At 39.7% G+C, this 144179-nt stretch overlaps 3 protein-coding genes and 1 pseudogene across 4 annotated transcripts; 3 read left to right on the top strand and 1 right to left on the bottom strand.

Annotated features, from left to right (window-relative positions):
* Positions 1–6982: 6982 nt before the first annotated feature.
* LOC139473123 (uncharacterized) lies at positions 6983–8582 on the bottom strand (annotated as a pseudogene).
* Positions 8583–41142: 32560 nt separating this feature from the next.
* LOC139473183 (uncharacterized) lies at positions 41143–48950 on the top strand. Its single transcript, XM_071255698.1, has 3 exons — positions 41143–41161; positions 47042–47083; positions 47830–48950. Exons 1-3 carry the CDS (start codon positions 41143–41145, stop codon positions 48948–48950), a joined length of 1182 nt encoding a protein of 393 aa, XP_071111799.1.
* A 1091-nt stretch (positions 48951–50041) lies between these two features.
* Positions 50042–143346, top strand: LOC139473179 (uncharacterized). Its single transcript, XM_071255695.1, is given in 10 exon segments — positions 50042–50141; positions 58259–58302; positions 58470–58539; positions 59577–59620; positions 60652–60841; positions 66791–66898; positions 67019–73022; positions 136609–138563; positions 138566–139768; positions 139771–143346. Coding segments are annotated over 10 exon segments (11883 nt in total). The 3' UTR covers positions 141936–143346.
* On the top strand, positions 108615–122873 carry LOC139473182 (uncharacterized). Of its 2 annotated transcripts, XM_071255696.1 has the most exons (4): positions 108615–108732; positions 119312–119364; positions 120342–120383; positions 121205–122873. In XM_071255696.1, the coding sequence occupies exons 2-4, from the start codon at positions 119346–119348 to the stop codon at positions 122323–122325; spliced, it is 1182 nt and encodes a 393-aa protein (XP_071111797.1). In that variant the 5' UTR covers positions 108615–108732; positions 119312–119345; the 3' UTR covers positions 122326–122873. The 2 variants fall into 2 exon arrangements, with proteins under 2 accessions (XP_071111797.1, XP_071111798.1); XM_071255697.1 differs by lacking the exon at positions 120342–120383.
* Positions 143347–144179: the final 833 nt, after the last annotated feature.

The following is a 144179-nucleotide window of genomic DNA, read 5'->3' as shown; positions in this document are numbered from 1 at the left end:
GCAGATATGGACAGATATCCCACAGGACTTTGTACGACGCCTGGTCCATTCCATGAGACGAAGATGTGTTGCTTCATCTCACCCAGAGGTGGACACACACGCTATTGATTTACAAAATTGACATTTTGGCATGTTCATGTTGTTTTTTTATGAAATCACTCATTTTCTGAAGTCAGTATGGCAAATTAAACCATTTGAACACTTACAGGAGTCTTTTATCTGTTGCAAACCTAAATTGTTTCAGATTTGGTAAAACACATAACTTTGCATTAAATCGTATTCAATATCACAGGAACTTTTGTTGCTCAGTATATTTTACTTAGTGCATTTAGTGATGATAGAAGGTGATTTTGGTGTACTACATAATGAAGAAGTTGACATCCATATATAGTGGAGCAGTAGAGGCCTTAACAGTTTTGAGATACCCTTACCAGCGCAACCACATTGTCTAATTGATGCTCTATCACTAGTGTTACTCTTCTACATGCGTCGAAATGTGATAGTACGTCACAACGATGTAACTATCGATGGAGAGGTGATGTACCTCAGACGGCTTGCCGTGAATGCAAAAAAGAAGGTACCTTTCCAGCGAGTTCTGTCTTTTGAAAATGTTCCATTGGCATTAAGCCTATCTGTAGAGGATGGTACCATGATGTTCTATGCCAAGTCAGATTTCATGCACAAGAGCCCATATCGGGTGAGAAGGTGACAGCAATCCAAAGATGTGATGTTTTAGTGTACGATGGGCATGCATCAATACAGATGCTCGGTGCACCTATCAACATAGACAGGATGTCCTTCAGGAACATGGCTGAGCGCTTCATTGGACAGTCCATTTACGACAGCAGCACACTCTCAGCAAATGATGTCCAGCAGATACACATCGTCCTTGATAAGTTATTGCATGACAGATCAAAGGCCAGACCCGTTCAAAGAGAGGTGAAGACCAAGGTCATCTCAAGCATGTGAATGCTGACGTAGCTATCCTTCAGAAGTGGAAACAGTTCTCAAGTAAGGGTCCAAACAAAACAAACTTGGCACAATATTACACTGAGTATATGATGGAACGTGTTCCAGCATTATTGAAAAAAGAGCAGATTATGTGTGTCAGAGCTGTATATTCATAACACAAGAAGGCGTGATATAGGTGGATTGAAGAAAATACAAGGATAATACTCCATGCAATAGCTGCAGCAGAAGATGGTGCTCAGAGGATTGTGGTGCAAAGCCCAGATACAGATGTCCTTGTCCTATTGGTACACCATCGGCCCGCAATCAAAGGGTTCTTCTTGACAGGTTGTGATGGAAAACACACCCAAATGATCCGCTATATCCCTGCACACACAATTATATGATCACCTCAGCAACGAACAGAAGATTTTACTGTTACTTTTACTTCAAATGTACAGTTAACATCTTAAAGTCATTATTTTGTGAAGTTATCCATCTTCAATTTTTCGAAAGAAATCGCAAAAATTGTATTCCTTTTTCGAAAATAAAAACCTCATTAGGACTCTGATATATGTTTGAACTGGTGACAATATTTTAGCAGAAGAAGCCAAATTCTTGGGTCTCATATTTTCATATATATATATATATCCTGTTGATAATTTTTTCGCAGAAACCGATGAGACATTTTATCTTCTTACACCTCCTGGTATTATCTGTGCATATGACTGCGCATTTAAACTTCTCTGTGAGGAATTGATTCATAGTAAACCTTACAATGTATCTGATTTAGCCGCTTGTTTTCAGAATTTCAGCATGGATAAAAGTGATTTCAATATCATATCACCGTACCAAATTGGGTTGTTTCCTCCTTTCTTCCTGTAAATTGACATTTTGGCATGTTCATGTTTCTTTTATGAAATCACGCATTTTCTGAAGTCAGTATGGCAAATTAAACCATTTGAACACTTACAGGAGTCTTTTATCTGTTGCAAACCGAAATTGTTTCAGATTTGGTAAAATACATAACTTTGCATTAAATCTTATTCAATGTCACAGGAACTTTTGTTGTTCAGTATAATATTTCATACAGATACATTTTGGAATCTAATATGTGTGGACACTTAGAAACAGGGTTGAAAATTATGTGGAGACATAGCCAGAATGAACATATTGATTGATTATTGGCACAAAAGTCATCTAGTGACATTCTAAGTATTTCTATTTCATTCCTTGTCCCAGAAAATGTATATTTAGACCCAAGATTGACCTTCTAAGTGGTTTGGAAGCCGAGATACCATTTTTGAAATCCAAGATGGCCGCCATCCGCCACCTTGATGAAGTGGCTCCCATCAAAAATTGAAACCTATGGTAATAGAGAGCATATGGGGAAAAAATGGTGCTTTTATCCGGCATGTCCCCATCCCTCTCAAATCTGGTCCTAAGCTGCCTAACTATAAGCCAGAAGCAATTATTGAAGTCAGTTCCAAGATTTTTAAAGAAGAGTCCCAAGAGCTTTGCCAGAGGGGTTCTGGTACTGTTATGCAAGACAAAAGCTATAACAACCTTCTCCATTTCAAGGCTTGCTACCCCGAACACACGTATTACACTTACAGTGCCACCGCTGGTGTCAAAACAGTTCAGTTATGATATAACTTGTTATTATGCTTCAAGCGAAAATTGACCAATCAAAGAGCAGAACTACTGACCCCGCATGAGCCCGTATACCGTCAGTATACGCCTCGCCCAATATTTTTCTGCTAACCAAATATAACACCGTATATAGCAACTAATTATAGAATAACCCACGAGGTACGAGTGATTACGGAAAACATATTTTCCGTACTCACTCGTACCGAGTGGGTTATTCTATTTATTACCCATATTCATATTAAAGACATGTTTCAAGAAAAAAACAATCAACTGTCGCCGATCAAGAATCAGCTGTTTTGTATCAATCCGCGTGTGAAAATACACCGTCCACTCACTCCAACCGCATTACTCAATTAACGTGTTACGTCTGAAAAAAAATAGTTCTGTAAAAAAACTGTAAAGATCACATTATTGCAGTTATATTTCTGTCCGATTTACACAGCGTACACTATCTAGCATTGATGAGGAAGACAGGTTTCCAAAAAGGTTCATCAGATTTTTAATCAAAGCTTGTTTTGACAAGATCTCGTAACTGACAGACAGCCCCGTCGTGCATCGGCAGATACATGTATTTCACATTGAGAAGAGGAAACACGGAAAACCTGTCAATTTTTATATGTGTCATTTGACAAAAATGCCAAAATCTATAACAACAACATAGACGGAATGTACAGAAGTCTTGTTTGTTAGAGAAAAGTTACGAAAAGAAGGTAAACTTTGAAAAGTACGATTGCTGTCACAGTGTCGGAATGAATGACCCGACTTGACCCAGATATGAGACAGCCGAAACCAGGAATGACAAGAGAACCGGCGTTACAGTTTAATCCGGACAACAAGCTTAATGAACATCGTGTGTGCTTTGAGACAAGTGTCACTGATGGGAAACATGTGCATGTGGGATTTCAGGGGGATTTGTCAAACGCGGAGTGGACAGTCAGATGACGGGAGTTTGTTGATATTTTGATGTGATTCATAATGGTCGAACACCTGTTGATAGACAAACACGGTATCTGGAGACTTGGTGCTAAACTGTCCGCATTCACGGAGTTTATTTAGTTCCATATCGGACACGGGATCAGCTCGCTGGGGTAAGTTTTCTTTTCCTTGTATTTTTAATTATTTTTGTTTTGATTTCAAAACCTCTCCGAGTTATAAGCAAAGTGCATCGATTTCGCAACCAGATGCTGGTAATCATGTCGCTAAGGTAACACTCTATGCTATCCTTGATGTCCTTCAAAGTAGACAGTTCGAATTCTGAACTGTCTGATGTGCATGCTAGAATGATAAATTTGCAAATGATAATGTTTAGTTGCACCTTTCCTATGTCATTCACCCTCATAGTCATATTTTCCCCGGACGTCAGTCAGCCTGCATACCGCACATCGCCATACTTTGCAGACGTCGCGGTTACGAAAAACGTATAAAAAAGAGTCACGTTATTTCTTCACACAACGTTACGAAATCGTACGAAATAGTAGCTTCTTTATGTTTTCTTTCGGAAAGTCTAAATGTTGTTGCAAAATGAATTTGTTTTTATTCTCATGCCATCGTTGAAAGTGTGAGTAGTCATATTTTTTGTGTTTTTCTTACGGCCCCTGTATACATTTGTGAACTAAGTTCATGTCAACATGTCAAGTTGAGTCGTTTTCATGTGTGTTTTCATTTTCATTTGCAGTTATCGATGTCATCATCGTTCACAAAGGCAAACCTGTCTATACAAAGTCCGGTTTTTGGATTCGGGTGGTCGAAGAATTCATCAAACAGCAAGCCCTCTAACACAAACGCAAACCAGGACTTGGTGGTAATGATCTTGGCGCCCTAAAAATAGTTTCTGGCAACATCACAATTTGGATCTTGGAACTTTCAATCTGGCCATATGCAGTTTTGACAACAGAGACATTAAATGTGTTCAGAGGTTGAATTATACGAATAACTTTTCATGACAGTCAGATCTCCGTCTGCTTTAACGAGGTCATTTACTTTGACAGGTCTCAAATGGCCAGCCATGTTTGTTTACAAACGGGGACGTAGTTTTGGTTTTTACTGTAAAATGAAAATCATGTGAAATAAAGGAAAAAAATGATAATGTGAAATCATGTTGTTAATATGAAACTATGTGTCTTGTCTTTAAAATCTCTAATCAGTGAAATTGTAGCACGTAAAACATCTGAAGGGAAAGGCGTGGATTTGTGAATGAATGGGATGAGAGAAAAATAGTTCCGTTGTCCAATGAAAATTGATCTTTGTTCCACTGACCAATCAGCTTCGAGAATCACTAATTGCACACTGTGCAAATATCAAAAAGTTATTACACTGCATATTTGAGTCCATATGGGTAATAAAGACACCATAACTAATAGTATTTTGGTCAGGTTTATAATGTGATTATATTCCCGTCTTTAAACAGTATTATAATGCAATATCTCATTGACACTAAAATTATCAACACAACTAATCAATAATTATCAATTACATTGTTGCAATTACTAAAGTTACTTTTTGAAAACATATTGTTTGCAAAATTCACAAATTTCTTTACATGTATGTATATATTGCTTTGTTTTAGGCAGTGACCAAAATGACCCACAGCACGAAAAGTATAAATGACAGAGGCACTATGCATTACTACATAAATCTCTTGCTTGCAAGGAACGTCGAGGGCAAGGTCAGGGAGGCTCAGAAGTGATTGGCAAAGATCATCCAGAAAACTACTGGCCGTCAAATCAAGACACTGGCCGAATCCATTGTCATTTTTGTGAAAAATCATATGTTGGATCTTTGACGTCACTGGAACAGAAAGTCCATAATGGTGAAACTAAAAAGCACAAGATCAACAAACCCTTCACTGCAAGGAGCTTGTGACAGAAAGAAAATCTTTTGACAAGTGTTTTCATGGACTGTCAATAATGGATTAACAGGATTAAGTTGTTTCTATGATGGTTGGTTGTTTGTTTCGATCTACTCAATTGGGATACGATGACATGCATCAACCAAGTCAGCGAGTCTGACCACCCGATCCCGTTAGTCGCCTCTTACGACAAGCATAGTAGCCTCTTAGGCAAGCGTGGGTTGCTGAAGACCTATTCTATCCCAAGTCTTCACGGGTATGTTGGTATGATAATGGCATTATAACTAACTGTATATACCGGTACCTAAGGGTAATAGACCTGCTTTGTAAGTCATAACTCAAAACCAAAGATCAGTCTTCACTTACTGATGATACATATAGACTGTATATAATATAGATATGATTGCATGTATTTATCGTAGTTTACAATCTACTAAGCTGTTTAACAGAGTACGGATGTGATTATTCCATTTTGCAACTTTAACCTCAAATCTGAAGCCAGAGTCCAGTAAAATTCTGTTCCGTCTGGTAAGCTCAGCTAATGATAGTTCATAACATTGAAATATAATGAAAATGATGTTAAGAGACATGTCCGGGCAAGTAGCCGTGTTGTGTGTCAGTGGCTAAGATATTTCTTATTGATCAGAATGAACATAACCAGCTCTTATTAAACAAAACATGTATTGCATTAAATGCATTGTTATGTTATGTTTCTATTGTTTATCCATAGGAAATTATTCATGTGTGAACTTTGAAAAAAAAAACACCTCTTGTTGTGGTTACCTATTGACTGAATAGGTAGAGGAAACACTGATATTAGATATTGTGGATTATTGTCACAACTCCTGTGCTTCTTCAAGTTGAGTATCTAGACTGATGTTAACTTAACAGGTTTGTGTTCCATCCATATGTAACAAGTTTTCTTATTTTCTGAGAATAATAAACACCCTAACCAATACAACATTAAATGAAAGTAACTGAATGTTCGTCTGTTAAATTTCTTTATTATGTCACTTGGCATGATACATAGAAGTTTTGGTGTTTTTTTTATATTAAAACAGATAAAACTTTTATTTGCTATCTAATCTGAAGATATGAATGCCGAAAAATTAACACACAAAATGCATAGTGAGTGAGTATGGTTTCAAGCCACTTTTAGCAATTTTCAAGTAATATCACGATGGAGAACACCAGAAATTGGCTTCACATATTGTACCCATGTGGGTAATCTAACCCAGGTCTTTGGTGTCCGTGACCCAACGTTTTAACCACTGAACAACCCTACCAGCCCACAAAATAGACACATTCTGAAATGTTACCAGCCAGCGTCCTGATCGCGGACTGCTGGAGCCCATTTCTGGTATCCCATTTTCTGGTGATATTGCTGGAATATTGCTGAAAGCGGCATACACAAACATTTCATTCCTCATTCGGACCGCAAAAAGGGTTTAGATTGGCAAAGACTGGAAGACTGAAACAGTAAGGTCTGATTTTAATCGTGGTAATAACACACATACAGATGTATCAATGCAGTTACAAATCAATGTCAAAACTATCATCAAAGTCTGAAACGTATTGGTAATCGACGGTGACGTCACTGTCTGCGTCATTTGCATCCTCACAACCATCTATTGAATGAAACACGTCTTCCATCGGCAGTGAAGTGCACACACCACAAGCACAGTGGGTTGCACATGCATCACAACATGCATGGACTCCAGTAGTTTCCTTCAGTTTCTCCATATCTTCAGGGTTTCAGAAGGATGACATGATGGGTTCTCTTGTGCACCCTGTACACATATTAATTTCTTTAACTTACTTCCTAACACTTCGTAAATGGTCAGAATTGTACAACAGTAGGCCTGCAGCAGGTTTGCCAACTCTTCCAACCCGCCCGATTTCCTGGACAATGTCGACAAGTGTGTCGGATAGGCCAAACACTACTACATTGTGAAATGAAACAATGTCAATGCCCATTCCATGTGAACTTGTGGCAATGACCAATCGGAGGGAACATCTGGACTTCTTTGCCTATCAAGTAAATAGCAGTAAATAATTGTCCCGGGGAAAGCTTTCTGTTTAGAATGCAATCTATCCACAAGCCAGCACATTGCAATTTCAATCGAAGTATATGCCTTTGATATGACAAATATCAATGTGTTGTTTGTTGGGGCTGACTGAAATTTCAACTGTATCTTCTTTCAAGTTCAGAATTAGTTTCTCTCTTTTTCTGATTTTTAGGGGGCGGTCGGGTAGCTTAGTGGTTAAAGCATTCGCTCGTCGCGCCGAAGACCCGGGTTCAAATCCCGACATGGGTACAATGTGTGAAGCCCATTTCTGGTGTCCCCCGCCGTGATATTGCTGGAATATTGCTAAAAGCGGCGTAAAACTAAACTCACTCACTCACTCACTCACACTCTGATTTTTAGAGTGCAAGTTGCACTTAAGGCCAAAACATTGGCATCAGGAAAGAGGGAACGTAGCTCCCAATGTAGGAAAACAAGAATCATTAGTATCTTCTCCCCGGAAAATGAAAAATAAATGAAATTTTCTTTTAAATATATTCACAGCTAATGGTTATAAACCATAATGGAAATCTGTTTCCAATGGCCCTCAGGATATTTCACTGTATTATTAATTTATATTGATGAAAACCTGTATCTGTCAATGACATGATTTAGTGTTGATGCATTGGCACTAATTTAGGTGTACATGTGAACCAACCGTGTTGCTATTGTGTGAAATTCATCCACTACAATAGATGAAATATTCCACTTCTTAATAGCCGATGTATACTGACATTATTTATGTTAATCATAATGCGAACTTCAGACGGTAGATTAACATGTATTTTTGTACTAACCTTTGTATGCCTCTGTAATATCATCGATATTTGTCAGTTTTTCCTCTTGGTCTTGCATCAGAGACACCAGCGGTAAACAGACAAGAAGCTTCTCGTCAAAATCATCATCTATCACTCGCTTCACTGGGATATCCCGTGCGAAGTACTGCCATACAATCTCGGCAATCTATAAGACATTCCAGAATGTTCTTTTGTTCGGTTTTTCAAATTTGGAATCGCGATCTTTGTCAAAATAGTTTCCAAAGCATTGTTCGGTATGGAAGCTGCCATTTTGAAAATAGTGCCGTAAAACTAGAGAAATCTGCTTTCTGATTGGCTTATTTCGACCTTCTTTTGGTCATTTAATTGGTCATTAAAAGTTCGCGAAAGGTCGTTTTGACGTGGCCCATAAAGGGATGTGCTAGGATCTTTGTTTAGCGGAAACGAGAACTAAGATCTTATTTTAATGAGATTGTCAGACAATATACGTCTGGTCTTATTCAATAAGGCACTGTTTGGGAACAAAAAAACACGCCTACTCATTAGGTGTTAAAACTAATTAGGTGTAAAAACTAAAGTCTAATGGTTCTAGCTCATTTTCAAACAAAGTTATTATTACATCCAATTGTGATCATGTACTACTGCATTTGAACTTCAAATCAGATAGTCCCCTGGTTCTAGCTCCTTTTGTACTTTGGTTATTAGTACACCCGGTTTGGATTACCAAACGTCAGGTTTCAGAAAAGTGAGTGAGTGAGTTGGGTTTAACGCCGCTTTTAACATTATTCCAGTTATATCACGGCGTGTCAGCTTAATGTGGAAGGAAAGCCCGAAGTGATGCAAGTCTCAGACGTTTACCACTTCGGTGAAACCCATGACCACAGGTATGGTGCTGGCAAACCTAGAAACGTAAACGGGGCGAACCGGGATTCGAACCCACAATTACAATCAGGTTTCTGGCGTGCCCAAGGGACGCAGTTCAGCACAGCGAATCGCGGCACCTTAGACGACTGGGCCACCTGGGCCCCCGCGACTAACCGGAATTCCATAGTTCTAGCTCAGTTTGAAGTGAGTAATTGGTACCTCAATTTCGGACTTTTATCACCTACAGTTTAAAAAATATTGTTTCCTGCATTAAAACTAAATGACATAACATAACGTAAAATAACTGTTAGTTAACTTACAACAAAATTTGTTGTCTTGGAAACGGACAAACAACAATTTATAAAAATCATTAGATAATACTAACGCTTCTTTCAATATGCTCACTCGGCATCTATTTGGTAGTGATTCATAGACACATGATATAGTCGGAATCGATTCGCTGTGCAGAGTTGCGTCCCTTGGGCATGCCAGAAACCTATGATTGTGGGTTCGAATCCCGGTTCGCCCCGATTATGTTTCTAGGTTTGTCAGCACCAAACCCGTGCTCGTGGGTTTCACCGAAGTGGTAAACGTCTGAGACCTGCATCACTTCGGGCTTTCCTCCCCCATCAAGCTGACACGCCGCGATATAACTGGAATACTGTTAAAAGCGGCGTTAAACCCAGCTTTGTAGGTTTAGAGGAGAAGAGTATTGCAGACGTGTACCCAGAACTGAACACTCTGAAAATTTTGAATCCGATATGGCTGCCATATCACGTGACAAATGACCAAAGTCAAATAACATATAATATCAAGCTTCTAAATCTGCAGGAACAGTTATTAGAACAGACACACACAACCCTACCTCTCACACACAACTCTACCTGTCACGCTCAACCCTGACAGACAAACACAACCATACCTATCATACACAAGTCTACCAGACACACACAACCCTACCTGCCATACACAACCCTACATGTCACACACTCAATGCTACCTGTCACACACAATTCTACCAGACACACACTCATACCACCCTCTCAGACACACACAACACTACCTGTCACACACAACCGTACCAGACACACACAACTCTACCATACACAACCCTACAGGTCACACACAACCCTACCTGTCACACAAAATTCTACCAAACACACACAACCCCACCTGCCACTCACAATCCTACCTGTCACACACAATCCTGCCTGACACACACAAGGCTATCACTGACAACCCTACCTATCAAACACACCCTACCAGACACACACAACCTTACCTATCACATACAATCCTACCTGTGACACACATCCCGCCTGTCACACACAATCCTACCGGTCACACACAACCCCGCCTGTCACACACAACCCTATCTGTCACACACAACCCCGCCTGTCACACACAACCATACCTGCCTAACACAACCATACATGTACCTATCACAAACAACCCTACCTGTCACACACAACCATACCTATCACACACAATCTTACCTGTCACACACAACCCCGTTTGTCACAAACAACGCTACCAGTCACACACAACCCTCTTGTCAAACACAATCCTACCTGTCACACACAACCCATCCTATTACACACAACCCTACCCGTCACACACAACCCTACCTGTCACACACAACTCTACCTGTCACACACAACTCCGCCTGTCACACACAACCCTACCTGTCACACACAACCTTACCTATCACACACATTCCCACCTGTCACAAACAACCCCGCCTGTCACACACAACCCTACCTGTCACACACAACCCCGCCTGTCACACACAACCCTACCTGCCACACACAACCTTACCTATCACACACAACCCTACCTGTCACACACAACCCCGTCTGTCACAAACAACGCTACCAGTCACACACAACCCTCTTGTCAAACACAATCCTACCTGTCACACACAACCCATCCTATTACACACATCACTGCATATCACACACAACCCATCCTATTACACACAAAACTGCATGTCACACAAAACCCTACCTATCACACATCACCCATCCTAATACACACAACCCTACCCGTCTCACACAGCCTTTCCTCTCACAAACAGCCTTACTTGGCAGACACAGCCCTACATGTCACACACAACCCTACCCGTCACACACAACCCTACCCGTCACACACAACCCTACCCATCACAAACAGCCTTACCTGGCACACACAGCCCTACCTGTCACACACAACCCTACCCGTCACACACAACCCTACCCGTCACACACAACCCTACCCATCACACACAACCTTACCTGGCAAACACAGCCCTACCTGTCACACACAACCCTTTCTGTCATAATACAACCTTACCATACACACACTACCCTACCAGACACACACAGCCCTACCTATCACACACAACCCATCCTATTGCAGACAACCCTACCCGTTACACACATCCCTACCCGTCACACACAGCCCTACCTGTCACACACTACCCTACCACACACACACTACCCTACTAGACACACACAGCCCTACCTATCACACAAGACTCAACCTATTATACACAGCCCTACCAGACACACACATTAATTGCAGTGACATACAACCCTACCATACATCCACATCCCTAACAGACACACATAACCCTACCAGTAACATACAACCTACCAGACATACACAATCCTGCCTGTCCCACACAACCTTACCAGAGATAAAGAGCCTTATCAGTCACACCCCAACCCTGCCCGACACACACAAGCCACAAATTGTAGGTGCAAATTGTTTCTAAAGTTGTCCAATCGATGGGGCAAACTCTCATGTGACACATATATCTATATGTTCTGTACAAAACACTTGATCATTTTCAGAATATGACTTCGTTTCATTGATTTCAACATGTAAAGAACGTCTCTTTGGACAATGTACAAGGAACATAGGTGCTACCAACATAGGTGTCCTCCCGTACATTCCTCTACTGTTAATGTGCACCATGTCCTGTGAGAGGACTTACCTAACTATCTCAACATAAAATAACAGTAGCAGCAAACACGTGTCAATGTCCCTCTTCTGCTGCTACCAACACAGGTGTCCCCCCCCCCCCCCCCCCCCCCCCCGTACATTCCTGTACTTTTGATATGTCCCGTGTCCTGTGAGTGGACTTACCTAACTATCTCAACATAGAATAACAGTCACAACAAACACATGTCTTTGTCCCTCTTCTGCTGCTACCAACATAGGTGTCCATCCGTACATTCCTCTACTTTTGATATGTCCCGTGTCCTGTGAGAGGACTTACCTAACTATCTCAACATAGAATAACAGTCGCAGCAAACACGTGTCTATGTCCCTCTTCTGCTGCTACCAACACAGGTGTCCCCCCGTACATTGCCCGAATGTTGATATGCGCCGTGTCCTGTCAACTTTCCCTCCCTAGCAGTCACATCCAACACGTGGCTATGTCGCTCTTCTGATGCTCCCATCATAGGTGTCCATCCGTACCAACCTCTACTGTTGATTTTACCCCATCCCTCAGGCATGATACCATGACATCTTCTACACTGTGGTGTGTATTGGTATACCTTCTTCAAATTGAGATGATAAAGGCATTTTATAAACGAAATCAATACGTGATATGTCTGAAGTGATATTCATGACAAATTGTAAATCATGCTTTTTGTGTCACATGTAACACTTGTAGAGGACGGACAATTATGTTGCTCAGTGATGCACATGTATACCTTGTACTGCCTACCGTCCTATGTTTCACTGTCCGTCCTTTTTTGCATTCAGGTTCTGCTCACAAGTTTGAAATGATTATAACTATCAGCAGCCAAAAAGAAAATCTTAAGATTCTATTAATTGTAGATTTTAAAGGGGTTAGAGAAATAACACAGTAAAATATATATTATAATCAAAACTATTCACCTATTGCATTCAGATTCTGCTTACAAGTGTGAAATATTATTTACTATCATCAACCAAAAGGAAATCTTATGAATCCCATTAATTGTAACTTTTATTCCATTTCATGTTAAGGGGACATGAGTAATACTATAGTCAGAAATCTATTTTAGCAATATTTTCTCAATGCATTCAGATTCTGCGTACAAGTTTGAAATGATATTTACTATCAATACGCAAACTTAAAGATTTACCCTAAACACCCTACACCTGTATACTAAAGAGGGCGCACTCTATAATCCTAAACCTGCAGACTAAAGATTGCGCACTCTATAATCGTACACCTGGAGACAACAGAGGGCTTCAGACTACCCTATACTTCTACGAATAGCAGAGGTCTCACTGGAAACCACTTACCCCTTAGTAGGGGTATCACTAGAGACCAATGAACATAGTAGGAGTCTCACTGGAGACGACTGATCATAAATGAAGTCTCACTGGAGAGACCGAGTTGGCAGAGGTCCCACTGGAGACATTGAGAATAGCAGATTTCTCACTGGAAACATTGAGAAAGCAGATGTCTCACTGGAGATACCGAGAATAGCAGATGTCTCACTGGAGACATTGAGCTGAGTTGAAACTCTTCCTCACTGTTCTTGCAAAGCTTTCGCCTGTCGTTATCTGGGATATGATGTCTATATTATACCCACCACACAAGGTCGTGTTTCGTTTTGCTGTCCTTATACGGCAATATCCTTTCTTTAATATTAATCACAATTTTTCAAAGAACATTGACGAATTTCTTTGTTCATTAATTCTCACCTAGAAATATAATTTAGCTAACTGACACTTTTTGATTGTTCTGCCCGATCTCTGTTAAAAACTGTTAACAATTTGCAATTGATTTCTTGGTCTTTGATTGGCTAACCAAGAAGTATTTTTGTGTGTTTACCTCTCCAGAAACCGGAACGAAATTAAACCACGTACATTAACAGACCACCGTTTAATTGCCTGATAACAGAGTTAGCGATGCTTGGGTTGCACCACTGCGCTGGGCGATGTCAATGACTTCCTCCCGTTGTCTACCCAGTTTTGTGTTAACTATTAAACAAGCAATCTATGAAGTTGTTATTGTTAACGCTTGTATTCATAAAAATTGGCTTCAATATGTCGCAGCGTTTATAGAGGTATACACGTAATAAAACAATGTGCAGATAAGGAGGCAAGTGCGTAAATACCCTTACATAGTGCGCACACCAGTTTGTATATTCATACCCCTATAAAAGCTAAAAAATTTGACGTCAAGTCTTAAACAACTCTTACCTTAGGTAAGAGTGAGGGTGAGAAATATCAGTTACAGCTAGGGTCATAGCCTAACGCTGAGTGTCTGAAAATGTATGATCCTGATAGACACAGGCAACTTCATTCAAATTGAGATGGAGCCCCAGTGAGATGGGAGTGTCCTGAACCTGTGGCCAGTCTAGGCTTGCTTCATTTAGGGCTATAGTATTACAGTTAGTGCTGGGCGGAGGGGAAAATAATACGGTACAGGGACTGTGAGAAAGGCTATTGAGTCCAGGTTTATGGTACATTCACAATATGTAATGGGAAATAAAACTACAATAAAATATCCGCGTTACTTAATATATGGCTGTCTCGAAAAGAACACGGGATTTAACTTCAGGTTGTTATGTCAATGGACCCGTCATCACTTCTGGACAGTCTAATTCCTACTTGTGTAATGTGGATAACTGTATCGGCCCCGTCACGTACACAGGACGAAATAAAGCTTTCTTCAAATAAAGCAAATTTATACAAATATATATCTGAAAATATAGAAATGTTGATAAATGTTGATACATTGGGTAGTCACATTAAATGATCTGGCTGCCGTGCCATCCTCATCAGGGGACGCTGCTCATGCTACCAGCCACTGGTTTGCATGCTTCGAATATTTACATGCTGTCGTGATATATGTGTACATTCATATACTCAGTCTGTTGCACCCACAGAAACATATAAGGGTGCATTCATGCATGTGTTGTGACCAGCATCCGAGACGTGGTTGTGCATCATCGTACCCGTAAGGTATGGGGTGCTCATAATATCAACCACTTGTTTGGTTGGTTCTACTAAACTAAGTGTGGAGGGGGGGTGTCTTGGTTGTTTCTGGAAGCAAGACCCAGCAAGTGTGTTCGTATATCTTGTCCGATAGCTGTCAAAATTTTTACTCACGTGTCAGTTCATTAAAATACAGCCCGGCCCCACTAACGTGATCAGTTAACGACAATAACACCATATGCCATATATCAATGGCGTGCTTATTCACTTGAGTCGCATATAAATCATAACAACGTCAGTTAAGCAAACGCTCTGTGCAGTTTTAATACACCGTTGAGGAAAACTTAGGCCCAGCAACACAAACTTTCCGCTTTCAGGTAGACTTAAAGTCTTGCATACAAACATGGATCTAATACTGTCCTTGGCAAAGTATTTTGCTTTCTCAAGTATTCAACCAAGACTTATTTCAACACATCTCGTCTAAAATTATGTGTCAATAACACAATCGAATGTGACACGACAACCACAGAGGAAACGTGACCTTACGTCATGTTCAATCAGCGATCAATTCTACAACTAAAAGGTCGAACTAGATCGAATGTATTGTTTAGACTCTACCGCCATCCTCACGAGAGTCTCATCATATTGCTTATTATTGATATTTCTTTCGGTTCATGGTTATATTTTTCATTTTAAAATATTTTCTTTGACCTGGGTTATATTTAATGAGGGGTAAAACTCTCGAAGGCTGAGTCATCAGATACAGGCATGTTGAAAGATGTAAAGAGTTGGTTCGTTTGTTTATTATTTTACGCCGCACTCAACAATATTTCAGCTATATGGCGGCGGTCTGTAAATAATTGAGTTTGGACCAGACAATCCAGTGATTGACATAATGAACATCGATCCACGCAATTGGGATCGATGACATGCATCAACCAAGTCAGCGAGCCTGACCACCCGATCCCGTTAGTCGCCTTTTACGACAAGCACAGTCGCCTTTTTATGGCAAGCAGGGGTTGCTGAAGATCTATTCTATCCAGGATCTTCACGGGTCAGATGTAAAGAGAGATGGGGATCTGTTACTTGTGAACAAACCAACAAACCAACACATCATAACCACATGATGACATTTTAAGGTACACATACTTTGCGTTGGTGCTCAAATTCAGGTTTGATAGGTTTTAATTCGTTACTATAATCTACAATTAATTTATTGAAATTTTCTTACTGACTGCTGAGTAATTGATATTTCAAACTTGTTGGCAGAATGTGAATGCAATTAGTCAAAATTCCTAAATTTAAGTGAGTCATGACTATATTATTGATCATGTCCCTGCGACCAGAAGCGGGATAAAACCTTTAAAATCTACAATTTATGAAATTATAAGATTTCCTTTTAGCTTATGATAGTAAATGACTCGTCAGCAGAATATGATTGCAATGGGGCAATATTGCTAATTTTAAGAAAAATTGTACAACTAGTATACTATTTACTTATGTTCCCTCGACCAGAAGTAGGTTAAAATCTTTAAAATCTACAACTAAAGGAGTCTTAAGATTTTGTTTGATTGTATGCTGATAGTAATGGACACTTATGAACTAACACTTGAGAATCTGAATGCAATCGGACAATATCACGAATAACCATATGATGACTCAAGTCCCCTCGACCAGTAGTAGGAAAACGGCTTTCCAACCTTAAATCAATGCCAACGCCAGGCGAAGTACTATGTTTTAACATTGTTTTGACCTTCCGCTATCCATGGAACGGTGAACCTAGATGTCAAAGCATGCACACGTCACGCCGAAGACCCGGTTTCGATTGCCCACATGGGTGCAATATGTAAAGCCCATTTCTGGTGTCCCCCACCGTGATCCTGCTGGAATATTGCTGAAGTGGCGTAAAAAACAATTCATCCACGTTCTCACTCCCTCTGCAGACGGTGTATCAACCAGACCCCGGAGGCAGTTGATTCCGTTTAGAAGTGATCTCCAGGAACAGATGCTTGTTTTACCAGGTGATTTCATGGATCAGGTGTTCAGGTTCAACGTACGTCGACGTCATGGATGTTTTCTCATAATATCAATCACTACTGGCTTTTGATATTTTGGAGTCCGCACATGGGTGATATTCCATTTATCGGATGGGGACACCGGCTTAGAATCTGTTACCAATAAATGGTGCGTGACGTGAGAGGCAGCTAATGAGCCTCGGGTAGTCGTACATATCGGCATGGGACGTTGTTCATACTTAACCACTTCTTTGTCTGCCAGTCTCGATTACATGTATTTCTGTCGGGGAACATGACATCAAACACTCAACCAAGTCACCAAGCATGCCCAGACACAATACACTAACTCCGAGCCGACCAGTCCTTGTTTTAGCCCCTTAATGCCGAGGGGCGGTCGGGTAGCCTACTGGTTAAAGTGTTCGCTCGTCTCGCCGATGACCCGGATTCGACATGGGTACAATGTGTGAAGCCAATTTCTGGTGTCGCCCGCCGTGATATTGCTGGAATATTGCCTTAATGCCGAGCCACTGTCAGGGTAACAACAAGTACCATATGTCACGTCGTTTGGTATGTTTACACTGTCCAAGGATCATCTGATTTTAGGACACTCAACCCCCCCCCCCCCCCCCCCCCCCCGCGCCCCCGCGGGCGATTCAAAACATCTTTCCTGTCAACTATGGATCTTCAAAACAAGACAAATTGCCATTAATATTTAACTGAAGCTATCTGGTTCTTAAGACACTATGAAGTAAATATACGAATGTCTGTAAGGTCTCAAGATTTGAATAGTTCATGTCATTTCAGTCTTACCGCCTCGATCTGTTATTTTAAATTTGCACAGTAACTTCTGAGCTTGCATTACCCGCACAGCATTCATCAAACATAGTCTAATTGACATTCTCGATTAATATCGATTTCCATCTTGCCATCATGTATCTTAACTTTACCCAGTGTCACGTATTTTTTAAGCGTCACGTAATATGCATATGGGGATGGGAATTCAAAACGTGAACGCTAAATTATAATCAGTCTCCATTACTAGAAACTAGTTCGTATGCAGTTGCCTAACGCCGCACCTTGCAGTGAAGAGGGTCTAAAATTGGAACATCATGTTTGTGTCAAAGGTGGGTCGGTAGCGAGCAAAACAAACATGATCGTCATAAAATGTTGTTCGGTGTACTTCATACTGGCCAAAGTGTTGCAAACATGTCTAACTTATAATTTAGTGTTAGTCTAGTCCCTCGCTTAGGAGACATTATTTACGCAGCATAAAAAGTACGGGTGTAGCTGCTTTGCACCAAACTGGCAGAATGTTTTATGGGTTATATGATAAGGGACAAACGTCATGTGTGTTTATGGCATAGATGAGCATCGGTTTGTTGGAAGGGTGCAAGACACTGGGCTGTGGTCAGTGGATGCAACTGAACTAAAACCAGTGAGATCGGCTCACATCCAGGAAAAGTGAGACAGAAATTATTCAAAATGTGATGTGGGTGAGTATTGTTTAGAGAACGTCGATGCTTGTGTCATCACTGATGTTCAGTATCCATTCAAATCGTGTTCTTCACGGTTTGGCTTTAGCGCCCAGTCGAGGCTGGTTGTTCACTGACGTTGTGATCTGTGCCGATGATTCTGCTGGTGGATTAAGTTCCCGAGTTTCAGCATTAGATCAGTAGCATTTATCAATAATGCTGAGTCAACCCCAAAAATATGTTTCGGTCGAGACATTAAAACTGCCCACCAAAACGAACATAGTTCTTTGCTTGTAAACAGAAGATTATTTGAACTTATTTGTAATAAGTAATATTCAAAGTTAACATATTCAGGCCTACTAAAGACACCAGCAAATAGCTACCAAACAATATGATGAAGGAAGAGAATTTGTGATGAACAAATACACTTTACAAAGACACAATCCCCACTAAGTTTGCATAATAATGATAGGAACCCAAAAACTACCTCCATGATTTACTGTGATTCTCGCGGAAAACAATATCCCCTATTGACCACTATAGGGGTTGCATGTGTTATCTGTTTCAATTGTTGAAATTTTCTCACTATTAACTTAGACATAATTTAACTGTACAGACGTAGGTGATGTTAAATCAATCAACGGATTTCAACGTAAAATGTAATTGAATGATTTATGGCCCTATGTCTGACTCACTGTCTGTGTATATATGTGGTAGATAATTACAAAACTCAAATCAGACGCTCAATTTATAACAACCATACAGTTCAATAGATAGAGAATTGTTACATAAATATGAATATTCCTGCTTGAACAAAGTTCCTTTACTATAATCGGATATCTAGTCTCACCTGGCAGGAAAGTTAAACTCTATTCTATTGGCATTAAATGTAATACTCGAAGGCAGTTTGATCGAAGGGAATTATAAGAAACGAGTTTTTTTTAAATAATATTTACAACGCATTACATTGTCTTTGCCAAGGAATGAGGTTACGGGTTAATGACCCATCAAGAAAGCGATAGAGATAGAGCGGGAAGGCGATGTCGCCTCTCGGCCACCATACTTTCTTTGTAATTTGTGTGGCTATTAAAAGTGTTGCATATTCAATAGTTTGGTTGCTCTCTGCTGGTTTGTTTATAAGACCGCATGTTGTTTATAATTTGAACAGTAATTTGAAGTCAGTACACGCCTTTTCGTGTCATTGAATTGTCTGGTACGGACTAACTATCACTGGATTGTCTGGACCAGGCTCGCTATCATCGGGTTGTCTGATCCAGGCTCGACTGTTTACAGGCTGCCATTGTATGACAGAAGTATTGCTGGATGCTGCGTAGGCCTCCAAACACTTAATTGTTCATGCAAATTATCTGCAAGTAGTGCAGGACATTCTTAACCTTTTCGTGAACACCTGGTGTTATCACTGATTCTGAAGGATCATATCCATCATTGTTTAGCCTTTTTTGTGTCTGTTTCGGCGCAGCATCGTATGTAATCCTCGAAGGGACGTTGTCGCGTGGTCGCCACTACAAAAACAAGCGGAAAGTGTGAAATTAGCCAAAGCGCGACAACGCGACATTTGGGCCATTTGTTGCACTGTCGCACTGTCGCACTGTGAATAATATTTTTTATTTTACCAAAGGGCGACAATGGGACAACGCGACAATTTTCAAGGTCAAAATATGTCGCGTTGTCGCATTGTCGCCCCACAAAAAATGTATAAAAAAGGCGTTAAAATGCGCGATAACGCGACATATTGGTTTCAATTAATGTTGCGCATGTGCAGTAAGTAAATTATACTCCTTTTCAAACGCCAGTGGTCTTTTGTCAGCTCCAACTGATCTAAACCCAAAACTAGCAATGGCAATTCTCAAAATATTAACAAATTTGTCATGGTTGCTTTAGAAATAAGTTCATATATCTTTGACCACGCCCAGCCCTACACTAAAATACATTTGGTTTCTCCTTGGACAAGTGACTTTGTCCTAAATATGCCATTGTTCAGCCAGCAATCGCTAAAATCGATAAAATTCGCTGTGCAGATTGGGCGACGGTGCCAGAAACCGTGTTCGTCCTGATTATGTTCAATGTATTATAAATGCCAAGTTAGTTGCTTTTAACCCAAAGTGAACAATCTTGACAAAATCCTGCCTTAACCACCCCACTATAAGCCAGGGTCTAGATTTTTTAAACGATTTAAACTGAGATAAATGTTAACAACTTACGTTTAAAGATAAGATATCTTAAGTTTATGTAAGGTACATTTAGAAACTGTTAACACGTCCCTTTTTAATTCTGGAAACCCAATATTCCAGAAACTCTACGGTCTCTGCCCAATCTCGGTCAAAGGTATTTACAAAATTAAACATGCTGTTTTCTTGGGAACATAACTGTTAACCTGTCGCAAATCGCACAGAGCTACGATACCTATCGTAACTCTTACAGAGAGCTCATTTGAGATAGAGATTGAAAAAGCGACACGGGTATTTCCCAGCCGCTGACAATAACAACATGGAGAAGTGACACGGAATTCATGATCACATTGTCAGGTCACACTGTTTGACACGCAACTATTTGAGTGATATTCCGTGCAATCCTACATATGTCCTGCATGTAGGCGTTTTGTTCTTATGATAAAAGATGTCATGACTACCCGAACACAAATAGCATTCGTGTGCCATGCAAAGGTATTTGTCAAACACAATAAATGTTATAATCAATGCGTGTAGTGTTACCACACAATAGCATTTAGAACTGAAATAATTTGTCAGACGATACTTCAAATGGTTATCTCGCAAGCGCGCAGAACTTTATGTAAACACATCGCGTACAAAGATAAGGACGAACGTAAGGGACGTTACTCTAAATGACAATGACGAGACCTTTGATCGAACAGCAGGCCTTCAGCCTTTTAGATGCGTGTTAAAGTCTAATGTTACGTGATGTATACTGGGTCAGTTTCACAATCCTGCATGTTTTTTTTGTGTTTATGTCAAAAGTCAAGTTAAAAGAGGGAAACATCAACATTATACATGGAAACACTCTAAACAAAAAATGTTCAGCACCCACGAGCGAGTTTTAACACTTCAAACACGAAAACGTCGTTTTTTCCCGTATATGGTCATTGGACAGAAAAACGACGTTATTTGGACGTTTTCAAACAATCGTTTTTCCGTCCAAATAACGTCGTTATTTGACATCGGAATTTATTGGGAGAGAACCATATCATCAAGCTCTTCCCTTTCTTGATTGACATTGTCAATCAAGCAACAGCGTCTACGGGTATTCCTACTTCTCAGATTTCATTGGTCAGTTCTCGCGTGTTAGATTACCGGCCCGCGTTTGACGCTGCGCTCGAAGCGCTTAGCGGAAGTATTGAAATCAATCGTTCTGCGCATGCGGATTACCTAATGCCTTGTCCAAATTTTCCGTTCTGTGCTTGCGCGATTTTGCGTATTGTTTCCGAGATTTCATGTCACCACTATTTGACAATGATTCATAAACACAGTCTCGTGAAAGTTCGGAATCGTACAATTCCAAACTGGTGATGCCTATTCAGACTAATGCTTAGTCTCTAAAACTGTATAGTTTTGAAAGAAACAAGTAACTCAATCAAAATTGAAGAGGAGCCCCAGTGATATGGGAGATTCCGAGATGAACCTATTCTATGACTATCAAGGCTGCCACCCAAACCAATCCAAACTGTATCGTGATGTCTTCAGAAATACAAATTTCTTTCAATATTTATACTACGAGATAGTAAGGGTAAGGCTTACTCACTGGTGGAACGTAGACAATATCGCAAAAACCAATGCTGTGAGGTTTGACTACACACTTCTACCAGGTTGAACATCGTGGATCCTCATTTTGAGAATCAAAGTTCATATGCTAATCCGTCTGCGAATACCGTCCCGCTCAAGATGACCTTACTTGTTGCTAAAATTATCATCTATACCCGACTCTCACCCCAACGAAAATAACTAGAAATAACTGCCTTTGTTCTGTTAATCTGACCAAGTTTCAGCTTTCGCCTCTTCCTTTGTTGAATGAGGTTTCACATTTGTAAAATGATCTCTCTTATCTGTCTGTACCATCAACTGTTCCCTCACCCCCTGCAGTTTTCCCGTCCCATATTGCCAAGCAGGTCACCCACCAATATGTTGTGGTGCCTTGCTGTGGGCAAACATTTTGTAACAATTTGGCAAACTTTGATATGTAAACAGCAAGTATAATTCAGTTTATTTCAACAAAAACGGAAAGAAATCCTACTTATTTCGTGGATACCATAACAATAAATCAAACCAATAGATCGTTTGAGCTAACATGAATATCAAAAATATTTAGCAAGTCGATAGTCATAATTCCCACTGTTTGTCCAAAGTGAAATGTTCTTCATGAATACTGTAAATCATGAAATTAACGCAATAATAAGTCATTAATGCGATTATAGAACCCTGGCTTAAAATGGTCATGACATTTGTGAGAGTAGCCTTTCAAAAATCACCATACTCACAATTCAATAATGTAGTATTGGCTGATAGACGTTCGACCGAATAATATCATTTGCTAACTTCAACTTTTCCTCTAATTTCCATTAATGTATGTTACATAGTTAATATGTTCATGGGCTTCATCACTGAATGTATAGTGTGGAGGACTACTTCAGTTGAGGATAAGTAACATAAATAATGATATTATTATGCTATTATCATTATTATTCCTTCAGATCATGTTTTCATATTAAACATAGAGAAAGAGGTATGGAGATTGTGGAAGATATTTTTAGCACAGGAATTGTTAACATAATTCTTAAAGATATTATGTTTTGTTTGTTTGTTGTTTAATGCCAAACGCAGCAACTTAAGGATATTACAACATGCATACATTTAGGTTCAGTTGTATTTTTAAATTTATATTATTTTGCAAATGTTACAGAGACCTCATAAGTGATATAATAATGTGTAGTCGCTATTCTTAAAAGTATGAATATGTTAGATTTATCAACCAGAAATATTGCACACCAAAGGATAATCATTTTTCATGACACTATTCTACGTCGAAGTCAACGATATTTGTGTATGCCATTGCTACATGATTGGCTATGACACGGATACGTCATGATAAAGCAATGAGAAATTGACATTTGATGATATAAGATAGCTACGCGATAAATCGCGTAGAACAAAGAATGAAGCGATATTTAATTCACGATGAAACATTGTTCTATCATGACGTCATTTATGGAGATTCGAACATGCACTCGCAACTTGAAAACGTCGTAAATTTGACTTTATTTTTGAGAGGTATGTGTCTAGTGTGTTGTTTCCAATCGATGTAGCTGGGGAAGTCAGATAAAGGCAGTGCCCGAACAATCGCATCCGAAAGTGAGAGCGAAATGACAATCGGAATTGGGAGAAAAGGTACAGATAATCGACGAGAAAATTGTGAGAATATGACCAAGACGAAAAGAAAGACCAAATTCAAACCCTCCTGTTCATAAAATGGATTTATCTGGCATGGCCGCGGTCGGATTCTATTCAAGGAGTCATCATTATTTTAGTACGGGTAAATATTTTAAAACGTGTACTTTTTCCTAATATAACACCCTTAAAAGAGGCTGTAAATAATGTGGATATCTCATATAGAAATAAACGAGTCGTGGTGGTTGTTTATCGTACAATAAACAACTCCCACTCGTCGTTTGTTTCTTAATTACATGACCATATACACTAACATTATATCTGTTCATGTTAATCAGTCAACAAAAGCGACTAAAGCATTTCCATTACCATAAGAAACCCTTGCCAAAAGTAGCGCCAACTGCACGATTACGACATGACCAGGAGCATGTTTCATGATTCACCATAAACATGATGACACTGGGTGCTCGCAAAAACGCGAGCTCATTCCGATCCACTAGTGGCACCCGCAAAGGCAAGCAAATTGTTCACCCGAAAAGGCAGAGAATTGCATCAGACATCATTTTGGTCATTGAGACGTCAAACCTGGAAATGTCGTCTACACGTCCAACACAAAGCCCAAGCAAGGACCCTAATCCTTTAAACACGGCCAAAGTTCTGTTAATTACATAGTTCTTACATTTTCCCCTAACCTTAAGTAATATATACTAGTTCTGAAGAAAATCGTATTTAACCGTATGAATCGTCCTATGTCATTTATTGCCGATAAACAGAATATGCACACTTTCTGAAAGTAATGTGTGATAAGTCACGCACCAAACCTATACTCTCGATATACATGCTGCTCTTACTTACAAAAACTATTGGGTTAACAAGATACGTACATTAAACTGCCATGCTTTCCTGATATGTTATCATTCTAATTTGAAATAATGACATAAATAGTTACCACTCATCTTTCAATATTTTTCATGGTTGGGTTATCACGAACTTATTTGAATATATACAACAGCTGTACTTGCTTATCTTTATACATAAAAGCATCAGGTTTGTCTGTCATACAGACCCCGAAACAAATATGTCCAATACAGCCCAATATTTGGCAAAATGAAGAAGGTCTCTCGGCTCCTTTTTATTATATTTTATAACTATTGTTTAATAACTGTTTTTTTCTGTCAAATATGTTCCTTTCAGAGATTAGATGTTATTCTAGCATCAGGTCTGTGGTCCGTTCACTACATCAGCGTTTACATTAAAACGATATTTATATATATAAATACATACAGAGGAAATGCTTAACATTTACCTATTAGGGAGGAGTGCAGGACGACTTGTTTTATACATATATATCTGGACATATATGTATGGACATTTGGATGAATATAGATATACCTCCTTATAGACAGTGTTCGTAGATGATTGTAGAATGTGCATGAAGAAAATGGAATAATTATTTGAGTAATCGGGTTAATACGACGTTTAACAATATTCTGCCATATTGCGATATTGGTTTCCAACATACAAGACGGACCATGAAATTATGACTTGAATGTGGAACTGGCTTTCTGGTGTCATATAACACCCCATAATCTTCTGTAGAAAAAGAGCTTAAAGCACGAATAAAGATCACGAGATGATACTGATGTACATACATCTGGACATATGTTTGCGTAGTATTACTACGTTAATTCATCAGTATATATGTATTTTGCATAAAAGGATATTGTAGGATCGACGCTGACATGCGCATATAACCTTTTCACCAGTGCTGTAATATTTAATTCATTTGTATTTTAACACATATCGATAGGAACATGGAGAATCTGTCTGAAGATATATAGACATGCATGGGATCATTTGGATAGTTGTACCTCACGGCTAGACTAACGCTTAGTCTCTGAAAATATATTATTTTGATTAAAACGAGAAACAATATTTAAATTTAAAAGGAGCCCCAGTGGGATGGAAATTTCAGCATGAACCTGTTGAACATCTAGGCTTTTTTCATTTGGGGCGATAGCATTGCAGTGAGGCCTGGGTGGAAGGGAAAACCTGTTTACACCCATCAGATTCCAGTCACTACTTCTCTCTCCAAACGAAAATAAAATATGAAAAATGTCGGAAGTGTTTCTTCTTAATCCTTCTAATTTTCTATTTAGATACATGTTTTAACCTTAAAGAAATTATACGTATCTCATGTTCAAAAAATGTATTATTGGTATCTGTGGTGCTGGTACCGTTTTGTCGCCATTGTGTAGCTTTTGTGGAGTTGCTATGAATATCAATTACATGTCTTGAAATATGGACGTGTAACAGAACCCATCATTGAACCATTTGCAGTCTAACCAATCTAATTGCCGTGTATGGACATATTATCCATCTACTTATACACACTTATAATGGACATATACATAATTTCATTGTACCTTATTATTATAAAAATACCCGTGAAGATCGGGGTTTGAATAGGCCTTCAACAACCCATGATTGTACAAAGGCGACTCACATTATCAGGTAGTCAGGGTCGATGACTTGGTTGATGCATGTCATCGTATCCGAATTGCGTAGATCGGTGCTCTTGATGATGATTACTGGATTGTCTGGTCCAGACTGGATTATTTACGAACCACCGTCATACAGCTGGTATATTGCTGAGTGCGGCGTTTAACAACAAACACTCAAACACAAACTATTATTAAACACCTTCCAACAATGAGAAATTAAACTTATATTTTCTATATATTCTGTTATATTTATAACATAATTTGATTCATAATTTAATTATTGCGTTGCTTTCTTGTCTGTCATTCAATGCACATGTTCAAACCCCTAAACTTTGAATATTTGATTTTTTCACAAATGGTTACGTTAGTGAGTTGCTTAGATCTCTCGTTACCTTCTTATACGAACAGATTAAAATAATTTGTTTTTACTATCATATTTCAGTTTATTTAATTCATAATACGAAATTAATAATTCATTTATCACAGTATAGATCATATTCGTTTATATCACTATCTGATGTTAAGGTTTTATTTCAGAAATTATAATGAATTCAAAATGTAGAAAGATACACAATTTGCCATTATTTGACTTTTAAACTATACAAAGTATAATATAATGATGAGAATTCCTGTAACGGATAGTATTTAAGAAAGAAATATTAGTCGATTAGTCAGATATGCCCTTCAGTAGTATTATTGTATATCTCCAGAGAGAGGTTTACATTGTAGTTCTCATTATTTGTGGATAATTTAACAAGCAACATAGAAAATATATATTCTACCATAACGAAGGAATACAGAGTATACAATAACTCGCAATTGTTCATAACAGGTTTCAAATCACAATAACATATCTTATATAAACAGAGGAGCTTATGGTTTAATCTCTACATTGTGCCCATGTTCGTGAGCCCTTGTTCTATTCAGTAAACAGCCCAAACCCGAAACTCCACAACATATCCGAATACACTGACCCAGTTCTCCAGTTCTCCATGCGATACTGTCGCTCTTGTACGTCTCCCAGTCCATAGAGAATAAATTTAAAAGGAATCCAACTCAAGTCTAGAACTATTTGTCAAGCCTAGATTTCCTCAATTCTTTCCATGAAAGTAAGCGTTAATAAAAAATATTGTTCTTGGCTGCTTCAGATTATATTTTGTAGATACATATTTTTAACTACGAAAATTGTACTGACACCGGCACTGTCCCTATTAAAGCTATTTATAGCTCAAATAAGAATTTCGAATTGTCGCCCATTGTTCGATGTCAATACATCAATGACAAGTGAGGATGATATAGTAACCGTTGATGCCGTGCTACACTAGAAATTATAATCAAGTTGACTAGTATGTACCTTACTACAGTGAACATGTACATGATCATGCCCTCATAATCAAATGTCGTACTATCAAATACTAATACATTATTATGTGATGTATTTGACTGGATCAGTGGTAACATGTGATATTAATATTCCATCAATTTCTTTCCTGGTTGGTCTATCCATGTCTACAAATGAAAATAATGCAATTCAAAAGGAGCACAGAACAATTCTTAATTTCAGACTAGAGCTGTTGAAATCTAGACTTTCCCAATCATTATAGACTTGATCGAGTTGGTCTCATTTTTTACATTATTCTCTTTGGTCTACGTCACAGCTCACACCACACAATAACAAGACCAGTTAGTCCCCCGCCGGAGCGCCTGGATTTTGGTTATAGCATCTAACATGGCCAACTCTGCTCTTAAGTAAACAAGAACCTAATTAGCGAGTGGTCTTTTATGATCATGCTGGGTTTTTGTCCTCTGCTTGAACAATAATGTAACTTAACTTCTTTTATTGAGTCGTTTATTTGTAGATAATTTCGTACACAGATATTTCATATAACATGGTAATTATAATCATAACTATTTTTCAATATTAATGGTATGCACAATTCTTTATGTTGTTCTGTACACGGATTCCCCAGTGACTATATTGCATCATATAGAATACTCATGGATGTGTATGCCACTGTACCAATTCAATTCGGTTTATTTCGTAAGTGTAGGCCATCGGCCCATAGTTACATTTGTATTACAATGGACGTGATGTACAAAGCTGTTATTGTTGTGACAATAATGTACTACGAAGTGACATCGCTTGATAGATATAGATAGCTAGACGTTCAATTAATTTACAATCAGTTGTAGACATAATGATATTAATTTTTTGAATGGTCGGATATTCATAAAATGTTTGTGGTAAGTGATCCATGCATATCTTGTTATAACCGGAGCAAACTAACAAAAAATGAAACTCGTCCTCCACATACCCAGCATTACAAACACAACATAGTCTTCTGTTACGTGGGATATCAGCATATCTCCCAGTTTCAACACACAGCTGATGCGAACAACATCTAAACCGAGCTAGCGCCACTCTAAATTTACTGACGGTCACACAGCTAAGATACAACTCTGTACCAAACGATACCTTGAATAGAGAATACGAGAAAGATTTACTACCCTTTACCAGAAGACTATGCCAATCCTGTGCATAACTACATTTCAGACGCGACATAAATTCTGTCAAAAACGAATGAGGATGACTTATACACTGGTTTTCCCATACAGAGCCAAAACCCAAACGGAACAATAAAAATTTACATTTTGATACCCAATTAATTTTACCATTACTTTCTGCCTGAAGCATCATATAATAACATTTCTTTGGAAAGCGACAATCGGACATACTCAATAACCTTATCCAATAACCAATAACTCTTTTGTATGCATAAATATATAATGGATACCGCCCACATTCACCTCGAACCATTTTGTTTGGTGTTGACGATTTGACACCTAGAAAGCGCTTGCATGCCAATGTATGTATAGTTTCCATTTCATCATTCTGGTGTAGACCCCAGACTTCGGAACCATAGAGCAAAATTGGGACTATTTTCATATCAAATATTTTAAAATACAAGTCATATCGAAGAGGATGTATTTTTATCAATGACTTTAAAATTCCAAACATTGCTTTTTTCCCCTGTAGACCAGCATTAGAAAAATGACTTGACCAGGACAGGCTTCTCGTAAAAGTAACGCCCAAATATTTATAGGAGGACACACACTCCAACTTTAGACCTTTATAGTACCAAATCAAATTAATTATAGTACCAAATTAATTATGATCATATTCTTTATTATTATCCCATTCAGACCCGACATTTTAACAAGAACACACATAGATCTAGTTCAGAAACACTAGACTGAAATTAATCCAATATGATTCCAAAATTATTAGATATATTTATAATTAATTTCATTGTGTAATAAGAAAACAAATGTCAAATAAATGGATTTTCATGTGAATAAAATCCAGAGGCCAAATATCGGAACCAATGACAGACCCTATCATTAAACACGATTGTTAAGGATACTGGGCGTTCAATAATTCCGTCAAACCACCATTTCACAATGGGAAAATACGGGGCATAATCGGCGCCAGCGCAGCATACCCAGGGAACCAGGCTGCTTCAGTTATCCAATTGATTTGATTAGAATATACTTGCGTCAGTGTATTTTATTAATGCCCAAAACCGTAATTTAAACACATATAATAACAGATCATATACACGCATGGTGCCTTCACTTACTACTAGCTTTAATAGGCCATCCCGGAATAAAATAGTTTCCCCAAAAGCGAGGAACATCCCTTTTAATCTGTTTATAAGAAATGTATTCCAAACAATATCCTCAGTAGATGAGAAGATATGTTAAAGAATTGCCTCAGTAAGTCAATCACAATGACAGAGCGTCGTAACACATTTACATCAAGTACAATACGTCAAAATGGCCGAAACGATAAACGTGACGGGAGATATTTCCGAAGTTGTTAATAGCCTGTGGTTATTTCAAGCCTTTGTCATTACTGATCAATTGGCCGATCATTGAAAGGTGATTGTAAAGATGTGTCAATAGATACTAAGGTAAACTGATAGATTGCTGTAGATTGTCACTACGATAGTTTGGATGTTTTTTTTGTTTTTTTCGTTTTTATTGCTCTAGGATGGATTGTAGCGAGGGTATCCTTTAACGGGCTATGCAACCAAACTCTCTGACTTATCCCACAGTAAGCTAAGACGCTAAGTTCCAAATTAGAGGGGGCTAAATGACGAGAAACAACGCTTCTGTATGAATTCGTACACGTACCAGGGAATTCCCAAGGTTTTCCCCAGGAATGTGGAAGTGGTCAGTGTTTATGTCATTTCAAGAATACAGTCACGTGAAAAACGTCATGTGACCGACCCCTCGCCCAACGGAAAAGCGTACATCTTGTAAACTTCACATAAAAAATAGTTACTGTTATAACCAAATGAAACACAACCCATTATCCGATAGAGGTAACTGTGCATAGCGGAGGGATATGTTATCACAATAAACATGGTAACATGGTTTGGTTTGACTTCTTGGCACGTGTCTGAATTCCTTTAACATGTTACATATCCTAAAACTGGCTTATCAGCAAATCTCGCTGCACTACGCGCGACAGATACTAGAGCAAGGCATGCGAGAAATACGAAACCTAATGCTTCCGAAAGGAAGCCTTACGCATCACGTGCGTCGGGGGACCAACGCCATCTCATTGGCCGTTAACAGCTGTACAAGGCGGAGCAAAAAGCATCGTCTTTCCGTCCATTTTGCGCTTGAAAAACTCGATCCTTTTCCGGACACTTTCTAGACACTCGCCAATTAATAAATTTTAATGAATTTTTAGTCGTTTTTCCGTCCAATGACCATATACGGAAAAAAAACGTTTTCGTGTTTGCAGTGTAATGACAATCTAAGCTTGTTAAGTTTGTTTTGTTATTTATATATCCAATATATTCAGAAATAAACAAAGGACTTTGTTACGACGTAATTGTAATAAAAAGGTAAATTGTAATACTTGCAGCAAATTGTAATAATTTTGACGTAAATTGTAATAACAACGTAAATTGTAATAAAATTTGACGTAAATTGTAATACGCAAATTGTAATAAAAATTGACGTAAATTGTAATAATCTCAACTTGCAGTAAAATGTAATAACTTTTTACGTAAATTGTAATAACCTTATAAGTTTAGTGTCAAAGGCGTTAAATGACTAGAACCTATCCTTGTCAGGGTTGGTACAGGGTTTATCGTACAATCGTCATTAAAGTATGGGTGTGGGGGAGGATTGAGGTCGTTATCGTACATTGTTGTATAATTATATGTATATATAAACGCACTGGAATTTCATTTCTGCGGTTGTCCAGAAGAGGATTAATTACTAGAATGAACTTATTTTTCTTATTTATTTGAGAAATACTCTGTGTGTTTTGTATTATATTTTGACGAAGAATTCAAATACAACAAATGAGTGACAGATCTCCTGTGTGCAATGTCAAATGAAAAAAACAACAGTAGTCAACAAATGCAGCATAGATTTCCCATGCATGGGAAAAGAGAATACTTAATACATAACGTTATATACAATGTTTTTATTGATATCAAAAGAGGGGCGAAGATATTCTTTACCTACATTGCATATACTATTAGATATTGTGTAATTTCGATCTCTGTGAACTTCTCACAGATAAAGAAATAATAATAAATAAATGCAAACCATGTTAACTTATGCAATATTTGTAGCAATGTATGATTAACATATAGATCATTAGTATAACATAAAATATTTCCTTTCATAGGAAGAAGTATATTTAATGAAATAAATAAATAAATGTAATTGTCTGGATTCCTTTCATATGTCATGAAGAACTAACAACAACTTACTGACAACTTATGCTGGGAAAATAACTCCTTGCCCCAACAACAAAAACAGAATCCATCATGATAACGGCACGAAATCATAATTCACAAGCATACACAAATTTAATCCGGTATCTTCGGGCATGTCTTGTTGAGTTTCAAAGAGGATCAGAATGTATAATCAATTTGTTGCAATCAATTATTGCTGAAATAAAACTGTTTTGATCAAAATTGAAAGGATGGAAAATCTATAATGAAAAGGGTTTTGTCACCAACGTTAATATTCTCTTTGACCTTATACGAAGAGTATTCTAAGATCATTAAACTCGGCAATCGTTGGTGGATTGAGCCAAGCAACCTTGATACCAAATTTGGTACCTCACGTATAATGCGGTACATAATTTTCGAAACAGATAATTACGTTTTTCATAAGTTATCACTAATTTGTGACATATATACGGACAAAAATTACCTCAGAGGATAATCTTCTCTGGGGGTTTAAGAGGATTAAAATAATTCCAGCTAACATCAATCACTGTAATAAAATATTGAAATTATAGCATACCTTCTTCACATTCCAATGAAAAGAATAGTGACTAACTAAGAAACCGTATCTCCGATACTATGCCCTCATCAGTATAGACACACACACATACATACACACATACACACAAACACGCATATACACACCAACACACACACATACATACAAACACATACACACATAGGTATGTATGTATGTGTGTGTTTGTGTGTATGTATGTATGTATGTATGTATGTATGTATGTATGTATGTATGTATGTATGTATGTATGTATGTATGCGCGCATGTAGGTGTGTATGTAATGACAGTTAATGTGAGCTCTATGTCATTGGTATCACATATATGACTGCACTTCTACATACTCTAGATGACAGTATCATGTACGTAGATGAAAGTATGTAAGCGGACGATAGTATCTAGATGGCATACTATCATCTACGTAGAAGATACTATCATATACGTAGATGAAAGTATCTTCTACGTAGATGATAGTATCTTCTACGTAGATAGGGGGCACGGGTGGCCCAGTCGTCTAAGGCGACGCGATTCTCTGTGCAGAGTTGCGTCCCTTGGACATGCCAGAAACCTATGATTGTGGGTTCGAATCCCGGTTCGCCCCAATTATGTTTCTAGGTTTGTCAGCACCATACCTGTGCTCGTGGGTTTCACCGAAGAGGTAAACGTCTGAGATCTGCATCACTTCGGGCTTTCCTCCAACATTAAGCTGACACGCCGTGATATAACTTGAATAATGTTAAAAGCGGCGTTAAACCCAACTCACTCACTCACTCAATTCTACGTAGATGATAGTATTTTCTACGCAGATGGTAGTATCTTCTACGTAGATGATAGCATGCCACAAACATCACATCACTTCCAATAAATGTCTTTCACTATGTTGACACCACCCTTTAATGACGATTGTACGATAAAGCCTATACAAACCACCCCTAACTTAACAGTTGTGTACGTTTGTCATCATACACAGTATTTCTCGAATTGTACATGTGAAACGCAAGCTCAACTGACAAAGATCATTTCTATTGGCGCCTGGACACTACGGTAGTAAGGTTATTACAATTTACGTAAGAATTTATTACATTTTACCGCAAGTAGAGATTATTACAATTTACGTCAGTTTTTATTACAATTTGCGTATTACAATTTACGTCAAATATTATTACAATTTACGTTGTTATTACAATTTACGTCAAAATTATTACAATTTGCTGCAAGTATTACAATTTACCTTTTTATTACAATTTACGTCGTAACAGACTTAAATACAATATCAAGCTATTTGTATTAAGATGATGTAATTATTTTTTATCTGTCTAGATCCATAATTCGTTTGAAAGTGACACAAATTTTCGTTCACAGAGGGAGGTAATTTAGGAATTGTCAAGTTATGTTTTCTCATGGAACACGCCACAAGTTACATACCTATAATGTGTCACTTTCTATCCTTTTAAATTAAGTAGAGCTAATAAACTGATTTGTTTGATTTAATCTGGCCCACACGCAAAATAACTACATTGTAAATGTGTGAAATCTATTCCCGAACGTTGTTCGATGAGGTTTGACTTGTCTGACAGCATTGCTGAGAGTGATTTACTAGTATTTCTCCGGTGACCCTATTCTTTACAGTGATTTTATTGTATCTATATTTTGGTTTTATTACTTGCCCGTGAAGAGATCACCCGTTTAATCAACATACAGCTGTATTACACATGGTGTAATACCAAAACGCATTCTTTTGTACTCTCGGAACACGTTTCACGAACAAATATTGAAAGCTCTCAACATCCCTTGGCTTATTCAACGACATTGCGTGTGGAGTTGATAGATCACTGAGAGGAGCTTATGCAAACTCGATGACCCCAGCAACCTTGTTGCTAGGCTGACGTCACATGGCATTGTTTCGCCGATCGATCTTGCAACAAAATTACGTCATTACGTCATTGGGTATTGTGACGTGATTGTAAACTTTGAGGTGCAAGGCCCGTTCCACAAGGCGATCGTATAGAAGCGCAGCGACAGTCGTTAGTCTGTTAAAGTATGTGAGTCAGACACCACAACTATTAACTCGTTTCATAAAATTGGTATCACACGGGAGCTCGTTTAGTATTCTATATAATTATACACTCTCAAAAAAGAAACGCTTAACGAAAATGGTAATTTGATGCAGCATTGTATTGGTACAGGGTGGGTTTTTCAAAAATATTTGTTTTGTTCATGATTTCTCTGGTGTTTTTGTCTCAAAACGTCATATCCAAACGCATCCCGCATGAAAAACCCGTATGTTAAAGCATGATTTTCGATAGATGCATTTAATGTCACAGAACACGTATTGCACGTGCAATGCGCGGGAAACTCAGGGATCACATCGTGTCGTGGATGGGTATAAAAGATCGATCTCCGTCTTTTTTCATTCACTATATTTGGAACTTTGTGAAGACTGCAAAATGCCAAGACTGAGCCGCGCCAATCGTCACATCGCCATAGGTCTCCTGGAAGCAGGACAATCTCAACTTACAGTTGCCCGTCGAATGAATGTTCATCAAAGAACGATTTCTCGTCTCTGGGAGAGATATCGGCAGCAGAACTCGGTGAAAGATGGACCTAGAAATGGACGTCCTCGAGTCACCACTGCGGCGCAAGATAGGTACATCCGGGTACATCACCTGCGTCATCGAACAGCTACAGCGACCACTACCGCTAGGCAAATACCCGGATTGAGAAGGATATCTGCACAGACTGTCAGGAACAGACTACGAGAGACAGCTTTAAGAGCAAGAAGACCCTACTTTGGCCCCGTTATGCGTCAGCAGCATCGACGTCATCGCGTTCAATGGTGTACAAACGTTGTCATCAATGTGCGCTGCCCTGGCCCTCCAGATCACCAGACTTAAACTTGATAGAACATATTTGTGATGCCCTGGACAGACGGGTGCGACAGCGCAACCCGCAGCCCCAGACACTCCAGCAACTAGCACATGCAGTACAGGCAGAGTGGACTACATTGCAGCAACATCAGATTCAGAGACTAATTCATTCTATGCCGAGACGATGTCGCGCAGTTCTGAACGCCAATGGTGGTCATACGAGGTACTGACTTCAGCGCCATCAAACGTCGATGTGTGATTCATAAACTGACTTTTTCCGATGTCTTATTAAACAGTGATACCTTGACATTTCTTGTGTAAAATTTCTTCGAATTCCATTTGCTATTAACTTGTCCACAGTGTATAAAAAAAAAAGAAATCCGTAGTTAAAATTCTTATATGCGTTTCTTTTTTTGAGAGAGTATATATATATATATATCGGGTGAATGTACACTTACATTATAAAAAGACCATCATCAATAATTATTTTAAAATCGGTCGATTGAATGCAAAAGATAAATGTGGTGAAAATGTTTATTTCATATTGATCAGTAAATTTCATTTTCTGTGAAAATATATTGGAGAGTGAATTTTGGACAATGTTCAAAATACCCTACTTTTTGACGACATTTTAAACTCAAACGAGCATGGGAACCCATCTTTTATTTGATTCTTCAAATTGCCATTCTCGAAAATACAAGAAAATTTGTGCTCATCTTTTGCTGTCAAAATTTCAATAAATTGCTATATGTAATTGAATACATCTAAGTCGTTAGTCACCTGTTTTTAAAGAATTCAATTGTTCAACAGACAAAATTTTATCACTTGTTATCCAATATTTGTCTTTCAATAACATAGATAGCCTACGTGTTTCACTCGTTTCATAAAATTGGTATTACACGAGTACGGGAGCTCGTTTAGTATTCTATATATTCAAAACGGGCAAATGTACACTTACATTATAAAAAGACCATCATCGATTATTATTTTAAAATCGGTCGATTGAATGCAAAATTCAAAGATAAATGGGGTGAAAATGTCTATTTCATATTAATCAGTAAATCTCATTTTCTGTGAAAATATATTGGAGAGTGAATTTTGGACAATGTTCAAAATACGCTACTTTTTGACGACATTTTAAACCCAAACGAGCAAGGGAACCCATCTTTTATTTGATTCTTTAAATTGCCATTCTCGAAAATACGACAATTTAAGGGCCAGAATAGCAGTGAAATGTATATGAATGGATCATTGAAGATCAGTGATGACGCCAGGTTTTGCCCCAAGTTGAGATAATCCCAACGGTGTTTTAATGGTGACATGTCTGGTGAAAGGGCTGGCCAAAGTACAGACGTGGTTCATGGCAAGAAACTGTTGTACAATACAATCTTCGTCCTGTTGAAACATGATCCTGGGGCTGCTCAGAGAGAACTGTAACATGACGGGACGACGTTCATTTAACGCTGACAGTGTCCATCAATGACAACCAGATTTGTCCTCTGTCGGGCAAATATCCCACACCAAACAGTCACATTGCCACCGCCAAACCATTCAGTCTCCTGAATAAACAATGAGCCGGTGTTTTTCCCAAACGTCAGTGTATTTTTGTTTCCCTGTCAGCAACAAACATCTGGAACTTGCTCTCATCAGAAAATAGCATGGGCTTCTCGTTACGACATCATCAACGTTCAACTTGGCGTGCCCAACTTAAACGCCGGAGTCGATCTTTTGACTCGTCAACGTCATTCCTCTGAATGGCTGGGGGGTGGTCGGGTAGCCTAGTGGTTAAAGCGTCCGCTCGTCACGCCGAAGACCCGGGTTCGATTCCCGACATAGGTACAATGTGTGAAGCCCATTTCTGATAACCTCAGACTAACAAAAGCTTCATACATTTGTCATAACTGTGTTAAAGGTCCAAACCCTACCATGCCGAAGCTGTGTTCTGGGGTGCCAAGGGACCATATAGTAGTTACCCGAACGTCTAGCCGTTCCGTGTCGCCATGGTCAGTTTTACAACATTACTCTGTAACTACCAAAGCCGTGGGTGTGACCATTGCTCCTAATTATCTATATATATACAAGTTGAAAAACAACTCATTATTCTGTCGTGATATTCAACAACAAAACATCAAAAGTATACACGCTAGCTAAATTTACAGTTTATAACCAAAATTTTTGAAGAGAATAACAAACGGCAATTTCTCAATTCCAGAAAAAGCAGTCGTTCATACTGAATTATATAAATTTCAAGAAATTTCTTTCTGGACATACATTTGGGATTTGAAACACAATTCGATATTAATAAATTTAAAAAACATATTTAAGCCTCAAAGCAATATCGCTATTGACGTTGCTGACGATGTAACAAAGCACAAATTTCAGAAAGTTTGAGCCGTAGCCTATTGACTAATGCCCGATCTTATTGACTAAGCGTGTAACTAGACATAACCTTACCGTACCTGTTCAGTTAAATTGAATAAAAGTTTAAAAAAATGATTGATTCCTGCATGTTATAATACTAGGGTTGGTTCATAGCCTCACACAGAAGGAATTGCTTTATAGTGAAATCCTTTCTTGTGGACATTACACGATATCATAGAGATATAATATATACACAAACATGAATCAACTAAGCAAATTGTGTGACTTTAACAAGTCAGTAAAATAAGGACTTAACGGATTTAAATACCAAAAACATGATTCATGACCATGAACGGTCACATCCTTCTTGTCACAATATTATTACCATAACAGTTATAACTGATGATGACATGTTATTTTTCATTCTACCATGACATTTAAGAATGCTTGATTCTGATTGGTTAAAAAGAGGCGATACGGTAGTTTGATATCAGATGTTTTTTGGCGACGGTATGATGTTCTAGGCCTTAACCCCGACTGCTTCGATGATGAGATGACAAGACTTAACGAAGACAGATATTTTGCATACAGACGATAATGTCTATGAAACTGATAGGGACATGTTCGATGTCCACCAAACTCGGAACAGGCAATTTCCTCATTGAAACAACCGACAATAAAAGTAAAATAAAGCATCATAGAAAAGTGTTATTTACACAGGTCGTGCAATTTACATAAGCTGAAAAATCCAAGTACTGCAACAAATGCTTGGTCATGCTCGTTTTTGAAAATGGTCTCTTGAAATTCGAAACAGTGAGTGAGTGAGTTGGATTTAACGCCGCTTTCAACGGTATTCCAGTTATATCGCGGCGTGTCATCATAATGTGTGGGGAAAGCCCAGACGTTTGCCCCGTCGGTGAACCCAACGAACACAGGTATGGCGCTGACAAACCGAGAAACATAATCGGGGAAAACCGGGATTCGAAACCACAATCATAGGTTTCTGGCGTGCCCAAGGGACGCAACACTGCACAGCGAATCGCGGCGCCTTAGACGACAGGGCCACCCATACCCCCTCGAAATAACAGCATGTGTCATTTTCTATTTGATTATTTTGTACTTTACCATGTCATAAGTAACAAAATGTGAAGTGTAAGAAAGTCGGCCATATTAACTATTTCTGACCAGTGACGAGTAATGCGGGATGTCATACATCGCCACAGCTAAAAAATCAAAGCCACGTGATCAAGAGTCAAGGTCCGAATGGCACTTCTAGTTCTGTCACAGTGTGACTTAAATGATCCCATGAATATAGTTGATCATATGAGTGAATTATGTTTACCACTTTAATAATATTGGCACATTTATTATTTCTAGAAGGGGGTCTAGAACTGATCAGACCATTGTTGACTTACGCCGATGAAACATGGCTCAGACATTAAGCTTGTTTGTATAAATCATTAGAAAATTACCTTTAGGCATGTTTTAAGCTTGGTTCAGAATATGTCTACATTATTTCTTGAAGTAAAAGTGTTTGCAAGGCCAGCTATATTTAACTTGTCGACTCTTCTAAAATATAAAATAGAATTGGCATCACGTAATAACTCCAGAGGTTGGCCATGATAGTCACGCATCAGTGTATGCGAATGGAAACACAACTGTGTTTTCTTTCGCTCAACCTATAGTTGGAACTTGACGGAACTATATTCTTGTTTCTTCTTAAGTTGGAGTGAATATTTTCTGACGCCATAGTCATTGATGTCCCTTCTGTGTCAAGGCAGCCTGTAAATAATCAAGACCTGATCAGATATACCAGACATTGTTATAATGAGCAACACCCCACACCGCCGGGTGTGATGACAAGCATATCACCGTAGCCTTGCATGAATAGTCCTACAAGTACCTTTAAGTAGTCTAACCCTACAGGAGTATGGAGGTCAGCCCGAATGTGTGGTGTTCTGTATTCCATACCCATAACTTGTAACTTGAGGTAAAGTAGTGTGTCTATACAAATCTGGCTGAATGTCGAAATCAAGTTATAAACCAAATGCCACTTTTGCCTATTGTATTTTAGGTACCTTCCTATCTCGCAATAACTTCTTTGGATGTTTTGCTTTTTCCTAGTAAGACCTAGTATGATGTTTTACTTTTTGCTAGTAAAGGGGGGCACGGGTGGCCCTGTCGTCTAAGGCGCCGCGATTCGCCGTGCAGAGTTGCGTCCCTTGGGCACGCCAGAAACCTATGATTGTGGTTTCGAATCCCGGTTCGCCCCGATTATGTTTCTAGGTTTGTCAGCACCATACCCGTGCTCGTGGGCTTCACCGAAGTGGTAAACGTCTGAAACCTGCATCACTTGGGGCTTTCCTCCCACATTAAGCTGACACGCCGCGATATAACTGAAATAATGTTAAAAAAGCGGCGTTCAACCCACCTCACTCACTCACTTTGCTAGTAAAACCTGATGAGTTGAGTAGCAGATAGAATTTGGACATTATGTTTCAAATGTTCTTAAATCGATGACAAGAAATTGAACGTTTTCATTATTGATGACGGGAATCGAACCTGCAATCTCACATCTCACCAGGATAGTTGATGAGAGGTTGTTCAATATTAGATGTCATGACTTAGTTTTGTCTATGCTGCACGTGCTACTTCTCTCGCACGCTTTGCTCGCATTCTTTTTGTAACCCGACACACTGTATTGTTTCACTATAAGATATCGCGGTTTTTTTCTTACATTTCTGTTATTTTTTTCATCCAGACAGTTCATAAGAACCTAGGCAATCGGGTTTTGGCAATTGCCGATATCCTCTTGCCTCGGTCTTACTTCCTTGACTGTTACGTCGGAGTTTTCCTTCACATAAAGCTACAGTAAACTACGGTGATAACGAACTCAAAGGGACCACTAATTGTAGTTCGTAATAACCATAGTTCGTTATAAGCATATATACAGCATATACACAACAAATGGCCGGGACTAAAAAATAAACGTAGTTTACTGTAAATCCACCCACAAAAACATCCGTTTGACGTATTGATCACTGTCTCAGGACTTGATAAGGCGAAACAACACAATGCACAAGGATGAACGGTGCTGCCCATGGTGAGTTTGATAACATATATAAAATTGTTTGATTGTTAAAGTGACAAACAAAGAAAACTTCTCATATGTTCTTTTGGCCGCTTGGTAACACGCACCAACACACATATATGGTTATTAGTTGGTTGTGTAAATGGCCTACAGGCCGCACCTGTCGTGAGTTGACTGCCACCATGTGTCCATGTGGCCTACCGGTAGTACCTGTGGTAAGTTGACTGCCGCCTTGACTTCATATGGTCTACCAGTAGCACCTGTCGTGGGTTGACTGCCACCATGTGTCCATGTGGCCTACAAGTAGCACCTGTGGTAAGTTGACTGCCGCCTTGACTTCATATGGTCTACCAGTAGCACCTGTCATGAGTTGACTGCATCCTTATGTCAATGCGGCCTACCGGTAGCAGCTGTAGTGACCTTGTATCTATATTGCTTACCAGTAACAGTTGTCATGAGTTGACTGCAACCTTGTGTCCACGTGGCCTACCAGTGGCAGTTGTCGTGAGTTGACTACAACCTTGTATCTATATTGCTTACCATTAGCAGTTGTCATGACTTGACTGCAGCCTGGTGTCGATGTGGCCTTCCGGTAGCAGTTGTCGTAAGTTGACTGCAGCCTGGTGTCCATGTTACTTACCAATGGCAGTTGTCATGAGTTGACTGCAACCTTGTGTCCATGTTGCCTTCCGGTAGCAGTTGTCGTGAGTTGACTGCAGCCTTATGTCAATGCGGCCTACCGGTAGCAGCTGTAGTGAGCTGTCTGCAACCTTGTATCTATGTTGCTTACCAGTAGCAGTTGTCATGAGTTGACTGCAACCTTGTGTCCATGTGGCCTACCAGTGGCAGTTGTCGTGAGTTGACTACAACCTTGTATCTATATTGCTTACCATTAGCAGTTGTCATGACTTGACTGCAGCCTGGTGTCGATGTGGCCTTCCGGTAGCAGTTGTCGTAAGTTGACTGCAGCCTGGTGTCCATGTTGCTTGCCAGTGGCAGTTGTCATGAGTTGACTGCAACCTTGTGTCCATGTTGCCTTCCGGTACTAGTTGTCATGAGTTGACTGCAACATGGTGTCCATGTGGCCTTCCGGTAGCAGTTGTCGTAAGCTGACTGCAGCCTGGTTTCCATGTTGCCTTCCGGTAGCAGTTGTCGTAAGTTGACTGCAGCCTGGTGTTCATGTGGCCTACCAGTATCAGCTACATAAGTTGACTGCAGCCTGGTGTCGATGTGGCCTACCAGTATCAGCTACATAAGTTGACTGCAGCCTGGTGTCGATGTGGCTTTCCGGTAGCATTTCTTGTGAGATGACTGCAGCCTGGCCATGGCGTCCATGTTGCCTTCAGGTAGCAGTTGTCATAAGTTGACTACAGCCTTCTGTCCATGTGGCCTTCCGGTAGCAGTTGTCGTAAGTTCACTGCAGGCTGGTGTCCATGTGGCCTACCAGTGGCAGTTGTCGTGAGTTGACTACAACCTTGTATCTATATTGCTTACCAGTAGCAGTTGTCATAGGTTGACTACAGCCTTGTGTCCATGTGGCCTTCCAGTAGCAGTTGTCATAAGTTGACTACAGCCTTGTGTCCATGTGGCCTTCCGGTAGCAGTTGTCATAGGTTCACTACAGCCTTGTGTCGATTTGGCCTTCCAGTAGCAGTTGCCATAAGTTTACCACAGCCTTGTGTCCATGTGACCTACTAGTAGCAGTTGTCATAGGTTGACTACAGCCTTGTGTCGATTTGGCCTTCCAGTAGCAGTTGCCATAAGTTTACCACAGCCTTGTGTCCATGTGACCTACTAGTAGCAGTTGTCATAGGTTGACTATAGCCTTGTTTCCATGTTGCCTTCCAGTAGCAGTTGCCATAAGTTGTCTGCAGCCTGGTGTCGATGTAGTCTACAAGTATCAGTTCTTGTGAGTTGACTGCAGCCTGGTGTCGATATGACCTTCAAGTAACAGTTGTCGTGAATTGACTGCAACCGGGATGTCGATGTGGCCTACCAGTATCAGTTGTCGTAAGGTGACTGCAGCCTGGTGTCTTTCTGGCTTTTCGGCAGCAGTTGCCATAAGTTGTCTGCAGCCTGGTGTCGATGTGGCCTTCCAGTAGCAGTTGTCAGTAGTTGTCTGCAGCCTGGTGTCCATGTTGCCCTCGGGTAGGAGTTGTCGTAAGTTGACTGCAGCCTGGTGGCCTACGGTAACAGTTGTTGTGAATTGACTGCAACCTTGTGTCCATATGGCCCACCAGTAGCAGTTTTCGTGAATTGACTGCAACCTTGCGTCAATGTGGCCTACCAGTAAGACATGTCCTGAATTGACTGCAATCTTGTGCCCGTGTGCCCTACCTGTATCAGTTGTCTTAAGGTGACTGCAGCCTGGTGTCCATGGTGCCTACCAGTAGCAGTTGTCACAGGTTGACCACAGCCTTGTGTCCATGTGGCCTTCCAGTAGCAGTTGCCATAAGTTGTCTGCAGCCTGGTGTCCATGTGGCCTTCCAGTAGCAGTTGTCAGTAGTTGTCTGCAGCCTGGTGTCCATGTTGCCTTCCGGTAGGAGTTGTCATAAGCTCACTGCAGCCTGGTGTCATTGTGGCTTTTCGGTATCAGTTGTTGTGAACTGACTGCAGCCTGGTGTCCATGTGGCCTACCTGTATCAGTTGTCGTAAGGTGACTGCAGCCTGGTGTCCATGTGACGTTCAAGTATCAGTTGTCGTAAGGTGACCGCAGCCTGGTGTCCATGTGGCCAACCGGTAACAGTTGTGGTAAGGCGACTTCAGCCTGGTGTCTTTGTGGCTTTTCGGTAGCAGTTGTAGTGAGTTGACTGCAGTCTGGTGTCCATGTGGCCTTCCAGTAGCAGTTGTCAGTAGTTGTCTGCAGCCTGGTGTCCATGTTGCCCTCGGGTAGGAGTTGTCGTAAGTTGACTGCAGCCTGGTGGCCTACGGTAACAGTTGTTGTGAATTGACTGCAACCTTGTGTCCATATGGCCCACCAGTAGCAGTTTTCGTGAATTGACTGCAACCTTGCGTCAATGTGGCCTACCAGTAAGACATGTCCTGAATTGACTGCAATCTTGTGCCCGTGTGCCCTACCTGTATCAGTTGTCTTAAGGTGACTGCAGCCTGGTGTCCATGGTGCCTACCAGTAGCAGTTGTCACAGGTTGACCACAGCCTTGTGTCCATGTGGCCTTCCAGTAGCAGTTGCCATAAGTTGTCTGCAGCCTGGTGTCCATGTGGCCTTCCAGTAGCAGTTGTCAGTAGTTGTCTGCAGCCTGGTGTCCATGTTGCCTTCCGGTAGGAGTTGTCATAAGCTCACTGCAGCCTGGTGTCATTGTGGCTTTTCGGTATCAGTTGTTGTGAACTGACTGCAGCCTGGTGTCCATGTGGCCTACCTGTATCAGTTGTCGTAAGGTGACTGCAGCCTGGTGTCCATGTGACGTTCAAGTATCAGTTGTCGTAAGGTGACCGCAGCCTGGTGTCCATGTGGCCAACCGGTAACAGTTGTGGTAAGGCGACTTCAGCCTGGTGTCTTTGTGGCTTTTCGGTAGCAGTTGTAGTGAGTTGACTGCAGTCTGGTGTCCATGTGGCCTTCCAGTAGCAGTTGTCAGAAGTTGTCTGCAACCTGGTGTACATGTTGCCTTCCGGTAGGAGTTGTCGTAAGTTGACTGCAGCTTGGTGTCTTTGTGGCTCTTCGGTATCAGTTGTTGTGAACTGACTGCAACCTGGTGTCCATGTAGCCTTCCAGTAGCAGTTGCCATAAGTTTACTTTACCCTGGTGTCCATGTAGCCTACCAGTAGCAGTTGTTTTGAGTTGACTGCAGCCTGGTGTCGATATGACCTACCGGTATCAGTTGTCATAAGTTGTCTGCAGCCTGGTGTCCATGATGCCTTCCGGTAGCAGTTGTCGTAAGTTGACTGCAGCCTTATGTCCATGTGGCCTACCGGTAACAGTTGTTGTGAATTGACTGCAACCTTGTGTCCATGTGGCCTACCAGTAAGAGATGTCCTGAATTGACTTCAATCTTTTGCCCATGTGCCCTACCTGTATCAGTTGTCGTGAGTTGACCACAGCCTGGTGTCCTTGTGGCCTACTGCTAGCAGCTGTCGTAAGTTCACTGCAGCCTGGTGTCGATGTGGCCTACCAGTATCAGTTGTCAAAAGTTATCTGCAGCCTGGTGTCCCTATTGCCTTCCGGTAGCAGTTGTCGTAAGTTGACTGCACACCGGTGTCCATATGACCTTCCGGTAGCAGTTGTCGTGAGTTGACTGCAGTCTGGTATCGATATGGCCTTCAAGTAACAGTTGTCGTGAATTGACTGAAGCCTGGTGTCCATGTGGCCTACCAGTAGCAGTTGTCGTAAGTTGACTGCAGCATGGTGTCCAAGTGGCCTTCCGGTAGCAGTTGTTTTGAGTTGACTGCAGTCTGGTGTCCATATGGCCTTCCAGTATCAGTTGTCATAAGTTGTCTGCAGCCTGGTGTCGATGATGCCTTCCGGTAGCAGTTGTCGTAAGTTGACTGCAGCCTTATGTCCATGTGGCCTACCGGTAACAGTTGTTGTGAATTGACTGCAACTTTGTGTCCATGTGGCTTACTTGTATCAGTTGTCGTGAGTTGACCACAGCCTGGTGTCCACGTGGCCTACCAGTAGCAGCTGTCGTAAGTTCACTGCAGCCTGGTGTCGATGTGGCCTACCAGTATCAGTTGTCATACGTTGTCTGCAGCCTGGTGTCCATGTTGCCTTCCGGTAGCAGTTGTCGCGAGTTGACTGCAGTCTGGTGTCCATATGGCCTTCCAGTATCAGTTGTCATAAGTTGTCTGCAGCCTGGTGTCCATGTGGCCTACCGGTACCAGTTGTCATGAATTGACTGCAACCTTGTATCCATATGGCCTACCAGTAGCAGTTGTCGTGAATTGACTGCAGCCGGGATGTCGATGTGGCCTACCAGTATCAGTTGTCATAAGTTGTCCGCAGCCTGGTGTCCATGTGGCCTTCCGGTAGCAGTTGTCGTGAGTTGACTGCAGTCTGGTGTCGATATGGCCTTCAAGTAACAGTTGTCGTGAATTGACTGCAGCCTGGTGTCCATGTGGCCTACCAGTATCAGTTGTCTTAAGGTGACTGCAGCCTGGTGTCTTTGTGGCTTTTCGGTAGCAGTTGTCGTTGGTTGACTACAGCCTGGTGTCCATGTGGCCTACCAGTAGCAGTTGTCATAGGTTGACTACTGCCTTGTGACCATGTGGCCTTCCAGTAGCAGTTGCCATAAGTTGTCTGCAGCCTGGTGTCCATGTGGCCTTCCAGTAGCAGTTGTCAGAAGTTGTCTGCAGCCTGGTGTCCATGTTGCCTTCCGGTAGGAGTTGTCGTAAGTTGATTGCAGCCTGGTGTCTTTGTGGCTCTTCGGTATCAGTTGTTGTGAACTGACTGCAGCCTGGTGTCCATGTAGCCTTCCAGTAGCAGTTGCCATAAGTTGACTGCAGCCTGGTGTCGATGTGGCCTACCAGTATCAGTTGTCATAAGTTGTCTGCAGCCTGGTGTCCATGTTGCCTACCTGTATCAGTTGTCGTGAGTTGACCACAGCCTGGTGTCGATGTGGACTACTGTTAGCACTCTTGCGTTGACTGCAAGGTCACCTTTTCGAAAACATGGTTGACTGATTTTTCTATTTTCTACTCTTTTCTTTCTTTGTATGGACTCTTTAGTATTTTTCATAATTATCAAACAAATATATATTTTCAGGCAGGATCAATGTCAATTGCAGACTTCTGCATGTGAACCATTCCAAAGACAAAGCATTATTGATATAATCATTATGATTGCCAACTTATTTACTTTATTCATCTACTTATGAAATACAACTAAAAGGCTTACAGTTCATGGCAATATTTTCAGGTAAATATCTTGTTTGTTCACAGATGGCATGTTCAACATTGATAGTGAAACAGAAGAGTTGACAGGTATTAACCCTTACAAACTTGGATGTAGGTAATATACATGAATTGTATTAAGGTATGTCTACGCCAGGCGTTGGTTCCACAAAACGTTGACAGTCTTCTTGTATTTAGAAAAATATGATCAAGTAAAATGTAAAGTGATTACCACAAAAATAGTGGGTGTGAAAAACAGTCTGGATGAGACAAACAAATGATTGATAGCATGAGTATACAATTCACATACTCTCAGTACGATGATACGCAATGTGGCCTGATCACCCGATCGAAAGTATTCGCCCCTTTACACTAGCAATGTGATCGGTTCTGACAACCTATTCTTATCCTTGATCTACGTGTTCATTTTCTATATTAAGTAGTGTTATGTAATAATCTATGGTTTTAAAGTGCAAGTTAAATTTGATTTACATTTCTGTCAGTTATATTATCTCTGTTTTATGATCCGTTGAAGGACTAATAAACTCAGGACCGCAATCCCCCTGCAGTTTGCCTTGGTGGGGGATGAGGTCCAGTGTGGACTTCCCATCACTGCCCTGTGTACACGGTCATTTTCCCATGCAATATGTGTTTTCGTGTTGCAATAGTGTAATCATTCTACATTATATAACTGGGTGAATTGATGATGAGACTGAATTCGCTGGTCAACCAGTTCCTAGTGCCAGTTTCAGTTCGAAGTACTATAACATGAATATGTTTGATACTCAGTGATATACAGATGTTCGTAGTTTCATCATGGCAATATTATGTTGCAGTTGGATGCCAAGTCTGCGCGTCAATAGGACACAGGTACGAAGACGAACACAAGGCAGGTCGTCAGCACGCTAAGATACAACTACATGCAGAATACAGCATCACAAGGGGAAAGAAAAACAAAGAAAAGTCGTCAGTTCTGGGGAAAGTAGCAAAAGCAGTGTCAGCTTTACGTAACAGTGGCGGGGGAGTGTTGCTGGTACACTTGGAGGGGATATCATCAGAAGATAGGTGTCTCGAGTACTTTGATGAATTTGTAGTAAAGACATTTACGAACTTACTTGAAGGTGGGGAACTGTATACTGACTCATATGAACGTTATTTCCTCAGCGAGAAACCGAAATTCACAGACGCGCGTGACTTTCTTGTAGTTGACGTTAACAAAACAGCTGGTGTAGCAACAGTTGATTTCAACACCAAGGCAAACAATGACAATGAGAACCTGGTTGTAACGTCATTGAACCTTTTGGAAGTATTGAATAAAACAGAAACAAATACGAAGAAGCAAGCTTCTCTTAGGAACCTACCAGATGATGTGAAAACGTTTCATGAGAATCGACAAATACAGTTGAAAGCATTTAAAGACAACACTGAAGAGATTCAGCGAAAACGAGCTGATGTGGGGAAACTGACTGATCATATCTGGCACACTCTTAAGCTGAAAGACAATATAACTTCTATGTCAAAGGTGGTTCAAGGCGGGTCATACTACTTGGGTGTTAACGAAAAGAAAATTGTCACAGAGGGAGGTTATCAAACCAAGGTTGCAGACATTGTTGGTTTCAAACTACACGTGAGTCAGGCATCCTTGACAGAGACTATCTACAGGAAGGTTGAGACTGATCTGTCTATATTGACAAAGCAGGGCAAGTTTACCGACGCTCCCAGAAACCTGATAAACATAGAATTCTACCCTATCCATCAATCTGAGCTCTTTGTTTTGGAAGTAGCTATTCGATATTGCGATGGGGTCGTTTTTTATGATAGACAAGGACCGAGAAGCTACATTCTCGATGAAAAAAACAAAACTGTAAGAAGAATGAGCAATGATGAATGGCTTCAGAAATTATCAAGAACTCGTGCATTGAGAGCAACATTTCTTAAGGTTCAGGTGTGTCCATGATGTGAAATCGTTCAAAAACAAAGAAAGAGCGATTTCCCTTCCAGTAATTTTCCTACATGAACAAGACCAGTGATACATCTTCATCTGCTTCAAATAATAGATGCACGCAAATAGATTCAGAGTGACATAAACCTCTTTACAAAACTATATGACAAGAGGGATGGCTTCAACTTTCGATTAGTTAAGTCTTTCCCATCAGCTGTACTCAAGTAGCACCATCAGCTGTACACAAGTAGCACCGCCAGCTGTACTCAAGCAGCACCATCAGCTGTACTCAAGTAGCACCACCAGCTGTACTCAAGTAGCACAATTAGCTGTACTCAAGTAGCACCATCAGCTGTACTCAAGTAGCACCATCAGCTGAAGTCAAGTAGCACCACCAGCTGTACACAAGTAGCACCACCAGCTGTACTCAAGTAGCAACATCAGCTGTACTCAAGTAGCACCGCCAGCTGTACTCAAGTATCACCACCAGCTGTACTCAAGTAGCACCATCAGCTGTACACAAGTAGCACCATCAGCTGTACACAAGTAGCACCATCAGCTGTACTCAAGCAGCACCATCAGCTGTACTCAAGTAACACAACCAGCTGTACTCAAGTAGCACAATTAGCTGTACTCAAGTAGCACCATCAGCTGTACTAAAGTAGCACCATAAGCTGAAGTCAAGTAGCACCATCAGCTGTACACAAGTAGCACCACCAGCTGTACTCAAGTAGCAACATCAGCTGTACTCAAGTAGCACCGCCAGCTGTACTCAAGTAGCACCACCAGCTGTACTTAAGTAGCACCATCAGCTGTACACAAGTAGCACCACCAGCTGTACTCAAGTAGCACCGCCGGCTGTACTCAAGTAGCACCACCAGCTGTACTTAAGTAGCACCACCAGCTGTACTTAAGTAGCACCACCAGCTGTACTCAAGTAGCACCACCAGCTGTACACAAGTAGCACAGACAGCTGTACTCAAGTAGCACCGGCAGCTGTACTTAAGTAGCACCAACAGCTGTACACAAGTAGCACCAACAGCTGTACACAAGTAGCACCACCAGCTGTACACAAGTAGCACCACCAGCTGTACTCAAGCGGCACCATGTCCGACAGCAGTAGTGACACCTCAGTCGGGTCCAGCCCATACCAGTCTGACAAGGAAGTCATGACATACGTCATGGTTGGAGAAGACACAAATACAGGTCAGTCCTATGAATCATGCCCCCCAGAAATACAGGTAGGAAATCAATTGTCAATCCTATGAACCATGCCCCCCTGGGATACAGGTAGGAAATTAATTGTCAATCCTATGAATCATGTCCCCCAGGGATACAGGTGGGACATTTAATGACAATCCTATGAATCATGTCTCCCCAGGGATACAGGCAGGAAATCAATTGTCAATCCTATGAATCATGTCCCCAGGGATACAGGTAGGAAATTAATTGTCAATCCTATGAATCATGTCCCCTGGGATACAGGTAGGAAATCAATTGTCAATACTATGAATCATGTCCCCTGGGATACAGGTAGGAAATCAATTGTCAATCCTATGAATCATGTCCCCAGGGATACAGGTAGGAAATCAATTGTCAATCCTATGAATCATGTCCCCTGGGATACAGGTAGGAAATCAATTGTCAATCCTATGAATCATGTCCCCCAGGGATACAGGTAGGAAATTAAATGACAATCCTATGAATCATGTCTACCCAGGGATACAGATAGGAAATCAATTGTCAATCCTATGAATCATGCCCCCCAGGGATACAGGTGAAGAATTAATTGTCAATCCTATGAATCATGCCCCAAGGGATATAGGTAGGAAATTAAATGTCAATCCTATGAATCATGTCTCCCCAGGGATACAGTAGGAAGTTAAATGTCAATCCTATGAATCATGTCTCCCCAGGGATACAGGTAGGAAATCAATTGTCAATCCTATGAATCATGCCCCCCAGGGATACAGGTGGAAAATTAATTGTCAATCCTATGAATCATGCCCCAAGGGATACAGGTAGGAAATTAATTGTCAATCCTATGAATCATGTCCCCCGGGGATACAGGTGGGACATTTAATGACAATCCTATGAATCATGTCTCCCCAGGGATACAGGCAGGAAATCAATTGTCAATCCTATGAATCATGTCCCCAGGGATACAGGTAGGAAATTAATTGTCAATCCTATGAATCATGTCCCCTGGGATACAGGTAGGAAATCAATTGTCAATCCTATGAATCATGTCCCCAGGGATACAGGTAGGAAATCAATTGTCAATCCTATGAATCATGTCCCCTGGGATACAGGTAGGAAATCAATTGTCAATCCTATGAATCATGTCCCCCAGGGATACAGGTAGGAAATTAAATGACAATCCTATGAATCATGTCTACCCAGGGATACAGATAGGAAATCAATTGTCAATCCTATGAATCATGCCCCCCAGGGATACAGGTGAAGAATTAATTGTCAATCCTATGAATCATGCCCCCCTGGGATATAGGTAGGAAATTAAATGTCAATCCTATGAATCATGTCTCCCCAGGGATACAGTAGGAAGTTAAATGTCAATCCTATGAATCATGTCTCCCCAGGGATACAGGTAGGAAATCAATTGTCAATCCTATGAATCATGCCCCCCAGGGATACAGGTGGAAAATTAATTGTCAATCCTATGAATCATGCCCCAAGGGATACAGGTAGGAAATTAAATGTCAATCCTATGAATCATGTCTCCCCGGGGATACAGTAGGAAGTTAAATGTCAATCCTATGAATCATGCCCCCCATGCGGCCACAAAATGGTGGGGGTGTTGATCGTTGCTCACAATATGGAACAGCTGTCTTTTTAAAAATTAATTCTTTTGAACGGAATCAGATATTCGTGCGATCCTATAGTGTATATGTTCTAAAATCGAGTACATGTAGTTAGTTGCTGATCGGGGACTAACAATGTTGCACACTTCGACATTCTCAGCTGATGTCAAATCATGACAATTTCATTTGAACTTTGTTTGATTGACGTGCAGGCGGGAACATTAATCAAGCAAAATAACTTATTTTGATAAACGTACTTTTTTAATGCATTTTTGGACACACCTTTTTTGGACACCAACTCATTATTCTGTTTGATGATCTTGACACCGCTCACGTTTAGTCCTGTTCATCATACATGTAGTTGGTAGGAACCGAAAAGATAAACAGCCAATCAATTCACATTCAATCACACTATAATATGATTTATATCAAAATATGATAGTTATACAGTTGACAGAATATCACACAATGCATGTAGTTTATCCATTTTACAGGCGTACGAGGACGTGTGGAGGTTTTAAAACAAGTAATTTTTTATCTTATTTGGGAAATATCAATCGTGTCTTAATCAACGGCTTTTAGCCTAGCCTTTTGCGATCATCGGGATTACAAAGTTCATATGTTCCTTATTAATAACCACGACTTGTGTTATTTCCCGTTAGACCCGTTAATCCGACTGTTTCGAACTCCGACTTGGACACGCCTAATTTGCAACGAATCGCTGAAGTCACTTATTAATCAGTCTCGTTAATCCGACACAGTGATCAGCGTACTCCGTGGTCATCTGCCCGCGAGTACACAGCCCCGTGTTTTGAGTCGAGACGAGTCGGCGAGTAGCTGCATATTTCAACGGCTGCAGAGATAAAATTGCTTAACAATAAACAATTACTACTTTAAATAAACAAAACAGGATTATTCACATGAGGACATCCCATTACAGATCACGTCAGAACGACCTTTCGCGAATGTTGACCGACAAAAGAAATTACTAACAGGAAGTCGACATTAGCCACTTATTGTACGTATTGTAGTCGGTGTTGCTGTCACTTTTGATGATATTTAGGCGTCGTTTGACTGCAACTGGAGGTATAACAACATCAATCGTTATGTTACACATACCAAACCGGCAAAAATAGCACCAGCTGGGATGTAACTGTGTTCAATGTAATGTGAATGGTAATGTCTTGAATAGATACAAAAAAGGTTGATCGTGTATTTTAATTGGACAAGACACGAATCTCTCAGGAACCACTTTTTACATAAATCAAATACTCAAGAGAATATTTCAAAACAAACAAATAATTATATTTTTTAATTTTGGATATGTATGTGTCAATACTTTTTCAATGAAAGATGTGAAAACTGACCACACTTTTGTATGGAATTATAATCGTATAAGGTTCAACCATCGGTGTACATGACACATTTTTATATACTTTTCACAATTCTTCAACCAAAAAGAAACAGTTTAAAATATCCCGTGATTACAATCTTTAACAAGTGACTATATTGTACAAAACGCACAACCAGAAAATCGTTACATAAATCTGTACTAGTTTAAAATGTAAACATAGCAAAATTCAGATATTACAGTGTTTCTCCTATTTCGAGAGATCCATCGTCCATTAGTTGGTAAGGATAAGAAATTTATAGATGAACAACTTCTTTATTACAATTAAGAGCGACGTTTCGGTGTAGGTTCTAACACCGTTATCAAGCAAGCTTGCTTGCTTAAAACCTACACCAAAGCTTGCTTGATAACGGTGTTAGAACCTACACCGAAACGTCGCTCTTAATTGTAATAAAGAAGTTTGCTTGATAACGGTGTTAGAACCTACACCGAAACGTCGCTCTTAATTGTAAGAAAGAAGTTGTTCATCCATAAATTTCTTATCCTTACTTAGTACTCCAACTTCTAAATGCCTATCAAAGAAGTCCATTAGTTGCATACATTGGCTCAAAGTTATGAGAATATGCATGGAAAAGGAATCGTAGTAATTATTAGGTAATTACAAATAGAAACCGTACATTGATTATATAAATTCAAAAAGAAATTGTTAAAGTTTCCATTCTGCTTGACGCCATGACACACAAAATCACGTACAACGACGATGGTATGTATCTGCATTTCTGATAAGTTCTCTTGGTTACAATGAAAACGTTATAAACACAATACGCTGGTTGCCATATTGTTTCTGATTACTTACATGATACATTTATGTTGATACGATTCCTGAATAAACGAAAGTCCTCCTCTGAAAATCCCGCGTACTAATGTCAGTGATGACGCCATTGAGTAAAAGTCGGTCACCAGAAGTGATGACATATGTAAGTATTGTGGTACGATGAGAACAAAATAAGGGGTAGTGGGAATCACCAAGAAATATCTTCTGATGTATGTGGTATTGGCAAATGGCAATGATCTGATCATACCTGCTGGGGAGTAAGAGATCCGATCTAATGGGTTCAAACAGCTGGTTTACTGAGATGCCGGAGCACTAAATCTTTAATAGGTCGGTGGTCAAATTCAAAATTGCCTTTTGCAGACAACGGCACGGATAAATACACTTCCGTTGGTCAGACATGCACGAATTCATTGAGGCATGCTTGTGTTGAGTCAACCAATGTCAGCTTGACTTCACTCATGTTGTTCCACTCATCTGTAAGAGAAACACCAAGTTCATTGATAGTGGTGGGTGGATTTTGACGTTGACGTACACGTCTGCCAATGGCAAGCCTCATACGATAATCCTGATAATTCCACACAAAGGGAGGTTATTCGCATCTTTCATTGTTTATTCTGAGACGAAATGAAGGTTAACAACTTCTATGTAATGAACAAATATATATGTCCAAAATTGATATGGTATTCTGACTGCACTGGTATATATGTTATCTTCCAGAAGATTTCCGCACTTTATTATTTGCCGATGACATGGTAAATGCTGCCGATAGCATGTGTATATTACATCAACATGTTGATATGTTATGTACTACGATTTACAATAATTAGAGCATGAAAGTGAAAAGACAAAAGATTAAGATCATGATATCCAGAAGAGGTCGGCAACTTAAAACAACTGAAAAATGGAACTATGACGGACGCATTTTAGAAACACTATCTTAATATATACATAGAGAATACTACACTCATTCTCGTTAGATACCATTATTACGAAACGAGTGTCTTTCGCTCGGTCTGATACCATAGAACGTTCACGAGTTTCGTAAAACTGGTATCTAAAGAGAATGAGTGTAGTGTTTCATTTATTTCCCAAGTCAAATATGCATTTAAGTGTAAATACAAAAATAAATTTCGTTCGTTGACAGACCAAACTAAAACCGGTTGCAAATCTGGTTGCTCATGATTATTGATATATGCCCAAATATGGGCATTGTTAACATTTCTATGCATACGCATTCACAACATGTTTCTGTTGTTGTGTGTTCCAAAATGATAGCATCAACGCTCATGATTATTTTTTTTTAAGAATGTATTTGAACTTATGGTAATTCAAGAGCATTGTTGTTGGTATGCATGACAAATTCAAGAAAACTTTAAAAGTCAATTAGCGCTGTGCTTTGAATCTCGGATTAACACTCGGTCCTTCGCACCGACGGGGTTCCGGCTGTGCAGTCAAAATGGTTCGGTTTCCTTCATCTATCAGCTAAATTTATATCCTGTCCGTACCATTTTGGAAAGGGAAATCAGAGTGCTCGCCAAAGACGTTTATGTTAACTGAAATCAACAAACTTAAGTCTGCTTACATGTCAGTAACAGCTTCGAACGAAGGACAAGGTCACCATCGGAATAAGAAAAGACAACCGTCATCTACTCACAGCGTTTTGCGCTAGAAAACATAGGGAATATTATTTTCACATTTGTGATGTTTGGGCCACAAAAACAGAAGTCAGGCACACATCCACGGAGTTTTCGAATGATTCGTATCGGAACTGTACACCTTCGGAAGCCATGTCACAAAATACGCTTCGAATAGGGGTACTGATGGCACAACTGGGGCATCCAACGTAAGTCTAGATATCTGACCAGGTAGTTTAAACTGACTTCATTTCACCGGGCATTACCGTCTAAGTTAAATCATATTGAAAGTCCCAAAAGTAGTCGGGTGTGTCACGCTCATAGGGAAACTTCGATCTATCGGTAGTCGTTCATTGCATATGGATATAGCTCGATAATATAATGTCTGACGTAGCTCTCTGCATAACAAATATGAATGAAAAGAGAATTTGATGCGTGTGACGACGATCTTGTTTTGTTTAATAAAGTGTGTGTCAATGTCGCTTGCTTTCATGAGGTAACTTCCGTTCTGCCTAGTTGTAAAAATGAATGACGTCTCGTGATTTTTGTTATGAATGCAAAAAGTAGTTCCGGTGAGACTGAGGTCACGGTTATCCAATCAAAACGAATAAAACGAGGTCAACCTTGTACGACACACGTGTGACGTACGGATTTAGTATCTTACCATATGTACCTTCACCACGTCGATAATAAATCTTGGTATCTATGTCACATCTACATGTACACTAAGATGTGGGAAAACCTGTCTCCACTTATCACAAGCTGTTAAAGCTACAGTTGGTCTTTTAAGGTTTATTGAGCGTTTTAAACTCAATGTAAATATATCAATGTTCTGCGCACCTATTGTAATCTACGTCTCAGACGTTTGAGGATATCAACATGTAACGTGTTTTAAAGGGTACAGTTACATTTTTCTAAACGAGTTTTAGGCATTTCAAGCAATGATGGTGAACTCGGTCAATTAGGAAGGGACCCGTTATATCTATTGTATGACATGAAACTGTATATCCTATTGAATAAAATTGTTCTCCATGCAATGCCATGCGTAATCCAAAATTTGATAAAAAAATATGTTGCTTTCACTTGATAAAGCTTGACGGCAAACAAGAGGCGGATTTGTTAGAAATATTTAGTTTGAACATGGGTATGGATTCGTTTGGTTTAATCATGGTGTCGGGAAGGTGCAAATACGTTTAGTTTGTTTTGCTCAATGATTGAAAGATGTCACATAAAGATTGGCTTTGTATTATATATGGGAAAATAAAAATAAGTTTTTATGAACAGCGTGAATCTGTGTTACAACCACAACAATATCGAATAAATATTAAGAGTCAGATTTTTAAGGTATGTAAATTCCGTTGTGGAAATCTTAATTTGCATATTGAGTCTAGACGATCTGAAAATAGTTTGTATGAAGGAAGATTATGTTTATGTTTTAACAATGTTGTTTAAATATAGTTATCGAAGAGGAATAAATTTTCTGTTGATCTGTCATTTGTAGGATAATTTGAGGATTCAGTATTTTAGCATTGTGAACATACATTTTAACGTCATCATGAAAATTCATAATAACCAACAAGCATGGAAACTAGGTGCAAAATATTTATGGTTTCAATGTGAGAAATCAATAAATTAAAAAAACATCATGATATGAATTTATAGCATTTGTTGATAATGCATATTGATAGTAATGCATTGAATGTACAAAGGCTGACCGTTCGCCAATATATTGTTTGTGAATTATGGGCCGGATGGCAAAACATTCCGAAATATATAAATATTAAATATTAGAAGTACATTTGTTTGTTTTGAAACAATCTTTTAAATATATGATTTATGTACAAGTGATGCCTAACAGGTTCGCGTGCGTCAGTACATTTGATGATACTTGTATGCCATTAATAATGGGTAAACATGAGTCAAATCACAGACACAATGAGGTGTATCCGGGGATCTACGGACTGATTTACATGTTTATGTCGTATGATTTTATCATTCTTAATGATCTGTCATTATACCTACAAGTGTAAGGTTTCCTGTTGATGTTTGTGTTGACAGTTTGGTTACTCTGAAAAAGACAATGCAGTATTGTAATCCATAGCAAATTGTCACCAGGACATCGGAGTTGTGCCCCTTTTCTTCGTGCATGTGTATACCTCTCTGCCTTTTTTTGACGTCATAATGAAAACTCGATTTCCCTGATTCACAACAAGTTGTCTTTTGTATCGAATATATACGTTATAAATACCCTTACAAATGTATTTGATATATCATAATGTCATTAAAATATTAGCCAGTAATTTGTTCGTTTATAGTCTACACGAAGTTGTCAAATACACTTTTCGACGCACAGTACTTGTATCGATGTACGAATAAAAGTGTTGAAAAATGCTGTGTTTTCACGCTCAACAAAATATCAGTCTGTTTTTCAGATGAATCTTATATTTGGCAATTATTGTACACACTCTGATAGGAAATGTGATATTCTAATTTTATAGTTAAAGATAGATGCGGTTCCGCGCGACCGCACGTCTCGCACAACGTTTACCTTTTCATCATCTCATGAAAATGTGCAACAGAAAAATAGCTCGGCATCCAGCGGGTTAAGCTGCAACTGTATGTTGCTAGTGATATCAGTGATGTGCAACATGACGTTAATTGAACTCTACAATTACTTACAGGTTCAGCAGACACACATGCAAGACACAGTAATGACAGTAACACGGTAAGGCAATACTAATAGACGGATGAAGATCTGCAGCGCGAACAAGCTTTAAATGTGAATAATATTAATGAAACGCACTCTGGACCTTCAGCACAACTTGATTCCATATACTTGTTATGTAAATAATACCAAATATATGCAAACAGTTTGGAATTTTGTCATCACAGGTAGGACGTGACGAGCAGGATAATAAACCAAGCCTTGACGGAGCAGGATGTTCAACAGACATACCTCAAGGTGCGAACGTTTCCATCATAAGTGTTTTGATAATAAATCATCTTAACAAGTTCAGAAGATACTTGTCACTGTAGAATTACCAAAAACTACTCATAATTAGGATTCAGTATTTACAACTTGAAAATCCAATCTTGGCAGCTGAAAAATGAAAAAGATTTACGTTAGATTCAGATACTCTGAAGCAGCATAGGCAGAGTTAAATAATCCAATACCGACAGACAAACTGAAACTGCTGCATCTGTTGCCATGTGGCGCTGAAGGTGTCGTCGACCACAGATATCATCTAGGTACCTTAAGGTATACCGAAATTAACCCTGAGCGAACTTGTGGGGCCAGTGTTAAAGCAGAATAGACTTGCTATCATCACTATTTGATAGCGATTCATGGACACATGCTCATGATATTGTCGGAATCGTACTTGGACTCGTTGATCACTTTGAGAGTGTATTGTAAAATTTAATAACATCAACATGGCTTGACCTTTACCACTACCCTTTCAAGTACGTCACACTGTTTAGACTTCCAATCTGAAGAACTATATGACATCATAATAGGGTGTGTACTTTAGAAGTCAATGTCCTGCAACACATTCCTGGATTTGTTGGTGTTAGTAAAGGGAAAGGTTTGATGGTTTCTGAAATTTGAAATATTGTGGAACATTTTGAGAAATTGTCTTCTTTCTGAGATTGTTACTTATGTTCAAAGCATCTACGCCCATGTTTGCAAAGTACAAATTCAGGAACATTTAATGATTTAGTGGAGCCCATTTCAGGCGTGTAGGATGAAGGAACTGCTACGAGTTATTTAGCTTGAACTTTTAACTTTAAAGATATAAGAAATTTGAATTTGGCAAAAGGGTAAGTTTGTGAAAGAAGTCGAAAATCTGAATACATATTTACTGTTGTGGTAAAGCGGTAATTAGAACGATGATGGTCTAACATATATCCTATACTTCTGGACGACAAATCAAAATGCAGGAATCTCTTTTTATCATGTTAGAATATTACATGTTTCACGAAATTACTATTTTTTATCAGGTAGCCTCGTCAGACTTGAGGAAGAAAATATTCAACTGAAAAAGGTAACTGTTGATCAGTAATACAATGTTAAGGTGACGTGTGGTGAAATAGGGATAAACGCTGCGTTCAAGATTATTTCAATCACATAGCGACGTCAATGAATGTGTGTGTGGATGCTCATACTAGTCTCGACTTGTGTCCGGTTTTATTGTGTCGAGACAATACCAATCGCCAGGCAGGGTAACAAGTGTCTTGACCATCAACCTCCACTCTCCAGTCAGATACCGTATCCACTATCCCACCATGGAGGCAGTAACAAAACGTTATACTTGCTATGATAACACAGAACACGTACACATGAAATAAAAACAACAAATTGATCAATCAGTCTTCAATAAATACTGAAAAAAATTAAAAAAGCAGTCTAAAGATAAAGCATCTTTTGAAAATAACGATCGAGATAGTAATCAGTATAACAATCTTTAAACGAAAATAAAGAAAATATTTTGAACAAAAAAGGGAAACTTCAAAAAAATATTTAAAAAAAATAAATTTCAGTTCCTATGAACCAAGATGATGGTAACTTAATCCAAACATCTGAAAGTGAAACAAAATGATAGGCACCTGGTTCATAGCAGAGTGATAAGGCAATAAAATATGCAAGTATCCCATTTTGTGAACGTATTTCCATATTTCTTCTCAATCAATATACCATATTCTTAAGATCATATTTTCCTGGATAGCTGATTACAGAGCAATGGCCTTTCTTGGTCAATTATTTATTTTCATTATCAAATAGAGATGAGCTGATTCTTCCAACAATATTTGGGACCGACCATTGGAAATTCTCGTATGACCTGAGGATTTGATTTTAAAAAGTAATCTCATTTCGAAAGCACTCGAAAAAAGAGTTCTAGGGTTTTACAGAAAACATCTTTTACTGGATATGCTTGATCTTCTGCATTACATGTGTTCTTTGTAAAAATAATTGTTTGGCTTCTTCTTTCCAACAGGGATGTTACCCCCTTTTCTACATTTCTTACATTGATATTTACTCCTGATTTTGCACTGTTTGCATCCGTAGAGAATAGAGGAGCTGGAGCACTTCGACGGACTGAGTCTTGCTTCTTGGGACAGCGGCTTCCACAGTGAAACAAGCAGTCTGGCATCCTGGGGCAGGGGTCCAACAACTCACAGACGTCAACAGGATAAAGTAGGCCATGTTGGCAAGATAAAAGACCATCTAAAGAGGCTTTTCAATCCCAGACCGCCAAAACAGAAAGGTTAGTGAATATGTGAGGTTAATACACCACCGCTTGTATCCCTATTCAAGCAATATAACAACAGAAGAACCTCAAACTACTACACATGTGGAATGGCGAGGCTCCCTGTGCGTAGGCACCAGAGTGTGCCTTTAGAATACTAGCATGCCTACCATTCCCTGGAGACCTAAATGTTTGTTTCTAACCAATAACACAGAACTTATTAATTTTTAATTGTGGAAGTGGCACAACACTAGTGGAGGTGCGAGGACACGTCAGCTATCGGACTAAACTGGCAATACATGAGAGAGCGATACTGGACTTTGACCTTGTGTTAATAATGCCGAGGAGGGGACAGGATTGACATATTATATATGCCTTGATATGACATGTAGAACGTTACTGTGATACGGAGGGTGATGAGGGGTTGGGGTTGGGGGGAGGCTTATCTCTAGGATGGTGGTGAGATGAAAACTGGGAAACACCGACTACACTGGAAGCTTATCTATTTACTTTTTTCCGTTGCAGATGACGTTTTCCACCCAACCTCAGTCTTGCGTGTTGGAAATGAAGGCGAGCAACGGATGTCAAATGCTACACAGACGGTGGCTGAACCAGTTCATGGTAAAGCTGGGAAACAAATAACTAAATGGACATTTAAATCATCATGTATAAATTTGCTTCACTTGATAGGGGAGGTGATTGTTACAACGTAAATTGTAATAAAGCGGTAAATTGTAAAAGACAGCGGTAAAATGTAATAACACTGCGGTAAATGTTACACTGTGGTAAATTGTAATACATACTGTGGTAAATCGTAATAACGTCACTGGGGTAAATTGTAATAAAAACTGAGGCAAATTGTATTAAAGATTATTCATTTGCAAACATACAAAGAAACCTGCATGATGTTTGAAATGTGCGACTAAGCTGTTTGGAAGTCAAAATCCGGACTTTGAAACGACTGTTGTACATTAAATTCTTTAATATTTGTATTTACTCAAAACAGAATTCGAGTTACACTGTTTGTTTGACATCAACAAGATCAATTCCAACATCCAGCATGTTTAAGGAAATAAAAAAAGCGTTTTTCCTTCAATTTCTATCATTCGTATTGTAAGACAGGAGCGGCAAATTGTAACAAACTGCGGCAAATTGTAATACCAAGTGCGGTAAATTGTAATAACATCTTGTAATCCTTCCGATTTCAAACTGAATTGAAGTTCCAGTGCTTGTTCGACCTTAACAAGATTGATTCCAACCTCCAGCATATTTAAGGAAATCAAGAAAAGCGATTTTACTTCAAATTTCTGTCATTCATATTGAGAGGCTGGTGTGGCAAATTGCAACAAACTGCGGCAAATTGTAATTCCAAGTGCGGTAAATTGTAATAACATCTCTTAACCCTTCCGATTTCAAACCGAATTGAAGTTCCAGTGTTTGTTCGACCTTAACAAGATCAATTCCAACCTCCAGCATGTTCAAGGAAATCAAGAATAGCGATTTTACTTCAATTTCTGCCATTCATATTGAGAGGCTGGTGCGGCAAATTGCAACAAACTTCGGCAAAGTGTATTAACATCTCTTAATCATTCCACATTTAAAATTAAATTCGAGTTCCAGTGTTTGTTCGACCTGAACAAGATCAATTCCAACCTCCAGCATGTTTAAGGAAATCAAAAAAGCGATTTTGTTTCAATCGCAAGTGTTATCCAAATTAAGATGCAGGTGCGGCATACAACTGAATTGAAAATTTCATGTTTTTTTGCTTTATATCATTAATATTATTCTGTTAGAGGAAAAACCCATTTGTTGAAACGCCAGTGTGGTGAATTGTCCGAGTGGGGAAATGTCCTCCACTCGTGATCAACACATCATAATTAAGCATTATGTACTGGAAGAGAAATTTATTTTCTATCAATACCGGTCATTAACGACAGAGATCGTCATAGGTAATGTCTAATATACTCTCAAGTCTACTTAACATTGCCCACTCTTACGATTTGTAATTACATTTGTGAAAGCAGAAGTTAATATAAGCACGCTTTTGCAATACACATTCAAGAACGATGCAGTTACTATTTGTTTGATAACCTGAGCTTTTAGTGATACCATATATAATTGTGTATGTTGAATTAGTGGCCTATATCACATATTGTTACAACAGAGAGACAGTGTTATTTTGTTCAATCACAGCTCTTCTTAGTTTTGCAGACTAACATACAATGCTAGATTCTTTAAAATATCTTCATGTTTACTGGACATGAGGGTATAACATTTATTTATTGAAGGATTGACACAGACGTTTGCTGGTATGTAATAGTTCACAAACAAGGATAAAATGGTTATCTTCTGTATACAATTTGTGACAGTAAACATACTCTCTCACATCTTGGTTGTTTGCATTGTCGTCCGGTTTCAATTCTTAACTGATGTTAACAACATCTTAGTTTTGCAAGACAGTTTCTAAATTTAGAGATCCTGATTACATTTAGATACATTTCAAGACCAAATGACGTTTTATACAAAGAATGAATATACGTTTTTAACCGTTTTGGAGGGCGTCAAGCCAGTTTTGTTCGTAGGAAGACTTGTAAATTCTGAAAGAAATGTTAGAACAATACCGACAGATTGATGTTCCCAAATATAGCCAAAACAACAACATATTCTAACATTTGTTTTCAAAATTTACAATTCGTCACCAGTATTTTACAGCACGTTTGTAAGCATCTATATAGAATACTAAACGAGCTCCCGTGTAATAGCAATTTTATGAAACGAGTGAATAGTTCTGGTATCTGACGAGCGAGTTTCATAAAATTGGTTTTACACGAGAGCGAGTTTAGTATTTTATTTATTACTTGTCATTTATAATGTTTTTAGAATTATACTGTTGAGTGTAAATAGGCTGACACCTACACGATCCATGGCATAATCCAATTGAGTTTAACAGAATAATACTTCAAACACGTCAAAAGTTGAAACGTATGAATTTAATATCATACAATGGTCCACCTTTAGAATTCAGGCGTTCGTCCCACAAAATTATCGTAGTGCTAAGGCTATCACAACTCACATAATTTAACTTAGACTAACGACTGTCGTTGCGCTAGAGTACGATCGCCTTGTGGAACGGGCCTTGCACCTTAAAGTTTACAATCACGTCACAATACCCGATGACGTAATTAGTGGAATTTTGTTTCAAGATCCATCGGCGAAACAATGCCATGTGACGTCAGCCTAGCAACAAGGTTGCTGGGGTTATCGAGTGTGCATACGCTCCTCCCAGTGATCTATCATCTCCACACACAATGTCGTTGAATACGCCAAGGGACGTTGAGAGCTTTCAATATTTGTTCGTGAAACGTGTTCCGAGAGTACATAAGCACGCGTTTTGGTATTACACAATGTGTAATATAGCTGTATGTTTATTAAACGGGTGATCTCTTCACGGGCAAGTAATAAATAACGGATATCTGACAAGTTCTCCCCTAACCATATGACTTGGAGTTGATAATTTTACGCTTAAGAAATGCTTGTATGTCGATAAATGAATCACCTCAATTTCTTTACAACGTTTTGAAATATGTCTCATTTGGCAGGGGTTGAATTGCTGACAATATCTTAAATAAACCACACATAACCTTATTTGTTTGCAACGTGGCATTTGCAACATTCTTATTCCATGACAAAGATTTAGAAAATATCATTCCAAGGTACGAATATAATGTAACACATTCTATTTGTGGGTTATGATTAAGTTCATTAATAAACGTTGAGAACAATAGTGGGATAAGAACGCACCCTCCTCTACATTTTATAAACATACCATAGTTTATTTCTGTTTACTAAATCGAACGCCTCAGTAAAAACCACTAAAGCCACATATAGCTTGCCGCGTTTTTCCTACATATACCTCTGTATTTTAGAGGGCAAAATAAGAAATTTGTCTCTTGCGATTAATATATTCTATCATATGCCTCCGACCAAAATGTCAATCGCTTATTTAATATAGATGTATAAAATTTGCTTTAAATTATGAAGAAATAAGTCCAAATTGTGTTGGCGCAAAATGAACAGCTTCTTTACATTCCCAGCGACAAAAGTGCCTATTGCCAATTGGATCGGTAAAAAATCCTAATTACTCTCTGTCGTTAACGTTTAGTAATTACAATATTCGTGAAATCCTCGATTCTGAACTGCAGATCTTTAAGCGTATCCGGCAGTAAAAGTGACATCAGGGTATATTAAAGCTAGAATTTGTATGCAACCACAAACTGTTTTAACCGTTACACCCTTACAATAATAGATACGTCTATATGGGACTAGACATCATAAACGAACAATGACAAGACAACGGCGACATATTTTTTACCCCGAATGACTGAACCTGGATCACTACCACTGTATCCAGTGCTCGTTACCCAAGTGGTAAAACTGATTAGTCTCGATCTTACCCCATCTGTCAGATACATAATGAGAATATAAGACTTGCTGATCCTACTCCTTATTTTGGATGTTATTAGTTCAAAGTTCATTTTGAAATTAAACACACGTTTAATTATTGAAATATATAAAACAGTATTGAATATGTTAACAAGCTCTATATTAGCAAATTTTAAATAACCACATTTCATAACTAATTCTGGAGATTAACTCTGAGTAATTCTAACTAATTAAAATTAGTCAGATGTATTTGTTCATGACATTAAATGTTGATTTCATATATCATTTTTTTTATAAATTAATATCGTGCAAACTTCAAAATGTATACCAAAACAATGAGTTTATTTACTCAATATGTGATTAAAGCATGTGTCAATATTGCCACTTTTTAGATTCACACAATTTTGTTCTGCCTTTAGATGCGATGTTGAAACCTGGGGCTCCCTTATCTGGATGTTATTACAATTTACAGCACTTGGTATTACAATTTGCCGCAGTTTGTTACAATTTGCCGCACCTGTCTTTCAATAGAAATGATAGAAATCGAAGCAACATCGTTTTTTTAATTTTCTTAAACATGCTGGAGGTTTGAATTGATCTGGTTACGGTCGAACAAACACTGGAACTTGAATTCAAATTAAAATCGGAAGGATCGGAATGTTATCTTAATTTCCCACGCCTGTCTTTCAATATGAATGACAGGAATTGAAACAAAATGACTGTTTGCGATTTCCTTAAACATGCTGGAGCTTGCAATTGATCTGATTAAGGTCGAACAAACACTGTGTACAACACGAATATAGTTTGAAATCGGAAGGATTACGAGATGTTATTACAATTTACCGCACTTGGTATTACAATCTGCCGCAGTTTGTTACAATGTGCCGCACCTGTCTTTCAATAGAAATGATGCAAATGAAGCAAAATCGCTTTTCTTGATTTCCTTAAACATGCTGGATGTTGGGATTGATCTTGTTAAGGTTGAAGAGACACTGAACTCGAATTTAGTTTTAAATTTGGAATGATTTAGAGATGTTATTACAATTTGCCGTACCTGTGTTTCAACAGGAATGATAGAAATTGAAGCAAAATCACTTTTTTGTATTCCTTGAACAAGCTGGAGGTTGGAATTGATTTTGTTAAGGTCGAACAAACACTGGAACTTCAATTCCGTTCTGAGTAAATACAACTATAAAGAATTTAATGTAGATTAGTATTGATCAGTCAGTCGTTTCAAAGTCTGGATTTTGATCTTCACTATTTAGATTGACGGTGACAGGGTTCAAAGTCCTATATTGGGAGTAGATCTCATGTGTGAGGTAAGATGTTCATGGGTAACATTGGATCTTCTTACTATGTGGGCAGCTGATGTACAGGGAGACGTGAAAGAGGGCGAAGAGCACTGATTTTGCATATAAGAGCAAAGTGTTTATGGTTGGGTAATAACGTATATCAGTAAATTGATTATTCGTATCTGGCTTTGATGTTATTCCCTGTTGTGACAAATTAATTCTTTTCTATTAGTGACGGAGAACCCCATACCTGCTGATACAGATCTCCATCTTGCCTGCAAGAAGGGAGACCTGGACCGGCTTAGACGCATCTTATCTAAGTGTCTGGTAGACGTTAACAGTAGATTGAAGTACGGAAGGACACCAGTGATGGATGATGACGGAGACACCATCCTTCATGTTGCCTGTTTTGGAGGTCATGTGGACATAGTGAAGTATGTTCTCTCACAGAAGGTTGCAGACATTAACAGTAGAGGGCAGTACGGGTGGACACCCCTGATGGTGGCAGCAGAGAAGGGACACAGAAAAATGTTTGACTTACTTGTGAGAGAAGGAGCTGATGTATCATTAGTGGATGATGACGGAAACAACATCCTTCATGTTGCCTGTCTTGGAGAACATGTGGACATGGTGAAGTATGTCCTCTCACAGAAGGTTGCAGACATCAACGGTAGGGAGCAATATGGGTGGACACCCCTGATGGTGGCAGCAGAGAAGGGACACAGAAAAATGTTTGACTTACTTGTGACACAAGGAGCTGATGTATCATTAGTGGATGATAACAGAAACAACATCCTCCATATGGCCTGTGTTGGAGGACATGAAGACATAGTGAAGTATGTCCTCTCACAGAAGGTTGCTGACATCAACAGTAGGGGGCAATACGGGCGGACACCCGTGATGAAGGCAGCAAGGAAGAGACACAGACAAGTGTTTGACTTACTTGTGAGAGAAGGAGCTGATGTATCATTAGTGGATGATAACGGAAGCAACATCCTCCATATGGTCTGTTTTGGAGGACATGAGGACATAGTGAAGTATGTCCTCTCACAGAAGGTTGCTGACATCAACAGTAGGGGGCAATACGGGCGGACACCCCTGATGGTGGCAGCAGAGAAGGGACACAGACAAGTGTTTGACTTACTTGTGACACAGGGTGCTGATGTATCATTAGTGGATGATAACAGAAACAACATCCTCCATATCGCCTATCTTGGAGGACATGTGGACATGGTGAAGCATGTCCTCTCACAGAAGGTTGCTGACATCAACAGTAGGGGGCAGTACGGGAGGACACCCCTGATGATGGCAGCAGAGAAGGGACACAGACAAGTGTTTGACTTACTTGTGACACAAGGAGCTGATGTATCATTAGTGGATGATAACAGAAACAACATCCTCCATATCGCCTGTGCTGGAGGACATGAAGACATGGTGAAGTATGTCCTCTCACAGAAGGCTGCAGACATCAACAGTAGGGGGCAATACGGGCGGACACCCCTGATGATGGCAGCAGAGAAGGGACACATACGAGTGTTTGACATACTTGTGACACAGGGTGCTGATGTATCATTAGTGAACGATAACAGAAACAACATCCTTCATGTGGCCTGTCTTGGAGGACATGAGGACATAGTGAAGTATGTCCTCTCACAGAAGGTTGCAGACATCAACGGTAGGGAGCAATATGGGTGGACACCCCTGATGGTGGCAGCAGAGAAGGGACACAGAAAAATGTTTGACTTACTTGTGACACAAGGAGCTGATGTATCATTAGTGGATGATAACAGAAACAACATCCTCCATATGGCCTGTGTTGGAGGACATGAAGACATAGTGAAGTATGTCCTCTCACAGAAGGTTGCTGACATCAACAGTAGGGGGCAATACGGGCGGACACCCGTGATGAAGGCAGCAAGGAAGAGACACAGACAAGTGTTTGACTTACTTGTGAGAGAAGGAGCTGATGTATCATTAGTGGATGATAACGGAAGCAACATCCTCCATATGGTCTGTTTTGGAGGACATGAGGACATAGTGAAGTATGTCCTCTCACAGAAGGTTGCTGACATCAACAGTAGGGGGCAATACGGGCGGACACCCCTGATGGTGGCAGCAGAGAAGGGACACAGACAAGTGTTTGACTTACTTGTGACACAGGGTGCTGATGTATCATTAGTGGATGATAACAGAAACAACATCCTCCATATCGCCTATCTTGGAGGACATGTGGACATGGTGAAGCATGTCCTCTCACAGAAGGTTGCTGACATCAACAGTAGGGGGCAGTACGGGAGGACACCCCTGATGATGGCAGCAGAGAAGGGACACAGACAAGTGTTTGACTTACTTGTGACACAAGGAGCTGATGTATCATTAGTGGATGATAACAGAAACAACATCCTCCATATCGCCTGTGTTGGAGGACATGAAGACATGGTGAAGTATGTCCTCTCACAGAAGGCTGCAGACATCAACAGTAGGGGGCAATACGGGCGGACACCCCTGATGATGGCAGCAGAGAAGGGACACATACGAGTGTTTGACATACTTGTGACACAGGGTGCTGATGTATCATTAGTGAACGATAACAGAAACAACATCCTTCATGTGGCCTGTCTTGGAGGACATGTGGACATGGTTAAGTATGTCCTCTCACAGAAGGTTGCAGACATCAACAGTAGGGGGCAGTACGGGAGGACACCCCTGATGATGGCAGCAGAGAAGGGACACAGACAAGTGTTTGACTTACTTGTGACACAAGGAGCTGATGTATCATTAGTGGATTATAACAGAAACAACATCCTCCATATGGCCTGTGTTGGAGGACATGAAGACATGGTGAAGTATGTCCTCTCACAGAAGGTTGCTGACATCAACAGTAGGGGGGAATACGGGCGGACACCCCTGATGATGGCAGCAGAGAAGGGACACAGACAAGTGTTTGACTTACTTGTGACACAGGGTGCTGATGTATCATTAGTGGATGATAACAGAAACAACATCCTCCATATCGCCTATCTTGGAGGACATGTGGACATGGTGAAGCATGTCCTCTCACAGAAGGTTGCTGACATCAACAGTAGGGGGCAGTACGGGAGGACACCCCTGATGATGGCAGCAGAGAAGGGACACAGACAAGTGTTTGACTTACTTGTGACACAAGGAGCTGATGTATCATTAGTGGATGATAACAGAAACAACATCCTCCATATCGCCTGTGCTGGAGGACATGAAGACATGGTGAAGTATGTCCTCTCACAGAAGGCTGCAGACATCAACAGTAGGGGGCAATACGGGCGGACACCCCTGATGATGGCAGCAGAGAAGGGACACATACGAGTGTTTGACATACTTGTGACACAGGGTGCTGATGTATCATTAGTGAACGATAACAGAAACAACATCCTTCATGTGGCCTGTCTTGGAGGACATGTGGACATGGTGAAGTATGTCCTCTCACAGAAGGTTGCAGACATCAACGGTAGGGAGCAATATGGGTGGACACCCCTGATGGTGGCAGCAGAGAAGGGACACAGAAAAATGTTTGACTTACTTGTGACACAAGGAGCTGATGTATCATTAGTGGATGATAACAGAAACAACATCCTCCATATGGCCTGTGTTGGAGGACATGAAGACATAGTGAAGTATGTCCTTTCACAGAAGGTTGCTGACATCAACAGTAGGGGGCAATACGGGCGGACACCCGTGATGAAGGCAGCAAGGAAGAGACACAGACAAGTGTTTGACTTACTTGTGAGAGAAGGAGCTGATGTATCATTAGTGGATGATAACGGAAGCAACATCCTCCATATGGTCTGTTTTGGAGGACATGAGGACATAGTGAAGTATGTCCTCTCACAGAAGGTTGCTGACATCAACGGTAGGGGGCAATACGGGCGGACACCCCTGATGGTGGCAGCAGAGAAGGGACACAGACAAGTGTTTGACTTACTTGTGACACAGGGTGCTGATGTATCATTAGTGGATGATAACAGAAACAACATCCTCCATATCGCCTATCTTGGAGGACATGTGGACATGGTGAAGCATGTCCTCTCACAGAAGGTTGCTGACATCAACAGTAGGGGGCAGTACGGGAGGACACCCCTGATGATGGCAGCAAGGAAGGGACACAGACAAGTGTTTGACTTACTTGTGACACAAGGAGCTGATGTATCATTAGTGGATGATAACAGAAACAACATCCTCCATATCGCCTGTGTTGGAGGACATGAAGACATGGTGAAGTATGTCCTCTCACAGAAGGCTGCAGACATCAACAGTAGGGGGCAATACGGGCGGACACCCCTGATGATGGCAGCAGAGAAGGGACACATACGAGTGTTTGACATACTTGTGACACAGGGTGCTGATGTATCATTAGTGAACGATAACAGAAACAACATCCTTCATGTGGCCTGTCTTGGAGGACATGTGGACATGGTTAAGTATGTCCTCTCACAGAAGGTTGCAGACATCAACAGTAGGGGGCAGTACGGGAGGACACCCCTGATGATGGCAGCAGAGAAGGGACACAGACAAGTGTTTGACTTACTTGTGACACAAGGAGCTGATGTATCATTAGTGGATTATAACAGAAACAACATCCTCCATATGGCCTGTGTTGGAGGACATGAAGACATGGTGAAGTATGTCCTCTCACAGAAGGTTGCTGACATCAACAGTAGGGGGAAATACGGGTGGACACCCGTGATGAAGGCAGCAGAGAAGGGACACATACAAGTGTTTGACTTACTTGTGACACAAGGAGCTGATGTATCATTAGTGGATGATAACAGAAACAACATCCTCCATATGGCTTGTGTTGGAGGACATGAAGACATAGTGAAGTATGTCCTCTCACAGAAGGTTGCAGACATCAACAGTAGGGGGCAATACGGGCGGACACCCGTGATGAAGGCAGCAAGGAAGAGACACAGACAAGTGTTTGACTTACTTGTGAGAGAAGGAGCTGATGTATCATTAGTGGATGATAACGGAAGCAACATCCTCCATATGGTCTGTTTTGGAGGACATGAGGACATAGTGAAGTATGTCCTCTCACAGAAGGTTGCTGACATCAACAGTAGGGGGCAATACGGGCGGACACCCCTGATGATGGCAGCAGAGAAGGGACACAGACAAGTGTTTGACTTACTTGTGACACAGGGTGCTGATGTATCATTAGTGGATGATAACAGAAACAACATCCTCCATATCGCCTATCTTGGAGGACATGTGGACATGGTGAAGCATGTCCTCTCACAGAAGGTTGCTGACATCAACAGTAGGGGGCAGTACGGGAGGACACCCCTGATGATGGCAGCAGAGAAGGGACACAGACAAGTGTTTGACTTACTTGTGACACAAGGAGCTGATGTATCATTAGTGGATGATAACAGAAACAACATCCTCCATATGGCCTGTGTTGGAGGACATGAAGACATGGTGAAGTATGTCCTCTCACAGAAGGCTGCAGACATCAACAGTAGGGGGCAATACGGGCGGACACCCCTGATGATGGCAGCAGAGAAGGGACACATACAAGTGTTTGACATACTTGTGACACAGGGTGCTGATGTATCATTAGTGAACGATAACAGAAACAACATCCTTCATGTGGCCTGTCTTGGAGGACATGTGGACATGGTTAAGTATGTCCTCTCACAGAAGGTTGCAGACATCAACAGTAGGGGGCAGTACGGGAGGACACCCCTGATGATGGCAGCAGAGAAGGGACACAGACAAGTGTTTGACTTACTTGTGACACAAGGAGCTGATGTATCATTAGTGGATTATAACAGAAACAACATCCTCCATATGGCCTGTGTTGGAGGACATGAAGACATGGTGAAGTATGTCCTCTCACAGAAGGTTGCTGACATCAACAGTAGGGGGAAATACGGGTGGACACCCGTGATGAAGGCAGCAGAGAAGGGACACATACAAGTGTTTGACATACTTGTGACACAGGGTGCTGATGTATCATTAGTGGATGATAACAGAAACAACTTCCTTCATGTTGCCTGTCTTGTAGGACATGTGGACATGGTGAAGGATGTCCTCTCACAGAAGGCTGCAGACATCAACAGTAGGGGGCAGTACGGGAGGACACCCCTGATGATGGCAGCAGAGAAGGGACACAGACAAGTGTTTGACTTACTTGTGACACAAGGAGCTGATGTATCATTAGTGGATGATAACAGAAACAACATCCTCCATATGGCCTGTGTTGGAGGACATGAGGACATGGTGAAGTATGTCCTCTCACAGAAGGTTGCAGACATCAACAGTAGGGGGCAGTACGGGAGGACACCCCTGATGATGGCATCAGAGAAGGGACACAGACAAGTGTTTGACTTACTTGTGAGAGAAGGAGCTGATGTAGCCTTAGTGGATGATGACAGAGACATCATCCTTCATGTGGCGTCTCTTGGAGGTGATGCAGAAATGCTGAAGCATGTCCATGCACTGAATGTGGTGAACATCGACGACAGAAATGACCATGGCTATACAGATATTGAAGCAACACAGGGCAGCAGTCATGTCTGACAGGGAACAACAAATAGTGACATAGTACTGGTTTGTGTGTGTGTGATTTCCTATCAAAGAAAAACGATCTTGCAGCTCACTTATATATATCTTCACATGGTTTTGTAACGGATATCCACGTGATAGGACAAAATATAACATATTTTGTACCTTGGTGTTTCCCTGAATGAAGTAGCATGTTTCTGTTATATATATGTACAACAAATTCACACTTCAAGTCAGGTCTGTTTCTGTTTTCTTGAAATATGACAGCCAATAGATAAATAACTACTTTATTATGTTTAGCAGAATCAGAAAATAGTACTTTAAAGCTTGAGTATGCTGAAATGGTTGAAGCACATTCTACAATCCAATAAAATATTTATCTTGCTGACAATGTTTCATGACATGAATGTATATCAAAATTGCGCAATGTGGTATAGATTAATTGCAGATATTACGATAAATAACAAAGAAGAATGAAGAACGAAGTGTGGTATATTTCACGATTAAACCATCGTTGGACAACCTAATTTGTTTAAGGTAGTGTCTCGGGCGTTGTTCCCATAGATGTACGCAGATAAACGCTATGACCGAACGATTGCTTCCAAATGTGGGTTAGACATATAAGGGGTCTTACCTGTCCAGTCATATGTCACTCTGCCTCCTCGTCGGAGATAATCGGTGATGACCTGGGTACAATGTGGCTTGACATTGCCATCAAGCAGTTCAGACTTTTTACAGATAATTCCAGCTAATGGAACAACATCGTTGGCCAGGGAAATCAAATCTGTTCCCATGCCACCGTCCCACACCATGCCACTACCATCCCCATACCAATCAAATGTCTTGTCATCCGTGCAAATGAATAGTTATGTAAAGGGTACACGTCTAGTGTCAGATGTTGATCTTGTAGTGAAGCTCGAGAACGCCACAGACCACCACTACACCTTAGGCCAAGGTTGGGTGCAACTACTTCATACTTTTTAACCTTCGATGATTGTAAAACTGTGTAGTTTATTAAAAATGTGAATGTGTAATACGCATTTGTTTAATGTTGTTCAGCATATTGTATATTGTAAATGTAAATATGGAGTAAAATTGACAAAAAGGGTTTTTAAAAATATTATTTAGCTATTACTATTATTATTAGTGGTAGTTGTATGTACATATACACCAGTATGTATACAGTGTATTCAGACGAGTTCTTATTACTTTGAAGTAGTAGTGTTGATGCGACTCTGAATCATCTAATCCAGTGACAACTAGATGCGTAGCTGGGAGAACGTCTTAAGGGAGGCAGGCATGACCTACCACAAGGTTGCTGTGGTCAGAGTAGATGTCATACAGGCAGGACGATCCAAGACGTCTGTAAATAATCGAGTCTGGACCAGACGATCCAGTGATTGACATCATGAGCATTGATCTGTTGGGGATATGCATCAACCAAGTCACAGGTCGAGAGTATAGTGAGTGAATGCAGTGTTCATTAATGAACTGTGGTCATCAAAGATAATACATTGACTGAGGTCAATTCAACATTCCCATTGTTTGTTGTGGAGGACAATTTTCAAGTGACTATCTGTTGTCTTCAACATTCCAAGTGTGTCGTGATAGACCGGAACAATATTTTGTTGTTGAACAATGCCCTTACACATGTCTGTTGTCGCTATATGATAGTGACGTGAAATAAGATGTGATATGTTTTATACCTGAACCTTTAAGATTGCATTGTGTGCATATGTAATTGTATTTGATTTGCTGTGGTATAGCACAACGATGGCTATTGTACCAATGTTTGTATGTGTAGACAAGTAGTAGTGGTAGTAGTATTAATAGTAGTAGACATTAGCTTAGTTGTTGTGTTGTAGTAGAAGCAGTGGTTGTGTGACAGTGTTAGTAGTAGGAGTAGTTAGTAGATATTTATGTAAATATCTTTTCTCTTTGTAATAAATGATTTTTTTAAATTTTCTTTTGGGGTTCTGTCATTTCTACTTCCTCTTGTGCATATCGTGTGACAAATACAAAAGAAATGTCTGGACCGAATTATTAAAACTGTCCCTTCATCCTCAACCCCCCACTCTCCCCCCATATTTCTTAAACGTTTTTTTCTTTCCTGGTGTCATCACTGATTTTCAGTCGTCCATTCGTATCATTTTCACAGATATTTTGCCCTTTAGACCAAATGGAATGGAACTGGACATTTTATATGTGCAATCTTTCCGAATGTGGAAAGCTTTCACCAACATATTTACAGCGTTATCAATATCATTATAATGTCAAGGGTGTGAAAAGAAGCTAAAGCGACCAATGACCAACAGGACTCGACTGGTGAGTTCTCGTATCGGGGACAAGTCAATGTAATCGACATACAGTCCATGTGTCAGGGTAGTGGATAATGGTTTACCAAGACCATCTCACAAAGCCCTGCATCCTTAGTTAACTGATCTCCAAAGGAGTAGGAGAAGAAACATTTCATCTTGTTGCCATATTTTTTATGTTAGGGGCTCAGCAAGAACCTTCAACTACGACAATCCTGAGACAACTGAACCATCTGATCCTGAGATAACTAAACCATCTCATCCACTGGCAACTGAACAATCTGATCCTGTGATAACTGAACCATCTGATCCTAAGACATCTGAACCATCTGATCCTGTGACAACTAAACCATCTGATCCTGAGACAACTGAACCATTCCAACATGGACATCTAAGCCATCTGATTTTGTGTCAAATGAACAATCTGATCCTGAGACAACTGAACCATTCAATCCTATGACAACTAAACCATCTGATCCTGAAACAACTGAACCATTCCAACCTGGACATCAAAGCCATCTGATTTTGTGACAAATGAACAATCTGATCCTGAGACAACTAAACCATCTGATCCTGAGACAACTGGAAAATCTGATCCAGTGACAACTGAACCATCTGATCCTGAAACAACTGAACCATCAGATCGTGAGACAACTGAACCATCTGATCCAGTGACAACTGAACCATCTGATCCTAAAACAACTGAACCATCTGATCCTGAAACCACTGAACCATCTGATCCTGAGACAACTGAACCATCTGATTCTGAGATAACTAAACCATCTGATCCTGTGACAGATGAGCCATCTGATCCTGAAATAACTGAACCATCTGATCCAGTGACAACTGAATCATCTGATCCTGTGACAGATGAACCATCTGATCCAGTGACATCTGAACCGTCTTATCCTGTGACTGATTAACCATCTGATCCAGTGACAACTGAACCATCTGATCCAGTGACAACTGAACTATCTAATTCTGTGACAACTGAACCATCTGATCCTGAGACAACTGAACCTTCTTATCCTGAGGCCACTGAGTTTGACCTGAGACAAGAACAGAACAGATAAAGTGCAGCGATCTGGTGCCAAAGCAGAGCTCAGGTGTTACATGCAGTGCGCATGATGAAGAGTCGCATTACATTAAATGCAGGTGAAACAGGGGATAATATTGCTGTACCTAAATCACAAGTGGCAGAGGAGACCATAGAACTATCCTGGACAGGAATGAAAATGATCAGGACAGCTTTGGAACAAAAGGTAGTAACCTGAATGGCAGCTTATCAAGAAATTAATTTGGCATTTGATGCAGTGGAAGTGGAAGTGATGTAGGTCTCAGACGTTCACCACTTCGGTGAAACCCACGAGCACGGGTCTAGTGCTGACAAACCTAGAAACATAATCGGGGCGAACCGGGATTCGAACCCACAATCATAGGTTTCTGGCGTGCCCATGGACGCAACTCTGCACAGCAAATCGCGGCGCCCCAGTCAACCGCGCCCCCTTGTGGTGGATAAGGCTTTGTCAAACGTTGCTGCAGGGGAACCAAGGAGTGTCGGACAAACAGATCACAAGTGTCTCAAAGCAAACCTGAAACGCAACAGCCGTTGTCACTCTAGTTTGAGAAAAGACGGAACTTTTCATGCAATTCACGAAATGACTCGTTTCTCAATCTGTCTGTAACAAATACACATCCATGAATTCATAAAAATAAACAATCACTGATTGACGTAATCCTAAAACGTATAATAAAGATGTTCTTATTCAAAATTATTCTGTCACAATCCTTCTAATGGTCAGACATTATTTCATTATATTATCATCTCTCCATTGTGATTTCCGCCTATTCTCTAAACCCGCTCAGGTCCGGGTTAGAATTGGACTTCAGCAACCAATGCTTGCCGTAAAAGGCGACTAACGGGGCTGGGAGGTCAGGCTCGCTGGCTTGGTTGATGCATGACATCGTATCCCAATTGCGTGGATCGATGCTCATGATGCTCATGGATTGTTTGGTCCTGTCTCGATTGTGTGACATTTGTTAATTTAAGAATTGACCTTCACTTTGTGTGATTTCATTGGAGTATGAATCTTCATAAACCGTGGGCAAAACATTGTATGAACGTCGTCGCAAGCTCCGACGTTCATACAGTTTGGCCCTCACTCTATGAAGGTTCATACTCTAATGAACTCACACAAAGTGAAGGTGTAATTCTTAAATTAACAAATGTCAACACATCACAACTTAAATCGAGTCTGGACCAGACAATCCAGTGCCTGACATGATGAGCATCGATTTACGCAATAGAGATATGATGAAATGCATCAACCAAGTAAGAGAGCCTCACCAGCCGATCCCGTTAGTCGCCTCTTACGATAAGCATAGACTCCTTTTACGGCAAGCATGGGTTTCTGAGGACCAATTTTATCCCGGATCTTCTAGGGTCACGTATGACATTAAAATATTACATACGAGTCAGGAGCTTGTTTTAGACCAGGCTGCCCAACCAAAGACCACATATGTCCACTTCAAGCCACTGTTTGGACATGCACCTCAAAGACCAAGGGCAGATTTTACTGCTGCTTCATTTATTGTGCGAAAGAGTTCGACAGAGTGAACCATGATGTTCTTCAAAGACGTTTTAAACGAAATTAGAGAAAATGGAAACTTCTTAAGTTTTATTTGTTTCATCTTGAACACCGCAACATCCAAGCTATATACCAACCGTTTGTAAATGATCGCGTATGTCAATATTCATAGCCCAGTGACTGACAACATGAGCACTATCCTCTATAATCCTTTCCAATAAGTTTCCCCTCTTTCGAAAATATCATGCGCTTGACGTTCATTTCCGGAGATGTTTACGAAAATGAACGAAACGAGCACAAAAGAGCAGAAATATTGCACTAACTATTCAAATTATAGAGGGAAGTGGGTAGATGGACGGCTGGTGACATTGCGTAAGTTCCCAGAGAATGCGGTGTGAGGTGAAATCGGGCTTAACGTAGCGACGTGCATACACAAGCCGTACCTTAATGCCGAGCCCCAGGCAGGGTAACAACACGTACCTTTTTAACGTCTTTTGGAATTACGCGGCCGGGGATCGAACCCTCCTGCGTATGAGGTGAGGTGAAATGGGGTTTAACGTCGCGTCCAAGATTATTGCACTTATATAGCGACGTGCATGCACGTGTATGTGTGTGTGGCTGCTTGTACTAGTCCGGACTGATGCCGATTTATAGTGCTAGCACACTGATATACCATGCCGCAGTATAACATGAATACCCCACTCAGACACAGTATACTGACTCCGAGCCGACCAGTCCTTGTTTTAGCCCCTTAATGCCGAGCGCCAGACAGGGTAACAACAAGTACCATCTTTTAACGTCTTTTGGTATGACGCGACTGGGGATCGAACCCCGGACCTTCCGCTCTCCGGGCGGACGCTCTACCATTAGACCATGGAGGCGGTCCCTCCTGCTTATGAAGGAACTAAAGAAAGGAAGCATGAATTCGACAGCTCAAGTTGGTCATAAAGCTTTACAGACACATAACAACACACAGCGCCTATGTTCGGAACTCTTCAATGATAGTCATTTCAGATGGTGTTTACCGCCACCCATGTCCGGGAAAAAGACGCTCAACACATCTACATTATAAGTATATATTACTAAGGCCTAAAGATCACGTTATTTATTGTTAAAAATCAACAAGGATTAGCCTATTATATTGGAATTTTTCACATACATTTCACATGTATTTGAGAGTCTGGAGAATGTAGAAAATATATATTGTTCATATTTGTACAGAGAAAATGAATGATTGCAACGAACATGAGTAAACTGAAATTAGACCTGTCACAGTGTGTTTGTTAATCTTGAAAATGGACATCATACCCTAGGTTCTGATAGGAGTTGTTGTAATCTTCAGTTATTATTTTTTTACCTCATAAATCTTGAGTTCGATCTAACGAGCGTACCATACAAATGAGGTACACACACCAATAGCTGGGTAACCCAAGGACAGTGAACAAGGGAGTGAGCATTGTGTGTCTGACCATCCGAAGATTAGTATGGTGTTCCCAGGATCAAGTGTGGATGCATGAGTATTGTTGACAAATTGATGATCATACAACAAGTCATCTTGTTAATATTGAAGCATACCATCAGTCCATGACATTGATGTATTGGTTTAAGTAAACGCGACAGAAGCATTTCCATATTCATTGTAAATCTCAGTTGAAAGAAGAGTCGGTTGTACGATTCCTACTATATCATGGGCATGTGTTTGTGAATCACTAGAAAAGGACATTACCGGGTCCTCTTGCACAAATTCACACTTTTAAAAAAAATATAATTAATACCCAGTGAATACATATTAAAAAACTGTTTTATCGAAACATTATTCATTATTCTTATTTCCCGTCTATGCGTTTTTTAAATTTCCCGTCTTTCTGTTTTGAAAAGGTTGAAAAGATCTTTTGTTATAGCGACGAAACGAAAACATGAAGGCTATATTTGGGATTTTACGAAAAGCTCCCCCAAATAGATGACGATCGTACATTTTCATGTTATGTTATTAGGACATATCATTGTATTATTATTTTTATTTTATTTTATTTTCATAGATTTAGTGACATACTTTTAATAGAACATGAGTATGTATTTCTCTAGTTACAACATCAAAGTTCCGAAATAACCACAATATCAAGGCCGAAAAAATAAATGCCATCATACTAGTAATCGTTTCCTTCAAATAATTGGGCCCTTTCAACTGTGCAAATTGCGATGGAGGGATGTACGTGCTGTGTGTCGTAACCGGTTCCACTTATTGTATGCGCAGCAAGCTTTGCGCGTTTGCAGACAACTGTAGACAGGAGTACCTCCATCGTTGAAAATTTCAATTTTAGCTAAGATCTCAATCTTAAATCTAAGCCGTCTTACTATCACGTCAAGATCGGTTTGTGCAAGTGGAATAGGACAATTGTTTGGTGATTGTAAAGTTAGCATCGATTGTAACTAAGATTGTTCTGAGCATATCCTACCATCTTATCTGGAATAAATTCCTATTACTGATCATTGTCGTTTTGTTGTGTTCACATGCCCGTGGTAAGAGTGCTTGCATCGATGTTAGACTGCGAAGAATGGTTGAAAAGGGAATGCCACAATAAATATTAATCACATGCGCTATTGATTGAGATAAATGCCTTTCATTTTGATCAAACAAAATATACAAAACTATGGGGCGAACAATGTCTTTAAATATGAACATTACGAGTGAATTTGTTAGGAGTTTACTCCTTTTCAGTAGTATTTCAGTTTACTCACAGAAGCAAGATATGAGGCAGGAAACACCTGGAGCTATGTGAAACATGAGAGCACTGGCTGATACTGCCGAACCAGGGATGGTTTTTGGCATGCACCCTACCCTCAGTCACTTCATGAGCACCTGTATTTTTCCAATTTAAAGATGCCGGGCACCCTAGGATCTCGCTTGTATTTGTGCATGTCTGCTTGTAGTAGCTCGGACTTCCATCTAATTGATAACAATGCTAGCTCAGCCACTCACTGATACCCGACTCACACACAGTCTTAGGACACATTATAGTCCTTTATAGCTAAAATGGATAGAATTATCATTAAACCGCCCGCATGTTATCAGAAATGAGCGGGCCACTGTAACTTGATAATGCCTTCAGTTGATCAGTTGTGCTTACATCTTCAATCGATAGGTTTGCCAAGATTACTAACACCTTTGGAGCGCAAAATCAAGTCCGACTTATGACCTGAACGTATTCATTAACATCCCCAAATATACATAAATAGGCAGTGATACATGTTGTTCCATGTAGTTGCTCTGAAGTATTGTCATGAACAAATGTCGCGTGACTAATGTGACCACTGAAGCGTAAACTGAAGGGATGTAACCCGTCCTTCCTCCTGACATGTACGTCTTATTCTATTCCACATTTGAAATGTAGTTGAGAATAATCAACTGTACAAAATGCATCGAAAGTGTTTAAAGTAATTATGTATCATCCTTGTAAATAACATTTATAATAGCATGTTGATGGAACAATATTAAGAAAACAGAGCCGACTTGCAAATACACCACCTGCAGTCACGATGGAACTTTGAAGATGGAATACATCTTCATTACAACTTGTCCTCTATTTGATAGTATCAGAACACTTGGGTGACCTGCACCTCTGCCAGCTGTTAACAGAAATAAAAAATTTCCAAGATCACTTTCAGACATCACAATTTATTATTGATGCGACTATGTATGAAGTTTTTCTCTCGATAGTGAGGAAATGTGAGTTTAAGCCCCATATAAAGTCCATGAAATACATGTAAAATCATCTTGGATTAAATTCTAATTGTTGCAATGTCATTCTGATGAGTAGAACTGAACTGAACCGTTTATCACCCTTACCATATAAATATTTTTTAATCTCACAAGTACTTTTTAGTGGAGACCTGTAAGACCTGTAATACTGAATAAATCTCTTGACCTATTGCAAGGGGGTAGAATATCATTCATCACATACTAATTTATCGTCCCATATTTTTGCTTACCAAACATGTATTTCTGAAAAGGTGAAAATCTTCTTTCGTTATATGGATGCGTTACAAAATCAAATCAAGATAAAACCTAATACATTCTTTCATGAATGAAATGATTACAAACTTCACTCAATCTCGCTTGATGAATCTTGATATATTAATGTATTGTCTGTGTGTCTGTTAGAGAAGTTTACATGTGGTTGGTCGTGGAATTATGATCAAGTCGGTATTAAGCCAAATATGTTTGGTCAACCGTTCAAAGCTGTAGAAGATGGAAAGAATGATATGTGCTACACAACCACAGGATTTCGACGTTTTTCACACTGCAAACATGACAACATCCATTTTTTCGTATGTAGGCATTGGCTGAAAGAAAGACGGGTTGGGGATGCTTTTGGATGTGTTCACGTCGAGCTGATGATTAGAGTACAACATGTAATAATATATACCAACAATCACAAGGAAAACACAGTTAGAGATATCCAAAACATTTTTGAGTACGGATGTGACGAGACATACTTACATACATACATACATACATACATACATATCTTGATATCTATCTATATGTATGTATGTATGTATGTATGTATGTATGTATGTATGTATGTATGTATGTATGTATGTATGTATGTATGTATGTATGTATGTATGTATGTATGTATGTGTGTATAAAGAAAATGTTGTTATTTATATTGCTTTTAGTGTATTTAATAAGGGATGGGCTTTAAATTTATTGATGAAACAATGCAATGAGCAAATGGATGTAAAAGCCCTTAAAAGGACATGTGTAAACATACGTTGTAACTTTACCTTGTTTAATTAGAGTGTATCACAGTACAAGTGTTGTGTGTATGTTATGTGGAATGGACTTCACTTAACCCTACATGCCAATTATGTATGGAGTATCTCATCGACCCGGCTTCTTAACAATAGGGGAATCCCCCTAATTACCGTGGTACATGTATTTATCATCCAAAACTGGCTCCCACAGGAGATATCGCTTGGATGAGATCAAGCGATATCTACACTGTAGATATCGCTTTTGCGATATCTACACTGTAGATATTGCTGCAATGAAATTACATCACAATGCTTTGCAGACCATTGTGACATCACTGGTTACCATGACGTCACAATCAAATGACATCACTGATGGCTCTGCTACTGAAGCTGTTTGCAGTACTTTTTACACTGAAGACACTGCTAATTACTGTCTACAAATTGAAAAAGTTGAAAGAATGATGTTGGATGATAAATAAAATCTCACCCTCGTGTCTTTTGATATCAAATATATCAACACTCGTTGATAAAAGTGGCAAAAATCCTCGGCAAGCCTCGGATTTTTCCACTTTTATCAACTCGTGTTGATATATTTGATATCAAAAGACACTCGGGTGAGATTCTCTATTTCTTTGATAAATGTAACAGGTAAAATTTCCTTGAATCAAGAATACGGTTGGCCACTGGTACATAGAAAATGTCAAGCAGGTTTTAGACATGACTATTCTACAATTGATAATGTATTTGTCCTTCAATCGTTAGGTCAAAGGGTATGTGAGAAAACAAACCCCAGATTCTACCCAGCTTCCATATATTTCCGTAAAGTATTTGACTTTGTTGACAGAAATAAGCATGTGCACGGGCCCGAAGGCCCGAAAGCACGAAGTGATGCAGGTCTCAGACGTTTACCACTTTGGTGAAACCCACGAGCACGGGTATGGGGCTGACAAACCCTAGAAACATAATCAGGGCGAACCGGGATTCGAACCCACAATCATAGGTTTCTGGCATGCCCAAGGGACGCAATTCTGCACAGTGAATCGCGGCGCCTTAGACGACTGGGCCACCCGTGCCCCCTGTAAATGTATAAAAAGAATATCTCTCGATGAATGAATATATATATATATATATATATATATATATATATATATATATATATATATATATATATATATATATATATATATATATATGTGTGTGTGTGTGTGTGTATATATATATATATATATATATATATATATATATATATATATAGTAATAATTAAATAAGTGGAGTAAGATTGAACACAGTTTTAATAGGCTAGCGCTTTCAACTCGTACCACGTACAAGTCTCATCAGGCCATAACTGAATAACGGACATGAAGTAGTAACATATAGTTACGTGACGTCATAACATTTAGGAAACTATGACGTCACAATACCAAGGTGACAATGGACAATTAACTTACGCCTTTACATTTAACTTAGGCGCGTATTTATGAATGAAATGTTGCTCTTTTTGAAACAATGTAGGTTCATGTTCAAAATTGAGCTTATATAGCGGGAAAACTAAAATGTTACCGTTTCCACATGCTTCTAAATGTTCACTGTGGAACCGTGCGGTTGTGTGGCTGCTTTATTTATGAACGGTGAAGATTCATTCTTCTTTTTAATTTAAGTTCTGTCTTTCCGATATACTTTTCATTGCATCCACTACAAACAATTTAAGTAAATAACATTTCTAGTATCACAAGTCATATTTTGTTTTACAGTAAATTTAGTGTCCTTGATAATTTGGACTGAACAGCCTTCAATTATATTGCTGCAAGTTAGGCAACGTTTGTCATCGCACTTAGAAACCTGTGGAGTGATGACAACAGAATCAAATTTAGAACTTGTCAAAATCTTTCTAAGATTTTTGGGTTGTCTTTGGCTGTTGATAATTTTGTATTTGCTTAATATCTTCTCCATTTTAATACTTTCATTCAAAATAGGCAGGTATCGTTGAACCATGGATAATGTTTTTTCATGATTAGGGTTGAAGGTAGATACTAGAGTTAAATTATTCCCCATATTGTTTTCTTCAGACTTTTCTCTCAGTTTTAGTTGCTTAAAACTTAGTGCCTTCTGTATGCTATCTTCAATTAGCTTTGCGGAACAAGTTCAGCAAGGCGAGTAGTTTTAACATCATTCCCGGAAACAATGGTACAAATACGTCTTGCGAGACAGTAAGGGATATTTCGTTTTGTATGATACGGGTGACATGATCCAAAATCCAAATATTGGTGCGTATCAGTATCTTTATAAAAGATATCAGTTTGTACAAATCTCCCAGATATTAAATTGATTCTTCCATCGAGAAAGGTTAAACTGGAATCACTCTTTTCCATAGTGAAATTGAGTGACGCATTAAGTGAATTTAAAATTTCATGAACAGCGGTAAGTTGACTTTCACTGGTTTTCAATATGATAAAACAGTCGTCTAAAAACCTTTTCCATGAATATTCGATTTGTTCTTTCATAGATTCACCAAGAGTATCTCTCAGTATCATAAAACATATTCTCTAAAAATCCCAACACAAGGGTTGCATAAGTAGGGGCTACCTTAGTACCCATGGCTACTCCTTTCTTTTGTGAATAATAAGATCCATCAAAATAAAACATGTTATTGGTAATAACCAACTTCAATGCATCAATGATAAACTCATCCGAAAATCTATCTGATATTTCATGGCGGTATTCTTTCAGCCCGTATCTGATAGCTTCCAGTCCGAGCTCAGTTTCAATATTACTATACAAACTAACAACATCAAAACTAACTAACATAGATCCTTCCGGTACCTCAGTAGGTAATTTACATAAAAAGATCAATGTCATCCCTGAGAAAACTTTTTACATGTTTACATAAAGGCTTAAGAATAATATCTATGAAATTGCTAAGACGCTGAGTACAGCTCTCGGGTCCTCCCACAATTGGTCTAAATGGTAAATCTTCGGTATTTTCAATAGAAATGACTTCACAATTTTTATCATTAATTTCCTTTTGAATACATTTACTTTTATGTACTTTGGGTAAGCCATAAAAATTTGCGGTTTTAGGTTCAAAATTGGTAAGATTGTCCTTTTCTTTGTCTAGAATTTCGTCATCATACTTATCTAACAATTTCTTAACCTTATTCTGGACAGATTTTTCTTCTTTTTCACTAGAAATGCTATAATATTGATCATCATTTAAAATGGACATTATCTTTCTTTGATAAAATGATTTATTCATAATAACAATAGCACCCCCCTTATCGGCTTCTTTAATAACGATGTCTGTATTATTTTTAAGATTAGTAAGGCCTTTCAATTCACATTTAGATAGGTTTGGTTTTGTTTGTTTTACATGGATAGGAGCACTTTCAAGTCTATCACAAAAGTCTTCCAAATATTTGTCTCTCCCGCGTGGAGGTATAAAACTGGATTTATTTTTCACCAGACTTTCACCATATTTCCTATTGCCTGCGTCATCATCCCATTTGACGTCGTTGTCCTGTTCAGGTTCAAAATATTCAGCTAGTCTCACTTTTCGAGTAAAGTTCTTCAGGTCTGTTTTGATAGCCTCCGGATTGGGCGTAGGTGTAGGTGTAAACTTTAAACCTTTTTTTCAGTAAACTGACTTCATTTACACTGAGGGGATGACAAGACAGGTTTATGATTTTAGGATCTTTTATGTGATTCCCTGCCTTTTCCACCTTGGGAGTCTTGGCTTTTCGTGGAAACTGCCTCTTCCTAAAAAATATTTCTTTATTGCATTGCCGATGTAGGTAACTTTGTCACCATCACACTTGTTTCCATACGATTTGGTTTTATTATCACGTCCTGGTCCGTTGGGACCCCGTTGTCGGTCATATGTTTTAATATGTTTTAGTTTATCCCCACCTTTGTATCTATTACTAATGCGCCTTCGTATCTCTTTTTGAGAAAGGGGTTGCTGTGGTGAATGAACTGTTTCAGAATTCCCAACTGTAACTGCATCGGCAAAGGTTTTCCCGCATTTAACAACCTTTGACTTGTTGTTATTTGTCTTAGGCATTTCTATCTGGGATCCTTGATTCCTCATCATAACGGGTTTATTAACAGATGCATGAGGGGTGTAATCTGTTTGCTTCTTATTTTTGAAAAAACTGTTCCCATATCTTTCTTGATATCTCAGCAACCAGTTTTCTTTTTGTCGCCACTTTTCAAATGCGTTTTCTTCATCTTTGTTGCACTCATCTTTCGAGATTTTATCAAGTATCAAGTTTATCAAGTACATGCCCTGAATTTCTTCTATGTAGCAATTCCCGCATATGTTCATCTGTGTCATCAAACTTACGGCGATAATTATCCGCGTTTATTTGCATCAGCTGAATGTTACTTCAAATTCTCTGAACTGCTAGCTTGATGCGAATATCTTTTGCTTCATCACTCTCGCCTTCTATTGTTCGAATGCGATATTTAAGAGGCAGCATAATGTGTTCTTCATTCAACCACGTTTCATACATGATGCAGTGGTTTCTCACATTTAGATAGTTCCAAAAAGCTTTACTCCGTGCATTACGGATAGATTTCCAGAGGTGTTCCATTAACTTCCTCTGTCTATATGCTTCTCTTTCTAACGTAAGATTCTGTATTTCTGCAATGTACGGATTTTGAATGGGCTCACCTTTATTGTCTTGAGGATGTCCAACTGAATCCCGTGAATTCGGCGTTTCCATACGGGTGCCTACGTGTTCACCCTTCATTGTCACTGCTAAATCTGTGATTAGCTCACTTGTGATGTTTTGTTTCATCTATGTTTCCATTTGCAACCGTCAATAAATCTTTCAACAGTTCGTTTGTTGTTTCAACTTTTCCCGAAAGCACAGTGATCTTCCCTTGGATTTCATTCACTTCTTTAACGAGTCCATCATAGTCGGACTTTTTAGTCCGACTTCTCAATTCTACTCCATCCATGAGACCGCTCATGTATAAAAAAAGCACAGTAAAGTTCTAACTCTCAGGCACAATACAGTAATAATTAAATAAGTGGAGTAAGATTGAACACGGTTTTAATAGGCTAGCGCTTTCAACTCGTACCACGTACAAGTCTCATCAGGCCATAACTGAATAACGGACATGAAGTAGTAACATATAGTTACGTGACGTCATAACATTTAGGAAACTATGACGTCACAATACCAAGGTGACAATGGACAAATAACTTACGCCTTTACATTTAACTTAGGCGCGTATTTATGAATGAAATGTTGCTCTTTTTGAAACAATGTAGGTTCATGTTCAAAATTGAGCTTATATAGCGGGAAAACTAAAAAGTTACCGTTTCCACATGCTTCTAAATGTTCACTGAGTGGAATCGTGCGGTTGTGTGGCTGCTTTACTTGTGAACGGTGAAGATTCATTCTTCTTTTTAATTTAAGTTCTGTCTTTCCGATATATATATGTTAGTGTGTGTGTGTGTGTGTGTGTGTGTATATATATATATATATATATATATATATATATATATATATATATATATATATATATACACACACACACACACACACAATCCTAAAATTTTAACATTTTGACCAGTTATCATTTTGGGCCCTTATTGTGTATTTAAACAGTAATGGCCGCGTATTATCTTCAGATAACACCCGTTTTTGCTCAGGTGAATCGACAAAATCATGTGTTTTTTCACGTGCAACTGGTCACGTGGCCATATTACCGCACGTGCTTTCAGCCATACTTGTTAGCAGTCATTAACAAAAAAAGTAACAAAAGTCTTTACGGCAATTTGTCATGCCACGCCTTTCAAATGTGCAACGTGAACGTGCCATCGGTATGTTGCAGGCGGGAACGTCCGTAGCTGAAGTCGCAAAGACGATGGGTTGTAGTCGACGGACTGTTTATGATTTACAGACGCGTCTACAGCAAACGGGTACCACCGCTGATCGCCCTCGGCCAGGTCGACCGCGTGTGACGTCACATACAGAGGACCGTCAGATTGTCTTAGGCCACCTCCGTAACCGATTTTTGACGGCTACATCAACCAGTAATGAACTGTTAAGGGGTAGACTGAGTGCGCAGACTGTTCGAAACCGTCTGAGAACTGCTCACCTTCAAGCACAACGGTCATACTGCGGGCCGATTCTGACTCAATTACACACGTCAACGTCAATTGTGGGCACAGCGACAATTACGATGGACTCAGAGAAATTGGAATCAAGTCGTCTTCAGTGATGAATCCCGATTTAATCTTCGATTTGCTGATGGTAGGGCGAGGGTGTGGAGGCGCCGTCATAAACGTTACGCCCATTGGTGTGTACAGGAAGTTGACAGATTTCGAGGCGGAAGTGTCATGGTGTTGGGTGCTTTCTGTTGCAACACACGTTCCAGGCTTCTTGTCATCCGTGGCAACCTCAACGCTACTGCTTACCGCGACCATGTACTGGCACCAGAACTTCTGCATTTTATGGCAGCACATGGACCCGGTTTAATCTTCCAACACGACAATGCCAGACCCCACACAGCAATTTTGACAAGGAATTTCCTTCAGAATGCGGGAGTCAACGTCATGGACTGGCCGTCAAGGTTTCCCGACCTCAATCCCATCGAACACGTCTGGGATGCCCTTGGCAGAAGTCTGCGCACTCTCCAGAACCAACCACAGAATTTGCAAGATCTTTGCACCAATTTGCAGCAACATTGGCGTCGTCTTCCCAATCATGTGTTCACAAGCACCACAAGGTCCATGCGGAGGCGTTATGTGGCAGTTATCAACGCACATGGTGGCAACACGCTACTGAACTTGTGTGCCATCAGATTCTCGTGCTTGGAACTTATGATTTAAACTGTTGATGTTATTAACGAATACCGTAGGTGCTCGGAACAAATTATAGGTTACCACCGTTAATTAATATTAATAATAATTAATCCTTCTTTGGACATTAATGATTAAAAATTACCTTCTCTGATACATTTGTCTGTTGTATATCATATATGGGATTTCTTTTAAAAATGTGAAGTGTCTAATTTGACTCAGTATATTAGGGATCTTTTTACTACGATTAGTTCACATTTAATTTTTAAAAGAAATAGAATTGTATCATAAGTTTCCTTAATTTGATTTGTGTAAATAAACAGCTTTTTAGAATTGGTAGAATTAAGTCATATCGGAGATTGTTAGTGGCGGTATCCTCGAAGGGGGTTAAAGTACTGTAAAATTATTGTCCCCCTGAGAATGTTTACTTCTATTACGCTTTTAAAGGTAGAATGTTTGTCATTTTAATTATGGCTAAAACTTACGTACAATCGCTAACGCCTGAAGGGATGGTGTAAATCCTGCTGGATCCATGCAGGTAGCAAACGCACAGTAAGTCCCCATGGACCCCAGTATGGTGATCTACCTTCAGTGGCTGGCGATCTATAGCTCATTTTTTTCTTGTATTGTTACGTATGGTTGTAAATGTTTATGGTAATCTGCTAGTTTTAAGTACAATTTGTGATAAATCTAGTTATTTTACTGTACTTCGACGACAGGTTTTTGATACTAAATCTAAATATATCTAATTTGAATATAGTACTTTTTCTCGTCACGATATGGCTGAAATAATGCCGATGTGACATTAAATTTTAACTTGCTCACTCATTTGACAGGAGGTGATTAATTCATGCTGTTGTGTAATGTGATCTGGACAGTCAAGCAGTAGAATAACGTGCAATAATTATTTCATGATATTTTCCGGTGATGTGTTTATGGTTACACACAGTTACAATTCAATATTATGAAACATGTATTCAATTGAAACTTGGCAACAGACAACAAAGTTTCGTTGTCACAACAAAATATTCCCTTTACAGCCAATATGTAACATTGTATTGTTTGTCCACTGCTCATCTACAGTTGACGATATGATTTATTCATCTGGAATATTTTCATAAAGGCAAACCACAGTGGTGCATTGACAACGAGAATCGTTATATGAATTATGCTACACTTCAGTTCATTTTAGTGGAAATATTTTACTAAATAAATCATGTGAAACCTTTACCTAGAAATGATCATTGCTGATGAATGAATGAATGAATGAATGAATGAATTTCTTAATGTCCTCCAGAGTTGAGTCCGAACATATCTTACATAGGAAAATACATTATTTACAATTTATTATTTAGATTACTTGACTATATACAATGAAATCATGTTAGACAGTGTTCCTGAATACCCACTTTACATAAACAATTTTTGAGCAGTAGGGTATATATGTCGAGTCAAAATAAATAATGTATTTCTTCAAATTCCATATCAGTGGCACAAATACTGTATCATGTGTTCTGAAGTATCATAATCAATTTCGTCAGTTATGTCATGAACATCGGCACCGCGAAACAAGGAAAGCATATCTATTCACATCACATTGAATACAAAAAGTAGTACACCAGGAACACCCCAACCCACTTAACGGTCAGTGGCTGAGTGCAGATACAAATCCAATTCTTAGCATTAATTTAAAGCCACAAAACCATCAAAAGATACTTGATCTAGTAGCTCGTGGTATTTAACAACAGGTTCTGCACTTACGTTTGCATCATTCACAGCCCTGGTGTATTTGGTGTATTCCTCAATATACCTAACATTTTCGTGTGTATCTCCTAGAATGCTGTTGTCTCCTTTTGCCCTGGCTGCAGCGAAAACAACAATGTTCCACATTATAACAAAGTTACAACTTGAACTATATTCAATAAGCATTATATTGTTAACCCAAAGATGAAATATATTTTGTAGGTTCATAACATTATTTTAACTCTAGAAACGCTCCATGCTGTGGTCAGTCTCGGTGAAAATTATTTCCTTAATTCAAAATTTCTGGGCACATTCGATTCTAAGGAAGACCAAAAATGTATGGAAAATTCAAAACTTAAACTATGTCGTCCACGGGCCTGCCCGTACCCATATATGCTGACATGGGCAATGAATACTTAAGTGCCCACTTGTGAATGTTTGAAGGTCTTCATTGATGAAATGAATTTAATTACCACTAACCTGTCGTCGTATGATCACATTTTCTTCTTTATTCCGTCACATCAATCACTATTGAGCGTGTGGGTGACAGGTGCAGTTGGTAAGACATAAAAAAATGTTCTGCACAGTATTTTTTTAAATATAAAGTAGTGTGCAAGTCCATGTGCAGCTACATGTATTTCTATTGTGCAGCTGAAGAAAACAGCCCAAATTTTAATGTGCTATACGAAGAAGAGAAAATTATTAACTTAATGAATTCAAACTATTTACAAAAATTGCTTGCTGCAACGCTTTTTATAATGTTTAAGAGACGACAGTCGTCGCCATGATTAATAAATTACATCTCTCTCTCTCTCTCTCTCTCTCTCTCTCTCTCTCTCTCTCTCTCTCTCTCTATCTATCCTTTCTTTTTCTTTTGTTGGTGAATCGAGGAGTTTGTTATTGTTTCCTGTGAGTCTTCTGATTTCGTAGCTAAATTTCCATATTTCTCACATTATATATATTATGTATATATTTTGTTTATATTGTATATAGTGTCTCATAAGCCAATGTCTGGCTGGACGCACTCCATACAGACTTATGGGCATCGATTATATATTGTACATGTTGTGCGTGTGACACTTTAGTAAACATTTTACGACTACTGTATGTTCATAGTTGTTTTGACCAGGGCCTTTATGCATTGGGAACTTCATTTCAATGCCACATTTAATACTGCGACTATTACTAACAAAGCATTGCAAAGACAGATCATGTTTGAAAAGAATTTGGTATCAAACAAGCCGTGGCATGATGAGGCCGTTAGAAACACCTTGTTTTATTCGCCAACAGTGTCCCTCTGTATTTCTACACAATATGATATGCCACAAGGTGACCTCTGGAATACGCTATAAATACACGTTACGCTCTTCATTCAACACGGGTAAAAGTCATTCATTGCTGATGTGAAGTTGATGATTGTTCAAGTACATAAGGGAATATATTTTCCGCATATGCACTTTGAAGTTTTCACTTCGATCATTAAATAATGTGTAGGTTGGTGTTTGGTGCAGTTGTTTGGCTTCAAGGAATGTTATTGTCTAACCTCCTCAGCCACCGAGGCTTCCACAAAAATGAAAATCCGACAACTGGTAGTCGCGTTGAAAAGCCACAAATCGCTCAGAATCGCTTAGAGAAACCAAATTAATCGCTGCAACAGTTTGAAGCGCATGTGCACTCTTCCAAAATGGCGGCGCAACTACCGCTTCGTTGCTTAGAATGACGAGCTGATTAAATTTATGACTACTTTGAAGATGTGAAGCAGACTGAGGATGATGCGGTGTCAGCTACCTTTGCTCATTTCCTCGTTGATCCAGTCACGAATTTCTTGTTCCGCTGTCAAAGTCAGCCGCCATTTTGGTTTGATAACAAAGCGACCTCAGCCACCGATTGATTCGCTTGCAAGCGGCTGACAGTAAGCGCACTGTTGTTAGGCGAATCGCTGTACCTGCACTTTGCAAAGCACCCCGAGATCAAGTGCTTTGTGTACCCCTCTGACAAGTGTAAATTGGCACGGCTCCCATGGCCGAAAGCTTTGAATACACGATGTCATTTAGAAAGTTGTTAAAAGTAACAAATGTTTTATATACATGATGCCATTTAGATACTGCCTACATAAGCGGATACTGCTTTTGAAATGAACTTAACCCCTAAGAAATCAGAGTTCGACGATCCAGCTCTTGCTGCACAATGCCACTTGGATGTAGAATAAACTTGAACTGATGATGGCGGGTGCAAAATATGACGTAATCTGTCACAACATTTTAAAATTGTTTTCGATTTTTTTTTGTGATATCAGTTTTTACAAACGTTTTAAGAACATGTTAAAAACATTTAATTTTGGGATAAACCAAAACCATTTTAAGACATTTTAATAACTTGTCATGAAAAATAATTAAATGTTAGAGAATGCGTCGTTTACCATACATCTTTATTTATTTACTTCTTAACGGTCTCTGTCACGCCTACGCAAAAATATGCGCGACTAAATGTAATTGCCTGTGACACTATCTGTGATCAGCAACAAACAAATCATGTGACGTTTTGTCTTACACATATCTGCTATATTTTCTTGAGACATGTTGTCTACTGATTAAACTGTAACTGTTGTGAAAAGGTGCTATTCCTGCAATACCAATCCAAAGCATAATGAAAACGGAGTCTGCTAGCTTGTGTTAAAAAAAAGGCTGTTGGGGTCGTAATCGGTACTCACTCTAGTACATGGCGATAACATTTCATGGAAATATGTTCTAGCATAACATTTCTGCAATGTGTTGAAAACATTGCAATAACATGTTATAAAACAGTATCGCCTTTTTTACAGCATCATATTCTTGAATAACATTTTAAAAACATTTCAATAACATCTTGAATAGTTGTAAAACAATTCTCGAACGTTAATAAAATAGTTTCTGGCATAACATTTGTGCAACGTGCTGAAAACATTGTAATAACATGTTAAGAAATAGTTTTGCCTTTGTTATGGCAAGATGTTCTTGAAAAACATTTTAAAAACATTTTAAAACATTTTTAATAATTATAAAACATTTACACCTTATTCGGATGATTTTACATATGTGTACACAATGTATTTAAATCATTATAACATTTCATTAAATATGTTCAGGCAAAACATTTCTGCAACATGTTGAAAAATTGTAATAAAATGTTATGAAATAGTTTCGCCTATGTTTTAGCATGATGTTCTTGAATAACATTTGAAAACACTTTAATAACATTTTGAATAGTTGTAAAACATTTCTAAAACGTTAATAAAATGTTTTGACGAAAATGTTTTGAAAAACTACAATGAAACTTTTTGAAAATGTTATGTATTAGCTGGGTAAATAACAACATGTAATAATAGCTTATTGACATTATCGTATTATCTATGCAATAGGTTAGAATCCTAATTTAATTGTTCCTCGGGGACAGACCTCAGCATCAAGAATACAATAAAGGTGGCTGACAATGCCGATTACACACCTTGTCAGAAGGAAAAGTACATAACAAAGTCGAGAGAGTCGATCAGCTGATTAGATATGTCTAACAATTAATTTCAAAGTAAATATGAAATACATATTTGTTGTGGGGGCATCACGTGTGGTCATGGGGTAAAATGGGCTAAGATTTGGCGGGTATATAAATTCCAGAATCCACGTCAACCAGTGTAATGAAAACATCATTTCCAACTGCATTGTATGTACCGTCTCTATAGGTGACTGTATGGAAACAGCCTGTGTTAAGTCATAATAATCAGGGGCCATGGGCCTGTAGTACATGACATAGATGTATAAAATTATAAAGTAAGACATATGGAACGTCTAAAGTTCATAGCATTCAATATGTACACGGAAAGTTTTTTTGTTACTACATTGTTACTTGACATTAACAAAACAAATTGCTGAAAACTACGATAACGTCATGTATATTCATCGATGAACTGTTTAATGAGTTGAACATACAACGGATATATCAGTAAAATTATATTTCTTTTCTGCAGTGTTTAAGTCGCAAAATTAACATTCTCAACATCCCCATATATCTTCCAGATTAAGATTGTCTCGATAAAGGATTCGTGTGCGCTAAATCTGAATTTTGCATGTCCTATTGGAAATGGTTTAAGTTTGACATCAATTGGTACTGCTCCCTACATTACCTGTTTTCAAAGAGGGATTAACTTTACAGTTTCTTGGATAATTCAAGAGAACAATGCCAGTTTTGAATGTTCATATATTTCAAGGACTAAGGACTGATCTATTACATGATCTGTTATATCCTTTTCCTGCTCCGTCCATGTATTGCCATTACCACATGAATAAAACTGATGTTTAACAGACCATGCCCAGATAGTCTATCTTTGTTGATCGTAGTGTAATAGCATGTTATAACATTTCTGTAGAAATCATGTTACAGGCTAATTAACTAATTTAATCCAGTATGTTCTAGATTTTAGGTAAGATTAGATATGGCCAGCCCACATTGACATTGTTGTAACTGGCAAGGTGCATGTATCTCTGTATGTTTATACATGACTCATACATGGGCGACGGTGAAATGGTCAGGGCTGTAGGAATTACATGTCTATTATGGGTTATAATGGCTTAAGGTTTGGCAGTATAATGTGTCCGTATTACACTTTGCATAAATTTGTATGCACACCTTTTACCCACATAGAAATACACGTGTATTAATGTCTGCTCGCAGTATTCAGGTGGTTTGATTACGTTCTTACCGTTAGAGGCATACAATACAATTGAGAGGTTATTCATATACGACGAATAACTTGAACTGTAATTGAAAAGACATCACTGCCAGTTATCAATCGTTTTGCAATCGTTAAAACGCTACCTTGTGAAACGCAGACCGCATTCGGAGCTGTTTTCCTTTTCAGTCAAGTCCTGTCACACGCCCGGCGATGACACCGGCATTATTTGAGTTGACAAAGGAGAACATATCGAAGTTCTTGTGAATTTTCACTCTTTGAAATGTAACACGTGTCCAACTTTACACATGCTAATACCATTCAAATGATTCATAAAAGCGGATCAAAGGAAAACCGCGACTGTTTGAATTCAAAGTGTTGGTTATTGGTTTCGAACACTCGCTGTTTACATGTGTTGTGACAATACAGCCAATTCAAACACCGTATTCATATAGCTGCATATAGCCTGTACGTCGGTGTTTGTGTGTGCTGATACTTGTATGAGATGGAAATGTCTTCACGTATTTTTCTTTACAGTTACATTTGATTGTGTCCAGAAACTAACTAACGAAGACGAAAAATGGCTGTCCTTTATCGTGTCGTGCATGCTTTTGCGTATAACAATGCTCACTAACTCGCTCAACAACGCCATGAGAATATAGCAATCTTGCTACCCTTCATCGTGCTGTGCATGGTGCGGATATTACGAAACTCACTCACTCACACATATACACACCACCTCATGTACTAACGTGACATGTCGACACTCTATTTTCAGGCCTCTGTTTAAGATTACCTTTCTATTATCCTTAGTCCCATGCAGTAATAAGTATTTATTTTTAAGGTTCTATGTTAATTTGCTTCAGTTAAATCACTTGCCTCGAAACATTGTGCATTGTGGGGTCGAGGTAACACATGTAATCATAACCGATGTTCTATATCGCTGGTTATTGTGAGTTGAGACGTTTTTCTGCTGTAAAAGTTGCATCTTTGATTCCAGCCCTAGTTTTAGCAGGCTGAGTACCTTCAAGACATGAAATAGTGTGTTTACGGAGTTGGTTGCTCTTCGTGATACCGTTACGGAAGTAAAGCGACAGCTTTAGGCCTGATATGGCGTCCGCGTTGGACGAACATGGCTGAGGAAGTGCAACAGCGGTTTTTGATTTCGTACGTACGGAATCAGCGCCCGCCTTGGACAACTTTGTATCTGCTTTGGCACACGGGTTTGATCATGTCTTGGATAACCTCGCGGCACGAGAGACGGTGACATCACATTGCCATACCTTTCCAGGGAATAATTTCAATTGTTCGAGAAGTTTTAAGTAACTATTTGACACACCGATAATTGATGTGGATTCCCAATCTCGATCGATAGTAATGACAAAACACTGTTACCAAGGATACGTAAGATCACGGGGAAGTTATTTGAAAAGCGTCATTTCGCCAGCCCATGATGACGTAACTTGAAACTTTTTCAATTCAATTTTTTCACTTGTAAATATTTGTTTTCGTGACTTGGCATAGATAGGTGATTTATGAGACTGACAGATTTGACTGTCTCACTGTCACTTGTACATTGAAGCACATATTTTCTATATCATACATATATTTACAGTATCACACATAGCCATGACTCGGGTGGTTCTAAATGTTTCATGGTAGTCAATTATATCACTGCGAGTCACCTTACAATTAATTTTGCACAGGGCACAGACGTCAATTTTTAACCTTATGTCAACTTGCCAACATTCCCTTTATGTCGGGCAACATTCCTGCAGCTCCAGCCCTTGGTGTCTACATCCCACAACTTTCAACCTTATTTCAACTAATCCACTTCCCCTTTATGTCGAGCAATATTCCTGCAGCTCCAGCCCTTGGTGTCTACATCTCACATTCTCTTTCAACCAAGTTTGTTTAAAAAAAGCGTCATAAACTCACGAACACGGGTATTGTGCTGACAAACCTGGAAACATAATCACGTCTGACTATCAATCGAACTCGTGTTCACATGTTTCTGGCGCACCCGTCGGATGCAACTCTGTATAGCGACTTGCGGTGCTTTAGACGGCTGATCCTCCACAGTTATTGAAAGCATTCTTAATGAAAAAATAACCATGGGTACTTCGATACTTACATGCATATGGGTATAACTTATTTTGGTATCTTAACACCAAGAGATGATTCGTTTCCAAATCCCTAATTAATTCTCTCCAAATTCGTATAAATATTGAGGTTGAAGTGTTGAGACTATTGACTTGAAACAGGTTGGACAAGGGCCCGTGTTCACTTATTAGATATGTAACTTATTAAAGTTGCGTAAACATGTGAAACATCGATATTAAAGTTATAAGACATGTTCAACTGGCTGACCACAAGCTTTGATTCTTTCTCACACATGCCTCGTTTGGACTTCTGACATAATCAAATACATATGTGTATCTAAATCATTAAAAAAAGGTTGGTACACTTAAAAGTGTTCTTGCAGCTAACAAAAACTGCGAGAAAAATATTTAGTGTACTTTGATACGATTACATCTTTTGCCAATGAATAAGGCTTTGGATTTTTAACATAGAAATAGGAGAGGGGAAGATTGTCGCCCTGGTTCACTATGGAGCTGCAAACTAATTTCTAAAATTAACAGTAGTTATGATATGTATAGCGTCGATAAATCTTCCATCAATGCATTATTGCTGTTGTTTCCAGCCCTCAACATTGAATCAAAGGCTTTTGTACAGATCAGTGTAGCGTCGCCATGATCGCACAATGAAAGTGCCTTTGAGATCGTTGGTTTTGAAGTAGGTGCATTACAAAGAGTTAAAGAATGTTTTTCAAAGGCGTCTCGCGAAGTACTTGAGTATATGCCTAGTCTTTTACAACCCTCATAACACCGCCGTCAGCCTTATCTAGATTCAGCGCCATATAAACTGAGGAGCAAAGGAAACTATACCTCTCAGTTGATTTTATCATATGGTTGGTTTTCCAATGAAAATATTTTAAATAAGCAATACTATGTTCATAAAAAAGAATATTAAAAAATTAATTTCGCATTGTACACAACTGCTGATTGGTATATGAAAATTAATGTTGACATGTGGAGGACATTTCCAAATTTGACGCATCAGTGACAAAAATGATGTCCGATGCAATTCCCTATTTTGACTTGTACCATATGTTTCCGTGTTTTATTAAAGGTCAACAATTGACTTGCCGTTGCATGTGTTTGTGACGGATGCCAGCGGTGGGGAAGGATACGCTCACCTTTTCGCGAAACCGGGTATCGTGACTATAGCTATTCAAAAACACATGCTCATGATATAGTCGGAATCCTACAATTCACCCTGCTTTATGAAGTGATTTCTATTGGATATGGAAAGGGTTTGGTCGCTTTATTTACCCCTGTCGTCATTGAACACAATTACACAACCACAGATTACTTTTGACAAACCGTTGCCGGATGACTGATGGATAAATTGACACAATACAATTTAACAACTGATCTTTCAGTTGTCAGTTACATAAAAACAAACTCGGTATACTTGCATCTTGTGATGCGTTAAACAGAAGAGTGAGTGGGTGAGTTAAAATTTCACATCGCATCGGCATTTTGTCCGCCAAATAGCGACGAAACCTAGTTAATATATTCACAATGGAGTCATTCACGCAAAGGTATATTCAAAACAATTTATGGAAAATATTTGAGCATAACCATATCATGTATACAGTTTGAAAACACGGGCTATGGGACACAACTAACCAAAGCTAGGCCACCTCGCTGGGGATCATGCGGATTTACAGTACCTCAGTTTCCTGCTTCAAAACATTGGTTGATAATAGTTACATCGATTATGATTGGATCACGCGTCACACAGGGGGACAATAATTTTACGATACTTTAACCACATGGACAGAGCCTTAGATAATGTCAGTTGATAATAGCATCACGCCAAATTTAAGAAAAACAAGCATTTAATTATCCAGAAACATGTTCAAAATTTATTAGACATACCAATTTCTTTCAAATAGCTGATAATGAGATGCCCACTGACACGGGAATAGAGATCTCTCCGATTTACGCTTTGATAATGTGAATCCCTTGCGACTGCAAAACCACACAGTCAAGCAATAAATGCTTGACGGCGAACCTTTCACCACAAACAATACACGTAGCGGTTCGTCCTCATCCGTCTTAAGCAGATATTCGTGGGTAAATTTAACGACAGGATTGCTTACGGCAATCTACAATATTCTCTGTATTTCATAAGGCATATGCCATTTATATGAAAATACATTGCATATGACAGAAGCTAAAGGACCAAATACATTCCCCGTGGTCTACGCGGTGTTGGCTATTGTGCCGAACGACAGACTATTATCAATCGTATTGCTATATTTGCATCAAACATAGCGTCTTATTGTATCGATACGGCAGAGGTAGAGAGTAGGAACAGATGGATATTAGAAGTTTGTTTGTTTGTTGTTTGACGCCGCACTCAGGGATATTACAGGTATATGACGGCGGTTTGTAAATAATCGCGAGTCTGGACCAGATGATTGATATCATGAGCATCGATGGATATTAGAAGTTTGTTTGTTTGTTGTTTGACGCCGCACTCAGGGATATTACAGGTATATGACGGCGGTTTGTAAATAATCGCGAGTCTGGACCAGATGATTGATATCATGAGCATCGATCCGTGTAATTGGGATACGATGACATGCATCAACCAAGTCAGCGAGCCTGACCACCTGATCCTGTTGGTCGCCTCTTACGACAAGCATAGTCGCTTTCTACAGCAAGCATGGGTTGCTGAAGACTTAATCTACCCCGGATCTTCACGGGTCTTCACGGTACTAGTAGTGACGTCTGAAGAGATTGGTTTTCCGGACTGAATCGAAAGAGGCCTGGGAGTGAAACCGGGGTATGCGTCAACTAATGTTCTGATCATGAGACCATGAGTTTGTATCTTAGGCACTGTCACCGGGTGTTGATGCTCTGATCGAAAGAATATGGATGGAGTTATTGGTCCATGAGCTCAACGACGTAGTCGGAAGAAAATTGCAATCTGGTATTGAAAAACACTCATGCCTTTACGGGGAGCCATTGTAAGGCTTTCAGAACTGGGTTTCGACATCAAAGATATGATACTGGATCCAGTGTTCTGAAGAATTTGCAGTCTGTGGATCTGTTCTTGTGTAGACTAAACAGAAGACTATTACACTAGTCCAGGCTTGAGACTTTAAAGAATTGTGTGGGCTGTATATGATATTATGACATGACTGATGTTACCATCAGAATGGAGATGGAATTAGCGCACACTGTGATCTGGCTACAAATACATTCCAAAATTCTTGATAGACGATGATACAAAATATTTCAGTTTATGAATAGGTCCGCAGTACTTAGATGCTTCTTGTTAGAGGCAACTAAACTTATAATCCGGTGATCAGGCTCCGTGTCATACCCTATAACAGATGGCTGATCATGCCAATGTATTTTGCAGGTCGCCCTGATGATGCTCGAATATCAATGACACTCATTCACTTGCATTAGATGTGACATGTTATGTCATGTTCCCCCAATGTAAAGGATAGTAATACTTAATAATAATTAGACTGAATTGTTTGAAGAAATGACACGGGCATGTATGGATATACACCTTGCAAAATGTATCGCAACACCTTACGGTAGTAAGAACAGTCATATGTCACTATATTTCATGGCAATTGCATGTTTGGGAGCGATGCATAGATCAATAATTTGTCATAAGCATATGTCGAAAAAAACATGAAAACTGTCGAACACGTTGACATTTTAAGAATGTAATGGCCAGTGCAAACGAGGGTAAGACATGAGGCAAAACGCATCCTGAATAACTATAGGGATGGTAGGAAACTGTACAAAATGTTATTGTACAAATGCAATCCTAGAAAGAAAATCATTAAAGTTGTTATAACAATTGATGTCAGTATCTGGTTCAACCACCTCCCGCTAGTGTGACAGCTGGGAGTCGTCTTCTCATTGCGTTGATCCGCTGGATCTGTTATTGAGGTAGTCTGGAGGAGAACCTGTTTCAGTTCGTCAGGGTTATGTCCTGATAGAACCCCCTGAAACACACGACGCCCTAAAATGCCCCAAAAGTGCACTACGGGATTCATTGCTGGTCATGGCAGTGTTGTAATCGCTCCATGACAAAGGGACTTAAAAGATTTTGTCAACATCAAGGTTGCTGTTTCTGATCATCACACACTGAACTTGTCCAACAGTCAGTCACAGCTGTGAAGCGGTTTGCTGTCAAGAAGAATAGTGTTGTTGAACCAACCAACACCTACCTCTTTACTTTCGATCATTCAAAGATTCCACACTCGATTAAAGCTGGTTATTGCAGCATTGGAGTGGAGGTGTATATCCCCAATCCACTCCAGTGCTGCACCTGCCAAGAGTTTGGACATGGATCCAAGTCCTGCCGTGCCTCTGCTGTTTGCTACTGCTGTCGTGACAAACACGAGGCCACAGTCTGCAGGAAGGATATGAAGTGTTCAAACTTGGAACCATGTGGCATTTTGTAAATACTGCCGTGTGTAGCAACATGGTTTTCAGATACTGAAAATCAAGAATAAAGAAAACCTCTACTTTGAAGCTAAAACGAGGGTTGTAGGTTCCACTGCAACCACTATCTCTTACTCTGCTGTTGTCTCTCCTGTTGTCCTCCTGTCACCACTGCCTCTATCGACTGCCAGACTGAACATGGGTCAAGTCTGTCCAGGCACTTTCAACCGTTTCACCCCAAAACTCAGCTGTTACATCCCAAAATCCCAAAATCGTCAAAAATGTTGAGTTGGAGACTCCTAAACCAATAACAGGGCCAGAACCAGAAGTTGTCAAACTTACAAACAGGAAAAAGAAATAATTGAAAAAGAAGCAGCAATAACAAGATTCAAGATTTTAAACAGTCAACTTTTTGTCTCCAGGAAACATATCTAAACAACACATATCTATTTGATATCCATCAGTAGTTCCTACCACTCGTCTTCCCCTCCTGGTGTTAAGCTACAGGAGGTTCTTCTATCCAGGTGAAGAAGGGCATAATCCATAGCCCTGTTCCACTTGATACTACTTTACCAGATGTTGCTGTCCGCGTTACTTTGAATATAGTGTTTACACTGTGTTCACTGTATCCTCCACCTTCCTCACACCTTCAGCCTTTGTACGATCACCTCCCGAAGCCCATGATTATCATGGGCGATTTAAATGGCCATAATCCCCTATGGGGGGTATTGATACAAAAAATAAGGAGAAAGTCCTCACAGATTTTATTTCAAACAATGATTTGTGCCTCATCAATGATGATAATAACACATATCTGCATCCTGACACTGACACATACTCTGCCCTCGATCTCTCACTGACAGATTCAAATATTTCAAATGAAATCCAATGGTCGGTCCATGATGACCTTTGTGAAAGTGACCATTTTCTAACAATACTAACAACTATTAATCCGTCTGATGAACAACCTTCAACAAGGTGGAACTTTGCAAAGGCCCATTGGTCTTTGTTCCAAACACTATATTCGGAAAAACTAAAACCTGACAGTTTCAGATATAGTAAATGCTAATGGAGACGATGATGGTTCATTTTAGTGGACGATTTCAACATTTCTTGTCGTGGTAAGAATATGAATACAATAGAAAGACAGCAAAAGTTTAAAATGGGTCTTCAAAATTTTCTAAATTAAAAAAAAGACTGTATTCATTTCTGTCGTAAATACAAACCGCATAGGGATCGAGATTTATATTTAGATGGTATTCCTATCAAGGTAGTAGAGGAGGCTAACTTGCTTGGCCTCATATTTGACTGTCATCTGACATTCTTACTCCACATCAAATATCTATTTGATTCGTTAAAATCGTAACAAATTCCTAGGGGATCGGACAACCTTCCTCCACTGGTACTGATAATTAATATGCTCCAAACTAGACTTTGGTTCCCTCTGTCTATGATGGAGCCTACAAAAGCAATTTAGAAAAAGTAGACACAATACATCATCAATGCTTAAGGCTCGGTCTTGGAGCTTTTAGGACCTCTCTCGTGGATAGTTTGTGTGTGGAGGCTGATGAACCTTCATTTGAACAGCAATACATTACTAAATTGCATTCAAATATATCAAATCCAGCATACAATTGCGTTTTCCACCCTCACTATGAAAACCTGTTTCGAAATCTGTCCAATCTGATTCCACAACTTGGTGTCCGAATTCAACCATACATCACTGCAGCTAAAATAGATGTTTATATTACATCACTTTACCCTCTTCTGTCTTCCCCTCCCTGGCAGATGGTGTAGCCAGAGGTAGACCTCACTCTAACCCAACTAAAAATAAATCTGAAACAAATCCTTTGGTTTATCAATAAGCATACAACCAATTTTTACTGCTGAGGCCAAAGCAATCTTAACAGCTTTGACCAATATTCAACAACAAAACCAATCTGAAAAATCCATCTTCTTCTCTGATTTGTTGAATTGCCTTCAGGCACTTAAAAGTATCTCACTATATAACCCTATTACCCTTGACATTTTAGAACTCTATAATGATCTTTCTACTGGCCAATGTGACATCGTCTTTTGCTAGCTAGGTCATGTAGACTTAACAGGTAGCTCAATAGCCAATGCTGCTGACATGTCGAGGTCGTTTTACGACGATGTCGTATTAGCCACAGTCGGTTTACCCACGAATATCTGCTTAAGACAGATGAGGAGGAACCCTCAAAGTGTTCACTTGTGATGAAAGATTCACCGTCAAGCATATATTGCTTGACTGAGTGGACTTTGCAATCGTAAGGAATTCACATTATCAAAGCATAAACGGAAAGATCTCTTTTCCCGAGTCACCGAGCATCTCATATTAAGTTGATTGAATGTGTGTAATCGATGTTAAATATGTATCTGAATAAAATTAAATGCTTTATTTTTCATTTTGGTGTGATGCTATTATCAACTTAAATTATTGAAGACTCTGACCAGGGAGTTAAAGAATCGTAAAATTATTGTCCCCCTGTGTGACACGTAATCCTATCATAATCAATGTAACTATCATCAACCAGTGTTTTTAAGTTAACTCATTGCCGAGTATTTTTCAATATTTTCTCGCATTGTCCGCAACCACCAGTGGCTAAAGTGACATAAATCCTGATGGGTATCATACAGGAAGCCGAGGTTCTGTTAGTCCCCATGATCCCCAGTGAGGTGGCCTACCTTTGGTTACTGGTGGCCTATAGCCCGCGTGTTAAAACTGTATATATGATATTGTTATGCTCAAATATGTTTCATAAATTGTTTCTAAATATAACTTTGCTTAAATGACTCACTTAATGTTGTGAATACATTAACGTGGTCTCGTCGCTATATGGCTGAAATATTGTTAATGCGACGTTAATTTTAACTCACTTACTCACTTCCTGCATCTGGTTTAGTGCATAAAGTTCGAAGCATAAAACGTAACTCGTCACTAAACTGCCATCGCAGTTGTGGCCATACTCTCTGGCCTTATCAACACTGACGTATAGCCGAAGATGCAGCGATGATCCTTCAAAATGACCCCTCAAACTGGTCGTTTGCGCGAATACGCAGTCGGCCAGTGGCGTTGTTATGTTGGGCCTCGGTCAGTCGTAGCATGTTTTCGCTGTTCACTGGCTGTATGATTGTGATGGCATGCAAATGAAAACCTAACGATTCTATAGCCCAACACGTGATGTTGCACGTACATGTCATGTTGATGTGTTTCGGCGCCAGGCTCTCACGTGGTTGTGTTTTTACGATTTCCCCCATCATTTCAACAAAATTCTGAGATACCTCACTCTTTCCACAAAAATCAATCCCAATTCATGCAAAAATTACCAATTCATTTTTTTGTATTAATTTCGTATAGACTCTGACAGATATTCACGATTTACCTAATTTTGCTTATCTTTTTTAGCAGAGTATATGACACATACATGTATATATATATGTATGCGTTCTGAATATAAAACACCCTCAGTCATATTCAGCGTTACTCGTTAATGCCGCACAGACTGCGTATAAAGAAATATGTACGCCTTCGAACAGATAACTATGGAGTGAAATATGTAATGCACCAGTCTGTTTGTGTATCTACTTATAAGACGGCTACGTTTTGTGATTCATATTATATGTATGTCTTTGTCGAGACACATATCAATTCAAACATTCACTCTTACAGTGTAACTAAACCTGTTGTATCTCAAACCGTAAATATTTGAACCAGGTCACCTCGTCACAACACTCCTTTAAACAAAAAGAGGAAACCGTTTGCATATTGAATACTAGAAACCACTGCTAAAAGAGTCGATTGTACGATTCCGACTATACCATGAGCATGTGTTTATGAATCACTATTGTACAGTGACTACACAAGGTGTTCACGAAAGACATGAAAAGAATCCTTTATACATGAATGTCTTATGCAGGAATATTATTTCACAGCCTGATTTATCTCACTCATGGGTTTTGGCATAGAATACTGTGAATGTGCATATTCTTACAATCTCTCTGTGGAGATGTTTATTGCAGAATGGCATAACAGCATGATTATCATATGCACGACCTCCGATTTGTGAGGCATTCATGATTCATAATCAACATGATGCTAATTATCATTACAATATATACTCTCTTATTGTAAACTTCATTTGATCATCTTCCCGAGGCAAGAGAGTTAACTGACTTTAAAAGTCGAAAAAGCCGAACAAGGCTTAAATTCCTGTGCTCGATCTAAGCGCCACCAGTGGCTATTACGAGTTATGCCTCTCCCATGGACCAATCAGATTCCACCTCTCGTATCACTTGTATTTGCTTCAAACGAAATGGCGGCGCCCAGTCAAGACACTATTGTAAGAAAACGGGTCTTACATCGCGAAGTGAATCAAATCACGGGAGCACCTTGATTAAAAAAATGAAAAGATTCGGAAAATATCTGTTGACAACGAGTTGGCGGTGCACATGCTTTGCAAATCCTGCAACCGACCGAAATCTGCACGACAGATTGCGAAAAGGATTTCGATTTCGTTGCGCGATTTTGATTGGGCTATGCATAGACTCGTTAGTCCAGCCAAAATATAACTCCATAATACCAGCCAAGTTTGGCAAGGGTGGAAACTGGACTTTTATTGTCAGTTAACTCTCTTGCCTCGGGAAGATGCGTTTGATTGGCATGTTCATAATACGTCAAACTGATTAATGTGACGTCATGTCATCACGATGCCACAACGGTATATTTATATGCTGTAGAAAAAGTACAAACCGATTTCTTTGTGTGTAATTGTTGCTGATGATATGGTATTCTAACACTGTCACATGTTCACAGAGAATCATTCTTTGTGTGTTTCGAATCATGTAATTTCATAATCATATTTATATCAATCATTTCTGTAAGTTCTTTTTTTGTTTGTTTAACACCACATTGAGGAATATACCAGCAATGTGATGGAGGACGGTAAATTATCTGGTCTGGACCAGATAACACAATGATTGACACCTGGAGCATCGTTCTACGCAACTGTGATACCATGACAAGCCAATTCCGTGAAGCATTAACTTATATGATGATCAGTGATGACACCAGGTGATCGCGAAATGGAATAAGCACCACCTGCACTAGCCATATACGTAGCATCCGCCACTCACACTTTTTATTAAACACATTCGACTTTGCTACACCAGCGTGTACAGTTTCAATCAACCAGTATTATCATTGTATGAGATCTTGAGTCCATGTACACAAACTGAACAAAACAGGAGGGGGTTTCTCTCCATTTTAGTGAGTGGCCAATACTCGCCGCAATTAGTTTATAGTGAGAAAACGTACAGTTTTGTTACACCGCCTCCGTGGTCTAATGGTAGAGCTTCCGCCCCGGAGAGCGGAAGGTCCGGGGTTCGATCCCCGGTCTCTTCATACCAATAGACGTTAAAAGATGGTACTTGTTGTTACCCTGTCTGGCGCTCGGCATTAAGGGGCTAAAACAAGGACTGGTCGGCTCGGAGTCAGTATACTGTGTCTGAGTGGGGTATTCATGTTAAACTGTTATGGTATCTCAGTGGGCTAGCACTATAAATCGGCATCAGTACAAGCAGCCACACACACACACGAGCATGCACGTCGCATGCAATAATCTTAGACGCGACGTTAAACCCAATTTCACCTCACCTCACCTAACCTCACCTCACCTCACCTCACCTCACCTCACCTCACCTCACCTCACCTCACCTCACCTACAGTTTTGTTACTATCATTAACAAGTAATCTTGAGCTTGTAGATTTCAAGACATAGTCCCTACGTGAAGGGAGATATTCTTGAAAGAACTGTGACGTAATTTTGCTAAGGGTAAACCACGAGCTCACCCTATAACAGCCTTACATATAACCGTATAGCAGCAACATATCATACCATTACAGTTCAACCAATTCAGAATATAGACACTTCACAATGCAGACAGGGGTTTCTCGTTTGGCTGACAGCATTCAGTGCAGATCTTACACAACGCTGTATTGAAATTGAATCTGTACACCTGCCGTGACTCAGATGTGGAATAAGAAGGTGTAGTGCGGTCGTGGTCTGTGTGCTGGCGTCGAGGTTGTGGCGTTGTACACTGCTATACTGAAGAAAATGGATTACTTTTCCTTGTACGATTAGGGTAAGTGTAGCCAATATGTTCAACATGCTAAGCTTCCCTGACCACCTTCTCTGAAAGATGATTTCAGTTGGTGTGGTGATAGTATTGGTGATTACTTGACTTACTATACAAAAGACCTATGCTCACCTAAATGGTGCTTGTATCAGATTAAGAAGTCAAACTAAGGAAGTATTAAAATCCTGTAGAAGTCACCGAATGAGTCTCATTTACATTGCCAAAAGACATTGGTGTCGAGGCAACAAACGATGCAAGATGAGGTTGACGACAATACCTCTACATATGCTTACGACTTATAACATCACAAACTGTACCATATATTACCGGATTTTGACGGACCTTGATATAATCCGACCCCTATCTTGACTCTTGAAATCACTGCTTAAATGATATTCCTTGGAGAAAGAGCGACCCGACAATGCACATACTAAGTGCATGTGATATATATACATTGCACATGCAGCAAGCCCACTTGTCGAATCGTTTCATTCGGGACAACAAACTGCTAATCCAAGCAATGACTAGTGAGTGAATTAGTGAGTACACCGAACACCCATAATGATGGTACTCCATTTTCAGCAACCGACATTGTGAACGCCAACAGGATTGGCTATGCAAAGTCTAATCGCCCGAGACCTATTATAGTTCGATTCAATTCTATGGACTGCAAAGTGGGAGCAATAGGCCTGCGCGATAAACTGAAGGAGAGTGGATATGGTATAGGCAGTGATCTCACCACACACCAGAGGAAAGTACTCCAGGATTTGAGACGTAATAACAAGCAAGGCTACTACAAGAATGGTGCCCTTGTAGTTAAGGATTACCAACACCATTCAGATAGGCAGGACACAGATACTAATGATAAATAGTGGTGTGGCCGAGGCCCGGATTATCGCTGTGTTACTAAATCAATTTCAGATTTCTTGTTCTGGAACATTTCCGGTATTACTAATAAACTTCTAGACGATGAATTTGTTTCATATATCACACAGTTTGACTTTACTGGACTCACAGAAACATGGGCCAAGGACTGTGATTTTGATCAACAGCTTGGTGATTACCAGCCATATGTTTTGTCTGCAGAGAGATTGTCATCTTTTGGGAGATTATCGGGGGGGATTGTAGTACTTATTAGAAAGTCTCTAGTCAAGTATGTCAAAGAGCACATTATTGGACAGAATGTGATATATGTTATTTTGGATAAATCGGTATTTAAGCTAGAAAAAGATGTATTGGTAGCCTGTGTTTATGTCAATCCTGATGGGTCAACTTGGTACAGGGGTAAACCAACAAAATGTGGAATAAGTTTATTATTTGAATCCTTGTTAGATGTTATACAAAAATATGGTGATATGTTTATCATGCTTGGAGGTGACTTTAATTCCCGAACCGGTAATAAGCCCGATGCCGCAGAGAGTGATATTGCTGAAAGGCTTGGCATCCAGGAACCTTCTGATATTTATGGCAACGTGATCACCAAACGTTTCTCTTGTGATACTACTGTTAATCGCCTTGGTAAGATTTTACTAAACGTATGTAGTGCTTTGAATTTGTGCATTTTCAATGGCCGATGTGGATCAGACGCGGCAAACGGTGACTATACCTTCATCAGCCACAATGGCACAAGCGTAATCGACTATATTGTTGCATCCCCTTCATTGTTTATGTTGTGCAAACAGTTTGACATTGCAAATAGAACAGAGTCGACCCATATGCCAGTTACATGTTCATTTCACGCACGTGCCAATGCTGGATCGAGAGACCTGAGCGTGTTGCACGAGACCCGGGGACAGCTACCGCTTTGTGTGGAACGAGAACAAAACTCAAACTTTTAGAGACAGTTTACTGTCTACAAATTCTGTTTCAATGCTTGACAAGTGTTCAGATTTTATCGCTTCAGGTAAAATTGATAAAGCAGTTGAGGTATTTTCAGATGTTTTATGTACCGCTGCGAAATGTGTGAAACGCCCTTCTTATATTTCTAGAAGTAAACAGCCATGGTTCGATAAGGAGTGTGAATACCACCGCTGTGAAAGATATAGGCTTCTTAAGGTTTTCCGATCACGAAAAGATTCGTCATCACTTTGTAACTATATTAAGGCAAGAAATACTTATACACATGTTATCCGTGAAAAAAAGAAGTTATATCAAGACAATGTACAGAGTACAATTTTGACTAACTTGGATAACAGTAAAATATTTTGGGCAAATTTGAAACGTCTGTCTGCTACTACTGTCCGTCCTAAGCCAAATATAAATATTGAGCAATGGTTTTCACATTTTAAGGGGTTGTTCGATTCAGAAATGGGGGATGAAGATAACACTGTGCCAGATAACAATTTTGATGACTTAACTCAATCTATCTTAGACTCGCCAATTGAACAGCAGGAGGTAATTGAGGCAATTAACAAATTGAAAACAGGCAAAGCTGCCGGCAGTGATAAACTTATTGCTGAAATGTTCAAATACGCATGCGAAGTGTTAGTTCCCTATATTACCTGTCTGTTTAACGTTATGTTTGATTCCACTTATTTTCCGATTTCCTGGTTGACTGGCCAAATTGTACCATTACACCCGATAACTACCGAGGGATTACAGTATTAAGTATTTTTAGCAAGTTATATATTTCTGTTCTAAATAGAAGGTTGCAGGCTTGGTGTGATGCCTATCATAAAGTTATGGAGTCGCAAGCAGGATTTCGTTGTGGCTATTCCTCAATTCATAATATGTTTATTTTACAGTCAGTTATACAGCGTTATCTGGGGAAGAAGCGAGGTAAACTATATGCTTTATTTGTAGACTTCTCCAAAGCGTTCGACTCTATAAACAGATCAAAACTATGGATAGTTTTGAATAACAGTGGTGTGTCACCTAAAATGTTTAAATGTATACAATCCATATATACGACTGTACGTTCCTGTGTAAAGTTTAACAATAACTTCTCAGATGTATTCGATTGTGACTTGGGTGTCCGTCAAGGCTGTGTACTGAGCCCGTTTTTGTTTTCATTGTTTATCAATGATCTAGCTGTTGAAATTAAGGCTAACTGTGAACCCGGAATCCAGCTCCATCCAGACATAATTCAACTATTGCTGCTACTCTTTGCTGATGATGTAATTCTTATATCAGATACTGTATATGGCCTCCAAAACGCATCGATGTACTCGAACACTATTGCCATAATTATTTCCTTAAGGTAAATCTTGATAAGTCGAAAATAGTAGTTTTTAAGAATGGTGGTGTACTTTCTAGATCTGAGAAATGGTATTTCAGTGGTTGTCAGTTGGAATGTGTATCATCGTACAAATATTTGGGAGTTTTATTTTCAAAGAATTTATCATGGTCGAAACATACTTACAATGCTTCATTACAGGCTAAACGGGTATTGTTCTCGGTTCTAAAATCCCTTTCATCACTTAAACCTATTCCACTGAAAGTATTTTTTTAAATATTCGATACTAAAATTGCTCCAATTATGTTATATGGGGCTGAAATGTGGAGTTTTGAAAACTGCTAAGAAATAGAAAGTATCCATGCTTGCTTGTAAACGTCTGCTAGATGTTAAAACGTCTACTACCAATCATGTTGTGCGAGGAGAGTGTGGAAGATACCCACTGTACATATCTGCGTATAAACACTGTATAAAATATTGGTGTAAACTTATGTCCCTACCAAATTCACGATATCCTAAGAAAAGTTATGATATGTTATTTCAGCTAGCCACACATGGTAAAACTAATTGGGCTACAAAAGTCAAAACTCTTTTATACAGCCTTGGATTTGGATATATATGGGAGAACCCATATGTTATTTGCCCCGAATAATTTATTTCCGAATGTGAAGATCGGTTAAAATTTGCTTACGAACAGGACTGGCATTGGTCTTTAGCAAATAGTTCTAAAATGTTCCATTATACACTTTTCAAAAATTCATTCAGTCTAGAGTTGTATTTGTCTGCTATCACTATCAACAAATTTCGTGTTGCACTAGCCCAGTTTCGCTGTAGCTCCCACACTCTCCATATTGAGACTGGTAGATACGTTAATACTCCACGAGAGCAGAGATTGTGCAATAGTTGCAACCAAAGATATGTCAAGAATGAATATCATTTTTTATTAATTTGTAACGCTTATGATGAACTTCGTCTTCAGTATTTACCACAGAAGTATTTTGTACATCCTACTCTTGCTAAATTCAATATGCTTATGGCGGTAAACAATGAAACTGTAATTAGAAATGTTGCAACTTTATATACCATGCCATGAATGTTAGACTCCAAACACTAACCCTATAAATGTTAATGATGGACCGAATATTGTACAATGGGCCGCTGGCCTACACATGTACATGAATAAAGAATTATAACTGAATTCGTGAGTATGGTTTTACGCCGCTTTTAGCAATATTCCAGCAATATCACTCCGGGGGACACCAGAAATGGGCTTCACACATGGTACCCATGTCGGGCAATGACTAGTGCAACTGTAACGGGTGTGGCTATGCTCAATTATTAGAGGTAATGCTAAAATGTGTTATGAAAGACTGTCATTTGAGGATTTCAGTGAACTTTTTTCATTACCGAAGCTGTCGTATAAGGTACCTCATGATGTCAGTAACAACATAGATAACCACAATACGAACATATGGTAAATATTCAGCTTCAGTCACGTAGTTGCACAAAGTTATATTTTCTCTCGAAGGTCGAAAATTGGCCTTTCTCACTCTTTTGAGCCATAAAAAGGTATCTCATGATATCAACTGTCAAAACGTAATCAAGAATTTTAAAACTTAGTTTTCGTTTGAAATTTCCACTGGGCAAAATGGGGTCCTTTCCACACCTTCACTATGCTATGTATTAGGCGAGGGTTGTTACATGCATGTACAATGTACGTTCCTGAGAACGAAGTTAAAATTGTGTCGTCAAGATAGGGACAAGACGTAATTTAGACAGACAGAGACTCAATCGTTATGACATGAATGTTAAGTCTTGTTCTTTCAAAGTGAACTCGATTTCTTGAAATATAGTCTCAGTAAGCGTAAATGGGTTTGACATGAGTTCGCATTATTTGTATTGGGGGATTTATACATCACACGATTCAGAAACGAGGAGATCTAGCGCCATATTGTCAGTTTCAATAAATCCTATGTTTAAGAAAATATGCTGATATAAGACGTCATCACTGACAGTGAGGCGTCCTTCTTTGTTCATGCTGTACATTCCTGGGTATGATTTATGAACTACTAAATACACATAGTGTTCATAGATACCCTGGGATTACATTGATTCACGGATCTAACTCATTTTCACTATAAAGTTAAAACATTATTTGGCCAGTTGATACGCTTATGACAACATAGGCACAACATCATTTGCATCACATATCCTACGAGAGGTTGATGAAACCTAGATGGACTGCATTGATGGAATTATTTTTCACCATAACCCTCTCCAAGTTCTTCACACTTCTGCAAACGATGCCGAAGTACCTGTATCCCACTGGTTTAGAATACTTCGGTCTGGTGAAATTGCAGAAGAAATGACGTCATCGTCATTTGCATAATGCTCGCCAGACAGTTCTTCCGTCAGGTTTGGGAACATTTAGAAATCTTACGGTGCCAAATCTCGTGAATAGAGTGAGTGAGTTGAGTTCAGTAAGGAGGCCACCGGCCCATTATACAGAACATGGACAGGAAAAGGTTCAATATGTGGTTATACAGATGCATCTTGAACCAAGAGTTTACAACGCTGTTTCATACGAATGGAAACACATTTTGCTAAACAATTTATGACAAATATTCTGCGTGACGATGGCAAAAGATGAAAATTACATCTCAAGTCATGATAAAATGGACATTCGAGACAAAAATGACACTCAGATTCAATTACTGGTGTAACACGTCCTAGACAAGGCCACTCATTTCTTGGTGTACCAAACTTTCTGCCCTTTTCAATCATAAGAATATGGTCTGAACATCGGAACGTTACCAAAGTAATTCTGTACGCAGGTATACCCACTGCCGATAAATACACTTCAAAGCAATATTCAAATTTGACTAATTTATACAATTCAAGTTTCATTCCAATTCAAGGCTAAATATTATCAAACCATTCTTGATGGTCAATTGCTACAAGTCTTTCTTTAAATAAATACAAAAATATCTGTTTACAGCCAACATTTTGGTTTCCCCATACACAGCTATACACGCATTGACCAGCAATCGGAACCTCGTTTTTTCTAAACTGTATTGATAAGAGTGAGTGAGTTGGGATTAACGCCACTTTTAACAGTATTCCAGTTATATTGCGGCGTGTCAGCTTAATGTGGGAGGAAAGCCCGAAGTGATGCAGGTCTCAGACGTTTACCACTTCGGTGAAACCTACGAGCATGGGTATGGTGCTGACAAACCTAGAAACATAATCGGGGCGAACCGGGATTCGAACCCACAATCATAGGTTTTTGGCGTGCCCAAAGGACGCAACTCTGCACAGCGAATCGCGGCGCCCTAGACGACTGGGCCACCCGTGCACCCGTATTGATAAGAAAATACTTGATGTAAAATAATATTATCTTCCTGCTGTAATAGTCTAATACAATATTTGATGATTTTTATATATATACTAACTCGTAGAGAGCACGACCTAGTTCATACCTTGCAACTAAAGTAGGTGTAGTGCTGCCAAGATGGAAGAAATATTTACAAAATTATCATAAACGCGTGTAACGTCTGAGGAGGAATAAAATCCGAAGATTTCTCTGCTCCATGGTCAGGGATGGAAATATTTTAATATCAAATATTTGCAATAGGACATGAGAAGGAACATTTCTAAAGTTTACTAGGTGAGATCCAACAATATTCATAATTTTAAGCGCTTGCTCCGACAATATTGTCTGTGCCACGTACCCACAACCCGGTACTTGAAAAGTGAACACCATGATATTTGGAAGTTCCAGGGGGTTACCATCACCATCCTATATTTTCTTTGTCTGACAGCTTTTCTTAAAACAACTATCTTTATTTTATCAACGTTAACCTTGAGCTGTAATTTATTACAATACAAAACACATTTGTTAATTCTTCTTTGTAGACCGATGGCTATACTGTCTGTTAGTATCATATCGTCTGCAAATATTTCAAAGATTCAAAGCTCTATAATTCGATGCTCGTCCTCCCCTAAAAAGTCCACAATGTCGCTCACATAAAGTGAAAGAAAGAAGTGCTGAAAACTGACCCTTGTCTAACATCAAAGATACAACAACAACAAAAAGTTAGTAATAACTGTGGATAAAACAAAAATATTGTCTCCTGTCTGAAAATCTTTTCTGAAGCTAATTGGCTCCGGAACCAAGACTTTGTTAACTTCTACCCAATTATATAACCTATTACATATCACCTTGAAAATTATTTTACTGGCAACTTCAAAGTTTGTCATTGGTCTAAAGTGTTAGGGAGCATTTACATCACTTTTCTTGTGTATTGATATGATAATCCCTCTTGTCCACGGTTCCGGGTGTACACCTGTCGACAGAAACGCATTTAATAAAACGACTAAATAATCAATGCATCACTGAGGAACACCAATGACCCCAGGCACTCTACCACAAGAAATGTTTGAAATTGCGAAGCTAATTTCTGGATATGTAATAGGCCTATCTACTTCATTAAATAAACGCAAGTGATTGTTTTTCGTGACAAAGATGCTCATAGTATTTCATAGATCTGTCATCCACACTGTAAGTGATATGGAATTCACGTAATCACTATTGCGCTGAGGCATACATAAAACGAGAAGTTTATAGCCACGACGATTCACTATTTGATCCTCAGACGCACTATGTATAAAAGCGTCCGATACATAATTGAGTTCTTCATCGACTGGTAGGTAAGTGTCATCATGATCATCCTCATCCTCATTGAAGTCTGGTGAATGCTCACAATGGTGTGATCTTTCGGGAGGTAGTCCTCCAGTAAGATACATTTCCAGAAATTCGAAACCATCACCGTGTCAGCTGATGGAACAAACTTCACTAGACGTTTCCACTGCTTTGATTTTTGTTTAGTCACTGGCTGAATCGCTCGATCAGATGGGACTGCTTCGTTTACATCTTTACGAAAGATGATGAACCTGGCGTATGTATATTCAGGACCCCAGAGTGCTGAAACCTTTTTCATGCCCAGTTCATTCCTCAGAATGTTCTCAACTTGAGACATATCTACTGTATTGGATATGTCACGGGATATGTGAAGGATGTACTACTTAATAACATTTCACCCACCCCCATACACGCCTCTGTTATAATATTGCATGCATACATATACGTATAATCCTGCATCGCTCTACATAGTTGGTAATGCGAGTGTTAAATAGTATCAAGTTGCCAAAGCTACTACATGTGAACTTATCATGCTATATTTAGATCAAGATCCTCAGATCACATAGGGATCAAACCAGTCACAGGCTAATGCACAGGCTCAATATGACGTACTGCAGTTGTGCATCGACGTCTCGTGGATGACACTAGTCTGACATGACAAGCTTATGGGATGTCATCCCAGATGCTAATCAACTCTGTCTGCAGATCCAAAAGCGTACCCGTGAAGATCCAGGGTAGAATAGGTCTTCAGCAACCCATGCTTGCCGTCAAGGCGACTATGCTTGTCGTAAGAGGCGACTAACGGGATCGGGTGGTCAGGCTCGCTAACTAGGTTGAAGCATGTCATCGATCCCTATTGCGTTGATCGATGCTCATGATATCACTCACGGGATTGTCTGGTCCAGACTCGATTATTTACAGACCACCGTCATATAGCTCGAATATTGCTGAGTGCGGCGTTAAACAACCAACCAACCAAAAGTGTTGCAGGTGGATTTGGTTGACGTCGAAGTCGACGATCTATGTCGTCAGAGACTTGTTCAATCGGTGAAAGGTCCGGTGAATTTGCTGACCAGGGAGGATGATCACCTTTTTGTTGGAGGCACTGCTGAACGATGCGTGCTTTGTGTGAACTTGCGTTGTCCTGCAGTTGGATGATGCCGGGACCATGACGTTGGATGAAAGGAAGAACAACAGTTCTTAAGATTTCATCTCGGTATCTAATGGCGTTCAAATTACCATCAACGAAAATCACATGTGCTCTGTAACGTGCTGTGATGTCCCCTGACCATGACAGAGCCTCCGCCATAGCGATTCCTCTCCACAACACATGCATCTGTGTAGAGGTCATTTTGACGTCGATAGACACGTTGACAGCCTTCTGATGACGACACTTGTCAGTGAACATCACACGTCTATTCCAGTATAGACGATGCTTGAGATGCCGTCGGCACCATTGGTGACGACCCTGGCGATGACGTTGAATCAAAAATAGAACGTATTGCAGGCATGGGTGGACCTAAACCGTAATTTCTTAAGTGGTTAATGACGGTCTGGGGATGTATCCGCCTATAGTTGGGAATGCTCCCGGCTGTTGTGGCAGTTTGAAGCCGATTGCGCAGATGAGTTAGTCGGATCCATTGGTCTTGAGCAGGGATGGTAACTCTCGGTCTACCTAAAAGTGACCTGTCTATCACGTCATTCCGATGTGCATATCAACGGGCTTATGCTGATATCGCGTTACGATGGCAACTAACCCATTGTGCCGCCTTGCGATGAGTGGTACCAGATCACAACATACCTAGTGTCATGTTACATTCATCTGTAGTCAATCTTGGCATGGCGTCGTAGTCTGTGGAGTCGTGTAAAGCAGGTGGAAATGTGAACGTTTTGAATGCCTAAGTGTAGGCTTTATGTTGCCATCTCAATTACAGACCTGCATGCATCGCAACGTGCTTAGCATGATTTTCACTCACGTGCATCCAACGTCAAAACATTTCATTGGGCAAGGTCCTCCGAATTGTAACCATTACTACTCACATATCTGGGATTAAATCTCATGTTATTATTATTTATGAATTTTTAGTTATTTTCATAGTTCCAATGCACAGTTTCACTTTTGGGATAGTAAAAAAGACAATAATGTTCTGGAACTGATAGTGTCATTCGTGACTTCCATACGCGATATTGAGAAACATGTCTGAAAATTTATTCTTTTTGTAGAAATCATTAGACTTGTTCAAAACGTGGTTCAGAATGCATTTACAGTTTTAGATATTAGAGTTATAAATTTAAAGTGTATGATTGGCTCCCTGTATTTAACATTTTGACATTTGGCATGTAAATGTTAATTTGCCATCTTGTTCCTTTTTCTCTTTTGTATGGGAGTGAATGTCTTCGTCATTCCATTTTCTTTAATATTCCATACATATATCACTGTTGTCTGTAAATAACCATGTTTTGGTCGGATAAACCAGTGATTGATATAATGAGCAACGCGGGACGCCGCACTCAACCAAGTCACCGTAGCCTGACAAGCACATAAATATTTCTAGGGACCAATTCTACCCCTACAGGAGTGAAATCAAGTTAATCGGTACATCACCCATAATATGTAAATAATTGATGTACAAAAATATGTGTATATAATTCTGGTTTAAAATCTTGTTGACGACAAATTCATTTCTCTAATATGAATTACATTTCAGGTTGTGGTGAGGTAAATCAACATAATGCAGAAGAATGAACGGTGCTTGTCATGGTGAGCTTTTTTTTATATACAAACTGATTATTTGGCAGTTAAAGTGACAAACAAAGAAATGAACTCAAATGCTTTTTTGTATTCCTACTTGAGTAACATACATGAATAAACTGAAGGTTATTCTTAGCCATCGAACATATGCCAGCATGTGTATATATAGCGGGGCGGTCGGGTAGCCTAGTGGTTAAAGCGTTTACTCGTCATGCCGAAGACCCGGGTACAATGTGTGAAGCCCATTTCAGGCGTCCCCCGCCGTTATATTGCTGGAATATTGCTAAAAGCGGCGTAAAACCATTCTCACTCACTGACTCATCTATAGCCCACCGGTAGCACTTGTCGTGAGATGACTGCCTTCATGTGTACATATGGCCTGCCGGAAGCCATTATCGTGAGATGACTGCTACCATGGGTCCATATAGCCTGCAGGTAGCACTTGTCGTGAGATGACTACCTTCATGTGTACATATGGCCTGTCGGAAGCACTTATCGTGAGATGACTGCTACCATGGGTCCATATAGCCTGCCGGTAGCGCCTGTCGTGAGATGACTGCTACATGTGTCCATTTGGCCTACCGATAGTACTTGTCGTGAATTGACTGCCACCATGTGTTCTTATGGCCTACCGATAGTACCTGTCGTGAGTTGACTGCCACCATGTGTTCTTATGGCCTACCGATAGTACCTGTCGTGAGTTGACTGCCACCATGTGTCCATATGGTCTTCCGGTAGTACCTGTCGTGAGTTGACTGCAACCATGTCTCCATATTGCCTACCGGTAGCATGTGACGTTTCAAGACCAAAGACAACAGGAACGTCCACAGTTACAAATATACGTGTTTGTGAGTTGAGAAGTATCATGCATTAACCTGGAAGTTTATTTGACCAAAGCATCTTTTTGGGGCATCTACTTATGAAATATAACTAAAGGGTGTATACTTCATGACGATGTTTCAAATGCATCTCTTGTCTTTTCATAGATGGCATGTACATCTTTGAGAGTGAAGAAGAAGAGTTGACAGGTATTAGCACTTAAAAACTTGGATGTAGGTGATATGTATGAATGCATTAATGAATGCTTTCTATTGAATATGTAAAGGGTCTTCTCGCTTTATTTATTTTAAGGTAAGAATATGCCAGGCGTTGGTTCTACAATACTTTGATTGTCTTGTCAGACATATATTCTGATTATTGTATTTAGAAAATATGATCAAGTAAAATATGAAGTGATTACCACAAATATAGTGTATGTGAAAACCGTCAAGCCTGGATTAGACAAACCAGTGGATGAAATCATGAGTATACAATTCACATACCCGCTGTATGATAATACGCAATGTGGAAAGCCTGGCCACCCGAGCGAATGTATTTGCCCCTTACCGCTAGCAATGGGTTATGACAACCTATCCTTATCCAACTAGGTGTTGGATAAGTTTCCATAATCAGTATTGTTATACAATAATCTATTGTTTTAAACTGCTAATTAAATTTGCTATACATTTGTGTCTGTTGTATTATCACTGTTTTATGAACTGGTGAAGGACTAATATATTCAGGACTTTAAATGCCCTGCAGGTCGCATTGGTGGGAAATGAAGTCCAATGGGAACTTTCCATTACTACCATGTGCACACGGTCATTTTCAAATGCAATATTTGCAACATGTTTTCATGTTGAAATATTCTACTAAATTGTGTATTGTATTGCTGGGTGAATGGGACTGAATTATTTGATAAACCAGTTCCTAGTACCTGTTCCAGTTCGAAATAGTATATCATGAATATGTTTGGTACTCAGTGATATGCAGATGGTCGTAGTTTAATCATGGCAATATTATGTTGCAGTTGGATGCCAAGTCTGCGCGTCAATAGGACACAGGTACGAAGACGAACACAAGGGAGGTCGTCAACACGCTAAGATACAACTACATGCAGAATACACCATCATTAGGGGAAAGAAAAGCAAAGAAAAATCATCAGTTCTGGGAAAAGTAGCAAAAGCAGTGTCAGCTTTACGTAACAGTGACGGGGGAGTGTTGCTGGTACACTTGGAGGGGATATCATCAGAAGATAAGTGTCTCGAATACTTTGATGAATTTGTAGTTAAGACATTCACAAACTTACTGGAAGGTGGGGAACTGTATACTGACTCATATGAACGTTATTTCCTCAGCGAGAAACCGAAATTCACAGGCGCGTGTGACTTTCTTGTAGTTGACGTTAACAAAACAGCTGGTGTAGCAACAGTTGATTTCAACACTAAGGCAAACAATGATAATGAGAACCTGGTTGTAACATCACTGAACCTTTTGGAAGTATTGAACAAAACAGAAACAAATACGAAGAACCAAGCTTCTCTTAGGAACCTGCCAGATAATGTGAAAACGTTTCATGAGAGTCGACATATACAGTTGAAAGCATTTAAAGACAACACTGAAGAGATTCAGCGGAAACGAGCTAATGTGGGAAAACTGACTGATCATATCTGGCACACTCTTAAGCTGAAAGACAATATAACTTCTATGTCAAAGCTGGCTCAAGGCGGGTCATACTACTTGGGTGTTAACGAAAAGAAAGTTGTCACAGGGGGAGGTTATCAAACAAAGGTTGCAGACATTGTTGGTTTCAAGCTACACGTGAGTCAGGCATCCTTGATAGAGAGTATCTACAGGAAGGTTGAGACTGATCTGTCTATACTGACAAAGCAGGGCAAGTTTACAGACGCTCCTAGAAACCTGATAAACATAGACTTTTACCCTATCCAACAGTCTGAGCTATTTGTTTTGGAAGTAGCGATTCGATATTGCGATGGGGTTGTTTTTTATGATAGACAAGGGCCGAGATCCTACATTCTCGATGAAAAAAGCAAAACTGTAAGAAGAATGAGCAATGATGAATGGCTTCAGAAATTATCAAGTACTCGTGCTTTGAATGCAACATTTCCAAAGCTTCAGGTGTGTCCATGACGTGAAATCGTTCAAAAACAAAGAAAGAGGAATTTCCCCTCCAGTGATTTTCCTACCTGAACAAGACCAGTGAAACCTCTTCATCTGTTTCATATAATAGATGCACGCATTCAGATTCAGAGTGACATAAACCTCTCTACAAAACTATATGATAAGAGGGATCAACTTTCCAATAGTTAACTTTTCCCATCATCTGTACTCGAGTAGCACCATCATCTGTACTCAAGTAGCACCATCAGCTGTACTCAATTAGCACCATCATCTGTACTCAAGTAGCACCATCAGCTGTACTCAAGTAGCACCATCAGCTGTACTCAAGTAGCACCATCAGATGTACTCAAGTAGCACCATCAGATGTACTCAAGTAGCACCACCAGCTGTACCACCATCAGCTGTACTCAACTAACACCACTAGCTGTACTCACGTAGCGCCATCAGCTTTACTCAAGTAGCACCATCAGCTGTACCACCATCAGCTGTTCTCGAGTAACACCATCATTTGTACTCAAGTAGTACCACCAGCTGTGCCCAGGTAGCACCATCAGGTGTACTCAAGTAGCACCATGTTCGACAGCAGTAGTGACACCTCAGTCGGGTCCAGCCCATACCAGTCTGACCAGGAAGTCATGACATACTGCATGGTTGGAGAAGACACAAATACAGGTAGGAAGTTAATTGTCAATTCTATGAATCATGCCCCACGGGGATACACGTAGGAAATCAATTGTCAATCCTGTGAATCATGCCACCCCCCTTCATGTCCCCCATGCGGCCACAAAATGGTGGGGGTGTTGATCGTTGCTTACAATATTGATCAGCTGGGTTTTTTTTAATTACATTGGCGTTGTTGGTCATTCTTTAAAACGAAATCAGATATTCGTGCGATTCTATAGTGAATATGTTCTAAAATCGAGTACATGTAGTTAGTTGCTGATCGGGGACTAAGAATGTTGCACACTTCAACATTCTTAGCTGATGTCAAATCATATGACAACTTCATGTGAACTCAGTTTGTTTATGTGCAGGCGGGAACATTAATCAGGCAAATTAACTTATTTTGATAAACTTGCTTTTTTAAAGGCATTTTGGACACACCTTTTTTGGACACCAACTCATTATTCTGTTTGATGACCTTGACACCGCTCACGTTTAGTCCTGTTCATCATATATGCAGTTGGTATGATCCGAAAAGATATACAGCCAATCAATTCACAATCAATCACACTATAAAATGATTTTAGATCAAAATATAATAATTATACAGTTGACAGAATATCTTACAATGCATGTCGTTTATCCGTTTTACAGGCGTATATACATCGTTCATAGTATGCAATTTCCTTTTTGTATGTGTTACCTACTGACATGGTAATATCCAAGAGTTATACCCAAGAGCCTGGATATATGTGGAGGACTTAAAACAAGTATTTTTTTTCTAATTTTGGAAATATCAATCGTGTCTTTATCAACGGTTTTTTAGCCTAGTCTTTTGCGATCATCGGGATTACAAAGTTCATATGTTCCTCATTAATAACCACGAGTTGTGTTATTTCCACCTTAAACTTTTCCCCATTTAGAAACAAATACGTCATTACCTACTGACATGGTAATACCCAAGAGTTATACCCAAGAGCCTGGATATATGTGGAGGATTTAAAACAAGTATTTTTTTTCTAATTTTGGAAATATCAATCGTGTCTTTATCAACGGTTTTTTAGCCTAGTCTTTTGCGATCATCGGGATTACAAAGTTCATATGTTCCTCATGAATAACCACGAGTTGTGTTATTCCACCTTAAACTTTTCCCCATTTAGAAACAAATACGTCAAAATTGTTCAAAACTTATTGTTCATTATGCGTTGACATGCGTATATTTCTTGGCAATGTTAATCGAAACAAATATCCCCATATCTTCTTTCGGGAAAATTCGATCACGGAGACCTGTTAATCCGACAGTCTCTAAATCCGACACCCTAATTTGCAACGAATTGCTGAAGTCACTTATTAATCAGTCTCGTTATTCCGACAAAGTGATCAGCGTACTCCGTGGTCATATGCCCGTGAGTACACAGCCCCGTGTTTTGATACGAGACGAGTCGGCGAGTAGCTGCATATTTCAACGGCTGCAGGGATAAAATTGCTTAACAATAAACAATTACTGCTTTACATAAACAAAACAGGTTTATTCACATGCCTAGATTACCACAATCTCATTAAAACCGGATAAACGTTCTCGCAACCGCTGAGGACACCCCATTAAAGGTAACGTCAGAACGACCTTTCGCGAACTTTGACCGACATTAGCAACAAATTGTACGTATTGTAGTCGGTGTTGCTGTAACTTTCGATGAAAATTTAGGCGTCGTTTGACTGCAACTGGAGGTATAACAAGATCAATCGTTATGTTACACATACAAAACCAGCAAAAATAGCGCAAGCTGGGATGTAACTGTGTTTAATGCAATGTAAATGTTTATGTCTTGAATGGATACAAAAGTACAGAGGTTGATCGTGTATTTTAATTGGACAAGACGCGAATCTGTCAGGCACCGCTTTTTACATAAATCAAACACTCAAGAGAATATTTCAAAACAAAAAAATAATTATATTTTTTAATATTGGATATGTATTTGTTCATGATTATGTGCTTATTTCACACCGTGACGTCTCGGACTTATTCAATGAAAGATGCAAAAACTGACCAAACTTTTATGTGGAATTATCAGTATAATCGTATAAGGTTCAACCATCGGTGTACATGACACATTTTTATATACTTTTCACAATTCTTCAACAACAAAATAAACAGTATAAAATATCCCGTGATTACAATCTTTAAAAAGGAGTGAAACAACTAACTATATTGTAAAAAACGCACAACCAGAAAATCGTTAAATAAATCTGTATTTGTTTAAAATGTAAACATGGCAAAATTCAGATATTACAGTGTTTCTCCTATTTCGAGAGATCCATCGTCCATTAGTTGCATACATTTGCTCAAAGTTATGAGAATATGCATGGAAAAGGAATCGTAGTAATGATTATGCACTTACAAATAGAAACCGTACATTGATTATATAAATTCAAAAAGAAATTGTTAAAGTTTCCGTTCTGCTTTTACGCCATGACTGACACAAAATCATGCACAAAGACGACGGTAGTTATCTGCATTTCTGACCAGTTCTCTTGGTTAAAATGAAAAACTTTAAAAGCAAAAAACAATACGCAGGTAGCCAGATTGTTTCTGATTACTTCTGACACATTTATGTTGATGCGATTCCTGAATAAACGAAATTCCTCCTCTGAAAACCCCGCGTACTAATGTCAGTGATGACGCCATTGAGTAAACGTCGGTCACCAGAAGTGATGACATATGTAAATATTGTTGTACGATGAGAACAAAATAAGGGGTAGTGGGAATCATCAAGAAATATCTTCTGATGTATGTGGTATTGGCAAATGGCAATGATCTGATCATACCTGCTGGGGAGTAAGAGATCAGATGTAATGGGTTCAAACAGTTGGTTTACTGAGATGGTGAAGCACTAGGTCTTTAAGAGGTCGGGGGTCAAATTCAAAATTGCCTTTTGCAGCCAACGACACGGGTAAAACTATTTCTGTTGATCAGACATGCACGAATTCTTCGAGGAATGATTGTGTTGAGTCAACCAATGTTAACTTGACACCACTCATGTTGTTCCACTCATCTGTAAGAGAAACACCAAGTTCATTGAGAGTGGTGGGTGGATTTTGATGCTGACGTTCACGTCAATGACAAACCTTATACGATTATCCTGATAATTCCACACAAAGGGAGGTTATTCACAAACGTCCAATATTAATATGATATTTATTAAAAGGATCAAACAGTCTGACTGCAGTGGTATATATGTTGGTAATACCGGAAGATTTCCGCACCTTATTATTTGCTGATGACATGGTTAATGATGATGCCGAAGGCATGTGTAAATTACATCAACAAATTGATATTTTATGTACATTTTACAATAATTAGAGCATGAAAGTGAATAGACAAAATACTAAGATCATGATATCCAGTAGTGGTCGGCAACTTAAAACAACTGAAATATGGAACTGTGACGGACATATTTAAGAAACACTATCTGAATATACATAGAGAATACTACACTCATTCTCGTTAGATATCTTTTTTACGAAAAGAATGGTTTTCGCTGGGTCAGATACCATAGAAAGTTCACGAGTTTTGTAAAAATGGTATCTAAAGGGAATGAGAGTGGTATTTTATTTATTACCCACGTCAAAATATGTATTTAAGTGTAAATACATAAAAAAATCTTTCTTTCATTGACAGACCAAACTAAAACCGGTTGCAAATCTGGTCGCACATGAACATTGATATTGCCCAAATATGGGCATTGTTAACATTTCTTTGCAAACGCATTTACAACATGTTTCTGTTGTTGTGTGTGCAAAAATGATGGCATCAACGCTCAAGATCTTATTTTAAGAATTTATTCAACTTATGGTAATTCAAGAGCATGGTTGTTGGTACGCATGGCAACTGTCAGAAAACTTTAAAAGTCATTTAGCACTGTGCTATGAATCTCGGAATAACACTCGGTCCTTCGCACCGACGGGGTCCCGGGTGTGAAGTCAAAATGGTTCGGCTCCTTGATCTATCAGTTGAATTTATATCCTGTCTGTACCATTTTGGAAGATGGAAATCAGAGTGCTCGCCAAAGACGTTTATGTATGCTTACATGTCAGTAACAGCTTCGAACGAAGGGCAAGGTCACCATCGGAATTAGAAAAGACGACCGTCATCTACTCACAGCGTTTTGCGATTGAAAATAATAGGGAACGTTATTTTCACATTTATGATGTTTGGGCCACACAAAAAAACAGAAGTCGGGCACACTTCCATGGAGTTTTCGAATGATTTATATCGGAACTGTTCACTTTAAGTGAGGTGAGGTGAGGTGAAATTGGGTTTAACGTCGCGTCTAAGATTATTGCACTTATATAGCGACGTGCATGTACATGTGTGTGTGTGGCTGCTTGTACTAGTCCGGACTGATGCCGATTAATAGTGCTAGCCCACTGAGATACCATGCCGCAGTTTATGAATACCCCACTCAGACACAGTATACTGACTCCGAGTCGACCAGTCCTTGTTTTAGACCCTTAATGCCGAGCGCCAGACAGGGTTACAACAAGTACCATCTTTTAACGTTTTTTGGTATGACACGGCCTGGGATCGAACCCCGGACCTTCCGCTCTCCGGGCGGACGCTCTACCACTAGACAACGGAGGCGGTCTCACTTTAAGTGATCGTTCAGTCGTGTCTGTTACCTTCGGAAGCCATGTCACAAAATACGCTTCGAATGGGGGCACTGATGGCACAACCGGGACATCCAACGTAAGTCTACATATCTGACCAGGTAGTTTAAACTGACTTCATTTCCCCAGGCTTTACCGTGTAAGTTCAATCCAATTGAAAGTCGCGAAAGTAGTCGGGTGCGTCTAGCTCATAGGGAACCCTCGATCTATCGGTAGTCGTTCATTGCATATGGATATAGCTCGATTTTACAATGTCTGTAGTTGCTCTGTGGTTAGATAATATAGAATACAAAGCGAATTTGATGCGTGTGACGACAATATTGTTTGGTCTGATTAAGTATGTTTTAATGTCTCTCGCTTTCATGATATTTCTTCCGTTCTGCCTCGTTGTAAACATGAATGACGTCTCGTGATTTTTTTATGAATGCAAAAAGTAGTTCCGTTGAGACTGAGGTCACGGTTATCCAATCAAAACGAATAAAACGACGTCAACCTTGTACGACACACGTGTGACGTACGGATGTAGTATCTTACCATCTGTATCTTCACCGCGTGGGTAATAAATCTTGGTATCTATGTCACAGCTACATGTACACTGAGATGGGGAAAAACCTTTCTACACTTATCACGCGCTAAGAAAGTTACTCTTGATCTATTAAGGTTTATTAAGCGTTATAAGCTCAATGTAAATATATCAATGTTCTTATTTGACAGAATGATAGCACCTATTGTAATCTACGCCTCAGACGTTTGACGATATCAACATGTAACGTGTTTTTAAACAGTGCAGTTATAGGAAGGTAGATCTACCCGTTATTTCTACTGTATGTTATGAAACTGCATGTCCTACTGGATAAAATTGTTGTCCATGCAATGCCATAGGTACCCAAAGATTTGATAAAATATGTTGCCGGGCGGCAAACAAGGGTCGGATTTTTTAGAAATATTTAGTTTGAACATGGGTATGGATTCGTTTGGTTAAATCAGGGTGTCGGGAAGGCGCAAATACGTTGAGTTTCTTTTGCTCAACGATTGAAAGATGTATCAAGTCAACATTGGCTTTGTATTACATATGGGAAAGTAAATATAAGTTTTTTTATGAACAGTGTAAATGTGTGTTACAACCAGAACAGTGGCGAGTAAATATTAAGAGTCAGTTTTGTTTGTTTGTTTGTTGTTTAAGGTCGCACTCAGCAATATTGTAGCCATATGACGGCGGTCTGTAAATAATCGAATCTGGACCAGACAATCCAGTGACTGACATCATGAGCATCGATCCACACAAGTAGGATACGATGACATGCACGAACCAAGTCAGCAAGCCTGACCATCCCGTTAGTCGCCTCTTATGACAAGCATAGGCGCCTTTTCAAGAGTCAGTAAGAAATGTAAATTCCGTTGTGGAAATCTTGAGTCTAGACGGTGGGAAAATAGTTTGTAGGAAGGAAGATTATGTTAATGTTGTATCAATGTGTGTTTAAATATAGTTATCAAAAAGGAAGAACATTTTTGTTGATCTGTCTTTGGTGGGATAATTTGAGGAGTCAGTGAAAGCTTTGTGAAAGGACATTTCAACGTCATCATGAAAATTTGTAATAACTAACATGCATGGAACCAGGTGTAAACAATTATGGTATCAATGTGAGAAATCAATAAATTGAAAAACACTATGATATATGAATTGATAGCATTTGCTGATAATGAATATTGATAGTAATGCATTGAATGTACAAAGGCGGACAGTTCATCAATACATTGTTTGTGACTTTTTGTGAATTATGGGCCGATGGCCAAAACTTCCTAAATAAAAACATATTAAATATTAAAAGTACATTTGTTTATTTTGAAACAATCTTTTGAGTATATGATTTATTAATTCAAGACATTTGATGAGACTTGTACGCCATTAATAATTGGTCAACATGAGTCAAATCACACTGACACAATGTGGTGTATGCGGTGATCTTAGAACTAATTTACATGTTAGCTAGGGCCATCCATTTCTTTATCACCTTATTGTTTATGTGGGGCTGTCGGGTAGCCTAGTGGTTAAAGCGTTCGCTCGTCACGCCGAAGACCCGGGTTCGATTCCCGACATGGGTACAATGTGTAAAACCCATTTCTGGTGTCCCCCGCCGTGTTATTGCTGGAATATTGCTAAAAGCGGCGTAAAACCACACTCACTCACTCACTCACTCACTCACTATTGTTTATGTAGTACGATATCATACTTTATGATTTGTACCTGCATGTGTAAGGTATCCTATCGATATTTGTGTTGCAATAATTTGGTTACTCTGAACAAGACAATACAGTGTTGTAATTCATAGCAAATTGTCACCAGGACAGCGGAGTTGTGCCCCTTTTCTTTGTGCATGTGTATACCTCTCTGCCTTGTTTTGACGTCATAATGAAAACTTGATTTCCCTCATTCACAACAAGTTGCCTTTTGTATCGAATATATAACGTTATAAATACCCTTACAAATGTATTTAAATATCACAATGCCATTAAAATGTTGGCAGTATTTTGTTCCTTTATAGTAATTTAAATGAAGCTGTCAAATAAACTTTTTGTAGCACAGTACTTATATCGATGTATGATTAAAAGTGGCAAAAGTTTGCTGTGTTTTCACGCTCAACAAAATATCAGTCTGTTTTTCAGATCAATCTTATATTTGCAATGATTGTACACACTCTGATAGGGAATGTAATATACTGATTTTATAGTTAAAGATAGATGCAGTGCTGCGCGACCGCACTTCTCGCTCAACGTTTACCTTTTCATCTCTGTGCAACAGAAAAATAACTCGGCATCCAGCGGGTTAAACTGCAACTGTATGTGGCAAGTGATATCAGTGATGCGCCACATGACGTTAATTGACCTCTACAATTATTTACAGGTTCAGGAGACACACACGCAAGACACAGTGATGACAGTAACACGGTAAGGCAATACTAATAGACAGATGAAGATCTGCAGCTCGAACAAGCTTTAAATGTGAATAATATGAATGAAACGCACTCTGTATCTTCAACATATCTTGCTTCCGAATACTTGTTATATAAATTTTACCAAATATATGCAACAGTTTGGATTTTTGTCATCACAGGTAGGACTTGAAGAGCAGGATAACAAACCAAGCCTTGACGGAGCAGGATGTTCCACAGACACATTTCAAGGTGCAAACGTTTCCATCATAAGTGTTTTGATAATAAATCATCTCAATAAGTTCAGAATATACTTGTCACTGTAGATATACCACATACCACTCATGATTAGGATTCAGTATTTACGACTGGAAAATACAATCTGAGTAGATGAAAAAAGTTTACGTTAGACTCATATACTCTGAAGCAGCACAGGCCAGATCTAACCTTCCTTCTAAATCCCAAGTAATGAGCTGAGTTGTATTACGTTCAAATACCCAGAGACAAACTGAAACTACTGCATCTGTTGCCAAGTGGCACTGAAATGTAGCTAGGTACCTTAGTGTATACCGAAATGAGCCCTGAGCGATTTCGTGGGGCCAGCGGTAAAGCAGGATACGCTAGTCGTTTCGTGAACACTTGCTATCATCACTATTTGATAGGGATTCATGGACACATGCTCATGATATTGTCGGTATCGTACTTGGACTCGTTGATCAATTTAATTAACACCAACATGACTTGGATCTTTGAAAGGCATTTAGAAGTGATACACTTATTATAAGGAAGCGAATTTATGGATGTCAACGTTTCGGGGTATATACTTACTCCTTCATCAGATGAATGGAGAATTTATGGATGAAGAAGTAAGCATAAACTCCGAAACGTTGTTTTTCTCATAATAAAGAAGTTGACATCCATAAATTCTCTTCCTTATCAACATGACTTGACTATATATTGCCGCTACCCTATCAAGTACTGTGAGGTCAAGCCTAACGCGTCACACTGTTTAGACTTCCAATCTGTAGAACTATATCCCATCATGATAGTGGTGTGTACTTTAGAAGTCCACGTCCTGCAACACGTTCCTACAATTCAATGAGTTGGTGTCGTAAAGGGAAAGGTATGATGGTTTCTGAAATTTGAAATATTGTGGAACATTTAGAGAAACTGATTTCTTTCTGAGATTGTTACTTATGTTCAGAGCATCTATTTCCCAGGTTTACAAAGTACAAACTCAGGAACATTTAGTGATTCGGCGGAGCCTGTTTCAGGCTTGTAGGATGAAGGAACTGCAAAGGGTTATTAAGCAATTTTAAAGATATAGGATCAGTATTTGAAATTGGCAAAATGGTTAGTTTGCGAAAGAAGTCCAAAATCTTAATATATATTTACTGTTGTGGTAAAGCGGCAGTTAGAACGATCATGGTCTAACATATATTCGATACTTCTGGACGACCAATCAAAACGCAGGAATCTCTTTTTGTCATGCTAGAATATTACAGTAATGTTTCACGGAATAATTTTTTTTTTTCTCAGGTACCCTCGTCAGATGTGAGGTAGAATACATTCAACTGAAAAAGGTAACTGTTGATCAGCAATACAATGTTAAGGTGAAGTGTGGTGAAATAGGTTTTAACGTTGCGTTCAAGATTATTTCAATCATATAGCGACGTGAATGAATGGGTGTGTGGATGCTCATAATAGTCTCGACTTGTGTCCGGTTTTATTGTGTCGAGACAATACCAATCGCCAGGCAGGGTAACAAGTGTCATTTCTCCATGTGATTTTGTAGCACGCTGGCAGGGTTTCGAACCATCAACCCTCCGCTCCAGTCAGATACTGTATCCACTATCCCAGGGAGGCAGTAATAAAACGTTATACTTGCTATGAAAACACAGAACACGTACACATGAAATAGAAACAACACATTAATCCAACAGTCTTCAATAAATACTGAAAAAAATTAAAATACTTAAAAATGCAGCCTACTAATTTCTTTAAGGGCCCTTGCAGGCAACATGAGTGAGTGAGTGAGTGAGTATGGTTTTACGCCGCTTTTAGCAATATTCCAGCAATAAATCACGGCGGAAATGGGCTTCATACAATGTACCCATGTCGGGAATCGAACCCAGGTCTTCAGCGTGACGAACGAACGCTTTAACCGACCGCCCCGAAGAAAACACGAGGGTCCTCTAAATTAATGAAATGGTATAGTGTACTGTACATCTTGATACCATTTGAAATTCTTTTATGACCTGAGAATTTAGTTTTAAAAAGTAATCTCTTATGGAAAACAGGTGTTTTCGGGTTTTACAGAAAACATCTTTTACTGGACATGCTTGATCTTCTGCATAAAATGTGTTGTTTGTAAAAGAAAATGTTTGGCTTCTTTCCAAAAGAGATGTCCCCCCCCCCCTTTTTTTTTTACATTTCTTACATTTATATTTACTCCTGCTTTTGCAACGTTTGCATCCGTAGAGAATAGAGGTGGTGGAGTACTTCGACCGACAGTCTCTTGTTTCTGGGGACAGCGGCTTCCGCAGTGAAACAAGCAGTCTGGCATCCAGGGACAGTAGTCCAAGACGTAACCAGGATAAAGTGGGCCATTCTGGAAAGATAAAAGATGAGCTCAAGATCGTACTCAATTTTAGACAGCCTAAACAGAAAGGTTAGTGAATGTGTAAGATTAATGTACCACCACTTGAATCACCATTTAAGCGGTATAACGACAGAAGAACTACAAAATGGGGGACATTGTAGACACTTGGGGAATTTAACCTGAGGCTTCAGCATGACGAGAACAAGCTTTATCAACTTGGCTACCCGGCCGCCCATAAGTGACCACCAGAGAAAAAGTGTAGTGCGTAACATACCACCATACTACTGCACATACGGAACGGTGATACTTACTGTACATATGGCACCAGAGTGTGCTCTTAGATTATTAGTGTGCCTATTGTTTCCTGGAGAACGGTATGTTGTCTTTCTTTCAAACAACACAGTACTTATCAATTTTAATGGCACATGTCTGGTGGAAGTGGCACAACACTGGTTGAGGTGAGAGGAGACATCAGCTATTGGACGGGATTGCCAATAAAAGTCGGGCCGGGGCGGGCCAGGCCGGGCCAGTGGGTAATACTAAAAAAGGATTGCAGAATAATAAAACGAAACGTGCATATCTAGGCAGATCTCAAATGTCCACAAACGTATAGGTTTGCTCAATTAATTGAGTCTGAATCCAAATATATATATTCAACAATGTAATAAAGTGATAATTACTTAGCGAGATTCCTCGTGTGTTGTCTTTGATGAGAAGGTTTGTCACCGACCTTCGCATGAAGGATGTGATGTCATGGGCAGGAAATGACAGTGTTTTGACTACTTTTCTTTCCTTAATTATCGTGTTTGGCCTCCCTAATTACCCTTTACTCATTCATGGTAAACCAACCCAGGATGTTTTCTGGGAGTGCATATTCGAGTGTAGAGTGTAAGTGGGCTGACACGACACGTGTTAATAACTGTTAAAACTTCTTAAGTTACAAAAAATACTTAACATCTATAGACGAGTTGCATATCTACCTATAGACCACTTTATAGTGTCTCAGATCGAAGTATTTGGCTTGTAGTATCAGAAGTGTTTGGCTTGTGTTCGGTCCGACTTGCCCCTGGCTGTCAAAATCAACTTTAAACGCACAGATGTATCATCAAATGTGTTTAAATCTATAGACTAGTATCATATCTAGCTCTATACCACTTTATAACGTCACAGTACATCGTAATTAAAGAAACTGGTCCGTTAAAGACGGGGCAAACACATGTGACAGAGATTTTCTTGAGAAAATACAGTAAAAGTGCTTGACTTTAGATGACCAATTGTCTTTAAATACGATGTACTGTGACATTATGGTATATAGCTAGGTAAATACTAGTCTTTAGATTTGATGATACATCTGTGAGGTTTAAGTTGATTTTGACAGCCCGGGCCAAGTCTGGGCAAACACAGACCAAACGCTTCTGATAGAGACAATGTTGAGAATGTAGAGGGAAAAGGCCTCACTTTGAGCACCGTGTTTTCTTTAAATATCGCGATCTGAGACACTATAAAGTGGTATAAAGATAGATTAATCCTAGACGATACATGTAAACACATTTGATTATATATATGGGCCACGTCGGACCGAACTGTTGTGAGACTGTTGATATTGCGGGGAAAAGAGCTCTACTTAAACCAACGTGTCTGCTTTAAATACGATGAACAGTGACATTATAAAGTGGTAGTTACTTAGATGTAGTAATACCCTATAAATGTAAATGCTATGCCGAGAAATGCAAATTTTCATCACGATTGCTAGAAGTATTTGATACGTTTCAAATACTAGTTCGTTTACCGATTGCTCTTTAACATGTTACCTAACTCAGCGACGCTTACACACAGATCAACTTTCTGATTTTCAAGCGATTTACTCGCAATTACTTAATTGTGGTGCATGGTTTGGGTTTATGATTGTTCAATAATGTCATGTGTGACTGTTGCATCAAAAATATGTAGGTATGGTCGTCGATAATGGAGTAATTAGCCAATAACACTTTGGCCCGTCTTGGCCTGGCCCGGCCCGACTTTTAGGCAATCCCTTATTGGACTAAACTGGAAATACATGAGAGGGTTATACTTGACTATGACCTTGTGTTAATAATGAGGGGACATATACTAAATAGACTTTTGATATGGCATGTAAGAACGTTACAGGGGTAGGAAGAGAGGGCTTAACTCCAGGGTGGAGGTGGGATGAAAACTAGGAAACACGGACTATGAAGTTACCCACCCTACTTCAGTCCTGTGTGTTGGAAATGAAGGTGAACAACAGATCTCAAATGTTAAACAGAAGCTGGCTGAACCAGTGCAAGGTAAAGCTGGGAAACAAATAACTGAACAGACATTCAAAATCATCAAGTACAGTTTCGCTTCACTTGAAAAGTGGAGGTAATCTATATTATAAAGGTTGACGGGAACAGGGGTCAAATCATTATATTGGGAGCAGGTCTCCAGTGTTAATGTCCGTGGGTAACATTGCACCTTTTCCCTATGCGGGCAGTTGATGTACATGGGAGACGTGAAAGAGGGCGTAGGTCATTGAGGTTGCACAGGGGGGTAAGTGTATATGGTGCGGAGCGAGCGAGACTCGGGACTGTTGGAATACATGGGGATCTAATCCACAGGGGGAGGATCTTCAAGTCAGAAGGCTAGACCGCCGACCATAAGTGACTATCAGAGAAAGAATGTAGAACATAACATACCACCAAATCACCACACATGAGTAAGAGAATTTATGCATGTCAACTTCTATATTATGTGGAACATAACGTTTCGGAGTATATATTTACTCCTCTATCAGGTGAATGAAGGATTAAGTACAAAACGCCGAATGATGTGTAGGTTCTTCCAGCAACTGGTCTCAACCCAAACATTGCCTGAGCTGTTAACGAGGCAGTGTGGTATCGATTCCGTCGATGTACCAACCGAATATGGTTTTCTTGTTGACGTGACATCACACGTGGACGATCGGCCAGTGGAAAGGCACGAGATAAAGAGAAGAGTGAGATATGGTATTCACTTTGAGGGTAACTGTGAAGGCATATTTGCTAGATCCGTACATTTTATGTATAATAATAACTAAGAAGGTCCATAACTGCACACGTTATGTGTGCTGGAAGTGAACAAGAAAGCTTTCAGTTCAGCCAATGAAGGTGAGCTTGAAAATGTGAGTCTTAATCGGCGCTTAAAGATCTGAAACGTTGAGAGAAACTTTTTCCATCGGCTAGAGATGAGGTCTTTACTTGTGGTAAACATATATGTGTATGGTACGTGAGTATTTGGTATGTTATTTGTTGGGTTTGGGTTTATTGTTAAGTTTAGTTGTTACTCCCTGTTTTGACATATTAATCCTTTTCTTATAGTGACACAGAACCCCCAACGTGCAGATACAGCCCTCCATCATGCCTGCAAGAAGGGATACCTGGACCGGCTTAGACACATCTTATCTCAGGGTTTCGTAGACCCTAACAGTAGAGGGGAGTGGGGAGTAACACCCGTGATGGTGGCAACAGAGATGGGACATAGACAAGTGTTTGACTTACTTGTGAGAAAAGGAGCTGATGTATCACTTGTGAATGATGACGGAAACAACATCCTTCATGTGGGCTGTTTTGGAGGACATGTGGACATGGTGAAGTATGTCCTCTCACAGAAGATTGCAGACATCAACAGTAGGGGGAAGTACGGGAGGACACCCCTGATGATGGCAGCAGAGAGGGGACACAGACAAGCGTTTGACTTACTTGTGACACAAGGAGCTGATGTATCATTAGTGGATGATGACAGAAACAACATCCTTCATGTGGCCTGTCTTGGAGGACATGTGGACATAGTGAAGTATGTCCTCTCACAGAAGGTTGCAGACATCAACAGTAGGGGGCAGTGCAGGGAGACACCCCTGATGGTAGCAGCAGAGAAGGGGCACAGACAAGTGTTTGACTTACTTGTGACACAAGGTGCTGATGTATCATTAGTGAATGATAACAGAAACAACATCCTTCATGTGACCTGTCTTGGAGGACATGTGGACATGGTGAAGTATGTCCTCTCACAGAAGGTTGCAGACATCAACAGTAGGGGGCAGTATGGGATGACACCCCTGATGGTGGCAGCAGAGTTGGGATACAGACAAGCGTTTGACTTACTTGTGACACAAGGAGCTGATGTATCATTAGTGGATGATAACAGAAACAACATCCTTCATGTGGCCTGTCTTGGAGGACATGTAGACATAGTGAAGTATGTCCTCTCACAGAAGGTTGCAGACATCAACAGTAGGGGGAAGTACGGGGAGACACCCCTGATGGTAGCAGCACAGATTGGACACAGACAAGTGTTTGACTTACTTGTGACACAAGGAGCTGATGTAGTATTAGAGGATGATGACGGAGACAACATCCTTCATGTGGCAAGTCTTGGAGGACATGTGAACATGGTGAAGTATGTCCTCTCACAGAAGGTTTCAGACATCAACATTAGGGGGCAGTACGGGAGGACACCCCTGATGGTAGCAGCACAGATGGGACACAGACAAGTGTTTGACTTACTTGTGACACAAGGAGCTGATGTATCATTAGTGGATGATAACACAAACAACATCCTTCATGTGGCCTGTCTTGGAGGACATGTGGACATGGTGAAGTATGTCCTCTCACAGAAGGTTGCAGACATTAACAGTAGGGGGAAGTACGGGAGGACACCCCTGATCATGGCAGCAGAGAAGGGACACAGACAAGTGTTTGACTTACTTGTGACACAAGGAGCTGATGTATCATTAGAGGATGATGACGGAGACAACATCCTTCAAGTGGCCTGTCTTGGAGGACATGTGGACATGGTGAAGTATGTCCTCTCACAGAAGATTGCAGACATCAACAGTGGGGGGAAGTACGGGAGGACACCCCTGATGAATACAGCACAGATGGGACACAGACAAGTGTTTGACTTACTTGTGACACAAGGAGCTGATGTATCATTAGAGGATGATGACAGAAACAGCATCCTTCATGTGGCCTGTCTTGGAGGACATGTGGACATGGTGAAGCATGTCCTCTCAAAGAAGGTTGCAGACATCAACAGTAGGGGGAAGTACGGGAGGACACCCCTGATGATGGCAGCAGAGAAGGGACACAAACACGTGTTTGACCTACTTGTGACACAAGGAGCTGATGTATCATTAGAGGATGATGGCAGAAACAACATCCTTCATATGGCCTGTCTTGGAGGACATGTGGACATGGTGAAGTATGTTCTCAAACAGAAGGTTGCAGACATCAACAGTAGGAGTAAGTACGGGAGGACACCCCTGATGGTGGCAGCAAAGATGGGACACAGACAAGTGTTTGACTTACTTGTGACACAAGGAGCTGATGTATCATTAGAGGATGATGACGAGACAACATCCTTCATGTGACCTGTCTTGGAGGACATGTGAACATGGTGAAGTATGTCCTCTCACAGAAGGTTGCAGACATCAACAGTAGGGGGAAGTATGGGCGGACACCCCTGATGAATACAGCAGAGATGGGACACAGACAAGTGTTTGACTTACTTGTGACACAAGGAGCTGATGTATCATTAGAGGATGATAACAGAAACAACATCCTTCATGTGGCCTGTCTTGGAGGACATGTGGACATAGTGAAGTATGTCCTCTCACAGAAGTTTGCAGACATCAACATTAGGGGGAAGTATGGGGAGACACCCCTGATGGTAGCAGCACAGATGGGACACAGACAAGTGTTTGACTTACTTGTGACACAAGGAGCTGATGTATCATTAGAGGGTGATGACGGAGACAACATCCTTCATGTGACTAGTCTTGGAGGACATGTGGACATGGTGAAGTATGTCCTCTCACAGAAGGTTGCAGACATCAACAGTAGGGGGAAGTACGGGAGGGCACCCCTGATCATGGCAGCAGAGAAGGGACACAGACAAGTGTTTGACTTACTTGTGACACAAGGAGCTGATGTATCATTAGAGGATGATGACGGAGACAACATCCTTCAAGTGGCCTGTCTTGGAGGACATGTGGACATGGTGAAGTATGTCCTCTCACAGAAGATTGCAGACATCAACAGTGGGGGGAAGTACGGGAGGACACCCCTGATGAATACAGCACAGATGGGACACAGACAAGTGTTTGACTTACTTGTGACACAAGGAGCTGATGTATCATTAGAGGATGATGACAGAAACAGCATCCTTCATGTGGCCTGTCTTGGAGGACATGTGGACATGGTGAAGCATGTCCTCTCAAAGAAGGTTGCAGACATCAACAGTAGGGGGAAGTACGGGAGGACACCCCTGATCATGGCAGCAGAGAAGGGACACAAACACGTGTTTGACCTACTTGTGACACAAGGAGCTGATGTATCATTACAGGATGATGGCAGAAACAACATCCTTCATATGGCCTGTCTTGGAGGACATGTGGACATGGTGAAGTATGTCCTCTCACAGAAGGTTGCAGACATCAACAGTAGGAGTAAGTACGGGAGGACACCCCTGATGGTGGCAGCAAAGATGGGACACAGACAAGTGTTTGACTTACTTGTGACACAAGGAGCTGATGTATCATTAGAGAATGATGACGAGACAACATCCTTCATGTGACCTGTCTTGGAGGACATGTGAACATGGTGAAGTATGTCCTCTCACAGAAGGTTGCAGACATCAACAGTAGGGGGAAGTATGGGCGGACACCCCTGATGAATACAGCAGAGATGGGACACAGACAAGTGTTTGACTTACTTGTGACACAAGGAGCTGATGTATCATTAGAGGATGATAACAGAAACAACATCCTTCATGTGGCCTGTCTTGGAGGACATGTGGACATAGTGAAGTATGTCCTCTCACAGAAGGTTGGAGACATCAACAGTAGGGGGAAGTACCGGGAGACACCCCTGATGGTAGCAGCACAGATGGGACACAGACAAGTGTTTGACTTACTTGTGACACAAGAAGCTGATGTATCATTAGAGGGTGATGACGGAGACAACATCCTTCATGTGACCAGTCTTGGAGGACATGTGGACATGGTGAAGTATGTCCTCTCACAGAAGGTTGCAGACATCAACAGTAGGGGGAAGTACGGGAGGACACCCCTGATGAATACAGCACAGATTGGACATAGACAAGTGTTTGACTTACTTGTGACACAAGGAGCTGATGTAGTATTAGAGGATGACGACGGAGACAACATCCTTCATGTGGCAAGTCTTGGAGGACATGTGGACATGGTGAAGTATGTCCTCTCACAGAAGGTTGCAGACATCAACAGTAGGAGTAAGTACGGGAGGACACCCCTGATGGTGGCAGCAAAGATGGGACACAGACAAGTGTTTGACTTACTTGTGACACAAGGAGCTGATGTATCATTACAGGATGATGGCAGAAACAACATCCTTCATGTGACCTGTCTTGGAGGACATGTGGACATGGTGAAGTATGTCCTCTCACAGAAGGTTGCAGACATCAACAGTAGGGGGAAGTATGGGCGGACACCCCTGATGAATACAGCACAGATGGGACACAGACAAGTGTTTGACTTACTTGTGACACAAGGAGCTGATGTATCATTAGAGGATGATAACAGAAACAACATCCTTCATGTGGCCTGTCTTGGAGGACATGTGGACATAGTGAAGTATGTCCTCTCACAGAAGGTTGCAGACATCAACAGTAGGGGGAAGTACCGGGAGACACCCCTGATGGTAGCAGCACAGATGGGACACAGACAAGTGTTTGACTTACTTGTGACACAAGAAGCTGATGTATCATTAGAGGGTGATGACGGAGACAACATCCTTCATGTGACCAGTCTTGGAGGACATGTGGACATGGTGAAGTATGTCCTCTCACAGAAGGTTGCAGACATCAACAGTAGGGGGAAGTACGGGAGGACACCCCTGATGAATACAGCACAGATTGGACATAGACAAGTGTTTGACTTACTTGTGACACAAGGAGCTGATGTAGTATTAGAGGATGACGACGGAGACAACATCCTTCATGTGGCAAGTCTTGGAGGACATGTGGACATGGTGAAGTATGTCCTCTCACAGAAGGTTGCAGACATCAACAGTAGGAGTAAGTACGGGAGGACACCCCTGATGGTGGCAGCAAAGATGGGACACAGACAAGTGTTTGACTTACTTGTGACACAAGGAGCTGACGTATCATTAGAGGATGATGACGGAGACAACATCCTTCATGTGACCTGTCTTGGAGGACATGTGGACATGGTGAAGTATGTCCTCTCACAGATGGTTGCAGACATCAACAGTAGGGGGAAGTATGGGCGGACACCCCTGATGAATACAGCAGAGATGGGACACAGACAAGTGTTTGACTTACTTGTGACACAAGGAGCTGATGTATCATTAGAGGATGATAACAGAAACAACATCCTTCATGTGGCCTGTCTTGGAGGACATGTGGACATAGTGAAGTATGTCCTCTCACAGAAGGTTGGAGACATCAACAGTAGGGGGCAGTACGGGAGGACACCCCTGATGAATACAGCACAGATTGGACACAGACAAGTGTTTGACTTACTTGTGACACAAGGAGCTGATGTATCCTTAGTGGATGATAACAGAAACAGCATTCTTCATGTGGCCTGTCTTGGAGGAGATGCAGAAATGGTGAAGCATGTCCATGCTCTGAATGTGGTGAACACTAACGACAGAAATTACCATGATGATACAGTGTTTGACCTCATGGTTGCAACACAGGGCAGCAGTCATGTCTGACAGGGAAGAACAAATTGTGACATGGTACTAGTATCTCTGTAAAGGAGATCCTATCAAAGAAAAAGATCTTGCAGCTCACTTATATACATCTTCACATGATTTTGTAACGGATATCCACGTGATAGGGCAAAATATAACATATTTTGTACCTTGGTGTTTCCCTGAATGACGTAGCATGTTTCTGTTATATATATGTACAACAAATTCACACTTCAAGTCAGGTCTGTTTCTGTTTTCTTGAAATATGACAGCCAATAGATAGATAACTACTTTATTATGTTTAGCAGAATCAGAAAATAGTACTTTAAAGCTTGAATATGCTGAAATGGTTGAAGCACATTCTACAATCCAATAAAATATTTATCTTGCTCACAATGTTTCATGACATGAATGTATATCAAAATTGCGCAATATGGCATAGATTTATTGCAGATATTACGATAAATCACAAAGAAGAATGAAGAACGAATTGTGGTATATTTCACGATTAAACCATCGTTCTATCATGACGAATTGGACAAGCTTATTTGTTTAAGGAAGTGGCTCGGTGGTACCCCCATAGATGTACGCAGATAAACGCTATGACCGAACGATTGCATCCAAATGTGGGCGAGACATGTAAGGGGTCTTAGCTGTCCAGTCCAATGTCCGTCTGCCTCCTCGTCGGAGATAATCGATGAAGACCTGGGTACGATACGGCCTGGTATTGCCATCTACCAGTTCAGACTTTTTTCCAGCTAATAGAACAACATCGTTGGCCAGGGAAATGTCCATTGACAATAATAAAATCTGTCCCCATGCCATGTGTGATACCGCCCCACACCATGCCACCACCATCCCTAAACCAACCAAATGTCGTATCATCTGTGCGAATGAGTAGTTATGTAAAGGGTACACGTCTAGTGTCAGATGTCTAGTGTCTTGTAGTGGAGCGCGAGAACGCCACAGACCACCACTACACCTTAGGCCAAGGTTGGGCGCAATTACTTCATACTTTTTAACATTCTTAGATTGTAAAACTGTGTGGTTTATTAAAAACATTGAATGTGTGGTACATATTTGAATTATGTTGTTTAGCATATTGTATATTGTAAATGCAAATATGGAGTGAAATCTCTAAAAAGGTTGTTTTGGTTTATTTCAGCTATTACTTCTACTGTTATTAGTGGTAGTGGTATTAGTGGTATTAGTGTATACGGTGTATTTAGACGTGTTCTAAATACTTTGTATTAATGATGCTGGATGTGACTCCCAGCATCCCGGCTACAGTCCTTACACTCTAGATGTCATACAGGCAGAACACTCCTTCCTACCCTGGGGACAACTTGGTACGCACCTAGATGTGTAGCTGGGAAAACGTCTGAAGGGAGGCAGGCATGACGTACCATACGGTTGCTGTGGTCACTGTAGATGTTATACATGCAGGACATTCCTTCCTACCCTGGGGACAACTTGGTACGCACCTAGATGTGTAGGTCGGAGAACGTCTGAAGGGAGGCAGGCATGGTCTACCACACGGTTGCTGTGGTCAATGTAGATGTCATACAGGCAGGACATTCCTTCCTACCCTGGGGACAACTTGGTACGCACCTAGATGTGTAGCTGGGAGAACGTTTGAAGGGAGGCAGGCATGACCTACCACACGGTCGCTGTGGTCAAGGTAGATATTGCCTTCAAAGTGTTGTATCAGAGTTTTATAATATAGTATTCAGAGTTAGTGTTTGTTTCGTTACTAATGCCGCTCTCAGCAATATTCCAGCTATATGACTGCGGTCTGTAAATAATCGAGTCTGAACCAGACAACCCAGTGATTGACATAATGAGCATTGATCTATTGGGATACGATGACATGCATCAACCACGTCACAGGTCCAGAGTATGGTGAGTGAATGCAGTGTTCACTAGTGCTGTATCTACATATACTTCGATATGACCTGTGGTCATTAATGACAATACATTGACTGAGGTCAATTCAACATTCCCATTGTAACTATTTGTTGTTCTCTTTAACATTCATAGTGTGTCGTGATAGACCGGAACTATATTTTATTGTTGGACAATGACCTTACACATGTCTGTTATCACTATATGACTGTAATGTGAAATAAAACGTGATATGTTTTATACCTGAACCTTTGAGATTGCATTGTGTGTATATGTAATTGTATTTAATTTGCTGTGGTATAGCACAACGATGCCTGTTGTACCAATGTTTGTATATGTAGACAGATATTAGTATTTGGT

This window comes from Haliotis cracherodii, unplaced genomic scaffold (genome assembly GCF_022045235.1).
Source record: "Haliotis cracherodii isolate W230 unplaced genomic scaffold, xgHalCrac1.p SCAF_27, whole genome shotgun sequence".
Lineage (NCBI taxonomy): Eukaryota > Metazoa > Mollusca > Gastropoda > Lepetellida > Haliotidae > Haliotis > Haliotis cracherodii.
Note: the sequence above shows the minus strand (reverse complement) of the source record. Positions and strands in the feature narration are given on the sequence as shown.

Bases quoted from the DNA above. Each gene is read 5' to 3' on its own strand.
- LOC139473183 (XM_071255698.1), top strand. The intron at 47,084-47,829 runs GTATTAACCCTT...ATTATGTTGCAG, and splicing joins TGAAACAGAAGAGTTGACAG to TTGGATGCCAAGTCTGCGCG.
- LOC139473182 (XM_071255696.1), top strand. The intron at 120,384-121,204 runs GTATTAGCACTT...ATTATGTTGCAG, and splicing joins TGAAGAAGAAGAGTTGACAG to TTGGATGCCAAGTCTGCGCG.